Source organism: Periplaneta americana, unplaced genomic scaffold (genome assembly GCF_040183065.1).
Source record: "Periplaneta americana isolate PAMFEO1 unplaced genomic scaffold, P.americana_PAMFEO1_priV1 scaffold_22, whole genome shotgun sequence".
Classification (NCBI taxonomy): domain Eukaryota; kingdom Metazoa; phylum Arthropoda; class Insecta; order Blattodea; family Blattidae; genus Periplaneta; species Periplaneta americana.
Genome location: NW_027185503.1, coordinates 160444 through 304622, shown reverse-complemented (window position 1 = coordinate 304622; position 144179 = coordinate 160444).

The following is a 144179-nucleotide window of genomic DNA, read 5'->3' as shown; positions in this document are numbered from 1 at the left end:
TACTATTATTATTACTATACTAGACTATACTATACTATACTATACTATACTATACTATATTATATTATACTATACCATACTGCATGCTATACTATACCACACAGTCACTAGGCCTATAGTATATACTATACACTATTCACTATAGGCTACTACACTATACGATACTATTACTATACTAATTACTGTAACTGCAACTGTAACTATAACCATAACTATGACTATGACTATGACTACAACTATTACTATTAGTATTATTAATACTATACTATACTAGACTATACTATACTATTACTATACAAATTACTGTACCTGTAACTATAACCATGACTATGACTATTACTATTACTATTATTATTACTATACTATACTATACTGTATGCTATACTATACCACACAGTACACTAGGCCTATACCATATACTATACACTATAGACAATAGGTTACTATACTATACTATTACTATACTAATTACTGTAGCTGTAACTATAACCATAACTATGACTATGACTATTATTATTATTACTATAGTGTAGTACACTATACTATAGTATACTATACTATACCACACTGTACACTAGCCCTATACTATATACTATAAACTATACTCTATATGCTACTGTACTATACTATACTATATTATACAATACTGTATGCTATACTATACCACAGAGAACACTAGGCCTATACTATATACTATACGCTATACACTATAGGCAACTATATTATACTATACTGTTACTATACTAATTACTGTAACTATAACTATGACTATAATTATAACTATAACTATAACTATTACTATTAGTATTATTATTACTAGACTATACTATACTATACTGTACTGTATACTATACTATACGTCACAGTACACTAGGCCTATACTATATAGTAGACACTATATACTATAGGCTACTACACTATACTATACTATTACTATACTAATTACTGTAACTATAAATGTAACTATAACCATGAATATGACTATGACTATGACTATAACTATTTCTATTATTATTCCTATACTATACTATACTATACTATACTATAGTGTATGCTATACTATACCACACAGTACACTAGGCCTATAATATAAACTATACACTATACACTATAGGCTACTATACTATTACTATACTAATTACTGTAACTGTAACTATAACCATAACAAAGATTATGACTATGACTATGAATATTATTATTACTATACTATACTATACTATACCATACTGTATGCTATACTACTCCACACAGTACACAAGGCCAATACTATATACTATACACTATACACTATACACTATAGGCTTCTATACTATACTATACTATACCATTACTATACTAATTACTGTTATTGTAACTGTGACTATAACCATGACTATGCCTATGACTATGACTATTACTATTATTATTACTGTACTGTACTAGACTATACTGTACTATACTATACTGTATGCTATATTATAGCACACAGAACACTAGGCCTATACTATATACTATACACTATACACTATAGGCCACTATACTATACTATGCTATTACTATACTAATTACTGTAACTGTAACTATAACCATAACTATGACTATGACTATGACTATGACTATAACTATTATTATTACTGTACTATACTAGACGTCTCAGGAATTTAAGAATGGTTCAGAAAAATGTTTCCTAATTATTTATCCCTGTATTCATTAGATTTAATTTGAAATCTTTCATTTAGTATACATAAAGCACACTACCTACATTAAAAGTAGTAACTCACAGCATATCCTCCGAGTTACGTAACACATTGAAGTACATAATCTGTGATTCATTAAATTGATTCGTAATATATACTAACACAATCAGTATACTTGAATAATTTTTCATCTGCATAAAGTAGAGACATTGTAGTTTAATAAGTCTTAATGTGACTAGTATACGCATTTGATTGAAAGTTATCCATGTATATATTTTGTTTTTTGAGTAGTAGGATATGATTACTTAATTCAATTTAATTTGTACTTAAACATGTATTAAAGATAAATCATAGGATTGAACAGCAGTCTCTTTGAATTTAATAATTCACTTATAGAAATTAAAAAAAAAATGAAGTAAAAATTCAAATAAACAAATAGACTTCAACCACACAGGCGTATACAAACTCAAATGTAACACCTCCAATAACTTCTACATAGGACAGACAGGCAGATCATTTCAAACACGTTACACGTCACAGCCATAACAAAATTACAAAACACCTTCACATATGCAGAACACACCGCAAATACCAACCGCACCTAAAAAGACATCAACAGAGACATGGAAATACTGCACATCCAACCAAAAAGCCAGAAACTAAACACACTAGAACAATATGAAATATACAGACACACTAAAACACACCCCAACGATATTCTCAACACACAGTTCAATTTCAAAACACATACACTCTTTGACTCTACACTACGAACGCACCCTCGCAGGAAACAAGAAGCGCCAAGACCAACAACGACCATTTCTGAAGATGACCCAAAATAGGTCGAAACATGTTAACAAGGTACGTTAAAATTCAACATAAGAAAATTCTTATGATACATATTCCGAAGTAAAAATTTAAGTTAAAAGATCTAAATGGGGAATTTTACTATATCTTAAAAAAAATAACCGATTCCGTTTGTTTACTATGTTAATGAAAATAAGATTGAAACTGCAAATACAACAATTTGGAAACACAAGGTTCTATTTGGAAACAACAATTTTATTTCAACTCAGTACAACATAAAATAATATTATTCCGAACATTTTAGATTCACGAAATGATAAACAACTCATTTACGAAGCTACAAACCGGAGTAGTCATTACAAATATTTTCCATTTTGATTTTATTTCTAGACAAACTTAAAAATGCTCTTCTGTAAAATTTACAAAACAGTAGATAGAACCTTTTTATTCTCAGCCCTCGATTGTTCGGCTTGATTAAGCGGTCATGATTTTACCATCAAACATTGAGTTTAGAAAAAACATTTCAAATTGTTTGATCATGTTTCCCTATTAAAAGGCAAGCTGGGCGGAGTGCAGACAAAGTGCCACACAGATTTCTTGGGACGGAAGTGTACAAAAATAAGAACCAAGAAGAAAGTACACCCCTTTTCTGTAAATAAAACAAACAAATAAATAAATCAATGAATCAAACAAAACAAACAAATATGCAAACAAAGAAACAAACAGACAGACAGACAAACAAAAAAAATAAACTGAAAGAGATTCGTACCTTGTAATTATTGTGATTATGATAATAATTATTATTAATATTAATATTTTTACCATTATTGCTATTCATTAACACCACTTTCAAGAACTGCTGGTAAAGCCTACGAGCTGCAGCTTCATTTAGCCGTAGAGCAGGACAATATCTCTGCACAATATGTAATGAGATTTCGTAAGCGCATCAGAAACACCGCTGTTATTATAATTAGTAAGAAAACAGGAACGAAGTAAATGAAGCGGGTTCAGAACCCTCTTACTACTCCTACTTGACGTTGTAATCACTAGTTCACTCGAGTCAAACGTTTGCATTTGTTCTGGCGTCCGTTCCCTTTAGCGCTTTATCCACGAAGGAGAGTCTAGTTCAACAAATGATATGCCACACTAGCAATGCAGTGAACAATGCTGTACATAATAGAATGCCTGAAATTGAAGTGAAATGGTCAATAATTACACTGCAAGAAACTCCACTTAAAATCGTAAAAAGTGGTAGATTCATAAGAATAACATGAAATGTCACTGATGATTTTACATGACGAAATCTTCTCAAGTGTCTTACAGTGGATAGCCATTTTGTTTTTTAATTTCAAGTAAGGATATATTAATTCTTGATCAAATTATTATGATTCATGTGTATCTGGGGTAAATTCACTAGACAACAGCGCATTCAGGCGGCGCTTCGATACGCAGATGATTGCTTGTAATAATTATCTTTCAAGAAGCTGTTACTACTAAACTGTCACAGAAAGTAAACGACACATTTTGCTGAGGATTTGAAACATTATTTACTTCACTTCAACGTAATTGGTGACAGCGAGATGATATTTGGCGAGGTGAGGCCTGAGGTTCGTCATTTTATTACTTGATATTCGTCTTATAGTAAACAGATAATCAACCTAAGCGGTAATCGAACCCACGCATGAGCGCACGTCCGATTTTCAAATGTAGCTTGATAAAAGATTCAATTAACATAATGGAATTTCCGGTACTTACATATTCTTACTTCATGAGCTGCGTAACATTAATATGAATTGGCGATATCTGATTGCACGTCTGTCTGCACTTCTGTCCACTCAGTAGCCGCTGTAGAACAGATGCAGCCAGTGCCTTTGCTGCCACAACTTGAAATGTTTACAATTTTAATGCAGGAATAAATATATGTATTAAAGATCCAGTTGTTGGTAAGACCACAATTCATTTTGAAATCGATACACTGACTGCGTAATGAAACATTACTGGGTTGCAGCAACTTAATAGTTATTTATGCAGCGATCATAATGATGGCCACCGAGACCGAGTGCCGGAGTCAGTTCAGACGTAAGAGAGTGTCTTAACAGCCATTATATGAGAGTTACATATAACTGTTTTCTACTACTTACAGTAAGGTTAAACAAGAATTCACTAACTCATTAAAATTTGAAATTAATGTTTAGATACATAGGCTCCTTCTTTACATTGAAAATATGGAAGTATGAATATGCTTTGAGACGGAGGGAAACAAAAGAATGCAAGTGATTCTCATTTGCAGGGTGAGCATTATGGGGGATTAATAATAATAATAATAATAATAATAATAATAATAATAATAATAAATCTTAATTCGCAAACGCCTACGGTACTTCGTAGTACAGTAGTGAATCTGGGCCAATGTTATATTTCGGGAAAATATAAACAAAAACAAATGAGAGAAATAATGCTGGTGCAGTTAATTCATTGTTAGAGTATCTTTTTTCGAGAAGAAATAATACTGAAATAAAGGAAGTTTTAAATAAAGAGAAAGACTACCGAGATACCTACGACATTGCTGACAATTTTTCTGACAGATAATCTTAAAACGCGAGTTTCTATTGCATCCTGGTATAGGCCACATAAATGGTTAAGTGGTAATGTGATGAAAAATAAACTTCTCTTGGCCTTGTTTGTTGCTGTCAAAGGAAAAAAATAAAAAGAAAAGAAAGAAAGGGGAATTTCAACACGTATGGGTTGCTTCATCACACTGAAACAATCACTGAAACTCAGAGCATAACAGCTTATTTGGTGAGTGAAATTATTATTTTTCATTAATAGTAATAATAATAGACTAATAATAATAATAATAATAATAATAATAATAATAATAATACAGTAATAATGATTTTAATAATATAATAACAATAATAATTAATATAATAAACAAACATTTCCTATCGGAGGCACTCTAGTCTACTGCTCTAGACATACAATATTTATACTACCTACGCCTAAAAAGATGAAAAATCCTACGAAATACTTGCGTGAAACAGGAGCAGCAGCGATTCTTGTCCTCATCTTCGTCTTCTGCTGACTGGTCCTCCGCTGGTTTGACAGCGTCTACACTGCTCTCCTTTGACTGAGTAACAGCGTCTACGCTGCTCTCGCCAGTCTGTGTGGGAGCGTCTGCCATCATCGTCGTTGCCAGGTCATCTGCAGTTGTTTCACGTCGAGGTCAAAGACTGTGTAGTTCTGAATTGAAATCTTCATGATACACTGATTGCTAACTATGAAGAGTTCATATAAGTAGGTATTGTCCGGCGGAATGGTTATGTCGCATCCCGGTTTGCCACACTCGTTTCCCCTGTCCTCTCTGTAAGGGCTACTAGCTCAGTTGATAGGCTCTTCTCTGCAATTATTTGCTGTACGGAATTAGCACTTTACGTAGTATTATACAACTGTTTAAAATAATTTAAAGAAAAAGGCTCTCTTAGTCTAAGTAGGTAATTATCATGTGATTTCCCCTGTTTTGACGACCATGTGACATAACCACTCGGACGGGCAGTAGCATGACAAAATGCACGTCACCAGACTGCTAACAATAAGTGAATTATAAAAGTTGTTGTTGTTTTCTAATGCCTGGCGTTTGACAATAAAGTCATTTGACCTCTTGCACTCCAATATTTTTCAAAGATATTATCATGACCAGCCACTGAAGCACAGATTTTGAGGTGTTCCGAATCCATTTCTTGGTTTGAGTTGCACAATGGGCAGTTAGGGGACTGGTATATTCCAATTCTATGCAGGTGCTTGGCCAAACAATCATGGCCTGTTGCCAATCTAAATGCAGCTACATACGATTTTCGTGGTAAATCGGGAATTAACTGTGGATTTTGATGCAGAGAGTTCCATTTTTTCCCTTGGGATTGAGTTATCAAATTTTGTTTGTTGAAGTCAAAATATGTGGATTTAATAAACCTCTTCACAGAGTAGTATGTAGATTTAGTAACAGGTCTGTAAGTAGCAGTGCTGCCCTTCTTTGCTAAAGCATCCGCATTCTCGTTTCCCAGAATTCCACAATGGGATGGTATCCATTATCCATTGGAATACAATTCCAATTATAAAAGTAAAGTCTGACAGGAATTAAAAAGACGAAGGACGTAGTAATGGTTAATCCTAATATAGGTATAATCTCAAAGAAAAATAAATTCAGGGATCTGAAATAAAGGAAGTTTAGACTTTAATTAAAAATGAAATTAATTTATCCATATTCTTTTATTTACAGATGGCTCCTAAATATTGTATGCCTGTGTGTACCAGCAATTACCAGAGTGCTATAAATGAGAGTGTTATGTTACAGTTATCAAATGTCCAACTGAAAAGGATAAGTTACGTGGCTAGAAGCTACTCGTATACCACGAAATGCCTTCACGTCAACAAAGCATTCACTTAAACACTTTGGAGTAAACGAATTACACTGTTCTACAAGGGTCATTTTTCTTATATGAAAATATGTGATTTTTATATGGCAAATTCAAATATGAAAACAGAAATTCGCTATCAGGCATAGTTTTTTAGTATACGACAATATACGTCTCATTTAACTGACATTTTAAGTTTGTGATAAAGATGGTGAACTTTGCTTAACAACAGTTGCCTACAGTTAATTTTGTTCTTCATTGGTTTTAATTTTCAAATTGTGGCATTCCTGTTGCTAGTAAAATTTTATGTTAATAAGCAAGTCGCTGTCACAGGATTTAAAATTGAGTTAATCTGGCATTATTTGGAGACATTCCTTATCATGTGAGTAAATATTCATTTTCAACCATAATATTCCGACATATGTGGTATATAAAATATGTAATACTTAACATATTTCTCTTTTACAGAAACCTCCTAAATCATAGAAATAAAATATACAGATTCTAACAGAGAGAGAGAGAAATCTTGAGTTTAACCTTGCACAAAATGGAAGAATTTTTACATATGTTGAAAGAAGAGGTAGCCAAGTTGGAAATGAAGGACGACAAATCATCCCAAATTTTAAAAGAACTCCAACTATTACAACTGAATAGTTCACTCAGTTTAGATTAATTCAGGAATTACAAACGTGTTCTCCTCGGTGCATTGTTCTCTAACCATTGCATGCTCGCTCATGAATAATATTAAACCAACACTGAACATTATTTAGTGTACATTTTACTTCAACTTATATTTAGTATTTAAATGTATGTAAATATGTTGTTATTAGTGAAATAAGGGGAATTTTGAGGTTACAGATTAACTTAATTTCAGTTATTCTCAGTTTGAAAAATAATGTAAGTTTATAACTTATTCATTCAACATCACAGTTTCTCGTAATGTAGCTATAATGATAAGCCAGGAATTACTGTATGATTTTTTATGTAATTTTAATTTTATAGTTAATAGCATAGAACGTTAATTCTGTTAACTATTGAAACTACATAGTATATATTGACTCTGAAGATGAATTAGAGTGAAAAGTCCAAGCCATGAAGTTAACTGAGGTTATTGACGATAAGTTTCGAAATAATTACACTCTCAGATTGCGTTGGTCATCTAGGATAGCAATGTAGTATGCTCTTGCAACACAGTTAAAAAAAAAAAAAAAAAGAATTCTGAACTTGTAGGAATTAAGTTTCACATATTGTGTTGCGTGGCGAAATTTTAAGATCACTTTTTGAAACTGTTTTAGTTTACATAATGTTTGAGATAATGTTGTAAGAAAGATAAGATATTATTGATATTATGTTTAGTGTAGAATTTCTGATCTTTCTAAGACGATTAGATATGTAAAATTGAGTTTGAAGAGAGAATATTGATTTACTGATATCTCGGAATTCACTTTGGAATGCTATGTTGAGAATTCTTTACAAAGTATTTAAGATCAATAATTTAATTTTCAGAATGCTTGTTACCATAATGCTTTTTGTAGAATTGTCTGGTTGAATGACATCTTTATTTGGGTTTAAGTTATCTCTGAAATAATTTTATGAAGTCTTTGTTCTGTATCTGTTTTAATAAAAAAAAGGACAAGGTTGAACAAAATGACCTTTAAATAAAAAAATACAAGAGCTATACTTATTAGTTGATTATTATTATTATTATTATTATTATTATTATTATTATTATTATTATTATTGTAAACAGAGGATATTTATAGGTTAAATATGTATTAGTTTTTGTTACATTTGTATAGAGAGTGATGGCAAAAAAATGCTATAATAATAATAATAATAATAATAATAATAATAATAATAATAATAATAATAATATTCTCTTGTTAACTAACTTAAAACGTTTCTTCCGAAAAAAAAAACTGATATTTAACGTCTCCTATTGTACCATGCCAGAAAAAAAATGTATACTAGAGCTGTGATACAGTGAGCACAAGAAGCGGCATAAGTAGCATCGATTTTCAAGTCATTATATTTCGTAAACTAGGAAAAAACGAAACGAATCACTATCACCACATTTTTTAACGAACGAAAATTAGCTTAAATATGCATTTCCATTAAATTCAAAGTACACGACGTGGCACAATTCCCTTGTAAAATTTTCGCTTAGCTATAATTGTCTGAAATCCAGATCAGATGATACAAGAGCACAACATTTAATGAATGAGTCATTCAGAGCAGAAGTGGTGTAAGTCAAGAACGGGTAATGAGGGTTGAAGTAAATATTCTGTAAAATACAGCGCAAAGTAGCAATTAATATTCACTTTATTTAAAGTATTAGTAGTGAGCGGATAGCAAGAACGACGTATTAATTGCTACTTCGCGCTGTATTGTACAGAATTTTTAATTTCAACCTCATGATCCGATTTTGACTTACACCGCTTTTGCTCTGAACGGCTCAAATAACTTGTTAAGTTTGAGCAAGGCATTGAACCTTGTGTTGTCTGTGAGGTAAAGTGAAACTAACGCGATGGGTGCGTATTCTGGTTACAACATGTTTATCTTGAAGCATAACACTAACAGAGATATTTGATAAAATAAAAGTGTTTAGAAACAAACAGCGGCACACCCACTCGGGCACAAGCTTCCTAAATGATGATGAAAATAATAATAATAATAATAATAATAATAATAATAATAATAATAATAATAAAACGGAAAAAGAAAGAAAAAAAGAAGGAAGAAGGCCAAAGGTTTTAATGCTTGACGAGTCTTATCTACAAGTAGGCCTATTACTGTGGGAAATGTGTGATGTTTGAAACAGTTTATTTTTAATAGGCTTCTATGTGGCTAGATTTTTAGATGTTGGAAAGCTCAAACTTACGATAGTGTTCGAAGTTATGTAAATTTTTTTTGGACAATATTTAGTAGCCGTAAACATTCCCAGTCAGCCAATCACAAACAGCGACGCTGTCTGCACTTCTGAGTCTATCCACGCTTTGCGTACAGCTTTAATGTTCGTCTAATATGAATAGCTTCCCATGGTTATATTTTTGGGTGTGCCACTGGAAACAAGTAAGAAATGGTAAATATTAACTCACCAAAATGTTACAGACGACGATGTCTCTTGTCCTCCTTTCTGTAAAGGAAAGAAATGCCAGTCTGTATTACAATTCAAGTCATTATATCATTTGTTTAAAGCGAGTCAAATAACACTAATTAGGTGGGATGTCTTTGTTGAGGAGTTAGGTGTCATATCCAGGTATAATCATCTCCTTTTGCGCATCTGTAAAGACATAAAGTGCCATTCTGTAACATAATTTATTTGTTTAAAGCCAGGTAAGTGACATTAATTACGTGAAATGTCTTTATTTAGTTGTTTAGATATCTTGTCCGGGTATGTTGTCTGCAAAGAAATTAAATTCAAGTCATTAAATCCTTTGTTTAAAGCAATGTAGTCACATTTATCGTTGATAAATTACATCGTTATTTGCAATATAGCGTGGCTTCTTCCTATTTCGCCCACAATTTTTCAGTGACACGAATTGCTGCCAAGTATAATCTCTCAACGCTTGCATTCCGTAACATTTACGATTAGCGGAACAGCAAGATATCCCGTCCTTCAACCAGAAACTGTTTTTGCTCAAACATCATTACCAGTATTCGAGTCTGTGTTATCTGCCGTAATTGCAAGGTGAAAGATTAGTGTTGCTACTGCCCAGAACTGAGGTTCGATTGACATCACAGTGATACCTCTAAATTTATTGTCAGATATATTTGGAGGGAAAGTATTGAAAAATAGTCAATTAGTCAGAATTTCTCCCACACAGGTGCTTGTTTTCACTGGATGGCAATTGTTCCCTCTTCATTGCATACATCGCCAACTAGCTACATACTACTCTAGTCAGACTTCAGATGTATGCAAACAATTCTTCTTCCTCTAAAGAACAAATTCATTTCTTCATAGTGTACTGCCCAGGAGCAAGACTTTCACTGCAAACCCAGCTTTCTCCAATCTTTTCTATTTTCTGCTTCCTCTTTGTCCCATCATATGATCCGTTATCTTACTGTCGTCAATCATCTGATATCTTCTTCTGCCCCGAACACTTCTCCCTTTCACCATTCTTTCCAGCGCACCCTTCAATAGGCAATTCTTCTCAGTCAGTGATCCAAATAATTATTTTTCTCTTCTGATCAGTTTCAGCATCATTATTTCTTCATCCACTCTATCCAACACAGCTTCATTTCTTAGTCTGTCTGTCCACTCCATTTTCTCCATATCCACATTTCAAATGTTTGTATTTCCTTCTCTTTACTTCCTATCCATGTTTCTGGCTCATACAATACTCCACTTCACACAAAGCACTTCACTAGTCTCTATCTTAATTCTTTTTTTCACAGGTCCGCAGAAGATGCTCTTTTTTTCTATTAAAAGCTTCCTTTGGCATTGCTATCCTCCTTTTGCCTTCCTGGTAACAGCTCATGTTACTGCTTATAGTACATCCCAAGTATATGAAGCTGTCCAACTGCTCTACTGCCTTATTTAGAACTCTGTAATGTACTTTCTTCATTTTTCTTCCTATGACCGTGGTCTTCGTCTTGTTTGCATCTATCTTCATCCCATACTTAACACAGCTGTCATATAACCCCAGTAGCATACACTTTAGTATCATCTCCTCTCCTGCTAACAACGCTATATCATTACCGAATCTTTTGCACTTTATTCTTTTTCCTCCTACTATCACACATCCCATGTTCTGAAAACAGTTCTTCACTAAATACTCCAGGTAGATGTTGAACATGGTAGGTGTTCGAGGGCACCCTTGAAGTATTCCTTTCCCTATTTCACTTCTTTCTGACATTTTTTCCTCCTATCCTACTTAGACTCGTTGTTGCAAATAAAGATTACTGAACAGCTTTCTCTCTTTCTAGTCCTCACTTATTTATTTAGGATCGCCATCAGTACATTCCAATCCACTCTGTCAAACCCCTTTTCTAGGTCCACAAATACTACACATATACTTCTTTATTCTTTTCTAGGTATGTTTCGCCGATTGTTGGTAGCAGTTCAATCACATAACTTTTCTTTTCTGAAGCGAAACTGCTCTTCGTCCAACTGTTCTTCTTAGAATTAAAACGTCGATTTAGTACTCGCAAGAGAATAAATTTAATGTTGAACTAAACTTGTCTACAGTTATATATATGTATATATATATAGATATATATATATATATATATATATATATATATATATATATATATATATATATAATTGCATTTTTCTCAGAAAACATTGACAACGCAAATTATGTTTATATGTTGATTTCAGGTCATAATTAAAGCTGAAACTAAAATTTAATTTCCATACATATTATTAAGGATGCTTACTTCACTACACCACGCAAACATTTAACGAGTAGAACAAGTTTGAGGGCCTAAATTATACTAAACATTTTAGAGAGTCCGTCAAAATAAAATATGAACCTTTAAGGATAAATGCACCCAATAGGCTGGAAGCCGCTGATCTAAGTAATCAGAGTACAGAAGCTGCAACAAGATAGAGGCAGGAGTACATTATTATCTAAGTTCGATACGTAATCTCTTACCTTTGTCTCCGGGACAGGAGTTCTTTTCTGGTTTTTTGGCGATCTTCTCACGCTGTTTCTTCCTCTTGCCTTTGGGGCTACTCTTCCTCCTCTGAACTGCTTGGTAATCCGAGTTCTTTTCTCCTGAAGTACTCCTCCCCCATAACTCGGACATAGAACTCGCGGAGAGACTCTTTGTCTGGGGGTTTGCAATCTTCGTCCTCTGATCGTCGAGGTGAATAGTGCCGGTACTTCGGGGAGAGGTCAAATTGGACCTTCTTCTTCGGACGATCGGGATCCCGTTCTTCTTGTTTATCCTTTTTCAGGATAGAACGGGGAGGAGGCGGAGACGGAGGCGGAGGCGGAGACTGAGGTGGCGGTGGCGGTGGCGGTGGAGATGGAGGTGAAGGTGATGGGGATTGTGGTGATGACTGTTCTGTGACCGCCATTGAACCTACTGGTGTGGGGGGTATGTAAAAGTAACGAAATCTTGTGGGATACCGGAGGTCTGACGTCGTGGATGAAGAGGGAGGTGGATCAGGCGTCGCGGAGTCTTCATCCCTGTCCGCCAGACCACCGTTCTTCCACAGATAGTACCCCCCTATTCCCGCCATCCCAGTCATTGTAATAAGTCTCACCAGTCCTGGCCTCCCTAAGGACATCCGTGCTGCGCCTCCTGCAAATCCACGGCGTCCCGCGAGCGCAGATCCTGCTTTGAAAACTCCAATCGCAGTTCGCAGGATTCCTGAAACATTCGTTCAAAATAGCAAACCATAGTGTTTCCAAGGCAAATTATCCTTCTTGTCGTGCCTGTCGGCCATTTTTTATGACGTCGCACGACAATATCCAAACGCGCGAGTACGTTGAAATACTGATACAATAAAAGATGCGAACGTTTTCACATCTTCTACATTTAAGATATTATTATTATTATTATTATTATTATTATTATTATTATTATTATTATTCACTTCATTAATATTTACGAGTAAAAAATTGATTACTATTTTATAGCTAGACAAGTGTTAAATGCTGACACACAAATACGTAGAAATTCTAATATTTTATTAGAATGCAATCTGCCTACTTATACATAGGTAGTATTCAGGGTGGGTTACTGCTCGTTTTGACTTCATACAGTGATAAATATTAGAGAATTTCTCTCTTATTTAATTCTGCTGTTCTATAAGATATTTTATACCGACAAGGCAGTGTTGGCATACTACAGGTTTTATTATCGAAATATTACATGTGTAGGGACGACGATGAATGAACGTTATTGGAGGGAGACGGGCTTGAATAAGTAAGATTTTAATGGAAATGAAACAGGAACAATTTCGAAACATTTACAATAAATTTAGAATACTCAGTTTACTGCATTGTACTCTTCCCAGTAAGAATAGCTTACTAAATTTATTTTTGAATACTGTTTAATTCCGACAGTCTCTGATGATGATAATAATAATATTAATAATAATAATAATAATAATAGTAATAATAATAATAATAACAACAATTTATTTTAGCTGGCATAGTTAAGGCCGTAAGGCCTTCTCTTCCACTCAACCAGCAAAAAGTATACATACATATGTATGAACTTCCAGAGAATTAAAAAATTTGATTTATATAAGAGTTACATGTATACAAAAGTTATTTACGAATTAAACAACAAAATACTATGAACTATTATTTAAGCACTGAAATACAAACTGTGTAGCAGAAGTAAGCTAAAATACGTAGAATGTTAATATTTTTCTAATAATGTTAGATAATAGAAAGAGATTATGAGACAATTTTGAAAAGCGCTAGCAGGATGCATGTCTAAAGGAAAAAGTAACAATGTAGTCCGTGATAGTTTAAATCAGTATGATTGGAGTGAAATGCTAAGAAGGTTATCTTTTAAGCTGTTTTAAAAGTGTTTATTTTCTTGCAGCCCCTAATACTTTGTGACAAGGAATTCCATTGTCGCGAGGTGGATACTGTAAAAGATGATGAATAACAAGATGTTCTATGAAGAGGTATACTTAGCGTGCCACAATTAAGTGATCTGATATTTACGTCGTGGTTAGAGTATAGATAAGAGAAACGAGACGAAAGGTAACTTGGTGTTGAGGTGTGCAGAATTCGAAAGAGTAAAGACAAAGAGTGTAAAGTTCTACGTTCTTTAAGTCGGAGCCACGAAAGACTCGCGAAGGACGGTGATATGTGATCATATCGTCGGATGTTGCACACGTATCTGACGCACATATTCTGAACTCGCTGTAACTTGATTGACAGTTCAGAACTTAGGTCACTTAACAAAACGTCACAATAATAGAAGTGCGGCATTACTAGGGCTTGTACTAGGGTAAGGTTTAGTTGCTAGGGCAAGAAGTTTCTCAAGCGACTCAAACAGTGAATGGAGGAACAGATTTCTGATGTCACAGGGTGAGTATTCCACAAGCACGATAGCGAGATTGTGTACGATGAATACGATGATGTCTTATGTGTTGGTATGGTTAGTATGCAGCTATTTTGCATGCGTGTGAAGAGATTGTGATACGATGATAATCAGCCAGCAAGCCTTGAGAAAGTGCTATAGAAGCAGCACCTTCTTTGTCAATAGTGTCTTCACTTGTAAGATACATATGCTGACTGCGAGGACTGTGGCTGCAGTATTTGTTCTTTGTGTTGAATGGGGACAATCACGTTACACACGTGATCAGGAGTTAAGGCTGTTGCAACCATAAGGCAAATTTCTGCATGGCGCAACCTACAGTAGGTTCTGGAATGTAGACTATGTTTACACCATAAAAAAAAACTCCGTTCAAAAGAAGAAAAGGACAATAATGCAACAAAAAGTAGAACATTTCCTAAAAAAAACCGTAAACCAAAAAAGATTTAAAAAATGCAAATAAACTCAAAATAAAAGCAGGCTGTATTGGTTCGTGTGAAGTGACACGAGTTTATATTCTATCCTGCATTGTCTGTGTTGTCTAAGAAAAAATATGATACTTCATCAACTTCCGAGACTCATTACTTCCTTCAATTTTTCCAACTTACCTGGTAGATTTGAAGTCTGCACATTCCACGATCCGGTAGACATCGGTCTTCTTTTCTTCTCTTCGTTGGCTTGCATCATGAAGCGTCCTTCCCCAGTATCCCCCACCCGGACATCCGATCGGGGGGATAGTTTACGTCCGGAGTTTTTTACCAGGGACGAACTCATCATGACATACTTGCAAATTATTCTTGTGATATATGAATGCGGTAGCTTCCCACTGCTTTCCGCACACCACTCTCTCTTTCGCATCTTAAAAGATCCCAGGGGGCCCCAGCGTGGAGGTGAGGAGAGTGGATTTGACTAATTAGGCCCTCCGGACTTCACCGAAATTCACCGCAAGGGTTAAATATCAGTTCCATCAGGGTTTTTGACCCGATCAGAGACCAGGAAATCCCAATTAGCCTTTGCCCCCCTTATTGAGTCCAAAGCCTTATAAAGGTCATCAGTGTAAAAAGACAACTAAGATACGTATCGAACATGACTCCAAGAAAGTTAGTCTTCCAGAATAATTTAAGATTAAAGTTATGCCACTGAAATACTACAAATGTAAAATTAACATTATTACTAAGAAATACACCAATATATTGTGGGTCCCCATCACCACGGCATGACGCGATCTCAGGCTGCGGATAGAGGAGACGGCCTCCAGATATGGAGGGTAGAGTGAATATATTGAATAAGCAGTCGTGGACAGTCGATAAGGGGTGGTCCTCCAGCTTGGGGATTGGACGAAGGGCTAACAACCCATCTCCGTAAAAAAAAAAAACAGCTTCTTACGAAACCATGCAATAAGCCTCGGAATGGGACTGATTCTCTGGCACGAACACAGCTAAGGTTTGTATTCGACAGGTATTGGAGAAAAAATGGAAGTATAAGGGTACAGTATATCGGTTATTCATAGATTTCAAAAAGGAATGTAACTCGGTTAAGAGAGACGTTTTATATAACATTCTTATTGAATTTGGTATTCACAAGGAACTAGTTCGATTAATTAAAATGTGTCTCAATGAAACTTACAGCAGAGTCCGTACAGGCCAGGTTCTGTTAGATGCTTTTCCAATTCACTGCGGGCTAAAGCAGGGAGATGCACTATCACCCCGAAAAGACAAAGTATATGATTATGTCTCGTGACCAGAATACTGTACGAAATGGAAATATAAAAATGGAAGATTTATGCTACGAAGAGGTGGAAAAATTCAAATATCTTGGAGCAACAGTAACAAATATAAATTACACTTGGGAAGAAATTGAACACAGAATATATGGGAAATGGCTGTTATTATTCGGTTGAGAAGCTTTTCTCGTCTAGTCTGCTGTCAAAAAATCTTAAAGTTAGAATTTATAAAATTACCAGTTGTTTTTAAGTTTGTGAAACATGACTCTCACTTTCAGAGAAGGGCAGAGATTAAGGGTATTTGAGAATAAGGTTCTTAGGTAAATATTTGGGATTAAGAGGGATGAAGTTACAGGAGAATGGAGAAAGTTACACCTAGTGTTGCGTAAACCCCAAAAAACACAAAATTACATACGGAAAAACGAGCTGTTTTATCATCATTAAAAGCTACATATTTTCACACATTCGAACATCCAAGCTATCAAAAATCTCTATAAACTAATTTCAAGAATTAAGGAGAATTGGCCGTTCAAAACGTTATGAAAATGCAATAATTTAACATGAATATTTCTCAAAGCAAAAGCCTTACATTTCTAGAGATAAATAATATTCAAACCTCAGTTCCCTGCTACTGCAATGCGGACCAGGAATATTGCTGGAATAATAATTCATGATAATTCAATTATTTGACGTAATGAAAAGATGAAAGCCGCAAGGTCTCACCTTGTTGGCGAAACGATTAGTCCACCCTCATTACTTCCGTTGGGTATCCCATTCCATTGTCTGGTATTCCGATGTAGCCAGATATTCAACTGGGCTAGTTAAAGGTTCCCACTCCTTGGACTGCATATCATTCTCGGCGCCGATGTCTCCCACTGCATGGGCTCCAGTTGTTCCTGGAAAATTTCAGAAATGAATAATAAATGGTAAGATTTCAACCCACGATAGTTAAGTTTTAAGGGCTATGAATGCCATAATATGGCTCATTTTAGAACAAAAATAAAGTGGGGTGTCATTGATATAGATTGACAGAATTAAATTAGTCTTATTCCTGAATGAGTGGATTCTGTCAAACATTTGAAAGTTCACCTTCTTTGAAAATTTATTCGTCGCAGGTAGATTTCTCTGTGACTTTGTATACATTTTACAGCATTCTCTAAATTTAAAATACTATTTAAATACAATTTACAATTAACAGAATTCCAAACTTTCAGAAGCGCTGTATTACACGATTTACTTTGTTTGTATTTATGGATAAAGAAGGATTGTCGTAACACAATATAATGTATTAAAATCATAAACCTCTTTGCCTCCAGTAATTTTTTAATTGCGTTGCGCGTTTTAAATGGGCCTATCCAGTCGATGCTTAATTGTCACCCCCCAATATACACAGGTATTCCTAGAATCGTCATTGACGCTATAAATCGTAAATGTTTTTATTCCCTACTTATTATTCCAGTTTTCAAGTAGAAATCATAATATAACTTTGAAAGTTTACCTTAGTGGGAAGACGTTCATCCTGGTTGGCCCATGGGAATCGATCTGAGCTCCTCAATACACATACTCTCCATAAAGCGCTATCTTTGCTTGCTTTAACTGAAATCAAAAAGCGTAATGGTGGTCCAATATGTCATTTGCATTGTTGAAGACGACATTGTTACGTGTTGAGCGATGAACACGAATTCCATAGAGAATGAAAAAATGGTTCTTGAGCGCCTGTCTAAAATATCTTCGTGCCAAACTGGTGTTTCAAGCACTCGCCGTATTGTGCACCTTCCCTTCGGGTCAGAGGACAATCTTCAGCGCTTAAAAAGCTATCATTTCGCAAATTGTTGCATAAATAGCTATTATGTGATTATTTTTATCCCATTTTTTAAGCACATTTGCAAACATATATTTTGTAAACATGTCTACTTTAAACTTTTCAGTTTCAACAAATAATTTTGCATAATGTTTTTGGTACATTTTCGGTTTAAGTGATAATAATTTAATACCCTAATTAATATTAAATTAGTTTAAGTAATGGATATTTACCCACATCGAGTGCACACAATCTCTGGGTGACTTGGAATTGTGGTTTTCTGTTAACGTACACAGTGACATATATATTATGCAAATCTAGTCTTTCAGGTAAAGCTCCCTGTAGAGCAGATTTGAATAATGTCAAGGGAAAAATTGTACGATGTGGGTCTCTGGCGTTTCGTCATCCCAGGCGAGTTGTGTGGATATAAAGGGAAAAATTGAGACAGTGTCGGGTGGAGTTCCCGGATAGCTCAGTTGGCAGAGCGCTGGTACGTTCAACCAGAGGTCCTGGGATCGATACCCGGCCCCGGAACAATTTTTCCCTTGAAATTATTCAAATACAAGATTATTAAATTTGTATAACATATAATGAGATTTCTTCAAGTCATCCCTCAAAATTTAGAGAAACAAATGTTTTGTATTATAAAACTGCAGTAACAGATGTCCTAATATTCGGCGAAATAATTTAGAGAGCGGAATTGTAGAGCATTATCTGAAGTTAACTGTGCAGTTTACTATTGCTTGTTCATGTGAAAATGAAATCATTAGACTCTTTCCTTTATGGATCATACAGTCGTATCTAAAGAAACTGCGGATTGTACTGGAATCGACGAGTTTTATTTTAATTTACTAGCCGTTTACTATAATGTTGTAAGCTTAAATAGTACAAGAAATGTCTGAAGGAAGTGAAATGGGGAGAGGAGTACGACAAGTTTGCCCTTTATCATCTACCATGTTCAACATCTACTTGGAGGATTTAGTGAAGAACTGTTTTCAGAACAAGGGAGGGGTAAAAGTAGGAGGCAGAAGAATAAATTGCATAAGATTACCTGATGTTATGGCGCTGTTAACAGAAGAGAAGATAATACAAAGAGATATGCTACTGGAGCTGTGAGCAGTGTGGAGTGAAAGTAAATGTAAAGAAGGCGAAGACCATGGCTGTCGGAAAAATCAAGGAGGTAAACGTGCGAATACTGAATGAGGCAGTAGAGCAAGTCAACAGCTTCAAATACTTGGAGTGTGCTAAGTGCAGTAACATGAGCTGCTGCCAGGAAATTGAAAGGAGAATAGCTATGTCAAAGGAAGCTTTTAATAGAAAAAGTAGCATCTTCTGCGGACGTCTGGAAAAGGAACTAAGGACGAGATTATTGAAGTGTTTTTGTGTGGAGATTGGCAGTGTATAGAGCAGAAACGAGGACATTACGACGAAGTGAAGAGAAGCGAATAAAAGCATTTGAAATGTGGCTATGGAGAAGGATGGAATGGCGAAAACGTTGACAATGTAAAATACAATGTAAGTTTATAATTTGCTTTACAGATAAGTCACATGATTGAATAGCATTTCCTTTGTATGTATTACTTGATTTATTGGAACTTTAAAAAATGAACTCAGAAAATCTAATTAGATCATGCAAAGGCCTGAATATCTTTATTTCCTCTGATAGCCAGGCTGCACAGGGTGTGCTAAGTGCGCACAGGGTCGACTCCAGGCTGGTTGAAGAATGCAGAACTAGCCTGGAAAGTCTATCCAATGTCCCAGGACATAGTGAAATGTCTGACAATAACAAGCCGGCCTATTGGCCAAGCAAGGAACTTCCATTCAATGCTGTGCCCGGAGCTCTGTGCTCGAATCTCTAAGTATATAATGAAACTGGCCCTAAAGGAGAACCTGTTGAAAAGTTTGCTAGAACCTGGAGATCTACACCAGCCATATAACAGGCTAAACTCCTTATTGAGAGTTTTAACCTGACTCAACTGAACAACACCTGGTACTGGAAAGGAGAATTTTTAAGATGGTTAACTGGAATGTTGACCGGACACTGTCATCTAAATAAGCCCCTACATGTTGACTCAACTTGTAGGAAATGTGGGTTGGGGGCGGAGTTATCACTTCACATTTTGCTGGATTGTCCAGGTCTAAGCCAAATCAGGCTCGTTATCAAATGTTGTCACTTCTGAGGAAATTAATCCCAGCAGCATAGCAAAGCTGGTAACACATTGCGGTCTTCTGGGCTGATCTCCAGTATATGGAGTGCACAAGGGGCCATTTGTGCCCAAGTGTTACAGCAGTAATCTACACCCTTTATTTAGAAGGAGAAGGAGAAGAAGAAGAAGATTACATTCCGCATCAGTGATTACGCATAGCATTTTCAATTCCACATTTTCTACAACGTTTTCACCCAATTCTTTCCTCTATATAAGTGTCTACACTATGTGAATTGTGAAGATTTCTCAAAATGTATTCTTTCCATAATATGCTGGCAGTTATTAGATTTATAAAACACATAATTTTAAGATTTGTTCGTCTGCCTAGAGGTGTACATTTTTACTATTCATGTTTTAGTTTCCGTCAAATTAAGCTTCACTTCATGTAATGTTCTCTGGCACTGTCTTAATACTTTCTATTGCACCTTTCGCACCGCTGTTGTTCTTGCTACTGATCCAGGTCTTCGTACCATACAAGATGGTCCTCATCATAATAATATGTCAGGAGTTATTTTCAGAGTCTGTTATATTCAGGCGATAAAGATGTCTTTCCACGCAGTTCACACTATTTGCCAATATGAATAAGGCGATTGCGTCTCTTTTTGATTTACGACTGTCTTCCATCCAGAGTTCACTGGCACTCTACGCTAAGTCACATTTTCGTTGCACATCGTTGCAGTTTAGTCCTACTTCGGTTTTATTACACGTTTAATAAAGTTTTCTGTTACAGTAGAAGAATCGTAATTTTCGATTGCAAACATAAAAATTCGAACGATTTTTCAGTGTTAGATGTTCTAACTTTCTCAAATAATTAGAATGATGCAACGTTTAAGAGATTATTATTATTCTGAAGTTCGTTTGTGTTATGCATTATCTAAAATGTCTACATTGTTGTAACATAAAATGTCATTGAACATTGCACACATTAGTGCAATGTATTCTAATTTTAGAAATTAACATTTTACCCTTCATCATAGTGATTCAATATCAAAGTTTAAAGTTTCCTTTGCGATGGTGCAAGTCAAGAAATTATCAATTGTTTAATATTTCTACGTTGTATATTATGTTGTGAAGTGTACACCTCTGTTGGGTACAATTTCAATTTTATGTCCTATTTTAATTTCCGTTATTATGTCAATATATTTCTTGAGAAAAATAATTGCTCTCGAATATAAGATCATTAAATTTGTGTGATATGTAATGAGATTTCTTCAAGTCATTCCTCAAAATTTAGAGAATCAAATGTTTTATGTTATAAAATTGCAGTGAGAGATGTTCGGTGAAATAATTTAGAGAGCGGAATTGTAGACCATTATCTGTGCATTTTACTATGGCTTGCCTATTAGACGTTTTGCTTTATCGATCACGCAGTCACATCCAAAGAAACTACAGATTATACCGAAGTCGACGATTTTCATTTTAATTTACTAACAGCTTATCATCAAGTACATATTGTAAAGTTAAATAGTACATATTACAACTGAAGCATTATAGCTATTTTAGATATAAATGTAACGCATGCGCAGTAGGTACCAACCACTTCCTATCTAACAGTCGCTACCGGTCAAGATATACCGAAAGTATTATACCAGGTGGTCGATCTGCTCAGTTTTAAGAACGATTATAGAAAACCCATCAAACAGAAGAGGACAACGGGTTGTCTACATTACTGGGGCAATGCCTTCATGAAAGCAATGTGACGACAACTCACTGGCTATATATATTGAAAGAGATTTGTACCTTGTAATTATTATCATTATAATAATAATATTATTATCAATATTAATATTTTTACCATTATTGCCATTCACTAACATCACTTTCAAGCTACTGCCGGTAAAGCCTACGAGCTGCAGCTTCATTTAGCCGTAGAGCAGGACAATATAGGCGACAATATGAAGACCTCCCACAAAGAAGGTTGTATATCATATACTATTTCATACGATATACAACCTTCTTTGAGGGAGGCCTTCATATGTAATGAGATTTCATAAACGCATCAGAAACACCGCTGTTATTATAATTAGTAAGAAAACAGGAACGCAGTAAATGAAGCGGATTCAGAACCCTCTTACTACTTGTACTTGACGTTGCAATCGATTCAAACGTTTGCACTTGTTCTGGGATTCGTTCCCTAACCCTCTTTAGCGTTTTATGCACGAAGGGAAGTCCAGCTCAACAAATGACGGGCCACCAGGCAGCTGGATTTGAAGCTTCTGACGAATAATTTGGCTTTCATACAAACTGTGTTTGAAACTATAACACGGTTAGAAAATTCAGAGCAAGAGATGCCGGAAGCCCTCAAATTAATTTAGAAAATGATGCGGAGAATTAATGAGACATCAAGTACACCGGTACTGAATGTGTAAAACAGAAGTGGAAATCAATTTTATGTAAAAATAACGGATATGGAACACTGTGAAACATAAACAGCAAATTAGTGGACATAGAGTCAACCAAGAATAAAGGACTGTCTCTTAGAGACTGCAATGATGTTAGGGTTTTTCGTTTTGCTCCTATCACGTTATGCGACGTAGAGCGCAGCTTTCTACAGTACAAACTTTGGCAGGCAACAGAAAAAGATTTACGTTTGCGACACTGAGAATGTATCTTGTAGTACATTGCAATTCGGTACTGTAATTGCACTTCCTGAGGACGACCAATAGGATAAATGAAGAAATTAAAATTGCTACATGCTTATTTCCACCATTATCACTGTGTATAATTAAACATTGTAGCCTTTATTGTATTTAAAATTTGTTCTAAGGTATTTCTATAGTCCACCGCTGTTCAGTAACGGTTACCACGTCACACCGTGAAACGAAGAGGCTCGGGTTCAAATCCTAGTTGAGACAAATTACCTGGTTGAGGGTTTCCTGGTTTTCTCCGGGATTTTCCCTCAACCACTTGCAGCAGAATAGCACCTCGGACTCATTTCTCTATCATGAATTCACATATCATCACCATCCATACAGTCGGTATAGATTGCGGGTTCGATCCCAGCCCAAGTCGATGGTATTTAAGTTTGCTTAACCCATATCTGCCTAGTGTTGCGTTTTCACAACACTCTGCATTAATTATTGTTCTGCAAAAATGCAAGGGAATGAATTATAGTATTAACTTTTATTTCATTGTTGTGTATACTAGAAGAATCAAAGGAGCCTGCAGCCCTTCCATTTCAGTTTCATGTGGCGGTGCGAAAATTATGAAAATATTCAATAAGAAAAATTTATGGGCATAAATGGGTTAAATGCGACAGGCTCATGTCATTATATTTACTGGCATGTAAAAGAACTCCTGAGGGACAAAATACAGGCACACCGGCGACGCTGATGTAACCTCGGCTGTTGTGAGCGTCGATAAATAAACCATATTTCAAAAAATGTATCATTCATACAGTAGCTCGGGTTAAGTTCACAGTGCGGCGTGCTGTACTTGTACAAAAGCGCGGCCGTTCCGCTACCCAATAATTCACAGAATAGGAGTGGTAAGCACAATAAGCCTCAGGCTGGAATGTAAGCGTTCGAGTTCCCTCCTAAATAAAAGAGAAAAAAAAGTATGTTTGTAGAAATGGAATAGAACATGGATGTCCAAACGCCTATAGAAGCAGGACATTTTGCACGTCAAGCTTGCTCTGCTAAGGTCAATAACTTTCCATATGAAACAGGAAAAACGACATTAAGGAATATGCGCAGCGGGTTGCTTATCCAGGGGTTGCCTCGTACAAGTTACAATTGGACATCTATGGAACAGAACTTACGGGAAGGGGTCACTATGGCCCAGCACTACGACCTATTACGATTTATTGCGCTAAGCTCAAGATGGGCGCATTCTCAAACCCAAAACGGCTGACTACACTAAGGTTTCGAGCAGGTAATCTCCGTCGTTCCAGGCCAGCCCCCTACGTGCGTCGCCATCCGGCAATCGGGGAATGCTAAGGACTGATGACGAAATGAAGTAGTGTGCCTAATATAGAGAAGTGGGAGAACCCAGGAAAAAAACCCAACTGCGACCTTGTCTGCCAGAACTGTCACTATGGATTTTTCAATGAAAAATCACAGAACTGACCGGGACTCGAACTCAGGCCGTCTGCGAGACAGACCGGAAGTCTGACTACTCAGCCGGCGCAGGGATATCTTTGTGGAAAGTTCGTTGCGTTGCAAGTTGGTGTAATGGGGACGTTTTGTTTGTGAATTTTAGGTAGTGCTGTCGTGTGGAGTTTTTGGTCTCCCACCGGAGGCGGATAGGGGAAAACCTGTCAGATATGGAGGGTACTGGGGAAATAAAATACCCAGGGGGGACCAAAACTGGCACTACTTCCTTGTAGTTTGATAATAGTTTATCAAAGGCTAAAGGAAGATAACCTTGAACAAAAATTACCTGGTCCTCCAGGTTGGACGTTGGTGCAACGGGCTAGATTCTCGTTCATTGTAAAACAAAAAAATGCTAAAAAAACGAAACACCAAGTAACACAGAGGAGTGGCGTTTGGTTTCCGGAATACGGCGACAGCCGTTATGACACCGGAATGATTGGTTGATTGATTGATTGATTGATTGATTGATTTATTTATTTTATTTATTTAATTTATTTAATTAATTAATTTATTTAATTTATTTAATTAATTAATTTATTTATTTACTTATTTATTTATTTATTTATTTATTTAATTATTATTTATTTATTTATTTATTTATTTATTTGGTAGTGCTTTTATTTTTGGTGGTTGAGGTTTCATCTGTATTAATGAACGTTTTTCTGTTTCGGTTAAAATTAAGTCTATAGTTTTTATGATACTTTTTAAAGTTATATTTAAATTTGGTAGTAGAATCTGATTTGATTAGTTCAAAGTTATTATCCGAAATGAATTTTTGTATTTTTTTCTATATAAGTTGCTTTTTCCGTAACTACTGTTGCATTCCATTTGTCTGCTTTTGTGATGATGATATTATATTGTCTTATATTTTCTTTTTATAATTTTATCGTTTGTATTTCCTGTTTAATAATCGGATTATTTTACATTTCTTTTAGATTGGAATTTGTTGATATTATTAGCTATTTGACGCCTAGCCATCTTCCCATATTACTGCTGTACATATGCTAGTTCAATATAGTAACTTCTTAGGTGTCAGGTTGAATTTTCTTTCGCTAACTTAGTTTCGAACTTCGGTACTGCCAAATACCGACTACAACTGGCAGTTACTTTTTACATGTAACGTTGAGAGCATTGTTTCCCTTTGAAGAATGCCAGCATTCATAAAACGAAAGTTACAAGCCAGTTTTTTTAATTTGAACGTAATTAGTAATTATATTAATATTGTTAATAAATAATGCCGTAATAATAAATGAACATCATATACAGGACGGGTTGAAGGTCGCTTCCTCCAAACACTTCCTTACATTTCACTTTCCTTCTAAACTGAGACAGATCTTGATACAGACCCTGGTGATGCCTTACTTTGACTACTGCGACGTTTTGTATAGTGACCTTAGTGTTGAATTGTCATTTAGACTTCAGCGTGTTCATAATGCTTGTGTCCGTTTCATTTTTAACAGCCGTCGCTATGATCATGTCTCCGAGTATTTCTTACAATTATCTTGGCTTCGTTTACGAGAGAGGTTCAGTTCATTCACTCTGCTGTATCAGATTTTAAATAATTCCACACCTATTTACCTAGTTCCTCGCTTCAAACTTTTAGCATCCCACCACAACCGTGATACGCGTTCACAACATAACCTTGTTCTATCAATTCCATATCATCAAACATCTCTCTACTCCGCTTCCTTCACAATACACACAGCCCTAACCAACAATCTCCAACTAACGTAAAAGATTCAGAGGTACCACTTGCAAACCAAGCAATGGCTTTTATGATTCGAGGAATGTGTAAAAATTTTAAGCAAACCATTGGTTATTTTCTATCGAAAGATGCCATGCCTGCAGAGATTTTAAAATCACATCTGCTTGATGTAATAAATAAAATAAAAGATACGGGATTTATCCCTAAAGTGATTGTTTCAGACAAGGATCAAACAACACTAAATTGAGAAGACTGCTTGGATGTAATGAAGTACAGCCTTATTTTGAACACGACGGTGAAAAAATTTATTTGTTTCATGATACACCACATTTGATTAAGAGCATAAGGAATAATTTAAAACATTATAATTTTAAGCTATTTGATTAATTAATTAAGTGGGAATACCTAGAAAAACTTTATTTTATAGATAAAGATATGAATCCCCGACTTTGTCCTAAAGTAAAACTTAATCACTTGAATCTACCAGCATTCACACCGATGCGAGTGTGCCTTGCTACACAGTTATTAAGTCATTCTGTAGGAAAAGCTATGGCAACACTCATAAAATTCAAACAGTTACCAGAGGAGGCTCAACCTACTGCAGACTTCATCCTGTTTATAGATAAAGATTTTGATTGTTTTAACTCTTCTAGTTTCCAAACTAGTAAAGCCTTAAATAGGCCACTAAGTGAAAATTCCACACATTGGAATTTTTTTAATGAAATAGAAAAAAACATTTAGAAATATTCAGGTAATAAACAATAGGAAAATGAACCCAAAATGTATAAATGGCTGGCTAGAAAATTTACAATCTTTAAAACTGCTATGGAGAGAATTGCATTATAATTATGGATTTAAATTTTTAATAACAAGAAGATTAACACAAGACTGGATAGAAAATCTCTTTTCTATTATTCGATCTAAAGGTGGAAACAAAGTAACTCCAGACTGCTCTAAGTTTAGAGCTACAATTCGGGCAACCATGACGAATCAATTCCTAAGTCCTCCTGAAACAAGCAACTGTGAAGCTGACGTTTGTTCTTTCTTATTCAAGAAAGGAGATATCGAGGCAGCTAAATTGAATTTTTGCAGTCCAGGCATTACAGATGTCTCCGATTTGGATGTAACTGTTGATGACAAAAATGTACAGCATACAAATGAACAAACTGTGTTGCAAGAAAATGCAAGCACTTATGTTGCAGGTTGGGTGTGTAGCAGAATAAATCACGAAATTTTTCGAAGAAATTTATCTTGTAAAGAAAACCCCAACAATGACGTAACAACGCACATCGCAAATAAAAAATACTGTAAAGATTCAAAAATTGTTTTTCCTAATGATGTTTTTCTAATGCTCAGCCAATTGTGTTCTGATGTTTTCAAAGAAATTGATCATGTTATTTATAAAACCAGAATTGGTGTAAAAAAAGAACTAGTTAAAATGGTAGTGCTCCCTGTTAACATGTCCATTTGCAGTGACTGTGCCAATGTCTTCATTGATAAATATTTCAGTGTGTTAATAAATTGTTACATCAAAAATAAAATGGACAACCATGCAGCTAAAAAAACAAAACAAGCGATGTATGAAAGCTGCTAAAGTCATGCACAACTAAATTTCATCAAATTTGAAAATATGAGAATTTATCAATTCATTTCTATTCTCATAACTTTGTAATTTGTTATTAATTAAAAATGTTATGAACAAAGTGACTCTAAAGTATACTATTTATTGCTTTGCAGCTTCTTATTGAAATCAAATGCACACCTCTCCTCTTTTCCTCACGTAATCCAGCACGATGCACGGAGTGTGCAAACGTTTCAAGCCACTAGATGGCAGCACTGTTACTTTTCGCCGCCGCTTGCAATGCTAAACAGGAAAGCTTTCCAATATTAATGTTAGAGAGTATTTGTTGGTATTCAAAGTCCATATAATGATATCAAGCTTCTTACTCTCCATAAGAAATATCCCAACCAAACTGTAGATAAGAAAGCACAATTATAGGCTATTATGGCATTTTGCCAACATCTTTGGTTTCTCTCTGAGCATCTAGTTGCTTTTTTGATGACCAAGTGACCACAGAGAAAAAGAAAAATCATCACAATCATCATCATCATCATCATCATTTACTTAACAGGCTTTAGATAATGTGGTCTGTTGCGGACTCAATTCGTTTAACCAGCAAAAAAGGAAAATATAGTAACAAACTTGCAGCCTCAACAGAAACCTGATACTCCTCAATGACTACAGACCATGGCTAAATTGGAAAACCTGAAATTGGAGAATCCTGTAACATTAAGAACCAGTTATTTATTTGAAGATTGAAATAGGAAGAGACAAATCTCAATCTTTCCTGCACAGACTTCCTACAGAGTGGTTTTCAAGGAACTTCGTGATTGCTCCTCTTAGACGAAAGTAGTAAATAACACGACAGAATGCACTATCAACCTGTTCCAAAAGTACAATGAGACATTGACGAAGATGAATAGAAACAGTTTCTTCTATAACTTTTATCCAAACACTGATAAGAGTTTTCTACTCCTTCAAAAGCTGCTCTGACTTTTTTCTTTCACTATGTTACACATTATAAACTTCTCAGCTCTGGAGCGACTTGTAAATGGTAATATTTTAATGAAATTTTTTGTGCTTATTTTACACATTAATGCATAATATTAGCCTTGTCGGAATTTGAATTTTTGAAAGTTCGGTTTTTTGGACCACACTACCATGTCAAGACACTGGAGGAATTTCTGTTAGCTACTAGCAAACACATGTAATTTTTAAGTGAAGAGCTCTCTTTTAGATCTCTTATGTCAGATTCGAGCCCCTACAGCCGAGGCTGCGCAGAAGTTTAGAGTAGGGACAAATTGAAGCTTGCGTCCGCCACCATGCTTTGGGAGAAGCACCGGCTAGCAGACAGCTGTACTATACAATGCTGAATGTTTAATACATATGTCTAGTGTCTCTTATAAATCAATCTGAATGGATAAATGAAAAAAAAATCTTATTCACATTTAAAGCGACCACGTGAAAGAAATAATCAAGCTTAGTTACCGTTAGTTTGACATGAAACGAAAGAAAACTGTAACAATTTGATACCGTAACTAAAGATGTTGTATAGTTATTTGACAACATACAGAGCGAACAGAAATACAAATGCATATTGTAGTAATAGTTCAGATGAAAAGAAAATTATTAGTATTAACTATTATTAACAAAACATTGCCTGTGTAAAATGTTACATTAGGCCTACATTGTAAAAACGTTTGCTTTGATGTGGACGAGAAATGAACAATTATTATTTATTCGCTTCTATATCACATAATATAGGCCTACACCTGTAAAATAGAAACACGTACCTAATGTTTTAGTTAGAAATATAAGTAGGCCTATCGTGCAATAGCTTATTATCACAGCTGTAGTATGAAATAAACGTCACATGCATGAATTAGTCAATTAGTCATATAATAGAACTCAGGCCTAGTGTACAGAACATCTTGCCTATTGATTCATTATTATTATTATTATTATTATTATTATTATTATTATTATTATTATTATTATTATTGACTCCGTTAAATATTGTCTTACAAATTTTTATGTAAAGTCGTGTTGTACTGGTAACCTTAAGCTGTGTGCTAACATCTGCTCTTTATGTAGTACTTTCTTTTGTTTGGTTATTTAATGACGCTGTATCAACTACTAGATTATTTAGCATCGATGGTATTGATGATAGCGAGATGATATTTGGCGAGACGAGGCCAAGGATCCGCCATAGATTACCTGACATTCACCTTACGGTTGGGGATATAAGAAAAAACCCAACCAGGAAATCAGCGGGAATCGAACCCGCGACCGAGCACGACTCCAGACCGACAGTCCTTAGCCCACTGAGCTACGTCAGTATCTTTATGTACTTTTATGGTCAGTTTAACAAGTTTAAAATATGATTTTCGGGAGGAATCTGGAATCCATTTTCTAAAATATGTTCCTATAAGTGTAGAAAGATTGTACAAGTGTTATACTTCTAGAGCACATTGTTTTCACACGATGTAAGGGTGGGTGGTAATATGCCATTGAACTATCAACATCTGTATAATCGCTCTTTCACTTAGGCGGCATATTTCTATAATCTCAGACGATTGTATGACAAGACTCCTATTATTCTTTCGTTAAAAAAATAAAAGAGATTTTGTTTACTGCTGGTAGACTACGTACCATAAATTGAGTCTTTAGATTTATTACACCATATTTTTCTTAACGATTTAACAACTAAGCCAGCAATGAATACAATCACATTTTGACAATATTGTGTCATTGAAAATGATGCCTAGAAATTACCATTGAGTATATAGATATTTTTAGCGGACATCCCTCTCTTTGTAATATAATTTAAATAAATTATTTACGTATTTTCTAACATATATAAAATAACATAAGTAAAATATTCCATGTATTCGGTCATAGGAAATAGAAATAAACTAATAAGTCTATTTATGAGCAATATAAGGCGTTTATATTTAAAACAATGCTTAGTTAGAATATGATGATGATGATGATGATGATGATGATGATGATGATGATGATGATGATAAGGCGTTTATATTTAAAACAATGCTTAGTTACAATATTAAGATTTACTTCTATTATTTTATATTAGACGTTAGAAAATACTTAAATAAGTTTACTTATATTACAGTGAAGGAGGAAATCCACTAAGAAAACGCCTATATACTCAATGGTATTTTCTAAACTCCGAATGCTTTATAGAAACAATCATTCGTGCTCCCCAAACATGGCGCCGCGCGAACCTGCACGAGAGGTTTCAAATTTGTACACGACACCAGCGCCAATTGTGTGTCTAGATATATAACTACAACGTCTTTGGTCAGATTCAAGAATATTGACGTAACTAAGTACTTGACTGAGAGTATCGAATGTATTTTGCATGTTTAATCTTACTGTTTCTATTTGGACTGTAAAAGATTCGGTATCATGTATCTCTGGCAGACTTAGTGTTCTCTCAGAAGATAACATTTTCTTGGTAGGCGATCTATTGCAGACTCCATCCTGTTGTTCTCTCACCAGTGATAGCTTGGTTGAAACATGATGTGAACTGACATGAACTTTTGTACTGTCACCCCTTGACAATCTTTCTGATGATAAACATTTCTTGCATGGAAAGATGAAGGACCCACCTCATGTAAAAGCCTCATACTCAGGATTGCCGAATTTGAGACAATCAAGGTGGAATGCACTTCTGACCGCGCACCTCTTAGCTTTACAAACCACTCACTATTGCTCGTATAGTGTGGTCTCTCACCTCGCATGCATCGGATCTTAAAAAACAAGCCTTTGAAGACTTGATTGCTGTGTGGATTTAGATTCAAACATGACCACAGCTTAAATGATATTGACTACTAACGACCCAGCAACCATAAAGCATTCTGAATCGTTAGAGACTGGAATTTTTTGTTGAGTTCAAAGTGCAAAATGTGGGATTTTCAAATGGGAAAATCGGTGCTTTCAATTGAATTTTTCAGTATTTTCACATTGTTCGTTTTCGAGCTTGGAAATTGGTATGTTCGTTTTTATAAAGTCTTTACAATACTTTTTCCCAGATATTCGCAAGTTTTCTTTTTGTTTTGCACACTGCAAAAACAAGCGGCAATAGAAGTCAGCACAAGAGATTGTTCGTCTTCCTTGCGAAAATTAATTGCCGATGCATGTTTTACCGACTTCAAATCTTTCTCAACAGTATCTCTTCTTTCCCACGAGACCTCACGATTACAAAATTTACACATGACTGTACTTTTGTCTGTGCAATAAAACCCATGCCTTATATACTGGAAAGCTCTATTGGAGCTGTTTTATTATTAAGCATTCTTGTAGCCTCACTTGCACGGGAACACAATAATGTTATTTCGCCTATGTGTGACACTATAAACAAATAAAACAAACACACTCAACACACTCCAAAATAATATGAACTAAGGATGCATTCAGCAGGCTCACAACGCTTACCATGCTTACAATACGATTCTCGCACATCGCTACATATATCAGATATGATGTCAGGAGTGTGTTTAGACCAGGTATTTGAATTAAAACCTTCTAGCTCGTTGACCGTTGACTAAAACAGATTCAGTATCGAATGTGCAATACTAGCGACCATAAATATCAACCTTATCTGTGCGACAGCTATCGATTATCGATTGTAGTAAAAAAATTAAAAATTGAAAATTCGCGCACATAATTCGCTAATTGCTTAAAAAATCGCATTCCCGACTTGATACGGATTTCGCGATGTTTCACGAATTCAAATCAGGCATAAATGAATTGAAGAATGTATATTTACTGTAATTAGATGTTGAGAAATATTTTTTTCCAAAATTCGAGAAATATTCCATTCCCTATGAATTGTCAATACTTCAAAAGAAGAAATAATATATTTCATTCAAATGGAATAACAAATTGTAGGAGAGAGGAAAACGAAGTAGGGTAAATCTTATTAATATTGTGATAAGAGTAATATCGTGATACTGTGTTTGATAGCTTATCATGCTTTTACAGAGAGAGAGAAGGACCAATTTTATGCAGCAACTTGTCCTTAATACATTGTCACAAAAAACGGATTTTTGTCTCGATAAGTAAAATTGTAATAAATTCTCATACCAACTATCACGATATTACTCATATCACGATATTACCAACCTTTACCCTATCTTATTAATGTGCTTAATAATGTATTTTGTAGTTGAAAATATATTTATTTATTTAAATTATGTTTTTGAATAATGAATTATGGTTCATAATTGTGTATGCGATATTAGCACTCAAAGAGAAAGGGATATTAGTAGAAGACTGCCAAAGTAATTGCAGATTAGTCTCAAGCCTGCAAACATAGTAATATCGACAGGCCAGTTCTAAAGAGAAACAACTCAAAATTTAAAGTTTTGAGAAAAATGAAGTTTAAAGTTTCAACCATACATAAAACATGATTAATTGAATTTGGATTAAGTTAAACGATCTTTTGATTCTTCACAGCAACATAAAGCTTCAAAATGCAGCTTTCTTTAAACTTTAAATTTTGAGTTGTTTCCCTTTCAAGCTGGGCCGTCGATTTTGTATTTCTGTTTTGACTGCCTGCACACTTGGATAAGGAACAATAATTTAATAATATGATATGATTATATTTAATATCAAATTAAAAAACTAGATAATTTCGTGTTAAAATGTTAAATTAATATTCTTCCTTTTATATCAAGAACCTAATTTGTTTTAACTACAAACATTTAAGAACAGGTTCTACGAACTAAGGCAAATTGAACAAGTGAATCCACTGGATAAATGCCCTATTCCCTACCAGTAAGAATCCAAGTCTCCTGAACTTGTTCACAGAGTATGTGGATATCCAGAGTACTGCAATCCTTTGCGCTGGAAATGCCGACAAATCAGACATTTTTATTACAGCGCTTGCTATTTGACGTACACATTTGTAAAGGGAATGAATGTAGCCTAAATCAGAATCAAATATTTTTAATTTTAAGAGCCATGGCCTAAATTAACTTTTACTTTAAATGTTCCTATCCCAAGCATGTTGAAATGGAATAACAATAGTGGCTGATTAGTTGATTGCACTACTCTAGGATTCTGCTTGTGCATAGCTGAAAGAGCATCTACTTCAGGATGTAAACAGTTTACTGTACCTGAGTACATAGAGAAGTCGAAAAGACGAATCGCCACTCTCCGCAGATGCCGCAGCTCCTCCAGCCTGACTTCCTCCTCCCACTCGGCGTACTGTCTGCTGGATTCCTCGAAGTGGTCACTGCTCGAGGTCTGGGTGGCAGCGTCTAGCATCATCAGCTCGCCAGTTGTATCATGTCGAGCTAAAAGGCAGTGTAATTCTGAACTGAAATCTTCGTAATACACTGATTGCTAACTATGAAGAGAATAAATAGGTACTGTCCAGCTGAATGGTTATGTCTCATCCCAGTTTGTCCCACTCATTTCTCCTGTCCTCTCTGTAAGGGCTAGTGGCTGAGCTGTTAAGTTCTTCTCTGCAAATATTTGCTGTACGGAATTGGAAGTTTACGTAATATTATACAACGGTTTAAAATAATTTAAAGAAAAAGGGCCCCGTTAAGTAAGTAACTGTCATATGATTTCCCCTGTTTTGACGACTGTGTGACATAACTACTTGGATGGAGAGTAGCATGACAACATGTACGTCACCAAATTAAACTATTAACAATAAGTGAATCATAAAAGTAAAATCTGAAAAGGAATCAAAAGATGAAGCACGTAGTAATGGCTACTTCTAATATAGGCATAACCTCTAAGAAAAATAAATTCAGAGAACTGAAATGAAGAAGTTTAGACTTTTATTAAAAAATGAAATTAAATCATTCATATTCTTTTATTTACAGATGGTTCCTAAATGTTATGTTTCTGTGTGTACCAAAAATTACTAGAGTGCTTTAAGTGAGTGTGTTACATTACAGTTCTCAAATTTCCAACTGAAAAGATAAGTTATGTGGCTGGAAGCTACTCGTATACTATGAAATATTTTCACGCCAACAAAGCATTCAGTTGTGTGTATTAAACACTTTGAAGTAAACGATTTGTATCTAGTATATGTTTCTAGAGACAGAGAAGGAAATGTGCAAGAATAGTCCTAAAGCAGATCTCTTATAACTATTTCCAGGTTTACGGGAACAAATAGATAATCTTATTCCTCAACAAGAATGGACCCTGCTAACAAGTGCATTCAGAGATTTGAGCAGCAACAAATTAAGTGCTTGCAAATGGACAAAATTAATTCGTTTGATGAACTATGTAACATAGATACTTTAAAAAAGATAGCAGGTGGATCATTAATCTCAATCCAGTGTTTCTGTACTTTTTGTTGGTTAATTTTGAGGGTGTGTCACAAATATATTGATGTATTAAAATATATGAAAATTTATCAGTGCAATTGTGTGTAAATATTCAAAATGATATTCATTGCATCACAGAGTTGGTAAGTGCACACATGAAATTAGAAATGTGGTCTCAATTGGAGAGCATTCTTCTGAAGTACGTAAATTATAATAATTATTACGGTTTAATGATGTTTAGTGTTAACACTGACAGCATGTTGGCCACGTTTGTATGTTTACTTAAGTATAATGCTTTATTGTAGGAAGTATTCGAAAGATGCTTGTTATGTTTATTGGAACAAATTTCAAACACGTTAAATATAATGCCAAAATACTTATGTGATGTATTATAAGTGCATCTTTGTTGTACAAACAGTCATCTTCCTCCTGCAATGTTATTAGAAACTGTCCATTTTATACGCTAATAGAATACTGAAATCTTTTAACAAATGCAGTAAATCAATAATAATGAAGTAATTTTTCACTTTTTTGAACCCGTGTGCTAGTAATCTTTTCTCATGCATTAATTTAAGACTCTTTATCAAACGCTATTATTATCTAGCATCTGAATAAAATAAATAAGTGCAAGAACAAGCGCAATAAAGACACAACATTTGTTCTATATGGGTTGAGGGAAAACTGCAGAGAAAACCTAAACATTGACATCCCTTAATTTGAGGATCAGCCAGCAAGCCTTGAGAAACTGCTATAGAAGCAGCACTTTCTCTATCAATACTGTCTTTACTTGTGCAATACAATATGCTAACTGCGAGCACTGCGGCTGCAGTATTTGTTCTGTTGCATTGAATGGGGGACAATCACATCACACACGTGATCAGAAATTAAGGTTGTTGCAACCATAAGGCAAATTCCTGCATGACGCAATCTGCAGTATGTTCTGAAATGTAGACTATGATTACCGTAAAAAAGGTCCTTTCTAAACAATAGGGCAATAATGCAACAAAAAGTAGAAGATTTCCTAAAAACAATAAAAGACCAAATAGTGCAAATAAATGCAAAATAAAAGTAGGCTATATTGGTCTCTATTGAAGTGTAAAGAGTTTATATTGTATCCTGCATTGTCTCTGAAGTATAAGAAAAATATGATATTTCATCAACTTCCGAGCCCTATTCATCACTCATCAACTCATCACTTTTTCCCACCTCACTTCTGACATTCCCATCACATCCACTCTGTTTCTTCTCATTGCTTCCTTCATGTTTTCCAACTCACCTGGTAGAACTGGTGTCTTCTCAATCCTCGTTGCAGTCGTCGATCTTTTCTTCTCTTCATTGTATTGTCTCATGATGTGTCCTTCCCCAGTATCCCCCACCCGGACATCCGATTGGGGGGATAGTTTACGTCCGGAATTTTTTACCAGGGACGAACTCATCATGCAATTAGGGTTTATAAATGCGGTAGGTTCCCATACCTATCCGCATACCACTCTCTCTTTCGCATCTTAAAAGATCCCAGGGGGCCCCAGCGTGGAGGTGAGGAGAGTGGATTTGACTAATTAGGCCCTCCGGACTTCACCGAAATTTACCACAAGGGTTAAATATCAGTTCCATCAGGGTTTTTGACCCAATCAGAGACTGGGAAATCTCAATTAGTCTTTGCCCCCCTTATGGAGTCTAAAGCATTACAAAGGCTATCAATGTGAAGAGATAACTAAGATACAGTGAAACCTGCCTTTGCGGTCACTTCATTTAAACGGCCACCTGGCCAAAAGGCCAATTTTCTCTGGAACCAATTGGATTTTCCATAAGATCGATACAAATTCTCTCTTTATTTAGCGGCCAACTCATGTGCCGGTCAGTGGCCGGTGTCTATTTGGATTGGAACCTGACTATAACGGTCACTGTCCAAGAAAAAATCTTTTCACGGATACTGTCTGACCTATTTTTTCGATGGTTAGAGGACAGGAAGAAATAGGTAAGTGTACAACAGTACACCCTCCATATCTTGGGGTTAGTTGGTTACTTTTTTATGACTCTTTTGTCATTTTCCACTCTGACCCTGCACAGCTATAAATTCTTATTCGTTTTTTAAGGATTGAAACACGGACTTTTTCTATCGAAAGTGTCACAGTATGTTTCAGGTAGTTAACCATTCGAATTTTTATTTTATTTTTTTCCCCTATTTATATCTTTCTCTATATGGACCAGCTTTTACGAATTTTTCTTCTTTTCATTCACTTCATTCAGAGAAACTGTGAAGTTAGTTTCAGAGAGAAATCATGTCTAACAATAAATTTACAGTGGTGTTAAGTTTAGAGGTGAGATGAAAAATGATTGAAGAAAGTGAGAAAAATTGCAGAAATATTCAAATGTGGAAGGACACAAATAAACGGTATAGTTAAGAATAAAGATGAAATATTAAAAGAATGGGAGGAACAGAGAATCTGTGTTTAATAATGTGAATGATTTCGTTTACGAATGGTTCAAGTGTGCGAGGGCGAAGAAATTGCCAATAAGTGGGCCTATGATTCGAGAGAAAGCTCTTGAAATTGCTAGGGAACTCAATGTAAGAAATTTTGTTGCTAGTAATGAGTGGTTAAGAGTGCTTTAGAAAACGGCATAACATTGAATTTCGTTCTGTGTCTGGTGAAGGAGGTGACATTGCAACCAATGTTATTGAACAATGGAAAAAATAGACTGCCTTCAATTCTTGCGGAATATGAACTCAGAGACATTTACAATGCTGACGAAGCGGGTTTTTTTTCAGGGCCCTCCCTAACAAAACTTAAGTTTTAAGAAAAAAAGAATGTAAAGGGGGGAAGTTGGCAAAATACAGAATGACTCTGCTCTTTTGTTTTAATGCTGCAGGAGAAAAAGAACCACTCTTAATGATAGGGAGATCATTGAAACCGAAATGTTTGAAAAATGTTGACAGGGGCATATTGGAGGTGAAGTGGACTACCAACAATAAAGCTTGGATGACATCATCATTGTTTGAGAATTAGCTATGCGATTTCTATTCCTAGATTAAACGACAAAATCGAATGTAATCCGTTAAATTGGTGTTTCTTCCCCCCAATACATCACATCTCCAGCCCCTTGAGCAGGGTATTATCCAGTCATTTAAACTGAGGTACCGCAAGAGAGTTTTGAAATGACTAGTTGCTATAATGGAAGAGGCTGACATTAATATGCATGATTGTTGTATGCGCAAAGTTCTAAAATGTCAGTGAAATTCAATATTTTCATGCTCATTCATAAAAAAACCGCAACCTTAATCAAGCGGCCACCTGATAAAACGGCCATTTTACAAGGTAACTTCAGATGGCCGCTTTAGACAGGTTTCACTGTACTTATCAAACATGACACCGAGAAAGTTGGTCTTCCAGGATGATTTAAAATTAAAGTTATGTCACTGAAATATAGATATGTAAAATTAACATTATTACTAAGAAATAAACATGAAGTTCTGTCTAGATTAAAAATAAGATTATTAGAACGACACCATTTTTAAATTCACAAATACTAATCATTAATTTTTAGTTTGTGCAATCCCTAGATGCAAAACAGGAACAAGATGAAGTTAAACTTCTATGAAGATTAAACAAACAAACACTTCAATATTATTAATTTATGGAGTGATAAGAGAAGTTGTAAAACAAATACAAAGGAAAAATCGTGAACTGAATAAAATTTATAAAAGTAATAATTATATGATTGATAAAATTCTGGGGAGAAAAAAAAAAAAAAAAACAGTCTTAACTTCAATCTTTATATTTTTGTGGAGTGAAGGGCACACAGGTATGCATGAGGTAATTTTGATTGTGCTACTAAAGCCCCTTGAGTCTTGGTGTCTCTGAGTGAAAATATGTCTACCAGAGTTCACATTTGACTTGAACGAAAAATTGCGTGTGAAGATTTTATGCACTATGCACTTATCTTTGGACTGATACTAAAGACAGGTAGGCCTACATATTGCAAGTCTGCATGATGGTCAGCACAGCACACAACTACTGCTCACACAACATTTTCCACAGACTATGGTTTGCAGAATTGCCCAGTGTTAGTATTCATTATTATTAATATTGTAAATTTGTGTATCTTACACTATTTAACAGAATGTTGGAAAAATCTTACTCTCGCCTTTTTGTATTTGTTGTACACACAAGAAAAAGCGTAGTTAAAGTTACAGCAGTTTTCATTTCCAGGACTGATCCATTAAAGTTACACGAAAATGCACTACAAAGAGCAAACAGCTCATATCAACAAAATCGTAATAAAAAAATAAATATTATGCATTCTCATATGCACTGAGTACTTACTCTTATCGAAATTCTTTCATGGAGCGAGTTTTGATGGGAATCTACCTGTATGTAGGCAACAATTTCGCACGACTGTCTACAAGTAGCATATATACAGGGGCTCTTGTTTACTGCACATGCGCAATGTGTTGTAAGCGAAACAAACAATAAAGGAGCTCCAAATTTTTTTCCGTATCTGTACATACTCGTAGATCTGTAGTTGATACTTTTGTACGTGGTTTGTAACACCTGGTGTTGCCTAAACCCCAAAAGACACAAAACTCTATATGGAAGAACATACTATTTTGTCGTCGTTAAAAGCTACATATTTCCACACATTCAAACATGCAAGCTATCAAAAAATCTCTACAAACTAATTTCAAAAATTAAGGAGAATTGCCCATTCAAGATATTATGAAAATGCAATAATAATTTGACCATGAATATTTCTCAACGCAAAAGCCTTATATTTCTAGAGATAAATAATCTTAATCCCTTAGTTTCCTGTTACTGCAATGCAGAGCTGGAATATTGCTGGAGTATTAGTCCATTCAATAATTATTTGACCTAATAAAGAAGATGAAAGCTGCAATGTCTTACCTTGTTGGCGAAACGTTTAGTCCACCATCATTAATTCCATTGGGTATCCACTTCATAATCTGGTATCCTGATGTAGCCAGATGTTTGACTGGGTTAGTTAAAGGGTCCCACTCCATGGGCTGCATGTCATTCTCGGCATTGATGCCTTCCCACTGCATGGGCTTCTTTATTTTTAGAAAAAATTCAGAAATGTGGTGTTAAAATTTTAATCAACAATGGTGAAGTTTTAAGGTCTACAATGCCGTAAATTGGCTGACTTTAGAACAAAAATAAAGTGGGCGTCCCATGATGTAGATCGACGCAATTAAATTAGTGTTATTCCTGAATGAGTGGATTCTATTAAACATTTAGAATTCACTTTTTTTGAAAATTTTCTCTGTCACAGGTAGATTTCTCTATAAACCTACCATACTGCAAGAAACTTCGATAATCGAATCAGTGAATTACATGTAGATTCCTGGAATTGTTTTGAAAGTTCTGAAAGACTTGTAAAAACCGCCTAAAATTTCTTAACACAGCTAGTGATAAGTAGGGAGCACATTTTTATCTGCTAAACATTTTTAATATATTTATTTCTTATGTGCAAAAAAATACGAAAATATTTGCTAAAAAAATATATTTCTTTTAATATGACAAAAATATCTTACTTAGCTTGAAAAAATTGTTACTAGGTACTCACCAATCACACTTGAGTATCAGTTGCTAATAGCTGGCCGAGAATTGCAGTGGACAACAAAGGTCATCTCCAAATTCTCCATCACAAATGCATGCCGATTATCTCTGAACAACGACTTATACTGTGAAAACGATCTTTCCACAACACAGGATGTCAGACATGAATATTTAAAGGGAGGAATGTCACAAAGACATACAGTACACCATCAATTTCACCTACAGGCACACCCTCCAATACTTGAGTAACTTCACACATTTTTTTATATCCACTGTTTTTTCCCAAACACATTCTGGAATTTGTCACTTAGTAGGCTTTCTTGTACTTCTGAACCTGGTAGCGAGTCTAGTTTAATTCATGGATGTTTCAAGTTGGATGCTCTTGGAGGCAATGTCGACAATGCAGTACACACAATGTAAATTTCCACATTCGAACGTGGAAAGATAAAATGTATGCACTTTTTTTTTCTTTCTGGCAACTATTAAGTCTGTTATTTAACGAGATCACTCAGTGTCAAATGAAATGATGAAATGGAGATGATATTAAGGCAAATTTAATCGATGATGAGCTACGGGACCCAAACAAGTAATCAGATCAAGTCAGATACAAGCAATTATGGGATTCAATATATTTAAATTTCTGTCAACACTGAGACCGCTTCGATAATAGGAGCAGCAAAAAAGAAAGATGAGTTCATGTCAATTTGGCCGTTATTCGAGGAACCTGTCATCAGTTCGTGGCTACCTGTAAGACCTCTGATATTGTGAATTCGTAAAGTGATTGAAAAATTACAAACATTTCGAAGCAATTTTTCATTCGTACAATATATTCCTGTTAAATTACAGATATATTAAGATTTTCGTAACAGTTACTTGAATTTGAATTAGATTTAAGGCACTCTGGCACGCCCTATTTACCTACCAATGTTAAATTACTGATTTGAAGTGTATGTTTTCTCATGATTTGCTTGGAGTAGAACTATGAAATTTTGTGGACTTGTTCTTGGGACACTTGTGAGCAATTTAACATGGGCTTTTCAAATTATGTCATATACAGTCTGATCCATTTGGATATGAATAATATTAATTTATCATTATAAAGCTATTATGATGGTAGGAAAAATTTCTTGCTGGTTATATTATGATTAAAAGATGGGAGTTTCCATATATGACAATCAACAATGCATAATCTGAAAGGACAAATGAAAATCGTAGATGATTAAAATGGCTACTAAGAATCAACAGGAGGCACAGTGTGTTCTTTGGTATGCTAAATTTGAGCGTGTTAAAAGAGGTCAAAGGGAATTTCGACGTGAGTATGGTGTGCATGATGTACCTAAATTTGATTCCATAATGTTGTTGTATAGAATATTTGTAAAAAAGAGGTTCTGTGTTAAAAAAAAACATGCAAGAGATCGCAGGCGAAACCCAATAAGAGAACCAGCTATCTCTTGGCTGGGTCTCCAAACTCCCCAGATCCAACCCCTCTTGACTTCTTCATGTGGGGTTTTGTTAAAGACATTGTCTATTCACAGAAACCCAGGAACATTGATGATCTGAGAGTAAAAATTACTCAAGCTTTTCAACAAATCACCCCTCTTATGTTACAACAGACATGGGCTGAATAACATCACCATTATGAGTTGTGCACGGTGGACAATGGGGGGTCATGTTGAGCTCTGCGGAATCTCCCATCTTTCAGTGTTGTGTGCACAAAGTTTCAACAAATAAAGTTCAGTACTAAATGTTTTACGGTTGTTTTATTTTAACCACATCCAAACGAATCACCCTGTAGTATACTGATTAATTATTTTCTCTTTTCAGGCATCTTGTCAACAACATTTTTCATCATATTTTTTAGCTTTAACTCATATAAAAAATTGAAAATCACAAAAAGCTCGTGTTAAATTACTGACGTGTTCATGACTAATAAGCCCTCAAAATCTGAACTAATTTTTACCAGTACAACCTGAAAAAAAGTACAATTTATAGAAAAAAACACAACTTACGAGAAATGGCTGCTGAAGTTTCTCAATACATTCCTGGTCCATATGATGGATTGTCAGCTTACTCTTCCAGATCATCCACTAGTTTTCTTTATGCAGATCTTCTGTGCTGTCTAGTCTTCATTTCAATGTCCCTTGCATACTAATCACCAGCTCCAAGTCTTTCTTTGTCCATCTTGTATGTGGCTTTCACTGTACAGAGTCCGATGGTTTTCAACAAGCTCTGTAATACTTTACATCTACACATGTTGCCATCATTGAATGTAATCACAGTATCATACACTCGAAAGTGAAGTGCACTGATTGAAAGAAACACTGTCTCTTTGGTAGTTGTGCCCATATGCTAGTGTTGACGCACTCATTTGGATTCTGTATCTGATCGTAGAGGCACTTTTTCAAAAGCTCAGTATTTGTAAGATCTTTGAATATTGACTTGTATATGTTGTTTTCTAATGCCAGGCGTTTGACAATAAAGTCATTTGACCTCTTGCACTCCAATATTTTTCAAAGATATTATCATGGCCAGCCAATGAAGCACAGATTTTGAGGTGTTCCGAATCCATTTCTTGGTTTGAGTTGCACAATGGGCAGTTAGGGGACTGGTATATTCCAATTCTATGCAGGTGTTTGGCCAAACAATCATGGCTTGTTGCCAATCTAAATGCAGCTACAGACGATTTGCATGGTAAATCGGGAATTAACTGTGGACTTTGATGCAGAGAGTTCCATTTTTTCCCTTGGGATTGTGTTATCAAATTTTGTTTGTTAAAGTCTAAGTATGTAGATTTAATAAATCTTTTCACAGAGTAAAACGTAGATTTAGTAATAGGTCAGTAAGTAGCAGTGCTGCCCTTCTTTGCTAAAGCATCCGCATTCTCGTTTCCCAGGATTCCACAATGGGATGGTATCCATTGGAATACAATTCGTTTATTGAGTGATATTAATTGAGAAAGCATTTTAGTTATTTCTGCTGTTTGAGATGAAGGTGTGTGTTTAGAGACTATTGATAGAATAGCTGCTTTGGAGTCTGACAATATAACTGCATTCTTAAATTTATTGATGAGGCATAGAAGATTCCTGAGACTTTCACTTATTGCAATGATTTCACCATCAAAACTTGTTGTTCCATACCCAAGAGATCTATAAAGTGAGAAGAGACAGCACGTAACACCTGCACCGGCACCTTGTTCTCTGAAGATCAAGGATCTGTCGGTGTATAAATGAAGCCAGTTTTGTGGAGGGTACGTAATATTAATTGTCTCTAAAGACAATTGTTTCAGTATTTCAGTGTTTACTTCTGATTTCAGTATTTCTTCTGTTAAATTTAGATTATATTCTATATTTAATAGAGTTAAAGAGTTTGGTTTAATCTGTAAGTTTTCTTTTAAATTCGGGATATTGATTTTCTGTTTTAATTCTTGAACAATGGATATGAAACTTTTTTGAGTTTTCAATCTACAGAGAGGACTGTATGAATGCCAATTGTTTCCTGGTAATCTAATAAGTTTTTCATATTGAATCAGTGCTTTTTCTTCTATTGTCATTTTGATGCTGTTAATATTAGTGAGGAATCTCATAGAATCTACTGGAGTTGTTTTGATTCCACCAGTAATGAGTCTGAGTGCTTGGTTTTGAACATATTCTATTTCGTTTATGAAAGGTGAAGTAATTAAAATTTCTTCGCAGCATGTCAGCACTAGCTGTATAAACATTTTAGTCTTTTTAGAAGGGAGAATCTTTTACAAGCTTTTTCAGAAATGTATTTCAAATGGTTGCTCCATGTTAACTTACTGTCGAAAATAACTCCAAGATATTTGGATTCATAAGTCTTAGGAAGGTGTTGGCCATTGTATTGGATAGTGAATTCTCTTTCTTTTTTACCAAGTGAAAATATTTGGTAGTTACTTGTATATGTATGTATATGTATGCATATATATTTGTCTTTAAGCAATATACCTTTCGGTGGGGCGGCACTTCACAGGATATTGACTTGATTTCTTCTACTATTGCACAAGGTAAACTGTTTTTGTGACTAAAAGGTTGGCCAGATTCTTTGGCTTTTTGGTATTTACACCAAGAGTCACCACCTTTAGGGCATAGTTCATGATTTGGACTTTTGTCACTCGAAGACATGTGAAATAAAATACACCACACTGCAGTTTTCATTGCCTCAACACTATGGGTGTTCTGCCTTATAGCCAAAACCATAGTAATTTTGTATTTGAGACAAGAGGCACCAGTAAAGCATTCAAAGTAGGCGTACCCCTCGAAGAGAGACACACTATATTCGATCCTTCTGCATGGTGAAACCATTTCGATTTCGGTAGAGCAGTGCGATTTCCAGAGCAGTGGATGGATAGGGAGGATGGCGTTTGGTTTCTGGAAGACGGCACCAGCAGTCATGAAACCTGAAGAAGAAGAAGAAGAAGAAGAAGAAGAAGAAGAAGAAGAAGAAGAAAGAAAACGATCAGACAGACCCTCACAGAAACAACAGGAAAGGACTTCTGGACTATGCTCTTATGAAATGTGGAAGGGTTAAAAAGCATAGGTAGGTACTGAACTCAGCACTGGATAACCTGCTGGAGACACACGACATAAACCAGAGGTCTGCATCGAATGTTTTTGCTCGAGCACCAAGTAGTTCATACTTGATAGCATAATCCGCTAGGTAGTGCACATGCATGATGGGTAAAATTGTCGCGAGCAATAAATCCTCGAACGGTATAAGCCGAGCATTAGACATTTGTTCTTGTTACAGTGATGAACTGTGTAGTAACATCATAGATGTTATGATGTTATCATTTCAAAACTTTGCAGTGTTTAACTAGCCTCTCCATAGTACAACTATAAAACTTCCTTTAAAATGTAATATAAATGTTGTAGGTAAACTGTTTTTTTTTCTACACAGGAGTGATTTTACTTTTGCCACATCTGATAGATGTTATTGCATGTAAATTTAATTATTATAAACGGAGAACACAATCACGATAATGCAAGAACCGTATCAAGTTTTCTAGTAATAATAATAATCTCTAATAATTAGTATATCAATCAGGGGCGAAGCTGAAGGGTAATCTGTGAGCCTTAGAATACCCATGGGATTTTCAAGAAATAAGCGCATTTTCATTTTCCTGTTTCCATTGGTATAAGTAAATGAAATCTCTAGTTTTCGGTATTACGCTCTCTAGTTACGGAAGGATTGACGCCAGCTCCTCGGCGCGGGACCAGCGCACAACTACATTATGGCTACTCGCCAATGAGTTATACACTCACTGAATGAGGAGACTGCTTCAAATCAGGCTCGCTGCAGCTGATAGAGAAAGCATATGCGCATGCGCCAAGCGGAGTGCTTGCATACGTCACTAATGCTAAACCGTGTGCTGTGAAGTCTGGAAAGAGCCTAGACTCTGGACATGCTCCGGACGTGTCATTCAGCGTTACCAACCTTAATACTAATGAGTCTGCTACAAAGGTCCGAAATTCAGCTACAAATACCAAAATGAAGCAACACACATTCACAGAGTAATAACCAGAATCTATGACCTATGCTATAGTTACAATGTTCGAAGGCGGATGTGTTGGAAATGTCATTAATTAATTTAGGGCCAGTTCATTTTTGTTGCATAGTCGACTCCCAATAAAGACACTGTCAGGTGTCGGCGAATTCACGAATCCAGGAATTTACCATTAAACAATGGGCGCAATTCACATAACAGGAAAAGGAAACTGAAAATAATAAAGTTTTCCTTGCCATGTTGCCATAAATAATGGTCGCAGTGTCCGGAATTCAGTCCTAACTTAAATTTTCTATTATGTTTTCGTAATTTTTTTGAGGAAGCGAGAAACTTCTTATGGTTATTAGAATGTGAGAAAATAAAATTTGATAGAAGAACGTGTTTACAAATAAAATCGAGTATTCACAAATGGTCATTCGATCGAATCTCATTCGGCTACACTTTGCCATTCGACTACGACCATTCTGCTAAAAGCTACGTTTAGCCGAATTCAACCATGATTGGCAAAGCTGCAGTCTGTCAGTGTGTGAGAAATTATGGTATAAAAAAAGTATCGCAGATCTTTTTGGCCCCTGAAATTTTAAACGTTAAACAAAGAAGCGAGTCACTGTCCAATTTGTATGTCTCCCAACCAGCTGCAACCCCCTACAGACACCATCCTGCCAAACGCCGTGACAGTAGAAGTACACTCAGAACTCGTGTAAATAGTCATATAATGCCAATAAGTTAAGAAAACCAAATCTAATAAAACGTTACAGACTGTGAGTTTATTGTTATTGTTAGAAATTTTTTCCACAACACTATCACTACTGCTTTCATTGTATTTTGTTATTATTATGATCTCCATTTGTCAAAGTTGTCAATATCAATAGCGGTCTTCTGCATTGACGTTTCTTCCCTGATTCACTCATTGATAATCCTTCAGCTTCATGTTATTTTTGTTCAGGCAAAATCCTCTTCACCTTTGTTTTTCTTATTTTTTAAGTAAATTATTTTACAATGCTTTATCAACATCTTAGGTTATTTAGCGTCTGAATGAGATGGTGATAATGCCAGTGAAATGAGTCCAGAGTCGAGCACCGAAAGTTACCCAGCATTTGCTCATATTGGGTTGAGGGAAAACCCCGGAAAAAACCTCAACCAAGTAATTTGCCCCGACCGGGAATCGAACCCGGGCCACCAGGTTTCGCGGCCAGACGCGCTACCGTTACTCCACAGGTGTGGCCTTCACATTTGTTAGACATCTTGTTTGCATCTGCTACTTATTTTTTACTATTCTGGTTATTTCCTCATAAAATTTTATACATTAAGAACGATCTCTCTTGTTCATCCTCTTTTAGTAGACCTACTGTATTTTAGTTTAAAAGTAATGGAGGCGTCTCGCCTACAGGTCGATTTCTTCTAAGCAACTGAGTATACTTTCCTTGGTGTCAATGCTTCTCCCTTGTCTACCCGAGTCCCTTTGCTTGACCCAATCCTGCACAGGACCATCACCATAAAGGCTCGCTTGCTAACTTCCTCTTTCCTCACAAGTGACAAAAAGATCTGCGATACTTATACTAGAGGACAGTATTCATTTTTCGTCGGTCTGTTTCCGTAAAGTGCAGTTGTGTTCATTATTATCGTGTATCATCCATTATTCACTTTTCGTTTTTATTCAGTCAACTGTGGGTGCGGTATTTCGGTACTACGAATACACTTATAGTATAGAATTCGAATTAGATTAGCTACTGAAACGAACGTGAAAATTGAAAATACATTTAACGGTGGTAAAGAATATTTCGTGAAAACGAACTTTTTCTAATGACACTTTTCGACGCAGGAGCATGACTGTATTGGTTAGCAGCAGCGTCTTTAAATAACCACGCGATGAAGTGAAATGAGAGCGGCATTTCAGTTCATGTTTGTTTGTGAGTTTAAAAACATGGATTAGTATAGTGATCTAATAGTGTATCTGAAATCAAGACCATTTTCTTCGTTGTCCTATGAAGAGAAATGTGCAGTGAAAGAGAGAAGACCAAAACCTCATCTAAACATTGTATAGCGTGATAAACATCAGTCACGTAAGTTTCAGTCTCGGTGGTATGAGCAATATGAATGGTTAACAGCAAGTGTAACGACCGGCATGATGCATTGTTACGTTTGTCTTCTGTTTGGTGGTGAAGGCGATAATAAAGAATGGAGTGAAACTGGGATTGCATGTATGAAAAACTTCCATCGTAGAGCACGAAAACATAAAATTACTAAGAAACATATTCTTAATTGGGAACGATATCATCTTCTGGGACAACCAGAATAGAGCATGCTCTATCAGAAGCGGCTCGGCTCTCGAGTCTCAAGCACAACGAAATGGTGAGTCGCAATAAACGATATCTTGGCAGACTGATTCAAGTCATCTGCTTCTTAGGAAAGCAAGAGCTCTCATTTCGTGGACACGATGAGAGCGATCAGTAAGAAAATAAAGGCAATTACCTAGAAATATTGGACATGCTTGCGCAAGAAGAGCAGTTTGTTAGAGAAAAGTTGGAATCTATATCGGGCTTTAAAGGGACTTCAAGTGAAATCAAAAATGAATTAATTGAATGTGCAACATTAGTAGTCAAGGAAACAATTCAGAAGGAATTAGACTTGGCGGAATTCGTGTCAGTTCAAGCAGATGAAACACTAGATGTGTCTTGTAAATCACAGATGAGTGTTATATTTCGTTATTGTGTGAACGATTCAGTACAAGAACGGTTTTTAGGATTCTTTGATGTATCAAAAGACAAAACCGCCTAAGGTTTATCAACTGTTATCTTGAATGTGATGAAAGACAGCAAAGTTTAAAATAAGCTCATCTGTCAAACTTATGATGGTGCTTCAGTGATGTCAGGCTCTCGTGGTGGGGTTAATGCGATAATTAAGCAGCAGTGCCCTAATGCAATGTTCATTCATTGTTACGCTCACAGACTTAATCTGGTACTTTTGTATGGTGCCAAAACGATTAAGAAAGTTCGTCTCTTTGTTTATGATTTGACAGCCTTTCACACATTTTTCAGTAAATCTTCAAAAAGATCTATGCTTTTAAGAGAGGCAGGTTTCAAACTCCCTCAAGTAAGAACTACGCGCTGGAATTATCACTCTAGAGCTACAGCAACTATAACTGCTCACTTTCAGGAACTAAGAAGAGCGATGTCTCATATTATTGACAATGATGAAGACTGGGATGAAGATTCCTATAATGGCGCTGTTGGTTTGTTAAGAAGATTAGAAGATCCAACCTTCATTTTCTTGTTGTGTTTTTATCATAAAATATTTGTTTACATTGGCCACTTATACAGTGTGTTGCAAATAAAGTGTACATCAAATATCAGCATTTGCAATCATGAAGTAAAACTTGCTATAACGAATGTAAAATCTCTTAGAAATCAGGAAACTGTTGAGGAGTGCATCAAAGATGCTAAGGTGCTGAACAATGAGGCAGGATCAGGATCATTTATGACACTACAAGTCCTAGCTTTTGAAATAATTGATACCATAGTGACACAGATGGAATCGAGATTTGAAGATCTTAAAAACTTTAATTTTGTTGAATTATTCGATGAAAAACAGTTTCCTGCTTATAGATCAGTGTTTCCGTCACTTAAGTTGAGTGCATTGGTAAAAAAGTATCCATACTTTGACAGTGAACAGCTTCAAAATGAACTCACAAACGTTTATTCTGACCAAACAAAGCATTTGCCTGCAGGTTTGTTGCTGAAATATTTTTTGAACAATGTCTTAGAAAAAATCTATCAAGAAACAATGCGGCTCATAAGACTGATTCTCACCTTCCCTGTATATACTGCGTCGAGTGAACGAAGTATGAGTGCATTGAAGAGAGTTTAGACATTTTTAAGGAACTCCATGTCAGATTCTAGACTGAGCAATTTGAGTACTCTGGCTATTGAGAAGGGTTTGTTAAACAGTCTTTCCAGGGACGACATCTTCAAAGAACACATCATCGACATCTTTGCAGAGCGAAAAACACGCCGACTGGAGTTTATCTACAAAAAAATATATAAGGTATGAATTTTAGAATACCCAGTTGCATGAATGTAGCTTCGCCACTGATATCAATCTTTGCGTCTGTAACAGATGTGCAGCATGATTATTCGTTTTATTATATTTTCTGTGACGTTATCTCTGTAGTAATATTATTAATCTACTGCTATATCAATAATATTTTGTAAAATGTTTCTACATTGTCGTAGTATATAGGCGGAACACTATGTACGGACCTATCATATTATATATGTGGTAAATCATATAGTGAATAATTCTTAATTAGCAATAATAACTGTATATCAAAGTTTTTCATACTATTTTATTTATAACTTTGTGCTACTGTTTTGGTACGTTCCATTAGACCATTCCATTAAACGCTTGTCATAAACGCAGAAAATAAAGCCTTATTTTTACCATGTGAGCAAAACATATGCATATCTTATGTCGCCTTCCATACAAGATAAGACATGTCGGTGAGATGACCTTGTACTGCGCTTCTATTTATTACGAGCTTATCACGACCGATCTTATCTCACTCGAGGGTGCGACATTCGACCGAGTGCAAGTGAGCGATTTAACTCCAATGCAGCACTCTGACGTAAACATACTCACAGAAACCTTCACCACAGAACCTGCCGAAATACCAGGTTACTATAGTATACATGCCTTGGCTAAACAAGGAACAGGAAGATCCTCAGGTGGTGTATCATGTTATTATCAACCAATCATTGGTAGAATAGTAAATACACACATAAGTTACATACACAAAAAAAACCTGATCTTCCTAGAGACAACGAGTTTATACATAGCAGGAATGTACTGCAGGCCCCAAGAAGACATCACAGCAAAATTACTAACCTCAATATAACCATGACAAGCCTGCGCTGATAGTGGGCGATTTAAAGAAGTCTTGAAATGCCTAGAAGAAGAAGGTTTGATACTTATAAACGAGGCAAAAACGAAAATCTACTTTGCACCAAGTGGATGTAGCACAATCGACCTCGTTTTCTACCAAGGAAACATCAGTCATGGAAAGCAGACAGGGAAGTGGAACTCTGGAACAACCCCACTCAGAAAACACCTACCCATTACCACAGAATTCCCCTTCAATGAAGACAGGGGATACAACAGGAAAGACGAGCAAAAGACCACCAACTCGAGAAAAATAGACCTGCAAAAGCTTACTACCGAAAGGATGGAAACAGCCGAAACTCTAATACAAGATGGTAACATAAACGAGGCAGTAGAAATATTAATAAACGTCATCAAAGAAGTAATTGTGCCAGGACACATCAAACAGGGGAAGATGTGTTTCGACCACGACTGCTACCAGAAGCGCAAGAAAGTACTAGTACTTCTCCACGCCATGAAGACAAGTCAAACATCTGAACACATGAAGGAATATTCCAAGGTTCGAAAGGAATACAAGAATATGATCAAGCCGAGAAAAAATGAATACTTAGAAAGAGAAGGAAGAAAAGAAGCCAAGGAGGCAAAGGTGGACCCCATTGAAACAAAAGAAAAGATACTGAATACAATACCAATGGAGAAATGGGAAGAGCACTTTGAAAGCATCCTCAACAAAACTGGACGAATTCCACCCTTAACAAGAGCCTTAAACAAGTCGAGCAAAGAGTATAATAGAATCTAAGAAGAGGAAGTAACAAAAACGGTAACAGCCTTAAAAAAATGCAAGGCTGCCAGCCTTGACAAATTATTCAATGAGCACATACAGGACACCACCATGTTAATGACGAATCTATGGTCAAAAATCTTCAACCTAGAAATGGGAGACATCCCCGACCAGTGGAAGATCTCGCAAATAAAGTTGTTGTACAAGGAAAAAGGATCCACCGATAGCATCGACTCATATCGAGGTATCGCCCTAGAGAACACCATCTTCAAGGTCTTCACAAAGATTCTAACGGAAAGACTGACTGAACAAATCGACCATCAAATTCCAGACCAGCAACTCGGCTTCCACAAAGGCAGGTCGACTTTACACGCAATCGGGAACCTTATAGACGACAAACAAGTGCCATAAGGAGACCAAAACGAAAACTATACGCTGTGCTCGTAGCTTACAAGAAGGCATTCGATTTTGTCGACAGGAAAATCCTCAGGAAATGACGAACCCAGTATGATCCTAATCAGAAATATTCTGACAGAAAACAAAGTTCATATAAGTGATTCTATAACAACATCAAGAGAAATAACTCAGATGAACGGTGTTCTACAAGGGAACCCCCTCAGCCCTCTCCTGTTCAACATGCTACATCTGATATCGCCAAAGCACTGCAAGACACGCCAGCCTCACTGTACATGTACCTACACCGACAACATGATAAAAATGAACTACAAGCGGCACTGGATGGGGACACATCAACAGCCTGGAAGTCACCGTGCAGAAAATGGGGGCAAATAGCAGGAAGTGAATCTATTATACTCAATGGGAAAAAATTGCAGTTCGTGAACACCTTCAAATACCTTGGGGTAACTTTCCAGACAAGCGGAACATGCTTCAACATACATGCAAAGGAAATGGCAACAACAGCAACGAAAGCTTTTTACGAGGTAAGACAGCTACAGAAACTGTCGCTGGATACTGCAATGACTCTTTTCAGAGCAAAAATATCCCCGATTCTCAATACAGCATAAATCTAATTTGGCCATATTCATCCAAAAAAGCCCTGCAAAACTTGGAAGCAATTAAAGCCAGATGTATAAAGACAGCTCTGGAAATATCAATATATACACCATCACGACTAGCTTACGACCTTGCCGGGAAACCGTCTTCATCGAGGATGTTCGAACACAACTGCTGCTGCCATCTTCAGAACAAGCGGAAGAGCTCTTACTCGAACGAAGAAAGAAAAGAGAAGAGATCTCGCAGGAGTTCTTCGCAAGGATCCCATGATAGATAGAAATTGGACAGGACCAAACTGCGAGCTGCGCAGTGCCCTGATAAGACTAGCAGTCCACGGATTCCCCACAAGCTACGCACAAAGCAAGATTCCAAGAGCCGACAGAACAGTGTGTGTGCAATCTGTGCGAGAAACATTGTAGCCGCTACCATTTCACTGTATGTCCCAACAGCACAAGGTCTCTAAAAGACTACAGCAAAGAATAACTGCACAATAACTATACAATCTGCACATTTGTGCGCATTCCTCGTTATTACTATAAATATTCTAAAGAAATCCCTGCATAAGCGGGCTATTCAAATATGTAACAGTTCAAATTTGTGAAATGTCAAAACCCAGACAGGCACGTCCATGTAACGTTTTGTTTAAACGATTATTAAAACTATTTAGAATGGGAAAACACACATACAGCATATATCATTCAAAAGAGGAGTTTAAAGAACATGAATCCATAAAATAAAATAAAAAATAAAAAATTTCACCATTTTCAGCTGTCTGGAGCAATGACGTTATATAGTGGACCGGAGTGCCTTAATAATAACTATAAACCTAATGTTACATTATGCTAGTGTTTCTCAAAATTTTCCATTGCAGTTCTACAAACTTGGAATTCTGAAGACTTAGTTCATTTTTATTTTGCTTTTTATTACTATCATTATTATTACTATTATTACTATTATTATTATTATTAAATTATGGTTTATTTAACGACGCTCACAAATGCCGAGGTTATATCAGTGTCGCTGGTGTGCCGGATTTCTTTTACATGCCAGTAAATCTGACATGAGCGTGTCGCATTTAAGAACACTTAAATGCCATCGACCTGGACCGGGATCGAATCCGCAACCTCGAGCACAGAAGGCCAGTGCTATACGGACTGTGCTACCCAGGTCTACTTTTTTATTATTATTATTATTATTATTATTATGCATAATTGGTTCAATACAAAAAATTATCTTAATAGGTTACACAATCCACGCTATTGAAATTGATTTGGAGTGATTTATTAAGGATAGTATCCAAGTTTGATTTAGAAACATGTTAAAGGAATATGCTCCATTGACTAAAATTATCGTATTTTATTATTTAGATACAAGTCCAATTCAGAAACATGTTGAAAGATTATTCTTGTGCAAAAACGGATGCTGCCTGGACCAAATGATCATATTTTTATTATGTAATTACTTTATAAAGTTTGTTCTAGTATGGTCCAAATATTGATTTGTAAAGAAAGGAACTTAGAACCTTTCTCTGTATCTCTAACATTAAGTTGATATTTAGGCCTATAGTACGGGACTGGTACACTCGTATTTAGCCTATTCATGAAAATAAGTTTCTTTGCTCTCCTGAAAACTAGCAAATTTTGACTTAGTTCCTTTCTAAAGTGTGCTATTCATTTGTAATATTAATACATTTCTCAATTTCATTCGATCATGAATTAACACAATGCAAATCTGATAACAGTCTCATGTGTGGTATGAGAGGATTTTCAAGTTTCATTATTGTTAGAATTATTATTTTCCGTATTTTATGTAAATATTAAGATATACACGTACACTAAATTGAAAATGCAAGTTTTTGACAATATATGTGCATTATTAACATAGTTTCAATCCTACAGTTAAACCCATTTCAATAAATGTGTAGCAGCAGCAGTAGTAGTAATAATGTAATTTGTTTTTATAGATAAATACGCACAGAATCCAGATATGAAACTGATAAATGTTATATTTCTTTTTAGATCTTTAATAGTATTAATAATAATGAAATATAATAATTAATATTTATTTTGTAATATTAAGATTATATCATAATAATTATTATTGGCGATGTTTCATATTTTTATTGATTCATAGTTTCGTGACTTTGTACACATTTTTCAGTATTCTCCAAATTTAAAATACCATTTAAATACAATTTATGATTCACAGAATTCCAAACTTTCAGAAGTGCTGCATTATACTATATCTGTTGTATTTATTGGTAAGGAAGGATGGTCATAAAAAATGTAATGTATCAAAACCACAAAACTTCATTGTCCACAGTAAATTTTTAATTGCTTTGCACGTTCGGTAGTGTTTTTAAATGTGCCTGTCCAATTGAGGTGTAATTATCAGCCCTCAATATACACATTTATCCCTAGAATCGCCATTGATGCTACAAAACGTAAATTTTTCTTATTCCCTACTTATTGTTGCAGTTTTCAAGCAAGAATCATAAAATAACTTAAAAAGCTCACTTCAGTGGGAAGAGGTTCATCCTGATTTTCCCATGGGTATTGAACCGAGCTCCTCAATACACATCTTGTCTTTATTGGCTTTAAGGAACCTGGAGGTTCATTGCCGCCCTCACATAAGCCCACCATTGGTCCCTATCCTGAGCAAGATTAATCCAGTCTCTACCATCATATCCTACCTCCGTCAAATCCATTTTAATATTATCTTCCCATCTATGTCTCGGCCTCCCCAAAGGTCTTTTTCCCGCCGGCCTCCCAACTAACACTCTATAAGCATTTCTGGATTCGCCCATACGTGCTACATGCCCTGCCCATCTCAAGCGTCTGGATTTAATGTTCCTAATTATGTCAGGTGAAGAATACAATGCGTGCAGCTCTGCGTTGTGTAACTTTCTCCATTCTCCTGTAACTTCATCCCTCTTAGCCCCAAATATTTTCCTAAGAACCTTATTCTCAAACACCCTTAATCTCTGTTCCTCTCTTAAAGTGAGAGTCCAAGCTTCACAACCATACAGAACAGCCAGTAATATAACTGTTTTATAAATTCTAACTTTCAGATTTTTTGACAGTAGACTAGACGACAAAAGCTTCTCAACTGAATAATAACAGGCATACACATACACATACTCTCCATAAAACGCTATCTTTGCTTGCTTTAATTGAAATCAAAAATCATGATGGCGGTTCAATATGTCATCTGCATTGTTGAAGACTGCATTGTTACGTGTTGAGGAATGAACGCAAATTCCATAGAGAATGAAAAAAATGGATCAAGCGTTAGTGAGTAGAAGCTGTAGCCACAGTCTAGTATATACAGTCACGAAGCTATACCAGACTGTGCTGTAGTACAGTCACTGTAGATAAGAAAATTGATAGTACTTTGATTGAGAACTTTCGATCTTATTTTAAAATGTAGTCAACCGACCGCAAGGAAATTTAAATATTGTCGTTTTCATATTTTATATTTAAAACGTATTTTTAATTTTTCTGAAGAAATTGATATAACGTACATTTTATGAAGCAGTTATGTATTACATTACTGTTAGGCTACTTGATTTTTATCAACAGTAATCTCACTAGATAATGTCCAACTTTGTGTCAAGAAGAGATTAAAGAAATTCAATATTACCACTCAAGTTGGGCTCATAGAATAATAATATGGTACCTATTTGTCACTGAGATACTTAAATTCAGAAGTCTTGCAGAAATATTATACACACTATTCGAAAGAGACTTGAAATTCTCACAAAGGCAACAGAAATCCATACAAAATATTAATATTTTTTTATCACAGATCATTAATTATGTATTCCATTTTAAAAATAAATAGACCAAAGTGTGCAAATAATTATATTTAGTCTAATAATTTGTCCACATCTGTAGTTATGTATAATTGTGAGGGCAGGGTAGAGCGAACAACTCCACTTTGAATTTTGTTTTTAGAAATACACAGAGGTACAAATTGAACAGTATTTAAAAATCTGAATCTGCTGTCAGTGGTACCATCAAATGTTTAACATTCACACCATATGTATATATAATGCAACTTTAAATTTTCATAATAAATAGACGATAAAAATCAATTATGGTTATTACACAACTTCTAATCTAGTTTAAACCTATGAAGGTAAGCTTGTTTTCCCATGCTCTGTAACAAGTGCTGTGAACTCTGGTGATATGGAGATTTTGAGTTAATCGTTGTTCTATTGTTGGAAAGAATAATTTGCATGTGGCACCTTTTTGTGTGTTTTTCCATTGACTCTGCCACTTTTCAAGACATTTTCCCCAGGTCAGTGACAACTAATGTTACAGGTTTCCTGTTATAGATTATAGCTAGTTCACTATTTTTGGCTGCTTCTTTGGCAAGTCTGTCTGCCAATTCATTGCCTTCTATATCAATATGTGCCTTTACCCATCCAAAGTGAATTGTCCAGTTGAGATCCTTAAGTTGGCGAATCTTCTTTCGAATTATTTCTATTATTGGGCTATGTATAACAATGTTTTTCAGTGAGGCAAGCATCACTTTGCTATCAGTGTGAATGGCTGCTCTTTCGTTGTCGTTAGTACAGTTAAGGAGAGATTGTAGTTGTTCCAGGGACTTCAAAATGGCTATAGCCTTGGCTTGATTGTTTGAGCAATTTTGATATAGTCTGTACTTAAATTTCTTTGTCAGAGTTCTATTTACACATATTGTTACTCCTGCACAACTTTGTCTTCGATTTTGCTGCTGTCCCTGAAGATATCTACCTGGTATGATGTTGAGCCATTTATTTCATATATTGTGCTGGGTGTGGCCAGTCAACAGGTAGTGGGAGATCATAATCAGATCTTCTCTCTATGTGGTGTTTACCCATAAATACATTTATTCGAATTATCGTAACAGCAGCAGATGTTTTACATTCGAGCTGCACTTTTTCTTCTATTACCATTCACTCCTATCGGTGGCACACTGACCATCACACAGAAGGCTTCAAAGAAATAGTTCTATACGCCTCAGCCATCTTTATATTACTTATAAGACTTTGTACCCTCTGCAACTTCCAGAGGTTTGCTTGTTTATATATAGAATCTCGGTATGTGTGAGTATGTGTGCACCCGCACGCGCGTGTACACGTGTGTGTCAGAGATCTATTATGAATGATAAGAGTGAAGAAAATGAAATTTTTCTTTTTCGTCGCTTTTATCATCCTATCTTTGCTTTTACTCCAGTACACACACCTCAATGACAATGCATAGTTCAATTCTCTCTGATATAGCATCTTTTATAATTTATCATCGCTCCAACATGTACGTTAAGATCTATCATTTGTCTGAGCTTAGATCAAATGCACGATATAGTATACTAGCATGAATAAATTGAACCGAAATATCGAGAAACTCCACATGTCTAGGAAACTAAACTTTTCGTTGAGAGACATCCAACTCTTCCTATTCCTTATTAAATTAAAAATATTTTCATTACCTTACTTTAAATGTATAGAATCTTTATAACTCATGTGCTTGTGAGGACCTCGGAAAAATCATGTATTTATCTCCAAGAAAAAAGCAGGTTATATCCCACTTCTGAAAACCAAATTTGTCGTGCTCTCCTTGTCTATTATTCCACAAAGATGGCAGATGAGAATTATTTATGTTCATCACCTCCTTATTATTCTACTATGTTTCACTATCAGGATTCTGACACCACTATTGTAGAACAGTAGGACTACAAGGAACTTCATACAGAATTCCTACTTGGAAATAACGTGTGGATATTCGTAAATTATTAGAAATTTGCATTTCTAGTAACTGAAGTCTAGTTCACAACACAACAAGGTTTATTAAGACTGTAAGTTGGAAGAACCTTAAAGGATACATATTGTTGGCTTGTTGCCTCTACGTATTGGTGATGAGTCTTCCTCTTCTGATGCCATGGTGCCATCAGATGCAAAGTCTAAACTTCTTCCTCACAGAAGGATAAAGCCTTCTTGTCGACTTGATGATGTCTTGCTAGCAATGGTTCAACTACTGACTGTCTAACTCGAGGTGACACAACACTTAGCTGTGAATGAACACACGCAAATTGATGACAGTGTTACGAAACCAGCAAAGATGACGTTAAGCCAGTCTTGCTTTAATAAAAGGTCTCAGAAATCTTTCTGACAATAGTGTGCAAATGGACACTTTGAAAGGACAACTGTCTTAAGAGTTACAAACAAGACTTGATCATGCGATGACGTATGTTAATGTGTCTTTACTTTAGCCAAATAGATTCGTACAATGTACATCAACACTCAGTGGAAATGTGTGTGCATACATGCAGCTTCTCACGGCGAAGCAGCACTAGAGTGCTTAGACAGCTTATCTTATGGTGTCTCAGGTTGGGATTTCCTATTATCTTCTCTGATAATTGGCTTTGAAAGAACTTGTCATTCTAGCTGCAAAAAACAGCTAATGGTTCTGAATACAATTGAATTAAATAAATTTTTTGCCTGTGCTCTTTGTCCAAGAGTCATGATTTCGAAGGGTGCTGCTGCGTCCAAAGACTCTCTATACATCATAATCCCATTTTCTTGAATAAATCGAAACCATTTCACATTTTTCCACATAAACTTTTCGCCGTTACCATTCTTCTTCTTCTTCTTCATTTGCAAGGCATCTTTGAAGAAATCAGAACACTGGTAAAAATTTCCTTCATTTTTATCACTTTAATTGGTTTCTTTCTCCCTGTTCCTCTGACAAGTTGCATCCAATCATGTGGATGATCGATGGACATTCCACTTATTTTCTTTCTTTTTTCTGCCCGAGCTTGATCTGATTTTAAAATCTATATTTTCTCATTTATTTCAGTTCAATATTGCTTACAATAGGTATACTATCACTTACCTCTTGATGAAGAATTGGCAAGACGCATAGAACAGAGTGCTGTGATATTACAAGTCCTTTGCGAAATCTTAATTCATAACTCACAAAAATTTTACTACTATTTAGGACATACAACATACTTATGAGCTCTAATTTAGAAATTATACAAACTTTCAAATTGCAGAATGAGAAGAGGGAAATAAGTTCTGTATTTAATGCCACCAAACTGTGCTTAAGGAAATAAGTTTACATATTTCCTTTTACCCAAACCAAATTATTACATTAAAGTTCTGTGTCCTTTTACATACGTGGATTTAACAATTTCTAATAGAGATATCTCTTGTTTCCCTTTACCCAACTAAAGAACGCGCTTTCAGGATTATAACAGTATATATAATTCATTTTGCCCAAATTTTGACATATTCCTCTTTACCTGAAACCACAGGTTTTATCCATTACTAGTGTCTAAGTTTAATTTTAAATTGTAGGCCTTTTCTTTGTAATGTGTTGTTTGTGAAGAAGTTAACTTCACCCCAGTTTATTTATCGACATCCTGCGAGTCTGCACACAACGGATATTAACGTCCTTGCGCTTCTTTATCACTTGTAGTGCATTTATTTGTTGTAGGGAGAATCTGTAAACGTACCAACTTGAAAATTTGTTAAAGCTCCATTTTAAAATTACAGAGATGTCTATAAATGAATGAATGTATGGATTTTATTGCTGTGCTAATGTTGTCAAGGAGAGAGTGATTTAAAAACTTTTAATTCACTGCTGAGAATGAAGTAATTGTTTAAGTTGCTAAGGACGGTGAAATAAAGACCAGGTTAGATACGAGTAATGGATAAAATCAATTAAAATTTGTCCAAGTTATTACTTCCATGTGAATAGATAGTGTACCAGGATATTCAAATAAACAATTCATTTCTTTATATAAAAGATAATAGCTTAGAGCTAAAGCTCCATGCCTTCATGACCTCGGCACTATAACGAAGTTGTGTGGTTGGCACCATGCTCCAACCGCCTTTTATCCCCAGGAAGGATCTGTTACTCAGTTTGATAGGAGGTTGAGTACATCTTGGGGCCATTCTGAAAGTTTTGGCAACGAGAAAAATCCCATCACCACTCACGACCCAATTGAGTCTGTAACCATTTCCAACTGAACTACTAGACATTATATTCGTTTTTCCGTACTGAAATGATTTTTTATTCCACACAAAACCAACCCTCTGCTACAATAAAATATATTGTGTACTAATCACTACATTGAGCACCAATATGCCTGGGTTAAATCCCAAATCTCTCTGCCATGCATATGCCACTGTTGATAGTGATTCATCCATCGGATTGGGACGTTAAGCCTGGCGGGCCCCTTGGTGCTATTCGATAGAAGTGGGCTACAAGCCAGCACCAGGTTTCCCCTTCTCCCTTCCTCACTCATTCTCTACAATACACTTACACGCACACTCACCTAAAAACACGACATAACTCTTCACAGATACACATCATGCATAACGTGGTCTGCCGAAGTGGTGTGCAACTTGAAAAAAAATGGGTCACAGTCCTGCCATCTATCTGCAGTATGTGGAACCCGAATCACGTTAAGTGAAGAGGGTAGGCATTAGACACAATGTATACAACATTTTCAGAAAATGTATGTGTATCTAATGCCTACCCACTTCACTTGCGTGATTCGCGTTTCGCATATTGCGGATAGATGGCAGGACTGTGACCCATTTTCAAGTTGCACACCACTTTGGCAGGCCACGTTGTGCATGATGTGTATCTGTGAAGAGTTATGTTGTGTACTATCGTGAGTGTATGTGTAAGTGTAGTGTAGGGTATGGATGATGATGATGGTGGTGGTGGGGAAAGGAGAAGGGGAAACCCGGTGCCAGCACATAGCCCACTCCTATCGGATAGCACCAAGGGGACCGCCAGTCTTAACATCCCCATCCGACGGACGAATTACAATCAACAGTGACATAAGCACTGCGGAGAGATTTGGGATTTAACCCAGTCATATTGGTGCACAATCTAGTGATTAGAAATTGCGCACCGCCATCTCTCCTAGACCCGAGGGTGAAATTTTACATGAAAACTTAGAAGAAAATGTAAACTACTTTTTATTGAGGTTTCTTTATTCGTTTGTTCACGTTCTTATTTCATTTTTACACTGCATGTAAAATTACTTAAACTGGAATGTTCACCTAATTACACTAGCATTCCACCAGTCATTCTTTATTAATATTATGCATCTGTGCACTGAGGGATACTTCCAGCTCACTTTTACGATTAAAAAAAAATATTTACATTTTTTTTCTTCAAAATTCAAAATGGTGGCAGTTCACTGTGCAAGGATGAAGCGTTTCCCCCATAACTCAAAAACTATCCAACATTCTGTGATGAAATGTTTTGTATGTATTTATGCATGTCATATCTACAATATGATGCAGAATCACTTCTCTACCTTTGATAGATTGTCTGATAAAAAATAAATTCATTTAAAATATGGTCAAATATCAGTATTTTCTTCTAACACAAAATAAAAAAAAAATATTATTTATTAAGGACTGTAGTTGAAAGAGCATGATATTGTAAACATGAGTTTCAGCAATAAAATAAAAGGGAGAGAACATGAAAAAGTTAACAAGTTTATGAGTTATGAGGGAAATGCTTCATCACTGTACAGTGAATTGTCACCATTTTGAATTTTGAAGAAAAAATAATTTTTTTAAATCGTAAAAATATTTTTTTTTCATATAGCAGAAGGACAGTGTTTTATATATCCCAATTTTCATTATTGTACAAGATACAGTAATGGAGGAAAAAAATTAATATTTCCAAACATTTTTAATCCTGTAAGCTGTACCTAACTCCCTAAGTACTGCATATTAGCTTTGTTGAAACAGCAACAGCTCTGTTAAAATTTTGAAATGCATGCACACTCGCACACACAAATACACACACACAGATAATAGTTGAGCATTGTCCCAAATCAAGGGACAAATTGTTACTAAATATATTTTACTGATCTTAAAAATAACAATTTTCGACAGAAGGCGTGAAAGTGAAGGCCAACATGGGTTAATAAGCTAAGGATGCAATAACTTCAACAAAAATAAAAAGAACTGGGAAGAATCGTCAAGATTTACAGAGCAGTTCAGACTGTACTGTCAGAGAACAGCAAACTAAAGAGATATGTCCACAATAATTGTACAAGTGCCGCTCATTATCAGGGAGGGTTGCAACACCCTCAGATAGGAGAATTTCGACCATGTTATAGGAAACTACATGGACTCCGTAACTGAAGTGGACACCACCATCACTGAACCATGATTGTAACCTCTGAGAAGTGCATAATTTTGAAAATACTTGTGATTTGTCGACTACTGGAAATGGGGTATAGATCCCTTTCCTTTGATAATGCAAGTCATCTCCTACTGCTGTCAGTGAGAATGCCCACGAGTGCTGATGTGTGTAAAACTAGTCTATTCAAAGCCAAAAAATGTCTAGGGACAAACATGGCAGCTATTTTATTTATTTCATCTCATACAAGAAGAAAAATAAAAAATGCAGTCAATTTCGTGTTGACTGCCTTTTTATTCCATTATTTATTTCAAATAAATATCTATTAATTTCTTTGCTAAAATGATTGTAATTCACGTGCACAGAAATAAATATAACAACTACAGAGGAATCAGCATTTTGTATATAATAATGTTGTGTTATGCGACAATAATAAAATAAACTAGTTCGAAATAATAATAGATATTAATATACTACTTCAGAAGTTCAAGACGGATTCTGAAAATGCAGAGTTTATGCAGAATCAAATCAAATAATTAAAATCAGAGTTTAACATAACATGTACGGTGTTTATGGATTTTAAAGAAACTTTTGATAATTTTAATAAAATCACATTATGGACTATAATGAAACAAAAAGGTATAACGCAACATTTAATAGTAGTGATGATGATGATGATGATGATGATGATAATAATAATAATAATAATAATAATAATAATAATAATAATAATATATTTGCAAAAATTTAATTCATGGCAGATTGAAAAAGATTGAGAAAGAAGAAAAGATGTACAGACCGATTATTTAGTCCTGACAGCTTGATGAGGCAAAAGAGGGGCAGTAATAGGAGTAGAGATAAGAGTGAGCGGTCAGTAAAGGAATGCAGTTAAGCTTAACTGTACTAGAAACATACCGCTACACCGCACACATGACAGCCGATCGCTCTGAAGACAAGCGACTGACTAACCCAAACATCCCTTGGCATAACTAAATGGACTCACCTGACCCAGGCACACACTGCTGGCGACTGCCAGGACTAAATAACCGTACTGTAAGATAAAGGTGTCCTTTTCACAACCATAAGAGCCATACAAGGAAGACATTATAAATACATTTATCATATTTTCTCGAATACTTCAAGTCCTCGCATAAGCTGCACACCCCACTTTTGAAAGGCAAAAAAATAAAAATAAAACAAACACAAATTAAAAAAAAATGGAACTTCGAAAAAAATGTATTCACGATAAATTAAAACACAAATACAGTTCAGTTAATAAATTAACATATTTTGTACTGGAATAGGACGCATTTCAAACCGATCTTATGCATACACACACTGCACACATGTCAGCTGTCGTCTTAATCTTAACATGATATCCTGAAACATTATTAGCATGCATTACGATTTCCATGTTCCTCCGGATCTTTGATCATTTTAAGATTTTTGCTGTAAGTAAAGGATCACAATCTCATACTTTAGTGGTACTGATTTTCTTCTTAATTCAGCTATTCACTTTTCAGTGGTTGCTTCTAATTCCTGTCCACCATAAGGATCTATCATTCCACTGTCCATCTTCTAAGTCGAATTTAATCATAACTTTTTTCACACTACCACACCAACTTAAACGAGTCCTTCCTCTTTTCCTTCTGTCCTTGTGGGGGACCAATATATTATCCGTCTGGGCCATCTCTCCTCCTCCATTCTTTGTACATGTCCATACCACCGCAGTATCCGTTTTTCAGTCCTGCTTACTACAATTTCTCTTCCTTCCATCTCTGCTCTAATAAAATCATTTCTTACATGCTGCAACCGAGACACTCTCATACTTCGACGTAACCCATCCATCTCAGCGGTCTCCAACTTTTTCCTCCATCTGTCATTCAAAGTCCAAAACTCTGACCCATATATAAGGACACTCTCTACCACTGCTTTCAAGATACATTTTTTAGTTGCTTTTGTCATTTCTCTGTTCCAAAGGATACCATTCAAGGATCTAGTTATTTTTCTCTTTTCTAGTTATTGTCCTTTTCACAAGTACCAGAACTATCTATTACTGATCCTGAATATTTAAACTGGCTGACATTCTTAATTGTTACACCATTTACAACCAAGTCCTCTCCTTTCCCTCCAACAACCATATATTCTGTCTTCATAAAACTCACTTTCAATCCGTGTAGTCTATACTCACTTACAAGCTTGCTGGACATATACTCAATATCTTACTGATCTTGTCCTACTATTACCTGGTCGTCGGCAAATAGCAAGGTATGCAAAATATGGCTATTAATATTGATTCCCATACCTCTGCATGAGTCATTCCATTTCTTCGAGGAATTCTCTAGGAAGATTTTAAATAAAGTTGGTAACATTCCACACCCTTGCCTCAAACCTTTTGTAGTACAAAATTCTGATAGATTTTCCCCCATTTTGACCCATGCTATACACTTATACATTCTCCTTATGAGGTCTATGAGAGGATTTGGGACTCCAGTTTTTTTGTAGGGCAGTTCAAAGTCGATTAACTGGTAATGTGTCATATGCCTTTTCTAGATCAATGAAGATAAAATGTATCTCTTTTCCTTTGGTTAACATTCTTTCCATCATCTGTCTAATTGTAAATATATGGTCTACACAGGATTTGTCTGTTGTAAATCCAGCTTGCTGTTTGGATATCTTATTTTGTATTAAAGACTCCAATCGTATCTTGATTATTTTATTGAGTATCCTACTCACTGATGCCAAGACATTGATACCTCGATAATTCATTGGGTTCCTCTTTGTATATTGCATTTATATATGATAAGGCCCATTCTGGTGGAATAGTATCACCCTCTATGATCTGGTTGAAGAGTTTGGTTAAAATGGTACTGATTTTGAGAATTGAAAATATAAGACACACAAACTATACATTTATCACACTTGAACTTGATTCTGACACCTGTACTGCTAATTCAAATGCCAATTAACAATATTAACAATATTGACATACTCACGTGGAAAGTTAGTGGTATGTACTATCACCTTAGGAGTTGAGCAGGAGGAAAATTGGGCAATGTTGCCAACTTTACTTAGAATAAGCCACGTACCCGTATTTTTTACTTGTATATTTTGGAAAGAAAAGTGCGTGGGGTATTCGAGAAATTACATTTAATTATGTGTGCGGCACAATAAAAAGATAGCTTAAGAATACTGGAAAGGAAACTAAACTAAAACTGTATGAATTAATGGCAGTTAAAGTGAAGTTCAGAATTATGGAATTAAGCAAGAATAAGGAAAGAAAAATTGAGGCCGAAGAAATTAGATTTTTAAGAAATGTTGCTGGATATACTCTACTAGACAAGAACAGGAAAAAGAATATCAGGAGAGAACTCAATATCTGCAAATCAACAAAAATAATATACACCAATACAGAAATGCCGGAAGGAATATGGAGGTCAGATACAGGAACACCACATTATGAAATTAACATTAAATTTTAAGGATAAGATATGTTGGCAGACTGAAGAAGAGGTGGGTACAACAATTCTAATTCATGAAATTTGGAACTGGCCATGCAAGGCTTAATCCCTGAAAATGATGATGACGAGTATGATGATAATTAAATTAGTTTCCACACATTCAGCAATATCGCAGAAATTACCTTACCCTTTTTTATTCTTTATCTTATTAGGAACAAAAAAGTTTATTAGGACAATTGTTGTAGAGCTGACCTAAGACAAGTTACAGAGAAGAAAAGAGATAAGTGTCTGTTTCTTCATATATCTTGAAATGGCGACTTCGACAGGCTTTCTGCCACAGATTCAGACAAAACACCTCTCACTCATAAGCTGTACATGCTCAGTAGTCATGCTATTCTTTAATTTAAAAATCTTACGGACTAGGATATATGAACATATACCCCTCCACTATACTGGGTGTAAAAAAATACATGCTACAAGCCTCGGTGGTAGGTAGGTGCATACTAAGTGATCATATTTTGTTAATAAACTCATGTCTGGAAACACTTTGTTTACATGCTAGTGTCTCTGAAATGTGGAGGAAAATATAGGCAGTACGGATCACAAAAACTAGGAAAGAAGTACATTAAAAAAGACAATTAAAATTAAAATTGCACCCATGTCCAGAGACCCATGCCCAATAGTCTGGTCCCCTCGCTCACCTGACCTGACACCATTGGATTTCTTTGTACATGGAAACCCTGGTGTACGAGACTCCCATGGAGACACAACAAGATCTTGCGGCACGAATTCAAGTAGCAGCTGGAGATATGCCAAGAATATTTCCAAGAGTTCGACATGACATAACCAGGCAATGCACAAAATGTATCGAAGTTGGTGACAGCCATTTGGAGCATCTTCTGTAGTTGATTAAAATAATGTTTACTTATAGTATTTCAATTGCCTTTTCAACTTCTTTCCTAGTTTTTGTGATCTGTACTGCCTATGTCTTCCTCCATATTTCAGAGATGCTAGCATGTAAACAAAGTGTTTCTGGACATGGGTTTATTTAACAAAACATGATCACATGGTACTCATCTACCTACCACCGAGGCTTGTAACTTTCTTTTTACATCCTGTATATGTTGTTAAAAACTTGCTACACTACATTAATTTAATACAGTTGGTATTAGCATTGTGCATTATAGGCGCTATGTTTGATTCAAGTTTGTCAAGTACAACGAAGTTCGATATTTGCCAATGTAGGAGGAGGCTGTCGTGTTTGTTCCATCTAGTCAAAAAATATTCTCTGTTCTCCCCTCCCACCCATTCATGTTTTAACCGCTTAAGCATTTTAGCACAGATCTTGCGATTAGTTTTTCATATGAACTAAGGCGAAATTTTTAATGTCTTGTTGTCTCTCTCATGTTCAAACATTGCAGACACTAACTGGTACAACTTCCACAAACTGAAGCACTACAAAAGCAGTATGATTGTCGCACGTGATTTGAGAACAATGCTAAACTATGATATGATTCAAATTTTAAATCTTGTTCACATTTTTGTAAATAATTCATAAATAACACCTGAACCACATTACTGCGAATGGGTATCTAGCATTCAAACACTAAAACAAAAATTATATCAACACATTAATTGTTCATATATGATTAATTAAACAGTGACTATATATACACAATTCAGATCTAACAAATATTTAAATATATTAATTTAAAAAAGTCAAATATTCCTAACTTAAATATATTAAGCTCTTCATGAAACTATTCCCTCATTTACCTATCACAGCAGCCATAATATATCTTCAGAAATTTGTCTTGTATTTCTTTAGCTCCACCTTCATGTGATGAATATTCGTCAGCTGCGCACGAGCATTTGGTGTTAATAATTTTGGAAACGGTGATAGTACTGAGTGAGAGCCAACTGCAGAAGTGAGGAACCAGTCACCAAATTGGGAAATGACGACAGGATCTCTCGATTCAACTCCTCCAAAGATCGTTTCCATCCCGCAGAGAAAGACTGAACAAGTGCCAATGCTTTTTCTGGAAAGAAGATATAAACTTTTAATCTTTCAGAACATTTTGCAAAATATACAGTCATTAGGACTGGCTATGCTTACTAAATTTTGAGCTCTCAAGTTCCAGTCATCACTCATCACGAAAAATGAGAGAATTCAGAAATAGGTGGCATACCTCTTGTTGTATAGGTCTATGCTTTGTGTCACCAAATCCTATCATCGGAATTTCAATTCTCTCATTTTCTGTTAACATTTGAAGGGTACACAGCAATAACGATCAAGGTCCATTTTATAAAGTTTCGAAAAAAACGAATTTTAAAGTTTTAGTACTTAGTTATATGTGTATTTAATAGAAATTGACGTGGTGGAATGTAAAGAACGATTATTTCTTATTAATTATACAATGCCATTTTGTTCTAAATTTGGATGGCAACAATGGAAAATGCAATATAAACAAACAATGTGTATGTAAACTTCCAAAATAAGAACGATCAAGTTCCAAATACGTATCTTCGAGATATATGGGATACAGCATGCATTATAGTGAAACACCACTTCTACCTCAGACATTTAATTTGCTTTTGATCGTTTTATATATAATTTCAAAATATAATTCTCGTTTTCCTTTCATTGGTCTTGTACTGCAGGACTGCAGAACTGCTTCTTTATTTGAAAGTCATTGAATGTTGCCGTTTTCAAATCTAATAATCCTTGGTGCTACAGCTCATCAAGGGCCCAGACCGACCAGCCAGTTGCTGGCCTCACGTCCACATGCCGAAACACAGGTGGACGATCATCCAATCAGAATAGAGGTACCGTGTGGTTAGCACGATGATCCCCCAGCCATTATAGCTGGCTTTTGTAACCGGATTTCGCTGCCTATCATAGCTCCCCAAGTGCATCATGATACTGGGTGGGCACCGGTCCTAAACACTGGCCAAAATTTCATGAGAAAATTTCTTTCCCCATGAGGACTCAAACCAGCACGCATTCCGTAATGCGAGTCTCAGGCAGAATGTCTGAGACCACGACGTCACAGTGCAGGACTTGAAATATGTCATCATATGAAGCAGTTCTTTCGCATTGTTCTTCTTCTGATTTCTTTTTAGTGGCTTGAAATATAATTAAAATAATGTTAGAAAATAACTATTATAGACTAATCTGGATGTTTAATAGCATTTGAAATTAAAATGCGATAAATAAAATTAAAGATAAAATAATTTTGACAAATAAAATAGAAACTCACTATATAGCTTTCATATCGTCCGCTTGATGATAATCAGGAACACATTTTTAGTACGGTATGTTATTTTACATTGTAGATTGCAATGGACCTCTAGGCGAAAGGGCTTTCTTTTTGCAGTAGCTATTCAGAAATTCTCCCCATCCATAAAGTATTTCTTCTATCTTGTAATCAACTATGAAGAATGGTTCAGGTTTCTTCCTAGGATTAGCAATCTCATGTCACTAGTCAGGAAACTCACATCTTATCTTCTGGTTTATAAATTCTACATTATTATTGCACTCGAGGTACGAATGACCTCTTTTTGGAAATGTTGCCAACAAACAAAATTTCTTCACTATATGCACTAAGAAATGGAAAAATCGAATCACAATAAAATTTGTTATTCTGTCATCAGCAGGATTCACAGAACATATTGAATTCACGCATAGTCACGCAAAATTTAAAAACAGGAATACCGCAACATTAAGCATACTTCATCATGCACTTTGTTCGAAACCGTTTCATCATGTGTACAAAATACAGATTTCCAGTAGAAAGTGTATGGACTTAGCACGAAAAGACTATAGTTGCCTGGAGTAATATGCTTCACTTGTTGAAAGTTTAAGAATTGAAAGATTCTTCCGGTAATCCATAGAAATTGCTTCCTTAATCATAGACTTTCTGGACTTGAAAGGTATCCAAACATTCAGAATATTTTACTTCATACAAAGTATCTCTTTTCCTCTTATGTAGTTCATTTTGAGTCACTGTCGTTTTTGCCTATTCAAATTGTGTACCTGAGTTGCATCTTCATCATTGTTTATTTCTAATTCAAGTTGAGATATATTGGTTCTAAATGTATCGCAAATACATGCGTCACTTCTGAAATACCCAAAACTTATGCTGTACTAATTAAAAAAAATCAATTAATATTTCTTGTAGGACCTCATAGTATTTACAATGATGTCCTGTCAGGTGAGCATTCTATGTAGCACAGGAAGCCATTAGATTTCATTCGCTCATTAATCTACTCCTTTCTATAAGTAAAATATTCTGAGAACATCTCAATCCTCAACACTTAAACAAGCGTCTTCTGTAATTTATTTGACTCATGATCTGTATTCCTTTCGATGAGTTAGAAGTACATCAAAAAATTTTTATTTTCTTTGTACTAGCATTCTGCATAGCTATATTCTCTGTTATTTCTGATACCTCCATGTCACTTATGACTTAATTTTAAGACAACATCTGGAACAACTAACACAAGCCTGAAAGAATGCCCATGAAACAAGCTGTAAATAAGACCTTGTTTACTTTAGTGCAAAAAATAATCATTGCATTCTTACTCAACAGTGCAAAAAGTAATGAAATTGTCGTCAGTGGCGCAGCCAACGGGTGGGCTAGGTGGGCCTGGGCCCAAAAAAAATTTGTGAATTTTTAGTTTTTTTTTTTTACGGAAAACACTCAACATCAAAAATAAACCATGGATCCAGAGCAATAAATAAGATAAGAAGTCAAAAATGCATTCATTGACACCTTATTTTATTTGGTTTATTTAGACCATGTTCTTGCTCTTGCAAATTCATTATCGGAAGAACCTCAGTCTTCAAAAATGGATATTAGTAAATGTTCGTCCCTCATTAAGGCAATGATAGAAAACTTTTCAAAGCTCCGAAACGAAGAAAAATTGTAAAAGAACAGGACAAAATTCCAGCACACCAGCGATGCTGATATAACCTTTGCAGTTGTGAGCATCGTTAAATAAACCATAATTAAATTAAATCAATCACCTCAGTCTCTGGTAAGAGACTATTTCGTTACTGATGATGGTGACGCTACGCTGAAGAGTTCCGATTCAGAACAACAAGATAAGATTTTGCTGACAGCAAGTTTATATAATATACTGTCATATAATGTCATATCAGAAATGAAAAGCTGGTTTGAAGAAAATTCTGTTTTCTGCGAAGCAGTATCAGTTGGTGATCCAAAGTCTTCTGATTTCATGAACTTCAAGATGCTGCCAGAACTGACTGACTTGTATGGATTTTCAAATTTTGTGTCAAACATAAACAAGGAACTTCTAGAGAACTTCTGTGAATATTAAATCAAAACATGTGTGTGACCTATATTCTAAACTACAGAACATAAACATGGGTTTGGCATTCCAGGAACTACTCCAAGTTTTACAAATTATAAGCCTACTGATCTGTCCCATCACGACTGCATCCGCAGAAAGGAATTTTTCTGCATCACAACGAATAAAAACTTACACCAGGACAACCATGTCAAGCACAAGGCTTTGTAACCTAGCAATTTTATCCATCGAGAGGAAGAAAAGTTGGAATTTGTTGAAGGACCCATCTTCAGTGGTCAACAGATTCGTGCTAGGAAATCTCGACAGCTCCAGATCAACTTATGAAGCGTTTGTATGACTCGCATGATTGTTTATCATAATTTTGCATGTTATTAAATAAGACTTCTGATAATAAGTTTCAAAAGAGTTGACGACAGTGCCACTGTCAGGTACTTTATAAGATCCTGTCTTGTAAACGCAGTACCAATCTAAGATAATAGCTCGACCATTACCTTTCTGATTACACAAGTAGAGCCACAATAATTTTGGTGTCAGAACTGATCATAACAAAACTGATGACCGGTAGAACCAGCCATAACAACATGTTGGAAGTATCTAATATCTATAGTGGCAGTAACAAAATTAAATGATATGCAACAAAGATACTCACTTTCATGATTTTTCAGTTCATCTGCTTGTCCCTTGTCAACCAGCACTTCACCTTCCTTCACAAACTGCAATATTCCACCAAAGTGAGGTGACAAGATTTCTTCCACATATTCTGCACTGCGAGTATTGAACTGTTCATGGAAGCCTTCTGCCTCTTTAGAATTGTCCTGAGTGCGTTCCTTAATGCAAACATCAATATTTTACTTTACATTTGTTTGTTTATCAACTGTCCAAAGACAGGTCTGAACCTCATTAGTGACATCAATAAAGGTGCGTACACACATAGGGAACATAGTGAAGCGAACTTTCACTGTTTGGACGTAGGAATTTATAACAAACTTGTATATATAATTTATTTTTCACATTAATATCACTTGTTTACTTAATGTGGATGAGACTGGCCACTTCAGTAATACACTTTACCTTATCTAGCACATTATTTGGCATGCAATTTACATCATTATCATTTATTTTAGCACCACACCATTCATGTCACAGAACCTCTCATACTTCTCAGAACTGTGAAGAGAAGGAAGAATGAGTTGTGAAGCTAACTGCAGTTTACATTATACTCTATCTGCAGATGCGTTTACTAACTTCAGTGATAATTTGTTTCTTTCTTGTATCCACTGACCATTCATCAAAGAAAATGATCTTTGAATGTTGGTACTATAACCACATAGAGAGAAATAACAATTCTATCATTTGCAGCAGTTCTAAGTACTGCACCATGGAAATACAACTGCGACAAAAATTTACCGAGATTTCGTGTGAAACCATATTTTTAGAATTTTCTCTTTGTTGTGCAGTAGGAAAAAATTAAATTTTATCACCTAGTCAGTCGAAAGAAACCTAAATCAGGCCACCGAGGTTGATATTGAGAAGAAGTCCATATATGATCCTTGTCTGCCGTATCTTTCTCAAAAGTACAACGTCCCTCTTAAACAATGGTCTGTCATTGGTTTGCTGTTTGGCAGTAGAGGTTCAATCACAAAATTCACATGGAATTATCTTAAGGAACTTCACATTCCTTTTGATTATATAATGTCTATTCTTATAAATATTATCAAGGATTCTCTTCAAATATTACATCATCATCTCTATTTCAATTAATCAACTTATATTTGCCTTCAACAATTAACTTTCTTTTCTCTTTAATGTATTTATTTTATTTTATTGGGTTATTTTACGACGCTGTATCAACATCTAGGTTATTTAGCATCTGAATGATATGAAGGTGATAATGCCAGTGAAATGAGTCCGGGATCCAGCACCGAAAGTTACCCAGTATTTGCTCGTATTGGGTTGAGGGAAAACTCCGGAAAAAACCTCAACCAGGTAACTTGCACTGACCGGGATTCGAACCTGGGCCACCTGGTTTCGCAGCCAGACGCGCTGACCGTTACTCCACAGGTGTGGACTCTTTAATGTATCACATCACATTATTGTACATGTTTATTGTATTCAGGACCCTTGTGGTCACTCAAAATTCTTTGAGCTGATGTCTATAATTTAGAAATTTATTATTATCTTGCACCCATTTGAGTATCATTTGAACACTATCTTACAAATTACTGCATTTTTCCAGATTTCTGTCCGACTTCATTCAAAATCATGGACATCGGTCTTTCCTCCCTACACTATAAAGCCATGGACTGTCCGCGGCCCTTTGTTACAACCCAATGCATTTTCTCAATTCTCTTCATCAGATCATTTTGAAGGGATATGTGTTTACATTCACAAAAATATACAAGTAAGCTCTTGAAGGATGTTTAATTTACATTCAAACAATATAATTTATTGTAAACAATAAATGCATAATATTCTAAATTGTAAAACTTTAATTAATAATATAATTTGTTTATATCTACATTTTATACAGTTATATTACTGAATCATCAATCAATGCAGAGAACTTAAATTGTACAACGAGAGAGTGAACTGGGCATCAGCAGAAATATTTAAATGTTCCTTATTAATGTTGGAATATGTCTTGAAATGTTTGTGAGAGGCCACAGAAACTAGTGAAATGTCATAAGTATGCCTCAAAATTGATGTTTCTATTTCGATAAATAAGATAAATTGATGAAATCAACAAACTGCTGTAATGGAATTGAAAACTGGCAAAGCTATAGGAAGTTTTACAGGTTTTCCCAATTGCAGGATGCTCTATACGCAAGGTCATGGAGATTGTGTCAGTCTTCAGTCTGGGCATTGCACACACATATCTTTGTGGCTACTCCGTGCCAAAGGTGAGTGTAAGCTCACGTCTATCACGTGTGTTGTGGGGGAAAGGCATCATATGACACAGCTTCTCTCTGATGCAGAACTCCATGGTGCTGACCAGTCTGTACAGCTACCACAATGCCCCTGATGTATAGGACGAACCCCAGCCAGAGTGAGGATTTTGATTACTTAAAAATTATCTATAAAAGACCCAAAAAGTTATATTATAATGACTAGAACCCGGAATTTTAGGTGCTAAAAGTTAATATTGTTCCCTATAGTTTAATATAAAAGCCATGCCTCCACTTTATTGAAATGCAATTCTTTCATTCAGTATTTTCCCTTCGGTACTGCTAAAGGTCTCTAATCCTCTTAACCACCACTTACAAACTAGCGCACGATTTACAAGATCATTGCCATGCCTCCACGTCATTGAAATGCCATTCTTGTCATTCAGTATTTTCCCTTTGGTATCGTTAAAGGTCTTTAATCCTCTCAACCCCACTTACAAATTAGCACACGGTTTACAAGATCCATTGCTCAGTCCTTCTGACTCTGTTGTCTATTATTACATATCGGACTCTTGTGAACTAAGCTTAAAACTCTCCTCACGGGCACTAGACCTACTTCTATTCATCTACACTCAGTGACATTCTTAACTTTTAGCACATAAAATTCTGGGCTCTAATAATGACCTAAAATGCTGAAAAAACAGACCTAAAAACAAACAATCCTATACATAAGTAGTCAAAATACTACCTTAAATTAACTGCTCTTCAGACTGTCTACTATGGTATTCCCATATAAAAGTATAAAAATTTCCCACACGAACACAAATTTTCCCACAACCTACAGTGTGAGCTACAATAAAATAATTAATTAGATCATAATTAAACGTTCAGCTACAATAAAAGAGAAGGGTGGATGTACCAACCACCAAATCTCCTCCACATCTAGCATAGTGTATCCCAATAGCGGAAACTAAAATGGATGCTGGTGACTTCAAAGGTGCTCTAGTTCAATTCTTTTATTTGGAAGCAAAGCGTACAACTTAGCTGAGAACTTCATGTGCTATTTTATTCTCTTCTTCCTTTTGACATGACTATCGAAAAAATCCTTCCAAGTTCTGCATTTGAATGAGGTAGTGTCAGCAGTACTAATTTTGCGAGTTTTCCTATATTGGGAAATTTTACTTCGTCATTGAAGACTAGCCTAAATTACTAAAAAAAAAAAAATTACACGACTACTATGAAGTAACCAATGTGTGTTATCACCATTTAATTCGAGAAAAATTCGTTCCGGCACCGGGAATCGAACCCGGGACCTCTCAGCTCTACGCGCTGAGTGCTCTTTCCAACTGAGCTATGCCGGGACATGATCCACGCTGCCAGCCGAACTCATCTCGTAATGTTTTACGGCCTTACTACCTGTACTTTAGACAATGTAAGTCATACATGCAGGAGTGCATATTTAAATGACTTTATGGCCATATTCAACATCAGTTTGTGAAAATTGCTAACAGTTAATACATCACATATTCATTATATATGAGGTCTCGCCTACCTCATCCTGACATTGTATACACATGCCCAGGAAAGATTCAACTGTTACATGGGAAAATGCCAAAAAGGGTGACACTACAAAAACATTACATTATAATGTTTTTGAAAGAGGCTTATGCTATCTTTCGAGAGGAACAATTCAGGCTTTTCAAAGTTTTGCAGTTTGAAATTCAAAAATGTCCTCTTATTGAAGGATATACCATGTGATCAATGCAGATGTCATTTACATGAACACTTCATTTTTAAATTGAAAGCACTAAAAATAATTTATTCTGAAGAATTCTGGAAATTTACGCTAAGTAATGTTTCATTAAATTCTGCATGTTGGTAGAACCCTTGCTGGAAGGTCTGGGAAAAAGATTCAGAGGCAGACTGACTTTGTTCTTGAAGGAAGGCTTTGTTGATGAACTTCGAGATATTGTAATTAACTATTTTCCAGAAATGATGTGACATGTCAATCTGAAGAGAATTCAAACCATGGTATTTGAAAATGACAAATTGGATTATAATATTTGTATATTACAGGTGGACTTCTCAGTGTCATTCAGTTGTGAATACCAGGATGAAATACAAAGTGCTTTATGCATAGGTGGAGTTATGGGGGAGGGGGAAATGGGGGGCGGGGCACTGCACCCCCAAACTTGTCTGAACTCTTTTTTTTCTGGTTAACGTTAGAAAGTATTGAATTCAAAAGATCTAAATTTAGATCTTATTTGCTTTTGTTTATGATTAAGTTTCTGTGCTTAAATTGACGAATTAATGTCTTCAGATCGTGTGTCTGCACTATAATTTTATTTTAAATTTCTGAATGTAGGCTATAAGAATTTCTATACGCCTACCTCATTTGAGGAATGTTTCTTTTGTAACTGCCTGTGTTAGAAGTCTGCAGGTGTTCAGACCGCTACTTGGAGATGATGAATAATATATTGCACAACAATGCAGAAAAAAGAAAAGTGATCCCGGTATAATGTTTAAACTTAAATACGAGATTAAATAAAATAATTAGAGTTTACATTTCATATGATATCTTCAGGAAGGTAAGCTTCATATAAGGAAGTTTCTGTTAGCACTGTTACGTAGTTTTATTGATGCATGCTTGTGTTTCTGTATGATAGAGAAAAAGAGGGAGATTGTTTTAAGTTATGCCCTGTTAAACCTATAATATGTAGTAGACCTACAGTTCAAGCTCTATACAACTCGGTCCGAACTATCGCAGATATGGATGTAATACTGTAAGAAACATGTCCTCCCAAAAATACTTTTATTAAATTTTATCATATACCGGTACTGATATATGATCAGAAAGAGAAAAAGGAATTGGCTGGGTCACTGGTTGAGAAGAAACTGCCTACTGAAGCTACGTAAAGATTTTTTTGTCCTACAGAATAACCATTAATAACCAATAATATCCATTAATAACCATTGCCTACTGAAGAATGCACTGGAAGGAATGGTGAACGGGAGAAGAGTTAGGGACAGAACAAGATATGAGATGATAGACGATATTAAGATATGTGGATCATAGGCGGAAGTTAAGAGGAAGGCAGGAAATAGGAAAGATTGGAGAATGCTGGGTTCGCAGTGAAAGACCTGACTATCAGCAGAACACTTATGTATGTATGTATTACGATACTGTACCACCATCAAGCTATAACAGGGGGAGAAAGTAAATGATGTCCCCCATAACCCCATTATATGGGAATTCTGTGGTTTTGCTTTGTCCAGCCAAGGAAATGGTTCTCTCTCCGCCTATGGCTTTATGGTCTAGGAGAAGCATCCTTTTGTTTACAGCTGCTACATTTTTCATGGATAAATGCAAGATGTTTCAAGTATGTTCTAATACTGCACACAAGGATAAAGATATTATATTTGTCATGATCAACTTTGTAACAGAATATTTATGTTGGAAAGGGATTCACAACAGCCTGCTGAAGAAGCAATTTGGAGTGATGAACCAGCTTCTGAATTTAAGAATAAGTACATTGTTAGGTTGATGCAGTTCCTCTCTGATAACACAAGAAACAATTCAGTTGAAAATACTTCGTTACGTCTGACAGGAAAGATGTGATAGATGATGTGGGTAGTAATGTGAAACACTTAGTGAGGCAAAAAATTATAAATAAAAGAAATTCCAACTTTGTGCAGTGTGCAAAATATTTTCCTGATTTGGCAACACAGCTATACCATAAACTTGTATTTTCCACATTAATAAAGACGATATCAGAACTGAAATAGAAAAGGCAATCCATGGACCACAGTAGTCATGGTACCAGGCATTTCTACTTTTCATGTCATGACATAAATGTAAGTTGCAAAGTTAACGCCCTGTCAGAAGAAACTCGAGCAAGAAGTAGGAGAATGGGTAACTGTTACATTTGAAGAGCAAGTGTACCAAACCAGGTCAAAAAGAATAATTCAGGTGACTTAATGTCAGTTATACACGAGTTTTGCATTGGGAGTACAAATGTCCAAAGGATCCAGACTACATCATCTATGATCTGGGGGACATTGAAAAAATGATCACCCAAACAGGTGAACAAGAAGGAAGTTTCAAATTTGAGAATCTGTAATATTTCATGCTAATGTTGTCGTACTGTTGTTTGTTATAGCCTATGTTAAATGTGTTACTGTCTAACTAAATGCTTTGAGAATGCCAAGAAACCATTTCATCTTTCATAGTTCAGTGCACAAGTCCCATACGTGACAACACAGTTAAAGGTAAATTCTACTCTGTTGAAGAGCAAGAAGCTAATCTGAATGGTCTAGTCCATAAGCAAACTTCACAATGAAAACGTAAAAAATTTGTCAAATTTTTAACATTGATAGTTTATCTTAATTAAGTAACCCGAGTAATAGGGCTTGCACTATGAATCTAAATGCATTCTGAATCTCCTGAAGTGTCCTGCTAAGTCTCATAACAAGCCAATTTTTTTTAAAAACTATTTTACTAGCTGTTAGAGTAATTATTTCAAAATAAAATGTGCTTTTTTACCTTAAGAGATATCCCACCTTTGCCACAGCCTTTACAGAGCCTACATTATTTTGCAGTACACTAGATAATATGCGAACATCTATAACCTCATTGGTATCACTAACACTGTGTTCTTGTTTCAGAGTTTCATTTTAGAATCTTCAAGTTTCTTTCCTGATGCACAGCCACTTTTACAGATTCACTATGGCCACATGCTAGAGGGTTGTAAGTTAGAATTCACATTACTAACAGTGTTCTTACGTTTACCAACATTTCTTCTCTTCTTAAATACGAAATGGCATGCCCAAGCTTCACAATTAATTTAAATACTTTCAAACTACTTCTATAACCCATATTGTAAGAAAATATCACAAAATGCACATCTATAATTCAACTCGACTGTATCGTACAGCACGTGTATAACGTCACAACCATTGTAAACAAACCGTTGCTACGAAACAAAGCACGTGACGCTAAACCAGGTGTGCCAATACATATAAATTCCCTACAATGAAAAAATTTCGCATATAAGGCGCAAAATTTGAACATAGTAGAATGCCATACGAACAGGAGACACGCCCACTTTAAATGTCGCTGTCCATTTAAACCGAAAAAAAAAACATACTTAGGAATCAGATACACACTTAAATCAAGGCTCATGTGAAAGATTAAGCTTCATAGATCAATAAAACAAGAAAAAATGAAAAATTCAAGATTTTTTGGCTTACTGGGTCCCTTAAGTTTTTGATCTGGTTTCAAGACCCTGTACAGATTACACTTAACGGCACCATAATTAAAGAAGTTAAAACACAAAATTTCTAGGTATCTGGGTTGATACAGACCTGACATGGGAAAGCCACATTCAGTTCTTAACAGAAAAAATATCTCGACTATGCTATGTATTCCGAGTCCTTTAAAAAATATCACCCATTGAGCTACTATTGTCAGTTTATTTTGGCTATGTACATTCAGTCATATCACATGGTATCATATTCTGGGGATCATCATCAAAATCTTCTCTTATACTTAAACTACAAAAATGAATAGTTAAAATTATGAAGCAAGTATCCATTCGCACAGAAAGTAAAGGACTTTTCAAGGAACTTAAAATTTTACCGGTACCCTGCGTTTATATCCTAGAAATGGTATGCTTTATTCATAAAAATTTAAATTCTTTTAAAACAAATTCAGAATATCACGAGCACAATACTAGGACATCCAATAATATACATTTGAATTATCACAGACTTGCCAAAACTCTCAATACCCCTACACATACTGGCAGGAATTTATATAATAAACTTCCCCCACATGTCAAGGCACATAACAATAGTATGTTTAAGAAATCTGTTAAAAATATATTACTGACACACATGCAAATGTGCACAAAGGAATATTTAAATATAAAGTTTTAAATCTTAACCATTTATTCTTGTGAGTACTGCCCTTCTGTTTTCTCTTGTTTCATGTGCCTGGAGACCCTACTGGAAGAGAGGCAGCATCAAGACTCAGAAGAAAGAAAATCTAGTGAGCTAGAGTGTGATTACAAAATAATTAATTATGTATCTCTTAAAATAAATTCAACATCTTATTTACAAGTAACTATTCTAGTGTGTTATGCATTACTGACTGAATTAGTAGTATGTTATTTGCTTAGTAATTAAATACATTATATTCTAAGTAACTAGTATTCTATTAAATAAGCCCCAAGTCTATTATTTGATCAATTCCTTTCATAATAATTTTTTATCCAAAAATTTGTCATAGGTGCTCTAGTGGAATGATACGTCTTCTATTCTGTTGGCTTTAGTTGTAATTATTTTTGTATGTTTCCATTTTTTGACAATATTCCAACCTGAGTACTGTGTTAAACAGCTTAGTGATGTGGTATAGGTACTGTCTTACGGGACATTATTTTCAAAGCAAGATTATTTATTTTGTCAAATCCCAGAGCTTTGAACGATTTTAGAGTTTTAATTACCAGTATCTTCTTTTTTCTGAAGGAGTAGTGTAAGGTAGGCCTATACTAATATTTTCTATGAACTAATTTATTCATTAATGTTCAATTCATGAACAGAGGGTTCTCTAAATAGTCCCTTAAGTACTTTCCAAGAGCTTCAGTTTTGTTCATAAGTTGACAGTAGATATTCCAATGAATTCTGAAGATATATTATTTTATAGTTGGTTTAATAAGATGTTTTGTGATACACCAAATATTACTAGAGGGTCCGGCATATCGAATATGAGCCTCAAATTTGTTTATTTTTATCTCATTTGTTTTCCCATAGTCTGTTTTTGAGATTACCATATAGCCTACATTTCTGTCAGCCTCAGATCTAGTTCTTTGCCACTATTTCTGGCTTTTGATTCCTGGATTTGTTTAGAATGAATAGTCGTATCATTTTGTTGCTATTTTGACTGCAAATTTAATAGTTGATATATAAGTACATATCCATTGCAATATCCAAATCTTCATTTCACGTAGGATTTATAATTCCAGGAATGGAAATGACTTTGTAAATTTTACAATCATTGTCAGCACCACTGTTAACTTTTATTGCTGTTGAGGCTGAAGAATAGTGCAAGATAAGAATAACAGGGTTATGATCAGAAGTGAGAGCTACTATTGATTCTACATAAACTAATATCATACCGTAACTGTATGAATTACTGCAATATCCAATAAATCAGGTCGATGACTGATGTATGGAAAACGTGTAGGTTGAGATATAATATTGCAATGATGTTGAGTTGAATGATCAACAACTATTTCTTCACTGAAAGTTGTGATTGACGAATTCTAACTTATATTCTTGTCCCACGCCGTGGCGTCGCGGTCTAAGGCATCCCGCCTAGGACTCGGGTTACGGAATGTGCACTGGTTCGAGTCCTCATGGGGGAAGAAATTTTCTCATGAAATTTCGGCCATTGTATGGGACCGGTGCTCACCCAGCATCATGGTGCACTTGGGGAGCTACGGTAGGTAGCAAAATCCGGTTGCGAAACCAGCTATAACGGCTGGGGGGATCATCGTGCTAACCGCACGATACCTCCAATCTGGTTGGATGATCGTCCACCTCTGCTTCGGCATGTGGGCGTGAGGCCAGCAGCCAGCTGGTCGGTCTAGGCCCTTCATGGGCTGTAGCGCCACGGATTTTTTTTTTTAACTTATATTCTTAGTATTAAAATCCCCAGCGTGCATATAGGCCTAAATATTTGAAAGAAAGCAAAGTAAATAGAGATATTTTAATAATGTCAAATTCGGGGAACAGTAAATGTATCTAATTTGCAGATTTGTGTTCTTTATAGGAATTTCTATAAAGGAAGCTTCTAGATTGATGAATTAAGATGTTGGGATGGCCTTTAATGAAATAAAGATTTCACTGCTACAGCAGTGGCACTCTGTGGTGTTCATTTCGATATATAACCTGATTTCTTATTGTCAACCATCTAATTGCAGTAAGATGCATTTCATTTATGAGAGATATGTTAATACAGTTTCCTTCACGAAAATCTGTTAATATAAGCTTTTTCAAAAGTAAGAGGCAATTTTAATTGTTCATATTTCACTGAAGAACTGTTAGGTTATTCAAATAGAATACTTCACTGTATTACTATTAACCTACGTATTTCTGCCTTTCTTGACTAGTTTCGATGTGAATAATTTCACAAGGAGCATTACCTGAAAAACTAGACTGGCATAATACGAGGCATGTTCTTAAAGTAAGTTCCGTTTTCAATTATAGCCGTTGCATCGCTGCAATCGTTATTTTGTGCATGCGTGTTTTCTTCTTCAGTCCTCAGGCAAGCTGTGCATGCAGTTTCAGAGCTTCAGTCCGTGTGTGTGGTTAGTTGTGAACAATTGAAATGTTTAAAGTGATCAAGTACCCTGCCGACTGTGAGATGCAGTCTGTTATCCATTTCTTGAATGCGAGAAACATCAAACTAGCTGACATTCATCGTCAACTTTGTGAGGTGTATGGTGATGATTTAGTGATGGAATGGTCAGGAGATGGGTTAGGAAGTTCGAGGGCTGCGTCTCTGAGCATGACGAGCAGCGTACCGGTCAGTCATCTTTGATCAATGATGATTTGGTGTGTGCTGTCGATGAAAAAATTAACAAGGACAGGAGGTTCACAATTTCTTTGCTTTCCATGAATTTTCCACAAATGTCGCGGAGTGTTCTCTACAAAATTGTGACAGATCGATTATGATATCGAAAATTGTGCTCACGATGAGTACCCAAGGTGCACACCGAGGAACACAAAACCAAACGAGCTTCCAGTGCATTGAGCTTTCTCACACGTTACAGTGAGCAAGGCGATGAGTTTCTTGACCATATCGTGACAGATGACGAGACTTGGGTGTCTCTCATGACACCTGAATCGAAGCAGCAGTCCATGGAATGAAGGCACACTGCATCGCCAAGGAAAAAGAAATTCAAACAAACCATGTCAACACGCAAGATCATGTGCACTGTTTTCTGGGACAGAAAAGGAGTCCTACTCATCGAATTCTTGCCTCGGGGTGAAATCATTAATAGAGAAACCTATTGTCAGACCTTCAAGAAGCTCCATTGCGCAATTCAGAACAAGAGACATGGGATGCTGACTGACGGAGTTGTGTTGCTTCATGACAACGCTCAGCCACACACAGCTCGTGACACCCAAAATCTCATCTCGAAATTTGGCTGGGAACAAATTGACCATTCCCCCTACAGCCTGGATTTGGCTCCGAGTGACTTTCATCTCTTCCTGCACCTCAAGAAGTTCCTCGGTGGTCAACGTTTTGATGGCGACAATGAAGTGAAAACAGCAGTGTGGGAGTGATTCGCATCGCAGGCGGGCGAATTCTACAATGAGGGGATAGAAAGACTTGTGCCATGACTCGATAAATGCCTCAATAATGGTGGAGATTATGTTGAGAAGTAATTGAAGTGTGGGGAATACAATGCAACAAAAATGGTTTGTAAATATCTTCCCGTTTACTTATTACACCCTTTTGGAACTTACTTTAAGAACACGCCTCGTATATACGTTATTCTAGGTACGCTAACACAATTCCAAGTCACACAGAATTTGTGTGCACTCAATGTGGGTCTCTGGCATCTTGTCAGCCCTGTCGAGTTGTGTGCATATAAGGGGAAAAATTGAGATGGTTTCGGATGGAGTTCCTGGGTAGCTCAGTTGGTAGAGCACTGGTACATTCAACCAGAGGTTCCGGGATCGATATCCGGCCCTAGAACAATTTTTTCCTTGAAATTATTCAAGTCTGCGTCACAAGGAGCTTTACCTGAAAAACTAGACTTTCATAGTTTCGATGTGATGTGCACTATCTTCTGAATTCTAGTGAGGTCTCGCGCAATCTTCTGGCTTTCTGTTATTCTTGGTGGGGTATGTTCCTGATTAGTAGCGGGTGTGTGTTCAGTATGTGTAATGGGTATGGTTTGTGTGTCTATAAATTTCGTATTCTTGTAGAGCAGTGATGGACATAACAATATTTCTTGGCTTTTCTTCTGCTTAGGGATATACAAAATTAATGTGGCAAACAGTTACGCTGAACATGTAATATACTCATTATAAATAATCACTCACAAGTTAGATCGCCTATACTGTTTGGTCAGGATGAGTCTGTCTATATTACGATGAATAGGCTACTATTACTACATAAATGCAGAGCAGTTACGAGATGATAGGTTTTTAGATGTGTAGAAGCAATATTTTTCATCGGATTCACTTTAGAAAAAAGAAATGTTCTCAGACATAAGGGGATTCAGAGATTGCCAGCATCTCAGTTGCGAAATTACGTAAGTTAGGAGACCTGTTATTAGGTAATAATTCATACAATTCCTTGCTGGTTTTACCTGACATTTGAAAAAGGGGATTGTTCTCTATGACCGGCTTATGTGATTGAAATGCAATAAATTGATCGAACTTCATTTTCAATTAGTAATCTAGCGATTATGAGTTGGCTTTTCCATTAAAAAATTATTCTTATGGATTTTTTAAAACTTTCTTACTATTTCAACTTGCACAACAAATTACTTAAAATAATACACTACTTCATTGTATGTAACAACTATTTCATTAATGTAAACCATTTTTAACAATCCCATTTTAAACTTTTATGTATAAATAAATGATGACAAAAGAACCTTCATTTGACTGTCTATTTATTATGAATAAGTTTATGTTCGCCAAAATCCTTCTGATGTTCAAGATTGAAGTGGTATCTGATATTATAACATTTTACATAAATTTCAACTGAACAGTTGAGACATTGAATTTTACCTTTATTCATAATAACAAAACAGTCTTGTTCCCATGTTGCTTGGAAATTAAAACGAAACCTACAATTTATTCGTCATATTCAGACTTTACACACCCCTAATCAGAACAGTATGGTACCGACGTCAACCTGTGATTACTGTATCAGCATTTTTTCTCAAAAACAATATGATACTGGTTGTTCATATAACAATTTTGATAACCAAAACCTAAGTAAAGAATCCATTGGTGGTAGTAGATACCATTTCCCATAACAAACCGGAAGTAGAGGTATCTGTGGTCAACTTCACTGTTTCCACTTCCACTTTTTTCCATGATTTCAGCGCGAACTCATAAGTGACGCAGCACACATGTTCATAGTTTGGGGTTCGTCTTGAAGGACAGATATAAGCTACAGTAAAACCATAATACTGTGCTTGAAATTTATACCTCGTCTTATCTGTGGAAATATACGCCTTCTAAAAATTTAACACATGATAGAACAACATCTAAAGCTTTACATACAACAGGACAATATAATACAAGCATAAAAAGATTTGACACAAAATAAGACAATATTTAAGAATTTGGCACACAGTGAAACAATGTTCATGTACAGTTTTGGTATAGAAAGCAGATCCTTCTTTCTTTCTTCGAAGCAAACAAATCAATCACAGTTTCATTAAAATTAGCAATGTTGCTAATCATGCTTTTTTCAATAGAAAGCATTGCTAATGCACTTAACTTTCCTTCGGTCACGGTACTTCTTAGAAAGGTCTTTATCATTTTTAAGGTTGAGAAGCATCTCTCGGTCTCAGAAATTGTCATAGAAATTGTAATAACAATGAGCAATAGCTTGTAGGTCTCTGAAAATGTATATTGTAAGTTATTTTCTATGAGAAATTGCAAAAGACTGACAGCGCCACTCATATTCCTAAAATCCGATCTTCTGTAGATAATCTGCAATTCTGTTTTAAGGCGATCCTTTTCCAGAAGTTCATAAACATCTATTATTTCTTCAATTAGTTCATAAGGGAAGTGTTTCTCATATTGTTGACATTTTTTGGCATCAAAGAGACACAAGGCAGAAAAGTGAGCATTAAAAGAAAATCTTCTTTTTGCTTGATTTGCGATGTTGTCGCAGACTTCCTTAGCTGCCACAGTCTTATTAATGTAAGTAGACCTATTTTCTCCTTTTTTTTTTTTTTGTTGGCACCTCCACATTGTCAACTTCCATGCTTACTGCCTCCATTCCCTCTCTTTCCTTCTGCATTGCAACATCATATACTGGCACAGATACGTAGACGACATACTAAATCTATACAAAGGAAACAAAAGACAGATTGAAAACCTACACAAACACATAAACAAAATACACCCGAAACTACACTACACACTAGAAACAGAGAACAACAAATCCATAAATTTCTGAGACATCGCAATAACAAATACAGACAACAAACACAAGTTCAAAATATACAGGAAACCCACTACCGGTACCATGATAACACACATACACAACACCTCCAATCATCCCACACAACACAAACACGCAGCATTCCGATCCACGATACATCAACATTCCTATGAACTAGCAGGACTATAAGTAAGAAATACACACTATCAAATACGTGGCTTAGGAAAATGGATACAACCCCAACATAACAGACAACATCACAAGAAACACTAAATGCAAACAACACTAACATATGAAAACATGAACACATAGAAAACTGCATCATCATTCAAGGAACTAGAATACAACATAGAACACAGAACACACTACAAAAACATCTTAACACACAGACAAGACATCACAAATAAATACAACTTAACAAGAGTTTACAAACTATCATGCAACAGCAGCAACGACTTCTACATTGGACAGACTGGAAGATCATTTCAAACACGTTACAAAGAACATACCACAGCCTTACCAAAGTACACAACAATTCAATCTACGCAGAACACATCACAAACTCCAACCACAGCTACAGAAACATAGACAAACACATGAAAATACTACACATCCAGCCAGAAACTTGACGTCCACACCTGTGGAGTAACGGTCAGCGCGTCTGGCCGCGAAACCAGGTGGTCCGGGTTCGAATCCCGGTCGGGGCAAGTTACCTGGTTGAGGTTTTTTCTGGGGTTTTCCCTCAACCCAATACGAGTAAATGCTGGGTAACTTTCGGTGCTGGACCCCGGACTCATTTCACCGGCATTATCACCTTCATTTCATTCAGATGCTAAATAACCTAGATGTTGATACAGCATCATAAAATAACCCAATAAAAAAAAAAAAAAACTTGAAACCCTAGAACAATATGAAATTTATAAGCATACAAAACAGACCCACAGCACATCCTGAACACTCAACTCAATTTCAAACACACACAACCATGAACACAACAGAAACCAGAAGATAGACTTTGGACAATGAAGCACAAGACTTCGAAACTAGTCAAGCAAGGTAAATCCTAAAGATTAACACAGTAAGGAAGTTGGAAATTTAATCAATGACATATAAGACTTATGTGAAACCAGTTTTAATGTATGGAAATGAAGTTCTTATATCTACACAACCTAATGAAATAGAATCAAGCTATGAGGATAATTACATGTAGTGTTAAATCTGCCCCCACGCAAATAAGTACTGACAATATACGTACAATAAGGTTAAAAAGAATGGGCCGATGACACATGTCTGAGTTCCAGGAACAGAACAGTGCGCATGCCGGCTCCAGTCCATGTAAGTGTGCTGCATTTTGTTCTAAAACAACTGAAGAGTGAAATGGCAATAAAATTGATAAATACTAAATCTATCAAAATGGGGTACAAAATTTACCAAAGCGAAGATGAATGAGAAAGCTATGTAATACGCCAGATTAAAGTATGAGCCATTGTAGCAGAGGTGGTTTAAACATGGGTCTAAACGAGATAGCATTGGTTGTAGGAGGTTCGAATCTCGGTTAGTCTGTGTTTTACATTACAAAATTAGCATGTCGATTGAATGTTTAGTACACAGCACAACCCGTCCCCTGGGCAACACTACGTCTGCATTTCAGTAGCGGCTGGTGGTCAAAATAATGAGTGTGCTACAATCTCTATATCGGCCTACTGTATACACTTATTTGTATTTATCTTAATTTGAGACTCGCCTAGTGACGAAATATGGAGTTCCTTCCTACTGCAGAACTTGTCAATTATCCTGGTATTAAACGTTAAATCCCTCCAGCCTGGACATCATACTCTTTTCTATTGACAGTATTGCAAGAGCAGTGAGGCGATCCTGGGATATAGTGTTCCTTAAAAACGTTTTTATGCGTTTCAAGCAAGAAAAACATCTTTCTGGCTCAGCAGTGGTCATTGGTGTTGTAACCAAAATATTTAACAACTTCGTTACTTCACAGAATGGATCCCGTGAATTGTTGGAGACTATGTTTTGTAACAATTGAACAGCCATCTATATTTCGGAAGTCGGATCTTCCGTATAGAACTCCAAGTTGTGTCTTTAACATTCTTTTGTTCAGTACAGTATAGCTGTTGACAACAACTTCAAGTTCGTGTTCAGGAAAATTATGCAAAAAATTGTCAAAAAATTCGCTGTTTAACAATTTTGTTGCGTCTAGGTAGCTTAAAGATTGGAAACGATGAGTAGTTTCCTGAATTATACGGTTACATACCTCCTTGGCATCAATTTTCTGGGATTCAATTTTCCGTCACTTGCTGACTGATTCACGAGGAACCTCAAAAAACTGGTAGATGGCAGCAGCAGTCGAACATTTGAATTACCAAATACATTGCACATAGTTCCGAGTTCCTCCACAAACAAGCATTCTTTCCTTATGCTTTACTTTTGCAATCTCCAAGCTGTGTTGTGCTGAAGCTGACAACAGCACTTCCCCGTGTAAAAATAGCCAATCAGAGTAGTTATTTCAGTTTCGCACATGCGCATTAACTGTCTACATTCTCATGTAAGTTTTGAGTAGCACAACGAACCCCCTGAGTCACCAAAGAGCGAAGAGCGAAGAGCGAAGACTAAACACTCTATAACGCGTCACGAACATAACAACGGGAAATTGTCAAATGGCAGATCAAAATATTATGATATTTCAAACACTTTATTTGAGCAAAAATTATCATTGTGCTGTAGCACTGTAGCACATAAGGACGGGCCGCCCCTGCTGCATTTATATCTCATTTATAGCTTTTAAAAATATGTTTAACTACAACATTAAAACATGTTACCATTGTAAACATTAATTTTCTTCTATTTCTTTTAATAATGGCAATACTCAAGTGATACTGTTTACCATTCATCGGATTTGTTTACCTATATTCTTCACAGGGAGTGTTGACAACGTTTGAAAGCCAATTTTCATAAATAATGAAACAATATTTGAAATAATAATAAAAAGTAGAGTGATATATTATAATAATATATAACATATTGAATGATCGTCCACCTCTGCTTCAGCATGTGGACGTGAGGCCAGCAGCTGGCTGGTCAGTCTTGGCCCTTCATGGGCTGTAGTGCAATGGATTTACTTTACTTAATATACAACATATTATATTGATATTTCGTATTCTTCGTCAGTCATATGTCAGGCAATACTTCAAGCTGTTTAGGTTCTTAAAGCCCCTTTTTGGGCCAATCATGATATTGCAAACATTAATTAGGGCCTACATATCGAATTAAACCGTAAAATTTTGCATGGGGTCTAGAGAAGGATAGTTCGTCTTTTTATTTAGATACATATTAAAACTATTTTACTTTAATATGTGTTTTGAAAATTAACTCCAAAAATAAATTGTATTTTCGTCCAAAAACACCCGTGACACAAAATTTTAACAACTCTCATAATGTTGGATCATTCACGTCTTACAAATGTTATGACAAGGGAAGAGAATTCTATTACAATGAGACAGTCTTCACTCAGCGATTATGTGGCTTGGTCTGCGACATTTCTCAACAAACAAGTAGAAATAATATCATTATCAACATCGTCATATTTTACGACACGGATTAAGTCAAATTATTTCAGTTTCAAAGTGGTTTAAGAATTGTCTGATCAGCGTTTTCTTGGACGCCCTATGTTTCTCCTTTCAACTGGTTTGTAATAAAGCAGTTTACTGTATATGGTATTCCAGGATTCTATTCATTCTACGTGTTGTCTCCATTTATTATTGTAATCTTCTGTTTATTGAGATATAATTGTAATTTCTCTATGTAGCATGGCTGTACTTATATAATTAATATCACATAAAATTATTAATTTCTGCAAAGTATAAGAGTCTGGGAAATTATTATTATTATTACTATTATTATTATTATTATTATTATTATTGTTATTATTATTGCTATTATCACGGTTGTCATTGTCATCGTTATCATTATTACTATTATTATTATTAAGGTGATATGGTGAACACAAGAAACTGACTATAAATGTTGTTTACTCATATTTGATGTGCTTCTGACTTTCAAAAAAGCAAATAAACTATTAATTTTGTATACAGGCTAGGTCGTGCCTAATAATAGCCCACAATGATACTTGCATAACTAAGTTTATTAACAAATTCCACTAACATTTGTCATTAAAAATATAAGATAATACAATAAGAGAAAATGAACTCTATCAGGAAGCGAACTTACACCTCTGGTTTCGAAATCAGAGACATTACCCAATGCCACACCAACTCGCTGTCATTGCAGATGGGTCGCTGTCAACAACACAGCATTGCCTTCGAACACAGTGAGTTTGCTTGTGTGAGCCTGACTTGAAAACTTTACATTTAAACTGCCAACTGTACCTATTAAATATGAAATTGAGAAACGAAGTCTTATTTTGTTTGAGAAATTAAAACGAATTCCAAAGAATGCTTACTAGGAGGAACTACAAAAATTCTGAAGGAAACTCAAAACACAATCTGGCTTCTTCCAGGATATTTAAAAATTACGAAATAAATACAATGTACAAACAACTGAAAATATAGAAAAACTTCTATTCCCAGAAATTAAATGTGAAAATGATCTGATACAACACATCACTGCAAAACGTGACATTGACCAATCAGTATTAAAATCATTAGCTATTGAAACCACATGTACAAGATATCCAAAATCTGAATGGCTTCATATTTATACAGATGGATCTCTGCTTGATAAACACAATAACGCTGGAGCAGGAATCTAAGTGACTTTTTTAGCTTTTACGTATCTCTTGGAGCACTGTCCACTCATTATGATGGCGAATTAGAAGCAATCAACACAGCTTTCCATCACATACATAAATTTAACAAAGCAGTTATGCTCAGTGATTGTAAATCTGGACTCCAAGCAATAACAAAACAGACGAGTAAGAGAAATTCTTTCTGCTCTTAAAATGTTATAAGGGCTTCGTAAAGAGGTAGTTTTTCAATCAATACCCTCACACTGTGGAACAGTAGCTAATGAGAAGGCTGACTTCCTAGCCATCAGACAAACTCGAAATAATATCAGTACAATCTCCTTTCATACCTCAAAAGTCAGGATCAAAGACATAGTCCAGTCCTTTTGTAAACAGGAATCCCTGAATAAAAGCGAATGCAAACCTTGGAATATTCTGCTAGACAGTAATAACATCCCAGATTTCGCTTAATCACAGGACATGAATGTTTCGCCTCTGATTTGCATTGGATTAATATGTACCAGCATCCACAGTGCACACTGCACCCTCTGTAGAAATCAAAACTCCATCAAGGAATAAACAACATCTGTTACAATGCCCAGCAATAAAGAAAATAAATGCTGATTTATCACCACAGCCCACCATATATTATTGGGAGAATCAGAGAAATCCAAGATCCTTAGCATTGGTCAACAACAATAACAGTATTCAGTATTCATATCGTAAATTTGTGTACATTACACTGTTTAACACGAAAGCTGGAATAATCTCACTCTTGTGTATTCCAGAAAAAGCACAGTTAAAGTTACGACACTTTTCATTTCCAGGTATGATCCATTAAGTTACACGAAATGCTAAGCAGGCTGAACAGGCACTGCAAAGAGTGCACAGCCCATCTCAACAATATCGTAACAAAATACGCGCATTCTCATTCTTCTCCAAATTCTTTCTTGGAGCGAGTCTTGTTGGGAGTCCACCTGTATGTAGCCAACAATTTCACACGACTGTCCACAAGCAGCATATATACAGGGGCTCTTGTTTACTGCACATGCACAGTGTGCTGTAAGCAAAACTTATACAATAAGAGAGCTCCAAATTTGTTTTCCGTATCTGTACATACTCGTAGATCTGTGGTTGACACTTTTGTACAGCTGTAAAAAAAAAAAGTGGCCGCACTCGTGAACAGCGAATATTTTCAAAGTCCACTTCGGGTCGCGGCGATGTTACACGATGCATGTGCTTGTACAAGGAGTTCCGGAACTATGAAAGTGTTCCATATCTGCGCCTCGTAGACCAGCGGTAGAGTGCTTGTTTAATGATTCAAAGGTTCTGGGTTCGGGCCTTCTTCAAGTTTTCATTTTATTTTTTAATCGTTCTTTAGCGATGTAAATGATATTCAAATTATCATTTGTATCCAGTTATCGTTCTTTATGGATATCACATTATTTATATTTTGTTATCGTTATTTAGTGATATGAATAAAATTCAAGTCATCATTTGTATTCTGTTATCGTTTTATAACGACATGAATAATAATAATTATTATTGTATCTCCAATGGGGGTTAGCCCTATTTTACATATGTATGTTAGGGCTATAGTTTTATACACAAAAAAGATAAGCATAAAGAGAAATGGAAAATAAAATTAAATTAGCTTACGCGATGTAAACAAAACATAAACAATCCGTAAATTAGGTGTTGCGATTGCAAAACAAATATCAGTTATCAATTTGAAACCTACAAAAACATTAACAACACACATACGTAACACTTCTATAACACAAATATGCAGCTTTCCGTACCATACATCATAAATTAATACACAATAGTCACACAAACACAATCAAACCATAATTACGACATTGCGATGACATCAAGCATCCCATAACGGACTCACATACATAACAAATCAAGCATCTGTTGCAACACAGACACTTCAACATAGTAACCACACTTTTAAAAGTCAGTGGCGGCTCGTGCCGGATAAATTAGGTGAAGGTCAATAGAATTCTAGGTAATTTCCTGGAATCGTTATATAGCCGTGACGTCGCGAATGCTTTTGTAACCTATACGATGGTCATATTGAATTAATGTAATATATTCACCATTTTCTTAAGTTTTATGAAAAGCACAGCATATAAAATAAACAAATTTTCAACATTTTCGGAAGCTACGTCCCCTTAATCCCGAAGAATTCACTGTCCCAGCAAAACTTCCGCACAATACATACCACAACATAATAAAACAACCACAAGTCCCCATGACATAAAAAAGACAAAATCTAACACATTTTATACAACACATCAAATTAAAAGAGTACACAAGAAATAGGACCCATAACAAAATTCAAAATCACAATCATAATCGTAAACTGTATTCATATTTTAAATCAACTTCGGAACATGCAACTTCCGATATAAGCTTACCTATCCAGTAAAATCAGTAGCTACAATTAAATCAAAGCAGTATTCTGTTGAACAGAAAACTTACACTTGAACGGAAAAGAAAGGGGCACTAGTAATTTCATCTCTTAAAAGTTCATTGATGCATTCAGAAATACAATCAATTATTTCATTTTGAATCGTTTTAGATTTCCCAGAAAGAACAGGTCTATTTTTTTCATAGTGATTTCTAATTTTCATAGGGCCAATGAAATGAGAGCCAATAATTCTTTGAAATTCCCCCTGTTCTGTGACGAAATACTCTCATCATGACCGCGAAAAGCCAACTCCTGCTTGCTTAGAAACAATACCGTATCGATTGCGTTGTGCATTACCAGTCTATTTAAACATACGTTTTCATTAAATTGACTTACGTATAACCTATAACTTTCCTTTAGTGCATCCGCAATGGTGTTCATGTTCTTCTGCAGGGCCTTTAATTGCAAAATACATTTAACGTGTTCAGCTGAATCTGCATGGCTGTAAAGACCGCGATTGACATTTCTGAAATCGCAAAATCCAGTTGAATTCCAAGCGGGTTTCTTGTTCCCCAGAAGAAGACAAGGCCAACAATATAACTTCTCGTTTTAGTGACTCCCACATAACCAGTTGCAATCGGCATACCACGAATCTTGAAACTGAATATTGTATGACCGACCACCACTTTTCACTTTTTTCATAGTTATATTAATGTGACTTGTTCTGCGGTATTTTAAAATATCTTGCTTATCTTCTGCACACCAACGAGAGAACGGTGTCTCCAAAAGATTACACACTTAATCGTTTAACGAATTCATGTTTTCATCGCATTAATACACGTAGTAACACCTTCACACTTCGCTGCACTTATCACAACAAAGAATACGTAAAGCGAAATCGTTGGTCAGCGCGGGTCTAATGTACAACGTAGTTTCAAATGTTATGCCAACTTTCTTTATTACAGGGTACTCAAATTATTTCAAAATCCATACAAAACATAATATTCAAGAGATGCTAACGTTAAAAAATACCAAAATATATACGTTATATGCTAAATTTAAACAATATTTAACTTCTTTGTAGAATATTTTATGTTTTCTTATTTAGTTGCAAAATATTACAGTTTGCCACCCTGATCCAATGTTTGGACGAGAGAGAGATTCTGTCTTTCAAGAATAGAGAAAGGAGATGAATGCCTGCTCCACAGACCCTCATAATAGCCTCGCGAAAGGGACCGGTAATTCATAGTAAGCAACTCGTTGTCATGGCAACCGGGTGTGTTTACTGAAGGCCAAAAGGAAAGTCTCATTCGGACCTTCAGCTGGTCTGCTAGCCACGTGGCCTGGCTGGTGAGGGGTTCATGTGAAATGCTGCAGTGAACGTTAACTGAGCGGATTAAGCCGAACAAGATATTAAAAAAATAGAGCAAAATATGGTTTAGTGAAGGATTCATTTTATTTTAATTTATTGATAAAATATATTTTATTAAAGCACGAAAAAAGGGGTGAAGGTGGCCTTCATGTACTTCACTTGAATAACCGCCACTGTTAAAAGTTACAAATTTGGCTCCAAGAAGAATAAATAGGACACTGTTACTAATTACTATTCTTCTACAATTTCTTAAATATATCTGTAATAAATCTGTGAAATTCCGATATGAATAATATTCACGTTTTTTATATTGTTATCGTTCTTTAGCGATATAAATAATTTTCAAGTTATCATTTATATTCTGTTTTCCTTCATTAGCATTATAAAATAATATTCAAGTTATTTATATTGTTATTGTTCTTTCGCAATGTAAATAATCTGTATTTTATGTAAGTAATTATTATAACACAAATAACCATCTTTCTTTGTAAAATAGGTTATTTTATTTAGATAATTAAATACGTATTATATAATATATTATATTAATTAAACAAACCGATATTTATCATTTATATTCTGTTATCGTTCTTCAGTGATACTGTATAAATAATATTCAAGTTATTTATATTGTAATCGTTCTTTAGCGATATAAATAACATAAATTTAATATTAGGTTTGGAAAAATCTAGTTGCATAATACTGGTATCAGTTTTTCGTTTTGTATTATTACATTATACTATCTTGAACCACAATAAAATGAAAAGGAGTAACGAGGAATTGAACCTGAGACATTGACATCTAAATTCCGATGTTCGTCCACTGAGCTATGAGGGCAAAAGTGTGGAAATATTTTCGGAAAAATTGGCCCAATCACACTCTAAGATTTTCTAATGATTCGTAGAAGCTAGTCCAGGATGCGGGGGGCAAAGGCTAATTGAGATTTCCCGGTCTCTGATCGGGTCAAACATCCTGATAGAATTAATATTTAACCCTTGCCGTGACTGTCGGTGAAGTCCGGAGGGCCCAATTAGTCATATCCACTCTCCTCATCTCCACGCTTGGGCCCCCTGGAATTTAATAAGATGCGAAAGAGATAGTGGTGTGCGGAAAGCAACGGGATGTTACCGCATTTAGGCCTATCCTTCCCAAGAAAAACTGCAAACATGAACAAAGGAAGCTTTTAATACAAGAAGAAGGATCTTCTGCGGACCTCTGGAAAAAGAACTAAGGAAGAGACTAGTGAAGTGCTTTGTGTGGAGTGTGGCATTGTATGGGGAAGGAACACGGACATTACGACGAAATGAAGAGAAACGAATTGAAGCATTTGAAATGTGGATGTGGAGAAGAACGGTGCGTGTGAAGTGGACAGACAGAATAAGAAATAAAATTGTGTTTGAAAAAGTGAGTGAAGAATGATGCTGAAACTGATTAGAAAGAGAAAAAGGAATTGTTTGGGTCTCTGGTTGAAAAGAATAATAGACGACATTAGGATATGTGGATCATATGCGGAGACTAAGAGGAAGGCACAAAATAGGAAAGATTGGAGATTGCTGGGTTTGCAATGAAAGACCTGCCCATGGACAGAACACTTATGTATGTATGTTCAGAATGCCTGGAATATCGTGTCTAAGAACAGTCGCTATTTGCAAAGACTAGTCAATTCCATGCCCACTCGACTGCAAGATGATCGAGATATGAGGAAGATAGACTAAATATTGAATTGTGGCTTTTTGTTTTATTTTTTGAACGCTTAATTGTTTGAATGTTTTAAGGCCGACGCCAGTAAATTTGTTTTGTTTATGCCATGAAAGATATTTTTATTGAGAATAAAATCTTTTTTCTTTCCATTTGCAGCACAATATCATAATGATAAAGTCATGGCATAATATATTAATGAATCTGATGTTAATTACTAAAATAATCGTAAAAGAGAAAGGAGCCATTATGTATAGTTTGTCTTTCTCAAAAACAGAACAAAAAAGAACATAAAAAGCACGAGGTTGTAGTCGAACGCGGGACCTCATGAATAAGAGGCCTGAACGCTACCATTGCGCTATTGAATAATACACAGAATACTTCAATTATAACTGTAGATATCAGGCAACGTGGTCCAACAACATGTAACATTGCCTGTCTCCGAATTGTAGAGAAGATACCCGAAGGGAACTTTGTTTCAGGATAGCGGCCACTTTTTCTTTTGACAGCTGTACGTGGTTTGTAACACCTGGGGCTGTTCCACAAAGATATGGTGTTGTACATTACAAATTACTGATGAAAGATGTTGTAAAGTATGGAGTTGTATCTTTCTGTTCCACGAAAGAATTAAAGTGTATTGTACATTACCAATGAACCGCTACTAATGACGTCATATCAATAAACATACTATGTCATAACATGAAGCAACTGGTTATCTTCGTATTTCATTAATCGAATTCAGTTATGTTTGCCTCTTTAATTGTAATGTATTTTAAGGTTGGTTATAGAGCAAAGATTCGTTGATTCTATGAAGTTCGTAACACTGCAATGTTATTTATTTTAGTTTACTTCTTTAATAATGAAAAATTTACTTCCTTATTATCATCATGTTCTTCTGTGATCCCCACATAATGCTCCTTGATAGTTTCCCATATTAGCACTATACTAGGGACAGAAGAAATAGTCGGGAATGGTGAACCCTCACAACCTGCTTGGTGTACGGTCCTGTGCCAAATAACTTACTCCTCCATTCACACTTTTTGCACTATAGGAAAACTTAAAAGAACAAACAAAATGAAGGGCTCGGTGCAATAAGGTGCTAACCCTCACTTTTGTGAAAAATTGAGATTTATACACAAACATACGTGGAATAATATTGTTCACTTTCTGTCAAAAGATGGCTCTGGTATGAGTATAAATTTCGCAGCAGTAAATGCATATCCTTTTTCTAACCAATGTTAAGAGTCATTTGTTTTGAGCAATAAGGCGCCAAAGTAGCCAAATGAACAGATTCTAAAAAAATAAGTTAATTGAAACGATGACGCAAGTAACTACACTGATGATAGCATCAACGACCCAGATTATATTATATCAGACTGGAAATGAAGGCGCATCGGAAGAGGTAAGGATTAATTTAATTTTCTCATTATTAAAATAGTATTGAGGGATGGCACCTTTTTGCATCAAAGTTAAACGTTATAAAAGTTACATATATGAATATATATATATATATATATATATACACATACTCAAAATGGATCCTATAGTTAATTTTGTTCAACAATATCGACTTCAGTGGAAAAAACATGTCGAAAGGATGGATCGCACTAGATGGCCTAAACAGATTCTTACTTATGTACCAAGAGGAAAGAGGAAATTGGGAAGACCACGCAAGCGCTGGTATGAGACCGTAACAGATCCTGTAGGGTCTAATACGTGAGGGATATGATGATGATATATACATAATTTTACTCCACTGTTTCAGTGTGAATTAAACATATCAAGGGAACCTGAGATCAGTCACATCAAATTCCCTCCAAACAGGAAAAGAAAGCGTCACCATCAAGACTGGGAACGTTTTAAACACAAGAGAAGGAAAAATAAAGGACAACAATATACTTCACTATTCAACAAAGAAGTTATTCAAACTAGAGCGATCGTGATTTTGGTCGCATACAGTAGAGTTCTATTCTTGGAGATATTGTTCCACTGTTTATACTACAGAAGACTGGTCATATATACTGGTGTATCAAAAGGTCAGGTCAAGCCTTAGAGAGGTGATTCAGGATCTTATTTGCAACAAAAAATCCTAATACACTTTTTCAATATTCATCCCCGTTTCTGAGTTACACGAATATCACATACCATATCTATCCCCATTTGATTCCACACCTAATGGACATGTTTGCTTGAGAGAAGGTAGGCTAATTGTCAGTTTTCTAGAGCAGATGCTCAAAATGGCCCCCCCTTGCATGAACACATGCTTCAGCACATCGTCTGACCTCTTGCTGCTCATTATCCAATCCGTGCTGATGTATCTCCATTGCAGCCATGTTAATCTTTGCAACGAGCTCTTCCCTGCTTGCTATCTCTGTTTGGTACACTTTCTCCTTTTGCAGCCCCAGAGAAAGAAGTTCAATGGTGTTAAGTCTGGGGACCAGGCTGGCCGGGCAACTATGATATCAACTATACGGTACTCCACCACATTTCAGACTTCCAGTACGCCAATGGTTAGATCACCATTTTCGAGGTAGATGGATTGAAAGGGGTGGTCCCATTGCCTGGCCATGGGCTGCATGCCATTCTCAGTGTCACTGCATGGGCTCCTGCTGTTCCCAGAACATTTCAGAAAGTGGAATAATAAATGGTAACATTGTAATCGACAATGGTGAAGTCTTAAGGGCTATAAATGCCGTAATTTGGCTCACTTTCCAACAAAAATAAAGATTGATGCATTAAATTAATCTTATTCCTGAATGAGTGGATTCTATGTTACATTCAGAGTTCACTTTCTCTGAAAATTTTCTCTGTCACGGATAGATCTCCCTATAGACCTAAAATACTGCAAGAAACTTTGATGATGGAATCAGCGAATTACATGTAGATTCCTGGAATTGTTTCGAAAGTTCTGAAAGACTTGTAAAAGCCGCCTATAAAATTTTCGGAAAGCTTGGAATTTAATTTAACACAGCTAGTGATAACAGGCATAGATAGAATAGGGAAAGGGACTCTTGTGCTGGGGAAGTGAGTTTGATCACACTCCGGCTCATTGATTATATTAGCATATATTTTTTTCTTTCAACACTCTTGGAAGCAGTGCCGAAAATGCAGTACACAGTGTAACTTTCCACATCTGAACGAGGAAAGATAAACTGTAGGCCTATGCACTTTTTTTTCTTTCCAGCAACTTATATGTCTGTTATTTAACGAGGTCACTCATCAACTGAATTAGTGGAATGGAGATGTTATTAAGGCAAGATGAAAGGATTGCGTGACCCAAACAAGTGATCAGACCAAGTGGGATATAAGCAGTTGTGGAATTCAATATATTTCAATTGCTGTCAATGTTGAGACCACTTCGATAATAGTAGCTCCAAAGAAGAAAGATGAGTTCATGTCAATTTAGTTGTTATTAAGAGACCTGTGGCCACCTTTAAGGCCTTTGATATTGTGAGTTCATAATGTGGATGAAAAATTACAAACATTTTGTAGCAGTTGTTCATTCGCACAATATATTCCTGTTAAATTAGAGATAGGTGAAGATTTTCATAACAGTTACTTGAATTTGAATTAAATTTAATAATAACTGTAAACTTATTGTAATGCATTATGCCTGTGTTTCTCATACTTTTTCCATTTCCGATCACTTTTAACATATTGTACAAACTTAGAATTCTTGTAGTCCATTATTATTATTATTATTATTATTATTATTATTATTATTATTATTATTATTATTATTCACACCCATAAGCAGTGCTGACTAGATCAGACGCTACGGACAGTACTCTATAACAGAGTCGCCAGTATGAAAGGATAATTCCAAGCCTTTGGCGTGAGACGAACTCGATAGCTCAGTGGTAGAGCGCCTGACTGGAGAACAGGAAATCGCAGGTTCGATTCCCGCTCGAAGTTGTGTAATTTTTCTTTCATACCATGGCATGATTGTGACTATAATAGTATTTAAATTCAATATTATTATTATTATTATTATTATTATTATTATTATTATTATTATTATTATTAATCATTGGCACTTCTTCACCACAGTCGGGAGGAAAAACGTACATATATCATTGAAAATAACTTCAAAATTGTAACATACCATTCTAGAGAAACGATGTCTTCACTGACAAGGTTATATTAGTAGGTAACAGTTGGGCTGGGGGGGTCCCTGGCAGATATTAATTATCCACAAACCCCTAAAAGCCCAACCTTGAGTGGGTACTGGACGTGCCAGCAGGTGGTGGATAGCCGAGGACCTGCACTGGGAATAGTGCGAAATCACTAGGCCTGGTCAGGCCTGTCTCTGAATATCAAATAACAGACTGTGAACCAACTCCCCAACCCTGAAGTGTTATGCCGATGGGGTGCATGGCACATGGGACTGTTACTAAGGAGTCTCCGAGAAACTGGCGAACACAAGTACAGAAATCAAACTAAATGAAACTGACCAAGGAGCCACTTCGGCAGACTTGGCAGTACTTCCTCAGAAAAGGCTGTCGAGTCCTTGGCTACAGGCGTTGAGAAAACGAGACTGCAGTCTGGGAAGCTCTCAGGAACCCAAAGGAAAAAACTCCTGAAAGAGAAAAAAATGAAAGCGGGTACTTAGACAGTTGAAAAACCGCACAAGAATACCTCTCCAAAAGGAAAAGAAATAGCGGGACTCAGTGGGAGACTTAAAAGGCCCCACTCAGGATTCTAGCACCTCTACTTCCGTCAAACAACATCCCAAAAACCACAGGAGCTTCACTGCGGAGCAGACTGTGTCTTATTGCGGGTATCAAGATGGCAGTTGTCTGTCAACGTCATCCTGATACCAAGCTGACCTGGTTCAGACTAAACTAACTGCAGCAGTGGAAGCCACTACTGGAGAAGGAACACCACTGCAACCTATGGATAACCTGTGCAAATGAGGGTACGGTAGTAAAGACTGGCTTATCCGGGAGAGAACCTTTGAAAGTTGTCAGTTCCAAACAACCCAAGGTGTCGTCTGGATACCAGAAACTGTTGAACTATCAACAGTTAAAAACAGACTCAGGATACAAAATCCTGAAGACTGGCTCCTTATGAGTTGGAAGGTGGGAGAGAAGGAGCAAATGCTGGCCTTATCAGTTGACTTCCACTCGTACAAGGAACTGGAAAAAAGAGATTTCAACGCCTTTTGGGGCCTTGGGAGGATCATCTTTAAAAATTGGACTGGGAAGCTGGTGATGAGGGTATTGCAGGTATTAAATCTACATCACAATAGGGCAGCATTGTCTGCCCTATGTATAAAGATAAGTCCTGCGATGTAGCACTCATCCAGGAACCCCAGTGCTACAATGGTATAATCAAGAGGTCTCAAGGAGGCTGGTGAGGAATTGATATTCAATAGAACCACCAAGACTCCAAGAACCTGCATTATAATAAAAAATAATAACAAAATACTACCGTTAATAAACCTTTGTTCTAGGGACCTTACGGCAGTAAAAATAAAATCAAGTAAGGAGATAGTTCTTGGATCGACTTACCTCGTCCACCAGAGATGTGAAGAAGCTGTCAGAAAGAGGGCTTACATCTGGTCATCGGTTGTGATGCAAACTCCCATCACACTGCGTGGGGGAGTTCAAACACCAACAACAGAGGTGAGTCTCTGTACAATTTTATTGTATCTAATAACTTCGATACAGCCAGTATTGGTAACAAACCTACCTTTGTTACCTCTAGAAGGCAGGAAGTTATCGATATAACTCTGGCCACCAATTATCTGGTACATTTATTAAAAACTGGTATGTATCTGAGGATGTAAGTTATTCGGACCACAGATACATCCAATTTGAAATATTATGTAATTTTAAACAGGAAGAATCTTATCGGGATCCAAAAAAGACAGACTGGGGCTCCTACAAGGAAGACCTAACCAGGCATCTAAAGAAGATGGACGATAAGATTAATGATTTCTCTGACTTAGAAATTGCTGCAGGGCAATTGCAAGATGCAATTATCTCTGCATACAATGACAACTGTCCTCTTAAAACAAGGAACCTGGACCTTGCTAATAAGAGGAAGGAGACGAGAAGGCTATTTAATGTAGCAAAGATAACAGGACAATGGACTGAATATAATAAAGCCCTGAGAGAAGCTAAAAGAGCCTCCTGGAGAAGACACTGTTAGGAGATAGTACAGGCACCAGAATGTGCCAGAGTAAAGACTCTCGGTGTGCTATTGGCAATCTCCAATTAGAAAACGGAGAATTTACTAAAACAGAGAAGGAAACATTGGAGGAACTCCTTGTCCACTTCCCTGGTTCACAAATCATACAAGAGCCTCTTGGTGGCTGGGAAAGTTTTGGACTTGAATTTCCAAATTACCGGGGTTTAAGAGAAAACTGGGCACTGCCAAAAGTATTATTATTTATGACAAGTTGAAATGGGCCGTGTTCTCATTCCAACCATACAAATCCCCAGGATATGACGAAATTATGCCCATCATGCTCCAGCAAGAACTTCAAATAGAACCCATTATGCAGTTCATCAGCAAATATCAACTTCAGTGGAAGGGTCATCTCGAACGAATGAATCGATGCAGAATTCCAAAAGCACTGCTTCATTACCATCCATATGGCAAAAGATCTCTTGGCCGTCCAAAGAAGAGATGGGCTGAAAATTCTAGTTTGAGACCGTAACAGTCCACTTGGCCTAATACTTGTTAGGAAGATGATGATGATGATGCTCCAGCAAGGATTAGAACCAATGTCCAAACAACTGATACTTATTTTAAGGGCTGGTTTGGTATCAGGACGCATACCAATAAGCTGGAGGCATAGGTATAAGGGTAGTATTTATACCAAAACCAGGGAAATCTTTGATCCTGGCGAAGTCCCTAAGACATATCAGTTTAATGTCATTTATACTCAAACTCTTGAGAAATTGGTAAAGGACGGTGAGTTGAATACCTTTTCTTTGCACAAGAACCAACATGCCCATCAAGAAGGCAGATCAATAGACACTGCACTTTTTCAGGTTTCACGAAAACTGGAAAAGACAATTAAAGCAAAGGAGGTGGCACTAGGTGCCTTCATTGATACTGCAGGCGCCTTTGACATTACCTCCTTTAAAGCTTTTACTACAGCTGCAAAGAAACATGGTATAGATGAAACCTGTATCAGATGGATTGAGTCCATCTTGAAAGGCAGAGTGGTACATACAACCCTCATGGGCAGCAATTTAGCTGCAAAGGTCATGAGTGGATGTCCACAGGGAAGTGTATTATCACCCATCCTGTGAAATGGATTACTGGATGAAGTCAGTAATCTAGGATTTGATATTATGGACTATGCTGATGATATAGCCATCATAGTTCGGGGAAAATTCACGAATACAATTAGGGACCATATGCAAGTGGCCCTAAATAAGGTAACAACATGGGCTGAGAGACAAGGTCTTAAGATCAGTCCTCATAAAACAGCCTTAGTACCTTTCACCAGATAAACAAATTTGAAGGGATTAGGACCATTATTTCTTAAAGGTGAAGAACTCAAAATGGTTGAGAAAGTCAAGTACTTAGGGGTGATTTTTGACTCTAAGGTAGACTGGAATCAACATTTAAAAAGAATAACACAACGAGCAAATACAGTTTTTGAAACTGTTAGACGCACGTACGGAAAAAAATTGGGACTAAGGCCTAGTATGATTCACTGGATCTACACTAGAATAATCAGACCATCTATAACCTATGAGCTCTCGTTTGGTGGAAAAAAGAACTCCAAAATCAAGCTATGCAGAATTCAAAGAACAGCCTGTATGGCTATAATGGGAGCTATGAAAACGACTCCCACTGCAGCTATGGAAGCACTCTTAAACTTGACTCCATTAGACACAGTAGGAATGGAGGAAGCGAGACTGCAACATTCTAAGCAACTGATATTCTCAGATGTAGAGTTGGGTTTGCTGAAATTCAAGAGATTTATGGCAAATGACATACTGTGCATGGAATCAGACCATATTAATCCTGTTCGACATTATACAAAGAATTTCAGTCATCATTGACTCTGAAGTATGGAAAAACAAAACTCCAAAATTTCCTGAGAAGTCTCTGATGAGGTACACAGACTCAGGAACTGGATCAGGAGTCTATGGCATCAGACCAATGGTTAGCTTAAGTTTCCCCTTGGGTAAATATGCCACTGTTTTTCAAACACAGATATACGCCATTATGCAATGCGTTCTTGAAAATATAAGAAGAGCTTATATAGGAAAGCAGATTCTTATATTCTCGGATAGACAGGCTGCCCTTATGGCTTTAAATACCATATTGTTACTTCAGGACTGGTTCTTAACTGCCTCAATATAATTTGGATCCTTGCAGAACAGAATGAGGTTAAACTCATCTGGGCACCAGGGAAACGAAAAAGCTGACGAACATGCAAGATAAGGAGTGGCTTCAAAATGTATTGTAACAGAATACCTAGTTGTTCTGTCAGAGAAGCAATTAAAAAATGGTTTAAGGTTCAACACTATAAAACCTGGATTAAGACACCAGGTATCAATCATGGGAAACAATTTATTATTAGACCAAGCAACAAAAGAGCTGAAATATTACTACAATGTAACAGATTTCAGCTGAGAACAGTCACAGCTTTTCTCACAGGTCATGCACCTGTGAAAAAGCATCTTAATTTAATGGGCCTACTTCAAGGTAACCTACACTGGCTGAAACAGCCCAGAACATTACTTGCTTCTGCGATGCATTGGCTCGCAGAAGATACCATACCTTATCCTTGGGAAAGATTCTCTAGAACCAAAAGATTTTGAACCGAGTTCTATATCTGAACTGTATACCTTAATCAAGTTAACAGGGCTGATGAATCGGTATTATATTATAAAACATAGGTAGCACAATAAGCCTAAGGCTGCAGTGCGTCCGGAGCAATGACGGGCCTAAATCTTGGAAAAAAAAAATACAACACAAATCAGATAACAGTCTCATGTGTGGAATGGGAGGATTTCGAAGTTTCATTATTATTAGAATAATAAGAATAATAATACTAATAATAATAATAATGATTATTATTATTATTATTATTATTATTATTATTATTATTATTATTATTATTACACATTTATTGACGTGGGTGTAACTATGGAATTGAAACTAATTATGTTAATAATGCACATTATATTGTCTAAAAACTTGCATTTTCAGTTTACTCAAACAAAATAATCATTACGATGCAAATGTACCACGATTTGCGTGGTAAATCGGGAATCAACTGTGGATTATGATGCAGAGAGTTCCATTTTTTCCCTTGGGATTGTGTTATCAAATTTTGTTTGTTGAAGTCTAAGTATGTAGATTTAATCAATCTTTTCACAGAGGAATACGTAGATTTAGTAACAGGTCTGTAAGTAGCAGTGCTGCCCTTCTTTGCTAAAGCATCCGCATTCTCATTTCCCAGGATTCCACAATGGGATGGTATCCATTGGAATACAATTCTTTTATTGAGTGTTATTAGTTGAGACAGCATTTTATTTATTTCTGCTATTTGAGATGAAGGTGTGTGTTTAGAGACTATTGATAGAATAGCTGCTTTGGAGTCTGACAATATAACTGCATTTTTAAATTTATTGATGTGGCAGAGAAGATTCCTGAGACTTTCACTTATTGCAGTGATTTCTCCATCAAAACTTGTTGTTCCATATCCAAGAGATCTATAAAGTGAGAAGAGACAGCACGTAACAGCTGTGCCTGCACCTTGTTCCCTGGAGATCAAGGATCCATCGGTGTACAAATGAAGCCAATTTTGTGGAGGGTACCTAATATTAATTGTCTCTAAAGACAATTGTTTCAGTATTTCAGTGTTTACTTCTGATTTCAGTATTTCTTGTGTTAAATTTAGATTATACTCTATATTTAATAGTGTTAAAGGGTTTGGTTTAATTTGTAAGTTTACATTTAAATTCGGGACGTTGATTTTCTGTTTTAATTCTTGAACCATTGATATGAAACTTTTTTGAGTTTTTAATCTACGGAGAGGACTGTATGAATGTCAATTGTTTCCTGGTAATCTGGTGAAAAAAAGAAAATGTAAATTAATGTTAAAAAAAATATTCTGCGACAAGATGTGGTAGCTATTAAAACGATAAAAATAAATAATATAAATTGAATATTATAAAGATGAATAGAGATGGTAATTGATGATGTTCAATAAAGATTTTAAAATGGTTGATGCAATTGTCTGAAGAGTCTTTTCAGGAACCTTTAATTTTCTGAGGATCTCCAATGTAAATTTGGGAATTGTTCCTCGCCCACCAAACATAAGTCCAATGACATTCCAATCTTGAATATTATATTTGTGACTGAGATCATCACAGCATGAAAGGTAAATAGCGCATTTCTCTTCATGTACCTGCTTTGGTTGATCTTCATTAATTTCGAACCTTACAGTGGGGTCAAGAATGAGACCAGTTTTTTATCACGGTCAATTATTATAAGAAGTGACACGAAGTTGTTTATGATGTTACGTGGATTAATGGTTCCAATATTGTTGACATTAATTGGTAAGTGGCGAAGACTGGCAGTAATTTCGCTTGAAGGTTCCTAGTTTGATTAATATAAGGGTTGTCTTCTATAACTAATAATCTGCAAACATTAAGATGTTGGAGAAAAGCTTCCCACTGTGCTTTAAAAATTCCAAGTCCTCTCAAATTTCGAGGTGCATACAGCATTGCATCCGGTACATCTGTCGGTAAGCCAACGATTTCCTTGACAGAACTACGGATAAGTTTATCAATATCATTAAGAAATTTTAATTTAAGATCCTTTAACGGTGCACATTGAAATGGATAGATAAGCTGAGGCGAAATATATTGGTTTAAAATGTCCAGTTTTTGATCAGGAATGAGCAAAGGTGATGACACTAGGTGGTTGAGACTATTTGTCAATTTATTAATAATTTCTGTAGGATTAAATTTAATTTGATCATGAAAAGTGATTCCCAAATATTTGATGTTTTCATTAGAAGTCAGACAGGATATTACAGAGCCATCTATTAACTTAAAGGCTGAGAAGAGAGTTGACCTGGTGAAGAGAAATGACTTCACTTTTATCAGTATTAATCGGCAGTCCAATTTTTGCAAGTGAGTTCTTGACTAACATTGTCAGATGTTTTGCAGCACTATCATTTTGACTTATAAGAACTAAATCATCAGCAAAAGCTAGCACTGATATGTTTTCAAAGTTAGGAATGATATTTTAACCATATTCTTCTACAACTTGCTTTTCACTCAATTCTTTTAAAAGAAAATCTAGTGCCATATTGAAGAGAATAGGAGAAAGACGAGCACCTTGTGCAACTAATTTTTGCATTGAGATTTGTCCTGTTTTAGATATTCTTTTTATGGAAACACTAGTTGTATTGCCCTTAAGCAAAGCAATGATGAGATTTTTCAATTTAGAAGGAACAGGGACAGTATGAAGAGTCTGTTCTATGTGAGCATGAGAAATATTATCAAAAGCTCGTGTTATATCAAGAATACTACTGTACAATCTTTATGTTTCAATTTGGAATCAGTTAAACAACCATTCAAAATCGATGAATCAATGTAAGCTCTGGAGTGGCCATACATCCTCGTTGGTTGGCATTAAGGCAGAGAAACATTCTAAATTTGGTGTCATTTATTCTTTCAACAATTCGGCAGATTAAGGAGAATACTGTGATTGGGCGCCAGTTTTTAACTTCGGCTGGGTCACCATTCTTAAAAATTAAAATTGTTCGACCATGCTTGAGAGGGAGTGGGACATAACCCCAACGAAGCATGTATGTCGCGAGGTAAGAAATTGCTTTATATATTTTAAGTTCTCTTATAACTTTCATCCTTACTCCATCCAGCATATACTCCTACAAGCTTTGATGACATCAGTATCTGTTATTAATATACTTTCTATCAAGATCAATATATAGGTTATATCTTTCCATTAGAATATCATTTGTAGATCCAAACTGGTTATTAAAATAATTGGAAACAGTTGAGGTATTGAGTTTACATTCAATTGAATTAGAAGAAGATATTACATGACGAACAATTTTCCTCCTTTGATAATAGTAATAAAATTGAGCTAGTTCAAAGTCAAATTTATTTTTTCTTCTTTCAGATTGTTTTCGACTGTTTTTTTTTTTTTACATTAGCTAAAGTATTCACTCCAGGGCAAATAAAAATGCTTATAGCGGGAAAAGGAAGCAAAGAAGGGAAGAACAAGACATAATCCCTGCATTAGCTCAGAGAGCAATTAGTGATAAACTGTACAATCATTTGAGATCACAGGTGGGAATTCCTCTACCAAGCATTGCTACCCTGCAGCGTTGGACAAAAAAATTGCCCTTTTCTCCTGGTATTCTTACACCGGTACTGAAAATTTTAAAAGAGCAGGGACTGTCTTTGAGCGAAATGGATAAGTTATCAGTGTTACTATTTGATGAGTTGAGTGTCAATGTTACGACCACGAGGATGATTCGATATTGGGCCCTCACAGAAGTGCTCAAATCGTAATGATCCGAGGATTGACAGGTGAGTAGAAGCAGCCCATCTATTATGATTTCGATAAAACAATGGACAGAGAGCTACTGTTCGAAATTATAACAGAAATTGAAGTGGCAGGTTTCAGAGTAGTTGCAATAGTTTCTGATCTGGGTAGCGGCAACAGAAGACTGTGGAATGAGTTACAAATAAATGTAAATCAGACCTGCTTTTCAAATCCTGCTTCAGAAGAAAATATTTTCCCCACCTGATTAAGTTATTAAGGAACCATTTTATTGATAGTGGGTTTCAATTGAAAGACACAATTATAGAAAAAAATGTAATTGAACGGATTATTAAATCCGATTCTTAGGAGTTGCAGCTATTCCCGAAATAACATTGGGGTCACTTTACTGTGCAAGAGAATGATAGGCAAAGAGTTGCACCAGCCATGGAACTTTTTTCGCGTCACACTGCTGCGCTGATTAAATATTTGGTACCCGAAAGTAAGTTCATGAATTTTTTTATTCACAAATGACTTCACAGATGTAATGAATTCCGAAAGATCCCACAAGGAACAAGTAGAAGGAATGTAGGAAACAGTAGAACTGAGAGTCAAAGGCAGAAATACTCTTCTACCTTTTCAGAATGGCTGCCTTACCTCTATTAACTCTATTAAGAGCTTGAAAGGGTTGTATAGCGATTTAAAAGAAAAGGAATTGATTCTATAATGACCAGGAAACTCAGTCAGGAAGCTCTGGAGAACCTATTTTCCCAAATTCGTGGGATGGGACATTTTTATAATAATCATCTGACTGTGGAAGTGAAAAATCTTTTGCGCCTATTAATATTAGGATGTCGCCTGCCCCACCCTACAAGTGCCCCAGTAGAAGATTCAGGTGGAATAATAATAACAAAGCAAGTTTTTCAGGATCTCGTGGACATTTCTCATGAAAGCGTGAATGACATCCTTGAGGAAATAAACTCATTAGAAGTGGATACTGATGATAGAATTGACACAACAGAGCTAATGAAAAGGGAAGAAGTAGAATTGCTCAGATATGTTGCTGGTTATATTGCTAGAAAATGTAACAACAGAAATGCTGTTTCGAATGCTAATTCCAGTCAACAATCTCCAGGATGGATAGAGGTCGCTACATGTGTTGGACTGGTTCATCCCTCTCCTCAGTGGATGGCAACAATTGAAGAGTGTGAAGTTATATTTAGAAAATTTCATAAAAAGTCAGTCAAAAGAAAAAAGAATGTAATAAGCTGCTTCTTTAGATTTTGAGGACAAAGTTTCCAAATGAAGACCTGGAATTACTAAAGTTATTTAGTAGAGCACGAACATTTTTTAGAATTCGTTACCTAAATAGAAGAAAACAGGAAGAAACCGCATGAAGCAGAAGCAATGGCCATCGCGCCCTTCACAAGACTATTTGAGTCAGTTCAAATTTTGTGAAACATTCTTTTGTTGTATTTGTACAATCAGTGTTAAAATTGGGATACTTTTACTCTCCGCTGCTATTGCAATCCATCCTCAACCATTCCACTAAAATAGGTTAATTTACAAAATTTCATTTTACAATCCTGTATAAGATTAATTATCAATTAGTTTTAGTACACACTCTACTCCACTGTTATTAAGAGACATTTAATACATTTTGCATGCGTAATTTAAATTATGTCGTTCACCAGTAATATAATTAATATTTTGAGGCTCGGAAACAGAAATTGCCGTGTAAAATAAATTCAATATAGGCTACCTATTGTGCAATGTGCAGGCCTATTCGTTAATAACGTTCTTTAAAATTGGACTGAAATATTCTCCAAAGATTAGAGATACAAAAGCAAGTAGGTACAATGAAGCATTCATAGTAGTTTTTATATTGCTATGAGAATTTGGAAAGTAAACGATCATTGAATTAAAAAAAAAAAAAAGATGGGATATTGAAGTGAGAGTTGTACCTCTAAGCCTTTACTCCTCCAGTGTGTATGTAACCCAAACAAATATATAAATATAGGTCTTTAAATCACTTGGTTATCGCTAGAAAGTGCAAGCTGAGGGTTGACAATGTTGCCGTGGTGACGTCACAGATTTACAACCCTCTTGACTGTCTCTTTAAATGCTGTTATGAAGGGACCTGTGAGAGTGATAGCGACCGACAGTTCACCGACCTTGGTTTTTTGTATTAACACCACTGCCACCTGGTGAGTGAAATTATAACTACTTACTCAAGTGGAAGCTTTTGATGGGTTAGGCGCAAGACACAAGTCTAGAAAATGGGTCACAGTCCTGCCATCTATCCACAATATGCGGAATCCGAATCACTTAAAGTGAAGTGAGTAGACATTAGATACATAGGCTACATGCTAAGAAATAAACATGAAGTTCTGTCTACATTAATAATAAGATTATTAGAACGATATAATTTTTAAGTTCACAAATACTATTAATTAATTTTTAGTTTGCGCAATAACTAGATGCGAAACAGGAACAAGATAAAGTTAAACTTCTATCAAGATTAATCCCTTCAGACCTGAATTTATGTTTTAAAAAATTGAAAAAAAAAAAAAAAACTGGTCACATAATCATTCTGGGGATCCAAAATTCCCGAATCAAGTCTTCACAGAAAATCAAAATTTAGGAACAATTTTGACCCCTGGGGCCCCAAAATTTTAAATTTTATTTTTAATTCAGGTATAGAAATGTTTAAAAAATAATATTCTCCATTTGTATCACAATGAATTTTTCAAAATATTTAAAAGTATCGAAAACATTCCAAAATAGAAAAAAAGAAACAATGTACAGTATCATGTAGAAACATCAGGCCTGAAGGGGTTAAGCAAGCTAACACTTCAATGTTATTTATTTATGCAGTGATAAGAGAAGTTGTGAAACAAATACAAAGAAAACTCGTGAACTGAATACAATTTATTAGAGTAATAACTATAGGATTGATAGAATTCCGAAAAAAAAAAAAAAGTTTTAACTTCAAGCTTTATGTTCGTATGGAGTGGAAGGCACACAGGTATGCATGGGATAATTTTGATTGTGCTGCTAAAGCCCCTTGAGTCTTGGTGTTGCCTAAACCCTGAAAGACACAAACCACTATAAGGAAGAACATACTGTTTTATCGTCGTTAAAATCAACATATTTTCACACAATTTGAACGCAGAAACTATCAAGAAATCTCTACTAACTAATTTCAAGAATTAAGTAGAATTGCCCGTTCAAGATGGTATGAACATGCAATAATTTAACATTAATATTTCTCACAGCAAAAGCCTTACATTTCTAGAGGTAAACAATCTTAAACCCTCAGTTTCCTGCTACTGCAATGCAGACCAGGAATATTTCTGGAGTAATAGTTCATGCTAATTCAATTATTTGACGTAATAAAGAAGATGAAAGTCGCAAGGCCTTACCTTGTTGGCATCATTAATTCCACTGTCTGTTATCCTGATGTTAGTTAAAGGGTCCCACTCAATGGGCTGCATGTCACTGTCGGCATCGATGCCTTCCCACAGCATGGGCTCCTGTTGTTCCTAGAAAATTTCAGAAATGTGGAATAATAAATGGTAAAACTTTAATCGACGATGGTGAAGTTTTAAAAACTATAAACGGCGTAATTTGTCTCACTTTAGAACAAAAGTAAAGTGATGTGTCCCATGATTTAGATTGACGCAATTAGGCCTACATTAGACTAGTCTTACCTAAATGAGAGGATTCTATGGAAGATTTAGAGTTCACTTTGTCTGAAAATGTTCTCTGTCGCAAGCAGATCTCTCTGTAAACCTACAATACTGCAAGTAACTTCGATAATAATCGAATCAGTGAATTACTTGAAAATTCCTGGAATTGTTTCGAAAGTTCTGAAAGACTTGTAAAAGCTGCCTAAAATGTTTAATTTAATTTAATACAGCTAGTGACAATCGGCACAGATGGACTAGGGAAAGAGACTCGTGTGCTGGGATGCGAGTTAGATTACACTCCGGCTGATTGATTATAATTATGTGCATAACCTATATTTTATTTCCATGCTCTCGGAGGCAGTGCCGAAAATGCAGTACAGACAGTGCAACTTTCTACATTCGAACGTGGAAAGATAAAATGTATCCACTTTTTTTTTTCTTTCCGGCAGCTTGTAAGCCTGTTATTTAACGAGGTCACTCAGCGTCGACTGAATTGGTGGAATGGAGGTGATATTAAGGCAAAATGAATCTATGGTGAGCTACGTGATTATGTGACCCAAACAATTGATCAGACCAAGTAGGCTGGAAGTAGTTATGAGATTCAATATATTTAAATTTCTGTCAACATTGAGACCGCTTCGATAATAAAAGCACCAAAAAGGAAAGATGAGTTCGTGTCAATTTAGCCGTTATTAATTGAGGGGTCTATGATTAGTTCGTGGCCACCTGTAAGACCTCTGATATTGTGAGTTCGTAACGTTGGTTAAAAATTATAGATATTTCGAAGCAATTGTTCATTCGTACAATATATTTCTATTAAATTAGAGACAGATGAAGATTTTCGTAACAGTTACTTGAATTTGAATTAGATTTAATAACAACTACGAGTATGAACATACTGTAATACATTATGCCAGTCTTTCTCAAACTTTTTTCCATTTCGGATCACTTTTAACGTAGTGTACAAACTTGGAATTCTTGTAGTCCATTTTATTATTATTATTATTATTATTATTATTATTATTATTATTATTCATTTAATGAGGTGGGTGTAACTGTAGAATTGAAACTATGTTAATAATGCACATACACTCTTACCTTGTTGGCGAAATGTTTAGTCCACCATCATTAATTCCAATGTCTGGAATCCTGATGTTCGACTGGGTTAGTTAAAGGGTCTCACCCCATGGGCTGCAGGTCGTTGTCGGCGTCGATGCCTTCCCACCCTAGAAAATTTCAGAAATGTGGAACAATAAATGGTAAAACTTTAATCGACGATGGTGAAGTTTTAAGGGCTCTTTGTCTCACTTCAGAACAAAAATAAAGTGAGATATCCCATGATACAGATTGACGCAATTAAATTAGTCTTATTCCTGAATGAGTGGATTCTATGAAAGATTGAGAGTTCATTTTCTCTGAAAATGTTCCCTTTCACAAAAAGATGTCTCTGTAAACCTACAATACTGCAAGAAACTTCGATAATCGAATCAGTGAATTACTTGAAGATTCCTGGAATTCTTTCGAAAGTTCTGAAAGACTTGTAAAAGCCGCCTGAAATTTGGAATGCAATTTAATACAGCTGGTGATAACCGGCGTAAATGGAGTAGGAAAAGGGACTTGTGTGCTGGGATGTGAGTTTGATTACACTCCGGCTGATTGATTATAATTATTTTTCTTTTCACGCTATTGGAGGCAATGCCGAAAATGCAGAACACACAGTGCAACTTTCCACATACAAATGTGGAAAGATAAAATGTATACACTTTCTTTTTCCTTTCCGGCAGCTTGAAAGTCTGTTATTTAACGAGATCACTTAGCGTCGACTGAATTGGTGGAATGGAGATGATATTAAGGCAAAATGAATTCATGATGAGCTACGGGATTACGTGACCCAAGCAAGTGATTAGACCAAGTGGGATGCAAGTAGTTATGGAATTCAACACATTTCAATTTCTCAGTCCACAGCGAATAGAGGAGGGAGTTTGGCAGTGAAGAAATATTGTGTAGAGGCATTGACACCGACATCGCATAACAGTGTAATAATGGCGAATATTGAAGATAATAGCCAAGCAGTAGTAAACCTGGAAGCAAACATTGAAGAGATCAAGAAGTTGGAAACTCTACAGAAGGAAAACAACCTAATGAAAAGTAAGGTGAATATCTTAGAAGAAGATCAGAGAAGAAAGAAATTAATATTTTTTGGAATCGAGGAAAAGGAGGAGGAACAGGCATTGGAAACATACGAGATTGTGATGAAAGTGTGCTGGGATTGGTTCAGGATTGATGTGAGTGATGGACAAATAAAAGAAGCATACAGAATCGGGAAAAATGGAAATAGTCCTACTCTAGTTAAATTCCCAAGTGTAATGGCAAAAGAAAAAATTTTGAACAAACGAAAGGACTTAATAAACTCAAATATTAGACTGGAACATGATTTTGAATATGAAGTAAGATGCAGGAGAAGAATATTGATTTCTTTTATGAAGGCTGCAAGGAAAAATGGTCATTTCGCTAGATTATATGGAGTCAAATTTATATAAATGGGGAGATGTCTGATGTGGAATTCTGTTTGGAAAATTTGAACCATACAGAGATAGGGACAATGAAAGAGGAGATAAGGAACATTATAATGAAACATACGAAGGGAGAACTACTTTAAAAATTAGAAGGTGGAGAGGTCATCACACAGGAAATAATAGCAAACGATGGAATGAATCAGTCAGCGAGTCAAATGAGCCAGGAAGAGAGGCCAGCGACCAGTTTGCACAGCGCAGCAACAGCAGCAGACGAGAATGTCAACAAGTGATTAAAGAAGAAACAAGAGACTTGCACTAAAATTATGATGACGCCATCAGGTAGACAGGGGAGAACAGAAGGACGGCATACAGGAGCTGAGAACAGCAAAAAGAGTGCAGTGAATCCAGCTGGAAGAACGAATATGGGTCAGCAATTACAAAAGGGATCGACAGATGAAGAAGATACCTACTAAGATAAGAAGTCAAACTTCTGCAAGAACTGGAAGGGATGAAGTAATATTAGCAACACCGAACAGAGTTATGTCAGTGGGAAGAAAATAAGGGACAGAAAAGTTATAACTTAAGAGGTTGGTGCATGAGTAACAAAACATAGGAAAGTGATGAAGTGAAAATGGTGATGGTGACAGAAAAGACGGTAAGGCAAGGGGATGATAGTGAAAAAGGATAAGATACAAGTAATAACCAGAGAGTGATAATAAATATTTATTTAGTATTTTTTTAGTATTTATTTATTTATTTAACCTGGTAGAGATAAGGCTGTCAGTAGTGACACAAATATAATAAAAAAAGTAGGAATGGAAATGTAATGAAGCTTCTTCGTCTGAAAATATACAGAGTAGGTTAATGGGAATAAGTGGTCAGTGAATAAATAAGTTAACAACTATGAAAGAGTTCAACTAATGTAAACAATGTTGGGAACAAGTAATAAGAGGTTGAGAGAAGTGACTGTATTGTTAAATGAGATTAGTTAGAATAAGATAACACTGCGTAACAAATTTTAACTATGGAATTCACAACACATTTCTAGCTTCCATCGTTCATAGCATTCTAATACTATCTTGTATACCTACATCTCAAATGGCTCAACTAACCTTATGATATCAGTTTTAAAGTCCATACTGATAATTCAAGACAAGATGGCCTAGAAAAAATATTTTAATAGTACAAGTAATTTCCACTCTGCGTGTATGATTTCTTAGTTTATTTCTATGTAATATTGTAACTTTATGAATACCACATCATTAGGCCACAAGCTTGTTCTATAGCCTACTGTAAGAAATACCTCGCATCTGGAATTCGTTATCTAATGACGTCAGAGACTGCCGGACTTTATCACAATTCAAAATTAAATTGGAAAATAATCCTGCGTATGATGCAGCCATCACCAAGTAACCTAACTTGAGCTTAGTACTGGCGCATAACTTAAAAAAGGCTGCTTTTATACCCCAACCCACTCTAATAATTCATTAATTCATTTAGTGTCCTGCCGAAGGGCAGGTATTTTACTGCAAACTCAGCTTTCTCCAATCTTTCTTATTTTCTGCCTAGGACTCGAGTTACGGAATGCGCGCTGGTTCGAGTCCTCATGGGGAAAGAACTTCTCATGAAATTACTGCCAGCGTATGATGTCCAACATCGTGATGCACTTGGGGAGCTACGATAGGCAGCAAAATCCCCTTACTAAACGTAATGCTGCAATATGAGAACGTTATAATCATGGGGGACTTCAATTTAAATTTAGTTGACTCACATTCTAGTACGACTAAGAGACTTCAACAGAGTTGCCAGATTTCCCGATTTTAATATAAAAATCCTGAGTACCACTTCTATTCGAGGCGGGACGCAAAAAGTCCCTCTAGAAAATTAACATCACTTGTATGATCTTATGGTTACCTAGTAACTATTACATTTAATTAAATTCCATTTAAAATTTTTGTTTCTTAACATTGGAAAGAACGAATATTTTGGCAAGTGTAAGGTTTGTAGCAGTGAATTCAGTGGTGAATATGATATTTCTAAACATTTAAAAAGAGACGTTCATCAGAAATGCGTGGCACAGGGAATGGAAAAAAGCTTGTTGAAAATGCTAAACTCCAGTGATAAATATGTAGGGTCTATATAAACTCTGTAAATGTATACTGTGTGTTAAATTATGGGTTTTGAGCAGTAGTATGCCAGGGCACAGTATAAAATGTCAGTTTAGATGTATGTCTTTAAAAACACAGGTAGAAATATTTCAAATAAATTATTTAAAATTTAAGCCCTTTTAAACTTTGTCCCATACATAACACAAAATTACACCACTGAAAACATTTTCAAGCTCCCTTTCAAAATTCTGTACATTTTTACAAAATTATCCATGGATCTAAGTAATAGAGATTTCAAGCTTTAAAATGATGTATCACACAATTGTCTTTCACTCATTTTATGTCTGGTCTCTTCTGAACAGAAACACTGTGGCTTCACCCTTAGGAAGGAAAGCTGTAGCTTATTGCTTCTGCATTTAGCCTATTTCGGTAATTTGTTTTCGTGGATATTCAGAGAATCCAGATATGGAACTGATATTACATTCCTTTTTAGACCTTTAATAGTATTAATGATATTAATAATAATGAAATGTAATTATTAATATTTCTTTTGTAATATTACGATTAGCCTATATTATAATATTAATTGGTGAGTTTTCATGTTTTTATTGATTCGTATTTTCGTGACTTTGTATATATTTTGCAGTATTCTCCAAATTTAAAATACTATTTAAATACAATTTACGATTCACAGAATTCCAAACTTTCAGAAGCGCTGCATTGTGCAATTTATTTTGCTTGTATTTATTGATAAGGCAGGTTGGTCAAAAAAAATATCATGTATTAAAACTATAAAATCTCATTGTTCTCAGTGATTTTTAAACTGCGCCACGCGTTTGGTAGTGTCTCTAAATGTGCCTGTCCAATAGAGGCTTAATTTATTATCAGCCCCCAATAATATAGACATTTATTCCTAGAATCGCCATTGCCGCTACAAAATGTAAATGTTTTTATTCCCTACTTATTATTGCAGTTTTCAAGTAGGAATCGTAATATAACTTAGGAAGCTTACCTTTATTTGGAAGAGGTTCATCCTGGTTGTCCCATGGGAATCGAACCGAGCTCTTCAATACATGTACTCTCCATAAAACGTTATCTCTGCGTGCTTTAAATGAAATAGAAAATCATAATGGCAACCCAATATGTCATTTACATTGTTGAAGACAGCATTGTTACACGTTGAGAGATGAATGTGAATTCCATAGAGAATGAAAAGATGGATCCAGTGTCAGTGAATAGAAGCTGTACATAAGACAATAAATTGATAGTACTTGGATCGAGTATTTTCGACCTGATTTTAAAATATAGTCAACTGGCCTCAAGGAAATTTAAATATTGTTTTCATATTTTATATTTAAAACATATTTTTAAATTTTTTGAAGAAATTGATGTAACTTACATTTTATGAGCAGTTACAGAGCCACGCACTGCATTCGTGTTACTTGATGTTTATCAGTATATAAATCACAAATCTTTACTTTTCTTGAGAATATTAATTTCAAAATTCTTTGGCTTGAAGATTTTCTTCCTCTTTTATTAATTTTGTAACTGAAAGGTGAAACTCATTCTATACTATGTTGGCTGTGTTCTCATTATAGTCAGGACTGAGTTCTTCTTATACTGTGGTTAGGAGATGAACCTTAATGTTGTGACTGCAGTTAAATTATCCATGTAATATGTACAATTCAAAATTTGTTTTGTAAATGGTGTACTTTGTATTCTAGGCAATCCCTGTTTAGGGAAAGTGTTTCATAATAATAATAATTGAATATAAACATAATTCTTCTCACATGCTCATCCGTGTATTATCATTACAAATAATTTATCAGCATATCAATAACAACCTCATAAAATTACTTACAAAACCACTCCCAAAAATAATATACACTTATGAAAAATAAATAAATAAATAAATAAAAAATTATTGGATTAACAATATTTTCACCGTTACAATTACACATATATAAACACTAAATATAAACATTTACATAGAGATAAAAAATGTTACAGTAGAAAAAGTTCGTCCAAAGGGCTGGACTCTGGAAGAGTACCCAAAACGCTCATTGCATTTCCGCGTTGAATAGCAATACTTAAGCGCTGACGCAAATAAGTAGTGCAACGGCGATCACCAGTAATGGAGATCAAAATTTGGCCGATTTGAGATACCAAAACTTTAGCGTCATGGCTCCAAGGACCGAAGGTCTCCACAGCAAATGGGACAAAGATATAATTGCCTAAAAGATGAGCATATTTATTGACTTTCTTCTTCACGGCTAATTCAGCAGCAGATGCTGCGCGTCAGGAGGTATTCGGCAAGTGAGATGGAGCTAGAGTGTCAATGCTAGTGGAGTCCCAAATTAAAGATTTTCCTCTAGACCATGGAATTAAGGTCAGACCATCGGGTCGTTTACCATCCGCGCGACTAATACCTGGTGGTTCCAAAAGAGACGGGATGCCACAAGAAGTCAGAGATCTTTTAATGATATCATTGAGTGATGTATGTCTGGGAATGCGGCCCTTGCTCCTCGCACAGCTGAGTGCATGATAACCGTAAATATCAGCAATTCCCCCGCAAATACATTGGTGTGGCTGGCAGAGTTTACAACCAAGGCGTATTTGGTTTTTAAAAAATTATATTTCTTTGCATGTGTCTTCATTTTCTCTGGAACAAGTGAAAGAAGACAGTTGAAATTTCACAGTTTTCTCTATCATACTACATTATGTCAGTCATGTAGTAAGACCGTACTGATTGAAAATAAAGTTTAGAAACCTCTGTAAGGGTCAAAACGTTTTCAAATAATAATACAATAGAAATATATTACCTAATTTGACACTGGATAATTGGAATAAATGTCTGTTTCTCTAGTAACTGCTTTAAAACGAATGTTGATAATTAACAGAGTCAAGGGGATGATAGAGGTAGTATCTTTGTTTGGGGTTGACCCAACACTGGTCCTCATCTACCCAGGGCTAAGCGGAGGCAATTGCAAGATCTTTTTGCCGAGGATGCTATAGTCAAGACCGTCCATGCATGGCGAAGCGCCACATCCTGCAAGAGGTGATCCTGCTTATACTGAACATGGCAGATGTGGAGTAACGATCAGCGCGTCTGGCCGCGAAACCAGGCGGCCTGGGTTCGAATCCCGGTCGGGGCAAGTTACCTGGTTGAGTTTTTTTTCCGGGGTTTTCCCTCAACCCAATACGAGGAAATGCTGGGTAACTTTCGGTGGTGGACCATAAAATAACCCAATAAAAAAAGCATGGCGGATCTAGACTTGGCTAGTCGATAAAAAAGCCCCGACATGTAGAACAACAACACATGGTAATCCTGTGAGTTTTTTGGCTGGTTGATAAACCTGTGAGATATCCTTATGCATTGGAAAGATATCTACAAAAACCCAGGTAAACATCTGAAGAACCAGCGATCTCCCCAGGGAAGTCCAAAGGCGAAAATCCGGTGCCTAATCGGGAAACCAATGCTGAGGAATGGTAACCCCTACAGCAGAGTCCCTGGCCCTCCAGGTGGGGGGTTGGTCGTTAGGCCAGCTACCTATCACTGTAAAAAAGAATTTGCTAAAAAGTCTCAACAAACGAAAGTCAGAAGGAAAAATGGAATCAGACTAAGGTGAAGACAAAGGAACACGAGTAAATTAAATATTGGAACATGGAATGTAACTGCTCTTCTAAAACCGGGAAAAATGCAAGAACTAGTAGAACAAATAACTCAGACCAAATTAGATATAATAGCATTGCAAGAAATTAGATGGAGTGGAAATGGCATAATAAATAAAAAGGATTTTACTCTATATTATAGTGGTTCAGATAAAAGAAAAGGCCAGCCTGGTACTGGCTTTTTAGTTTTAAAAAAGTTACAAAATAACATAATGGATTTTAAACATTTCAAGGAAAGAATGTGTAAACTAAGAATCACGAGCAAATATAACAAGATTACCTTAATAAGTGCATATGCACCAACAGAAGACAAGAACATTGAGAGTAAGGAACAGTTTTATGATGATTTAGAAAAGTTAGTTAAGGGAGTGCCTGGAAGTGACACACTTGTGATCTTGGGAGATTTCAACGCGCAACTAGGAAGAGAATTAATAATATATAGATACGTCACTGGTCAACATACACTGCATGAAAAAATTAATGAAAATGGTGAACTCCTATGTCAATTTGCGACGGCAAATGATTTAATAATAATGAGTACACAATTTTAGCACAAAAGGATAGACAAAGGTACTTGGATCTCACAACACTGTAAACCAAATAGACCACGTTATAATTAATAATAATAAGAAAGATCTTATAGAGGACGTAAGAAGTTTGAGAGTCCACATATTGATTCTGATCACTTTTTAGTTAAAGTCATCATGAATCAAAAACTGCCAAATATATACAAGAAACAGGAAACTGATCAGATGATTAAATGGAATAAAGTTAATTTACAAAATACCAAGAAAATTAAGCAATATAGAACAAAGGTGTTTGAAAATCTTAAAGGCCTACCAGAAGAACAGGTTGTTAATAACAAATGGGAAGGAATTAAAAAAGGCAATAGATGAAGCGGCAAATGAAACAATTGGTAAGGAAGAGAAGAAACAAAGAAATGAGTGGTGAGATGAAGATTGTAGGAATATTATAGCTGAAAAAAATGAAGCAAGAATGAGAGCATTGCATAATAAGACAAGAGCTAGTAATGATATTTATAACCAAAAAAGGAAAGAAGCTAATACAATATGTAGAAACAAGAAAAAAAATGGTTAAATGAGAAGATCATCAAAATTTAAGAAAATTCCAGCAAGAAAGAAACAAGAAAATGTTTTGAAGAGGTTAAGAATTTCAAATGTCAGCAAAGTGTGAGTCCCATGATATGTAAAAGTGCCAATGGCAACATACAAATGCAACCAAGTGAGGTAATGGATAGATGGAAGGAACACTTCCAGACACTCCTTAATATAAATACTAATGAAACAGAAATAACACAAATTTTAGGAATGGAAATAGATACTGATCAACAAGTATCCTCACCAAGTTTTAATGAGGTATGTCATATAATTAACAATCTGAAAACAAATAAAGCTCCTGGATCAGACAACATCCCACCGAATTTGATAAAATACGGGGGAAGAATGCTCAAACAAGAATTGCATAAATTGATGACAAAGATATGGGAAGAAGAGAAGTTACCAACACAATGGAATGAAGGAATCATCTGCCCAATCTTTAAAAAAGGAGAAAGATTAATGTGTATTATGTTATTAAATATAACATATAAAATATATGCCATTATATTAAACCAAAGAGTTGTTAAAATAATAGAAAACAAACTGGATGACTATCACATGGGTTTCCGAGCTAACAGATCAGCTGTAGACAATATATTTATAGTTAGACAAATATTTGAGAAATGCCATGATTTTAATATTGACCTATATAACATCTTTATTGACTTCAGTAATGCTTTTGATGCAATATGTAGAAATAGAATTATTGAGTGTCTAAAATTTTATGAAGTACCTAATAAAATGATACGATTAATAGTCCTAACATTAAGAAACACTGAGGCAAAAATAAAGGTGACCAATAAGATAAGCGAAAAGTTCAGTATTCGAAACAAGGTGATCCGCACTCAGCTGCACTATTTAGTTTGGTTATAGACTTTATATTGAAGAAACTGGAAACATTACAACAAAATTAAGGCAATGTATAGCTTATGCTGATGACATAATAATAACTGCAAGAACAAACCAGCTTTGATAGAAACATTTAACAATCTAAAAGAACAGGCAATGAAATATGGATTGAAAATTCACTGTGTAACAATGATTTTGTTTAAGTTAATTTTTTTGCTGTTTCTAATTCAGTATGTTGCAAAACACAAGAAAACATCAATTTCCCATGTGTGAAATTGTTTTTAGAGATATGGCATCGATTTTCTTAATTTCAAGAAAATATCTTCCTTTTGTACTATATAAGTGAGTTTACAATAATAGTTTTTTCTATATTAAGGCAGAAAACATATACAGGGTCTGAGCAAATGTGCAGAAGTTATGTAAGTACATTAAAACATTTACACATCATAAAAACGCATACACAGTGTCTAAAGATGTATTTTTTCCTACTCTCTCTTTTGTAGGTTAAAACACTTACACATCATGGAAAGATATTCACAGTGTCTACAAATGTGTTTTTTTTTCTTACTTTTTCTCTCGCAGCTTACATCAGACTCTGATCAACCCCAGATGTAGTCACCACTATACTGTACTTGGTAGTCCATCTCTTTTCTAACAGTTGTAGGTCTTGATGGAATCTTTCGCCCTGTTCCTCTGAGTATACATCCATGTGTGACTTGAAAACATCTGACTGGAGGACATGTAACTTGAGTGACTTTCTTCAACCCATTGCTTTGTAATTCTTCAGAAGACCCTACACCACCTCCCTGTAATTGTCCACTCTACGATCATCCGGGAAACCTTTCACTATATCACGGAAGCTTTTCCAGGTTCCCCTTTGTATAGGTAGAAGTTTCACAATGAATTCATCATCGTGAAGTAATTTCTTCACCAGGGTGCCCACGCTATTTCTTTAACACATTGTGGCAATAACACAGTTTGTCAGCGAGAGTGAAGTATTGCGAGAACGTTTGGTGACACTTCCTCTTGTCCGGATACCTTGCAGCTCCAGTCCAAAATGTTCCACTGCTTTTAATCTTGATGTTAAAAGTTCTGCACAGGATTTTATTAATCCTAAGTCCGTGATTAAATTGTTTAACTCCTTTTGAGTGGGAAAGTGAGGTGTAGCCTCTGCATCCTCTGAGAAGTCCTCTTCCTTGCTGACACGATTCACTATTGGAAAAGTCAGACTACTGCCGTCCTGGAGGAGGAGAAACCAGAAGCTCCTCGTTGTGTGCAATAGGCCTGAGTGAAGATGGTGGGGCCTACACATTGTTTTCGTACCTCTTCTGTGATGGGATAAGTCAACAACACAGGAATAGCAGATATTCCGGTGATCTGCTGGTTCATACCGAACTTCATTCTTCTGCTCTCCCCTCTGTGCCAGGCCTCAGAATGAATCTACAGCTCCTACACACAACATGTGGTGCCCAACTTTGTCTTGGTCACCCATAGGTACGCCGCAATATGACTTGCAGGCTGAGCGGGAGTTGTTGGCATACTTGATTCTGTTCTTCAGCACTCTGGAGGTCAGGAAGACCCGCACACGTAGCAAACCAGTCTGGATCATGCTTACAATCACTGGGAGACACCATCATTAATCAACCTTGTCAGTGAAGCAGTAAATTGGATTAACTCTATAAATATAAGTTAAATATTACAAAAAATACAGAAGACGTGCTAAGCAAGTATTACGTAAACTATTAAATTACATAATTGACAACTAGGAACAGAGAAACGATTACAAGAAGGTAGGAGTACCCAATTTATCTTATTTGTGATCTAATTTATCCAATAAATGAATAAAATTTACTTAAACCGAAAGGTTTTTTTTGTTACACAGTGATAATTAATGAGAAGAAAACAAAATTCTTAAAATGTAGAACAAAAAGAGAAACTTTACGAGATTTTAAAATAAATGATAAAATGATTCAACAAGTACCAAGTTTCAAATATCTTGGATCAACTGTTAATAACAACAACGCCATTGAGGAAGAAATAAGAGAAAGAATTGTAATGGGAAACAAAGCATACCATGCCAACCTGCAGTTATTTAGAAGTAAATTGATATCTAAACAGTCCAAATTTAAGCTATACTGTACTACAATAAGCCCTGTAGTAACTAATGCCAGCGAGACATGGGTCCTTAAAAACTCCATAAAACACAGACTACTAACTTTTGAAAGAGCAATATTAAGGAAAATTTTTGGTCCAACTAAAATGAATGATGGTAAATGGAGAATTAAATATAACAGTGAACTGAATGAGCTGATAAAGAATAGGAACATAATAAATCTTTAAGATTAGGATGGTTTGGTCATATAAATAGAATGGAGAATAATAGACTGGTCAAACAAATGTACAAATGGAAACCAATAGTTAACAGAAAGCAGGGTAGACCAAGAAATAGATGGGAGGATGATGTCCTGAATGATTTGAAATTGATGAAGGTGGAAAACTGGACAAAGATAGTTGGAAGCTGTAATGAATGGAAGAAAGTTGTTGAGAAGGCCAAAACTTTCACCTGAGAGTTGAAGAAGAAGAAGAAGAAGAAGAAGAAGAAGAAGAAGAAGAAGCTGATAATTAACACTGCATTCTAATTTTTGAAGTTTACATTATTTGGAAAATTCATTAATTTCAACGAAAATAGTGCCCATTCTGGAATCCAAGAGGATGTTGATGAAATGCAATTATTTTTTCTTTCAGCTATAATACGTTGTTCTTTAGTACACTTATTCATTTTATACAACTTTTAACACTAGGCTTATATCACTTAGGAATACAATAATAATTACTTTCACGTGTTAATAGCACAAGGAAAGGTTGTCAGATCGATGTCACAGTTTTCTATGGGGATTTGTTTGGAGAAAATACACAAAAAATACAACAACCAGTGTCTCAGCTCTCTTTCCCATAGGCCCCAGTTTACACGTAAAAAATAAAGTATGAAATACTATCGGATGTTCTTGAGTTGCTGTTGCATATTCATACAGCAACACAGACTGATGTCTTCGATCTCTGTAACCGAGTTTACAATACATTATATTATTTTTTTGTTTAGATATTATTAAGCCTATTATTTTTTACTTATTATAATTATTATTTGTTGGTTTTATGGACACAAACACATCGTCTGACATTCCGATAAATGTGGAACCTGTCACTAAAGCTGTTCTCACTGGAGCGGCGCGATATTTTCAAGGTAAAGACGTTATGTATCACTACTTTTTAAAATTACCATCATTATAATGGTTTTTCGTTTCATGAAAATTTGAAATCAATTTTCATTCATAGTAGAAATACACTCATTAAAATAACAACAAAATTAACTAAATAAAACATACTTTGAAAGAATACTAATTCGTTAGAAGAACAGAATTTTTTTATGTTATTTATTTTAACTACCAGATCGGCATCTAAAGGTGGGACTGATTGAAGACCTCTCCAGTGCAGAAGTAAATTTGCAGTCTTGACAGGTGACAAAGCCGTAAATTTATTCATGAACACTCTAGAAAGTTTCAAGTTCGAAGATACAGAAGAATTAATCTTCGATGAAGCTGATCCTGAAAATGATGCAGAAACACGTAGTGCTACCTCAACAGAAGAGAGTGATACCAAGTCTAGAAATCTCCCGAGATACGAGTGGATACCATTGGACACAAAAATAAAAGTGGCTCACGAGCATTCGAATTGGAGTCTGCATGCATTGCAGCAACAGGGTTCCCATCCGTCAAGATACAAGAGACTTCTTGCATTGTGGCGAAGAAACACTGAAATGGGAGGTACGTGGTACAATAAAATGGTGAGGATAGACGTGGGTGTATGACAGATTTGTGGAAGGAATGAACAAGTGACAATCAAGAGACTGCAGGAGTGGGCTTTAGCGGTGGCCTTTCAATATTGGGGTTCTTCTTTCGACTTCACACAAGTTACAGCTGAGTTGTTGCTTTTAAGAAACGACATAAAATAGGCAGAGAAAAATACGAATCTGGTCTCTGCTCGAGAAACTTATTCGGAAGAGGAAATGCTGCAGTCAGCAGATTGTTTCCAAAAGCAGGCATCCACCCTCATTCCACAATTTGATCCTGATTACATCATTAATACCGACCAGACTGGATGCACGTATCAGGTCAACGTTAAAACAACTTTAACTACCAAAGGAGAAAAACAAGTTGTTGTTACTGTTGGCGACCTGAACAAAGTCAAACATTCGTATACTCAAGATTGGAGGAAGAAGACTGCCATTCTTAAAAAAGCAATCATAACAGCAAAAAAGAACAGTTTCAATAAATTTATTGAAAATGTTAATTACAGAACCGATAGCGTTAAAACATATAAATTTCTGAAGAATATTTCCAATACACAGGAAAACACTAGCCAACCTATTATTCATAATAACAAAACACTAACAGATAGTAGAGATATAGCAAAAGCTTTTAATAAACACTACTCAAACTCTCACATATTACATCCCAATATAAAAAACACTGACAAATTTATCAATATTACTAGTACAAAACCTGAAATATTTCATCAAAATTTTACTTCCAAAGAATTAACTCTAGCTATACAAAATTTAAAAACCAAGAAATCTCCTGGCCCCTACAACATTCATTCCGAATTTTTTAAACATCTGGGGGAAAAAGCCAAGTATGTACTTTTATCCATTTTCAATTTATCATGGAACACCTCAATTCCTGCCGCTTGGAAAAAAGCAATCATTGTACCAATTCACAAAAAAGGGAAACCTGCTCATGATGTTAATAGTTATCGACCAATAGCACTATTAAGCATGATAGCAAAAACCATGGAGTCCATGATCTCCAACAGGTTAACTTGGTATTTAGAATCCCAAAATCATTTATCACCAAGACAAGCCGGTTTTCGACAACTACACTCTACCAATGAACAAGTCATACGTCTCAGCCAAGAAATAAAAGACAGTTTTAACAAGAAAGAAGATACCTTGGCAATATTTATTGACTTTCAGTTAGCATATGACTCTGTTTGGAGATATAAATTATTACTAAAACTCCAGAAATTAGGTATCTCCAGCAATATGTTCAGATGGATATCAGAATTCCTTAGTCAAAGATTCATTGCCACTAAATTCAATAACTCACTTTCTAGTTACAGACAAACATATCGAGGTCTACCTCAGGGCACCGTCCTCAGCACAACTTTATTCAATATTTATATAAATGACTTACCCTCCCTATTAGAGGAATCAAACATGAAAACAGCACTATTTGCAGATGATATAGTTTTGTGGACTTCCGGATCTTACAGACATAGAGACAAAATTCAAAATTCTGCTCTTAAAGCTCTAAATCAACTAACTTACATGAATGGAATACATCAAATTTGATGACACTCAATTTAAGCAAAAGTAACTACCAAATATTTTCACTCGGTAAAAAAGAAAGAGAAAATTCAATATCCAATACAATGGCCAACACCTTCCTAGGACTTATGCATCCAAATATCTTGGAGTTATTTTCGATAGTAAGTTAACATGGAGCAACCATTTGAAATACATTTCTGAAAAAGCTCGTAAAAAATTCTCCCTTCTAAAAAGACTAGGAGGAAAGAAATGGGGATGCTCTAGGAATACTTTGAACATTACATACAAAATGTTTATACAGCCAGTGCTGACATACTGCGGAGAAATTTTAATTACTTCACCTTTCATAAACGACATAGAATATGTTCAAAACCAAGCTCTCAGACTCATTACTGGTGGAATCAAAACAACGCCAATAGATTCTATGAGATTCCTCACTAATATTAACAGCATCAAAATGACAATAGAAGAAAAAGCACTGATTCAATATGAAAAACTTATCAGATTACCAGGAAACAATTGGCATTCATACAGTCCTCTTTGTAGATTGAAAACTCAAAAAAGTTTCATATCCATTGTTCAAGAATTAAATCAGAAAATCAATATCCCGAATTTAAAAGAAAACTTACAAATTAAACCAAACCCTTTAACTCTATTAAATATAGAATATAATCTAAATTTAACAGAAGAAATACTGAAATCAGAAGTAAACACTGAAATGCTGAAACAATTGTCTTTAGAGACAATTAATATTAGGTACCCTCCACATAACTGGCTTCATTTATACGCCGACGGATCCTTGATCTCCAGGGAACAAGGTGCCGGTGCAGGTGTTACGTGCTGTCTCTTCTCACTTTATAGATCTCTTGGATATGGAACAACAAGTTTTGATGGAGAAATCATTGCAATAAGTGAATGTCTCAGGAATCTTCTATGCCACATCAATAAATTTAGGAATGCAGTTATATTGTCAAACTCCAAAGCAGCTATTCTATCAATCGTCTCTAAACACACACCTTCATCTCAAACAGCAGAAATAACTAAAATGCTCTCTTAATTAATATCACTCAATAAAAGAATTGTATTCCAATGGATACCATCCCATTGTGGAATCCTGGGAAACGAGAATGCGGATGCTTTAGCAAAGAAGGGCAGCACTGCTACTTACAGACCTGTTACTAAATCTACATATTACTCTGTGAAGAGATTTATTAAATCTTCATACTTAGACTTCAACAAACAAAATTTGATAACACAATCTCAAGGGAAAAAATGGAACTCTCTGCATCATAATCCACAGTTGATTCCCGATTTACCACGAAAATCGTCTGTAGCTGCATTTAGATTGGCAACAGGCCATGATTGTTTGGCCAAACACTTGCATAGAATTGGAATATATATGAGTCCCCTAACTGCCCATTGTGCAACTCAAACCAAGAAATTGATTCGGAACACCTGAAAATCTGTGCTTCAGTGGCTGGTCATGATAATATCTTTGAAAAATATTGGAGTGCAAGAGGTCAAATGACTTTATTGTCAAACGCCTGGCATTAGAAAACAACAACAACATTCGTATACTGCACAATATGCAATAACATCTTTGGGAAAAGTTTCACCTGAAGTGTTATTGTGTATGGAGGAACTTGGAGGTAAATTTGGTCTAGAGTAAGTGCAAAGGTTAATGAATTACAGGAGGAACTAAAAAATGTGGTTGTTACATGTTCAATTTCAGGAAAACTGACTTCTCCACCTTTCGAGAAATTTTTGGATAGGTACAGTCCTCCAGTCATATGTGAAACAAAAACAGTTCCTTCTTATGTTAGATTCATGGGGTGGACAAACAGTACAACGAAAAGTTTGTTAATGAAGACAACCTGCCAAATGTACTACTCTAAATGTACACCATTATGCCAATCATGTCACATGTATTTTTACAGGGAGATTAAACAGTTTACATATCTATTAGAAAGGAGTCAAAATATCTCTTGCCGGGAGGATGAAATAGAAATTCATTCCCTTTTACATATCAGCTGTCGTCTCCAATTTTTAAAGACATGCTACTGTATGTATGGTGTGCAAGTAAGTTAGTAGCGGAAAGAAAGCTTGTCTTGTGCTTCTGAATGACGTTATGAGAAGCAAGTGTGATTGTGGAATGATGAGCTTCACGAGGTGTGCCAGGTGCAGGAAGTCTATCTATTTCCATCCACAGTCCTGTAGTGAGTGCACCATTGGAAAGGACCAGGAGTAGGTGAGTCCTTTCATTAATTGAAGACTTGAAATAAAAAGGCTCTAAGTGCCATAATCATGAATTTGAGGAAAATGAGTTTTAAGTGTACTAGGTAATTAATGGTCATAGTTTCAGTATTAATGTGTTTTAAGCATAGTATGGAGCTAGTGTCCAAAGGAACTTACAAACGTAATATTGTAATAGTATGAAAAATGTACTGGAAGTGGAAATTTAATGAAAGGCTCTAAGCTCCATGGTTCAGAATCAGCAAAATGATAGTGAAAAGGACAAACGAATGAAACAAAAATGCTTAATTGTTCATAAAGTAAAAGTTCATTCTGTAATGCTTCTGTAAAATTGTTTGTGGTCATAATTTGTCAGGTACTGTATCTTTTCAGTCAAATACTTCTTCTTCTCGATTAATACCTGGATTTTCTTCAGAGTTAACGAAAATATTTCAGAAAATGTTCCTCTGCAAACTTGCACTAAGTCACCTTGCCCATCTGGAACAGTGTAATGAATAGTTGCTTGTCTCCTGCTCTGTGAAGGGTCATGGTAGGTACCATGACGTCTTCTTTTAACATGTGATACTTGCATCAGCCCAATCAAGTAACTCCCTCGCTTTTCAATATCTTCCAGGCCATAAAAATCTTCAAACAGCCCGACCTTGTGTTCTTGCATTTATACTTGCATGCACACCGACTCTGAAAGCAAGATGGAGAATCCTGTGCACTGTACCTCACTAGGTCTATCAGTTTTTTCTGATGTCACAACCAACCTAATTTAGTTAGACCTTATTGTTGCTTTCATGCAAAAAGAACAAGAATAAACAGTCTGTCCAGGTATGGTGTAGGTTAGCGATCAGTAATGAGACTAGCCTCCTGTGCTGGACAAGCTTTTGCAGGAACACGTTTATTATTTGAACTTATGTATTCATTTCCTTCATTTTTCAGCTTTTTTTTCATTGCAGCCGCAGTACCTTCTCCTTTAATTCGTCGTTTCTTTCCTGTTACTCAGACTGTTACAAACATCTGCTGCCTCCACCATTTAATCTAACTATGAGGAGGAAGCGCGCGCAACATAGAGCCTTTCATAACAGCAGTGGCAGTTAAATTGTATGCTATCTCTCAATTGCATTTAGTACTACATTTTCAATCGTGGCAATTCAAGTCTTTTAATACATTATTGGGCTTGGCATATAGATCCCATTTTGCACACAATTTCAAAATTCCTTATTACGGCACTTAGAGCCTTTTTTATTTCAAGTCTTCAATTAGTATAGCATGCTTCTCTGTGTCTTAAAATGTTTTCTACATCTTCATTACACAGCTTTTAACACTAAATCACTTTGGGAAATGTATTATGTGTCTTTCACGTGTTAAATTTAACACGTGAAAGACAACATAATACATTTTCCAAAAATGTTTTGATTAGAATCCTTGAAAGAACAATGTAAAGCATTAGGTCTACTTCTGACTCATCATGGTATTGTGGCAGCTATGCCTTGGAACAGATGGGGCATAGCCTTCATGAATTGGTCTGCAGTATGACAGTAGCTACGTGGGAGTATAACCATAGTCTAATACAGTAGCGTGCAAATTAATCCGCACAACGTAATTACTTATGCAAAAACACTCAAACGGGATAAAAAAAAAAAGGATCTAAGACATACCTCAGTAATCTATGTGGCCTCCCTTGTTCCTAATAACAGCTCTGAGACGATTTGGCATGGATTCCACTGATTTCCCACAAATATTCTTCATTTCTTCATCGCGAAACCATACACCAATGAGGGTAGAAATCATCTTCTCCTTTGTAGAACAATCCATTTTTTGCATTCTTCTTTTGCAAACTGACCACAAGTTCTCAATGGGGTTGATGTCGGGTGAGTTGCCTGGCCAGGGGAGTACCTGAATATTCTTCTTGTTGAAGAATTCTGTAGTTTTTCGAGACGTATGGCATGGTGCCAGGTCTTGTTGGAACACACCTCTGCCATCCGGAAATGATTTTTGCAGCTGGGGTACGATTCTGGTTTCCAATAAGTGAATGTATTTGTCAGAATTCATCAATCCCTTGATAGATATTAATGCTCCAGGCCCTTCATGTGTAAAACAACCCCAAAACATTACTTTAGGGGGGTATTTGGGTGCTTGTTGGAGTTGAGCTGCTGTTACTTTTTCGGATCCTTTCCGTACGTAAGAAACACGGTGGCCGTGGACCTCGAAATGAGACTCATCAGAAAAAGTACATTCTTCCAGTCATTCACTGTCCAGTGTTGATGTAATTTTGCCCACATTAACCGTTTTTTGCACATAATAGGGGTTAGCAGTTGCTTCGTAATAGGCTTACGAGCCCTTCGTCCAGCTTCCAAAAGCCTACGCCGCACTGTTGTGACGTGAATATTCGCCCCAGTGGTAGCCATTAACTCGCAGGTTAAGTCGGCAGCAGTTAGTCTAGGATTTAATTTACTTTTCCTGACAATTAAACGATCATCTGCAGGCTAAGTCTTCCTTTCCCGGCCACAGTTTCCTTTTTTCTGGGGTGTGATGGATCCAGTCTCCCTGTATCGTTTTATGATCGAATTAACAGTAGCCAAACTGATGTGACGTTCTGCAGCAATTTGCCTCTGTGTCATAGAAGAATGCTCTGCTAATGTTATAATTTTAGACTGTTTTCGTGGAGTTGTATCCATTTGTGAAGACGACAGAATGTACACAGGATTGCAGTATTAAGTCTTCAACACAACTGAAATGCTTATAAGTACAAAACGACAGGCAAAATGTCACATATTATAAAAAAAATAATAACGACAGACCTTCAACAACGGAATTACAAGTACTACAGATGTCAATTAAAGCGGTATGAGCAGCTGTGAGGCCAACAATGACAGAAAATGTAAAAATATATCGTGTTCAGATTAATTTGCATGCTACTGTACATACAGTCACGAAGCTTGAGATGATTTTTGCATTTCTCGCGATACAATGCTCCAAGCAGTTAGCAATTGAGAATACTAGGAACAATAATCTGTGTGATAGTAGTGATCCTAGTGGCTAGCAACTAAAGTTCTACTGTCATTGCATGCATATTCCCTATGTATTGAGCTTCGTGACTGTATGTACTAGATTGTGGTATAACTATAACTGACAATGAGTCTATGCGCGCAAGAAGGGACTATTATTTTGGGCTTATCTGGATCACAAGAAAGAAAATGCCGAAACATGTATCCCTTGATTTTTTTATTCTCTATCAACTAAAAAGAATCCAAGTTTCTGCAGGATGTTAAATTATTGCACTTCCAATACATATGAATATTAAAAATTTGCTCTAATACAGTACATTTTTTTTTCCAGGAGATCTAAGACCTATGGGAGAGAACACTGAGACACGAGTCTTTATATTTTTAGTGTATTTTCACCAAAAAAATCCCCATGCAAAATTGTGACATTGTTCTGATAACTTCTCCTTGTAAGTTTAAGAATTACCTTAGTTGACTAGTTTTGGCTTGGAAGCCATCTTCAGAACTGCATTGGTCCTCGTGGTTTCAGGTATCTTCGCCCCCCAGTGGGCGTGCGTTTGTGTTGTGCAATATGAAGTCAAATAGTGTGTATTCTGAAATTCAGTTGTGTGTTGAGGATTTGTTGCTGGTGTGTTTTTGTGTACCTGTATATTTAGTATTGTTCTAGTGTGTTTAGTTTCTGGTTTTTCGGTTGGACATGTAGAATTTCAATGTCTGTGTATATATTGCTGTAGAAGTGGTTGGCATTCATGAGGTGTTGTGCATATGTGGAAGTGTCATGTGATTTGGTTATGGCTGTATGTGTTCTTTGTAACTGGAACGTGTTTCAAATGTATTCAACTACGGTATTCTTAAACTTAGTTCTATTAACACGTGAAAGTAATCATTATTGTATTCCTAATTCATTTTATTTTTTTAACAAAACAAAATAATGAAATTTTTATGTTGTGCTAGCTGAAAGGACCTGGCGTTGCCTGAAAATATCAGGGTTGACCGGGTTTTTCTTTTTGTTCTATTTTTAATTAAACTGGTTGTTGAGACTTTCCAGAAATCTCGGAAACTCTTTTTAATTTTAAAATTAATATTTAAACACATCAGTGACAAGATAATAAAGTCTCTACTGTGGAGGCAGCTGTGAGGAGTCTCTCCGAGTGCTACTGACAGAATAACACGATGTTACTGGGGAATAACATTTCTAATTACAGTTGAAAGCAGAAGTGTTTGCGAGCCCCATCCAGAGTTAATGCTTACAAGGAAAAATTTACAGACCTCCCATTACCCCCAGAGCCAATACTCACCCGCTGGGGCACGTGGATTGAAGCTGCTCTCTCTATTCAGATAATTTCAATGCAGTTAAAGAATTCGTTACTTACTTACTTACAAATGGCTTTTAAGAAACCCGAAGGTTCATTGCCGCCCTCACATAAGCCCGCCAGTGGTCCCTATCCTGTGCAAGATTAATCCAGTCTCTATCATCATATCCCACCTCCCTCAAATCCATTTTAATATTATCCTCCCATCTACGTCTCGGCCTCCCTAAAGGTCTTTTTCCCTCCGGTCTCCCAACTAACACTCTATATGCATTTCTGGATTCGCTCATACGTGCTACATGCCCTGCCCATCTCAAACGTCTGGATTTAATGTTCCTAATTATGTCAGGTGAAGAATACAATGCGTGCAGTTCTGTGTTGTGTAACTTTCTCCAGTCTCCTGTAACTTCATCCCGCTTAGCCCCAAATATTTTCCTAAGCACCTTATTCTCAAACACCCTTAACCTATGTTCCTCTCTCAGAGTGAGAGTCCAAGTTTCACAACCATACAGAACAACCGGTAATATAACTGTTTTATAAATTCTAACTTTCAGATTTTTGGACAGCAGACTGGATGATAAGAGCTTCTCAACCGAATAATAACACGCATTTCCCATATTTATTCTGCGTTTAATTTCCTCCCGAGTGTCATTTATATTTGTTACTGTTGCTCCAAGATATTTGAATTTTTCCACCTCTTCGAAGGATAAATCTCCAATTTTTATAGTTCCATTTCGTACAGTATTCTGGTCACGAGACATAATCATATACTTTGTCTTTTCGGTATTTACTTCCAAACCGATCACTTTACTTGCTTCAAGTAAAATTTCCGTGTTTTCCCTAATCGTTTGTGTATTTTCTCCTAACATATTCACGTCATCTGCATAGACAAGAAGCTGATGTAACCCGTTCAATTCCAAACCCTGCCTGTTATCCTGAACTTTCCTAATGGCATATTCTGGAGCGAAGTTAAAAAGTAAAGGTGATAGTGCATCTCCCTGCTTTAGCCAGCAGTGAATTGGAAAAGCATCAGATAGAAACTGACCTATACGGACTGTGCTGTATGTTTCACTGAGATACATTTTAATTAATCAAACTAGTTTCTTGGGAATACCAAATTCAATAAGAATATCAGTTAAAGAATTCGTTGGTGCGCTAAATCCAATTGAAGCCTTGTCAATTCAACGTTCACAGAATATTTTAATAGTGAATATTTGCAAAGGGAGTTGGCAGTAATCAAGGCACATTCAAAGTTATACCTAGCTGAAGTCACATAAAACTTGAAAAATATGGTTTGTCTTTATATGAATCTTTATCAATCCTCAAGGATGTTTAGAGCAAACGTCAGAGTGCTCCTTTAAAGTATGTGATAATTAAGTGATAAATTGTGCACGGTTTTAGGGAGAAATCCTGACAAAGTTTTAAGTTCTGTCGATAAATATTTTCAATGTGAAAATGTTGTGCTTCCAGAAGAAATTTCGCCAGAGCTAGTAAGTGCTTTCAAATTTTGCTCAATAACATTTGTAGACATGAATGGTCCTTCTCAGTTCTGTGATAAAGGTCATAAACTTACCCGAGCATTTGGAGAAAATAATCATTGTGTACTGCAAATCAAGTTACAGTAACCAGAATGGTGTCTAAGGAAGAATGTACATCATAAGTAACAAAACGCATAAGCCTAAAATTAAAATTTTTAGTGCATGTTTAACACATATTTTCGAAATGGAGTATATTTTACAGATTTTGACAGCATAAATGCATGCATATTTTAGATATTTTTAGTGCATATAAATCCGATGTCTATTTATTACACTAAGAACAAAAGGTCAACTAACATGTATATATGACATGAAAGCAAACGTGCAAAAGTTTTCATTTAGTAGATTTCAATATGCACTCCGTTCGTAGCTCTGCATATGTGTAAACAATATTCAATCACTTCCCATGTGCCTGCCATCATGTTGGGAGTTATGTTTGCTAGGCCTGCAAGTATCCTTTCACGTAGATCATAGATGATGAAGGTCAGAGTACACAACATTCTTAACATACCCCCACATAATGTATAATGTCTGGACTTTGTGGTGACCAGGGATCAGCCCTCCTCTTCCAAGCCATCTGTTAGGAAACCATAAGTTTAACGCTATGCATTTTAACCATTGATGAATAGTCTTACCAGTTAGAGCAGTGCTGAGATGTGCAAAGGGTAAGCCCCGTCGTGCAGCAGAAAGAAGTAGAGAGCATACCCGCTAGCAGATCATGGTGCACTGTGTTCTCCGTGGGTAAGAGATGCTAGCCCCAGGGTGCTCTGTGCTGACGACCGCTGAGTTGGAGCATCACCACAATCTTCTCGACGAAAATTTCGTTGAAATGTTACAATTGACCGTGTTTCAATCATCCAAATTACAGTCTGTGCTTTCTGCTGTGGCGTTGCCATTCTGACATTTCTGTGCATTTCGAACTGGATGCTCAAGGTCAAGCAATGGACTGTATTTGTGATGTGTGCTTACCCCAATCCTGGATAGTCTCCTCAACTAAAGTCAGCTGGAACAGCTGGGATTACCAGTGCTTCAGTTCAGTGACTCGTGCGTGGTTTGTACTCTTGTATGTGACCTTGAACAGCCAGCTCGAAATGCACAGATATTGATAGCAATGAAATGTAAAAACAAACAAATGCCTGTAAATTTGTGCTCCAGGTGAGCCAACTAACGACCCATTTACACTACATCAAACATTTTGAGTTACTGAACATGCGTGAAGAATAGGATGTTTTCATCTCACTTATTTCTCCTATTATGATTCTTTTTATATCCTGGAGTTCTTTTGTGGAAACCCTGTACAGGACTAGTTGAAAGCACCCGGCATTGTCCGGGTTTCCTTTTTCCTTCTATTTTTAATTAAACTGGCTGTCAGACTTCTTGGAAACTCAACTACTGACAACCAAAACGAATTGTCTTCACTAAGCTTTCCCTGTCCATAAAGATCAAAAGGGCTATAATATGAGAGAGGGATTCATCACTAACCAGCACTATGAGTGCTACCACCATTTCTTACCAACCACTGAATTCAAATTCAAAGAAATGGAAAATGAACATGCATGCTTTTGGCTTAAGTTGTCAGTCCTGAGTCCTAACAAGGAAGGTGAAGAAAGACATCTTGCCAGCATTGCCAACTGTGGCCGAATTCGACTAAACATAGCTTAATTTTTAGTAATGAGCTTGTAACAGAATGGTCGTAGTCGAATGTCAAAATGTAGTCGAATTGAGATTCGATCCGGCGATCATCTGTGAATACTCTACTTTTATGTGTAAACGTTTTCTTTTAAGGGAGAACACTAGCGAGTTTTCTAACTTTTACAATTTTCAACCGATCTGAATGATTTTTATATAAGTTAGCACATGCAATGTTATAAAATTAAGTACCATGCAAAATTTGAAGCTGATTGGTTGTTTGGTTCTGAAGTTATTAAGTATTTTGTATTTTTTAAATGTGCATATTTGACGAGCCCCAAAATTTGAAAAATTTGATTTTGGATGTTTAACTTTTTCAAATAATAAAGTGAACCTTAGTTTTGATTTCTGAGTGCAGGTTTGCCATTCTTACATGTGTGGTGAAATGTGTAAATGCAAGGTAACAGCACAGGAACGTATTTGTAAAGTCTAACCATGTCAATTGATGTACCTACTGAGCTAGTATAATGTATCATGTAAAATTAGGAAGTAAGATGGACTCTTCTTGCATGCAGCTAAAGCAACCCTCAGAATATCCATTTTGCTTCACGGTACATATGTGGTGAGAGGGGGGGCATAGCTTTTCACACGACCCTAATTCCCCTAGAGACTGTCGCCCCTTGAGAAAACATTTTATTTCTCAAAGAAGTAATTAGCCTAAAGGGCCGAAAGGTTGCATCACATCCTGACACAATATTATAAAAGAGGCGGGACATTGTATCCCTGTGTGATTTCTCTCTGGATCTTGCTTCAGGCAAATCCACTTAAAATTGTAACATTTATACCAGAATAAAACATTATCTACTGACTACTGATTCTTGTCACTGCTGTTTGTCTTTGCCAAGACCTGAGGGTCCAACCCACGTGACTAAAAAGTAAAGACTGTTCTACACTACACCACATATGTAGACGTGGGTTATTACACTGTTAAAATTAATAATGATATTTAATTTTCTTTTTTTTTTAAGCTTTGCAGGGTTATAAATGCTCCTTAACCAGTTCATATTGTGAATATCCAAAAAATGCCACTACAGTTTGTTAACCACCTATTAGTGATATGCAAGCAAAATTTCACAGCAATCAGATGAAAAATAACCATTTTGGAGTGTTTTGAAGATGTGAAAATGTCATCCTGAGAAAAATGGCAATTTGTAAAATACCCTGCAGCAAGTGAATTCATACAACTGCCCAGGATCATATGTTTCATCCTCTGCATGTTTTATGGCTCTCTGTATTCTCGTTCTCTTTTCAGAGCTTCTCCATTCGCTTATGCATTTTCTCTTTTCGACATGTCTCTTGTATACAATTTGGGCTACCTCTGTCAGCTCACTATTTGTCACTGCAAAATCAATCCGTTTCTTTGAAACAAATATTTGTTCTGGACATTTGGCCCAGATTACTGAATGAACACATTCATCTGTATTTTGTGTACACCTGGCTAGAATTTCATTACATGCCAAATGTTGATATAGTGAGAAACTTTGTCACTACTTCAGAGCTCAACTGGTGTTTCATTTTGTGTGACTCTGAGACTCCTCTCCCTTAGCCTGGCTTCTGTTAGGAATCGGACAGTGATCATGACTTGGTTTCTAGTCAGTTGACATGCATTGAGATAGAGTTGCATAAATACCCCTTTTCATTCCTGTACATCAAGGATGCCACTTACAATTTGCAGCTCTATAGTAATTAGTGAGAACTGAAATTGTTTTTCCATTCAGCTTTCTTCTTCCAAGTGTTATGCATTTACCTCCCACTCTCTGGTCTAATTTCTCAGTCCTGTGCCCATGCACTTGGCGACATGGTTTATGCACTCCCCTTTCATAATTTGGTATCGTCATAAATGTTGAGTTGAGCCAAATGTTGCGATTTTTAGCATCTCCATCTGACAATATGGCGGTCACTCTGCTGCCACCATCTCCATTGCATAATGCATTAAGCAAAGCAAGAGAGACAGCCTACCTAGCTCAAATGGGATGGAAGACGTAAGAAAATTTATGAAAACAACAGGATTTTTTTTTTGTAATGTATGGCTTTTTCGGTTATGTTGTGGTATATAACGTTTGGAAGTTTTGTTGGTAATTATATTTTACATCATGTGAATTTCATAAAATTTATTACAAAAATGGAGACTGTATTTAATTCAATATGGCTACTATATTGGTTACAAATATGTTTGTAACATCATCAAGGCCTTCATATCATATCTTTAAAATAGCCTATTTTCTAAACTACAGAAATATGGTATTGGCCTCACTTTGTGAGTATACATTCTTTCCCTGATGGTGTTTTATGTTACAAACTAAGATATTTTTAGTATTTAGTAATCAATACATTTATAATTTTAATGGAAGAAATAAATCCTATCTCCATCTGTCCTCTGTTAGTCTGTTACATAAACAAAGAGTTCACTGTTCATTCATCACGGTCTTCAATGCACTGTCTAATTATCTTAAAGCTTTGAAAAAAGGTTCAGAATATAACTGATAAAATTTCTTCATATTCATACCTTCTACTCAACTCATGACTTGTTTATTCTTATAAACTGTATTAACCTACACAGGCGGCTATGTAGGCCTACTTATAATTTTGTACATCTTTTGATTTCTTCTTTATCACAAAGGTACAATGCTTACCAATAAATGAAATGTAATACATTTACATCTAACATTAACTATCCACTAGCACTGCATTTTTGTCTATTTTTCTGTACCTTTTCTTGAAACTGCACGCACACACCGATTTCTCTTGACTTCCTTGTATTTTTTCCGGAGCCAAGCAACTTCTAATGATTTATATTCATACTTTTCTCGTAACATAGCTAGCATAATGTCATTTTCATTCAAAGAAAGCTCTGTTTGTGTGGAAGCATCACACATTTTATTTGGGAGATCACTGGTAAAGTCATCAAGTTCAGCTGACGCACAATCTTGCAGTAAAGAGTCACCATTAAAGGATTGACGTAACTTTTTCCGCAATACTTCATACTTTCTGGTGCTCAATTTTCTTTTTACTGGAGGAGGCGGATTAGGAATATCGAATAGTGTGAACAGCATTCCACACTAACTTGTTCCTATTAGTGTTCCTAACTGCCCATCTTCGAAATGATTAGAGCACAGTTTTATATTATTATATAAGTAGTCAATACTCTTATCCATTAAATCTTTCCTTCCAAGGTTTATCAACCACAATCTGTTCCTGAAAAAAAAAAAAAAAAAAAAAGCATTAGATTAGATTAGTCTGCATTTCTATAGCACGGGACACTGAAATTTCCAACTTGCATTTTTCTAAGTTCTGTAGTGTGGAAATCTGTGACAGGTTAGTTTAGGCTTTTGGTATGCCTTGCATATACTAAGTGAAGTGAAATGTACGTTTTGCGTTCATTTTTAAGTGTTCTACCTCTTTATTTTGCGTGTTAAACAGTCACTTTTAGGTTACCTACACTGATCAGTTCTTTCCAATTTTTAGTTACACTGACCAGCAAAAAAGTGGATCACCTAAGATTTTAAAGAACTATAATCATTTTATAGCTTATGCTTTAGGTTATTTTTTCTTCATTCTGACTAAGGCATATTGTAAAATGAAAAAAACATGTAACCCGTCATCAAAATGCTTTTTGTTTGCAGTTTATTTTAAGTTCTAAAGTGTTGTAATTTACACAAAATTTCAAGTAATCCATTTTGTGGCTTACATTAACAAATGATTAAGCCACTGTAACTGTTACTGTGCGCGTATTGTGTCCTCCATGCTAACCACCAGATCCTGAGATTCCACTTCTCCTACATATGCACAGATGTTCAATAGGATTTAAGTCCGGCTGCATCCCGATGTCACGAAGGCAGTGAGCAGCATGGAGGGGGATGGTTATGCAAAGGGAATTACACGGTCCGCTAACACCTCCACTATATATTGGTGCGCCTCCATCGACGAAAACAAGTTTTGCTTGAGTTCAAAAACTGATATCGCTCAAACCATGACAGAACCATCCAAACAGCGTTCTTTCGGGAAAGTTGCAAGGCAAATATTGCTCCCCACTCTCTCATTCTCTAACATCAGATAACCGAAAGCAAAATCGCGATTCACCCGTGAACGGCACCACTGACCACTAGTCCACAGTCCAATTCTGGTGTTGGCGCATGCACTGTAATCACACTGCCCTGTGCTGATGGTGAAATTACAGGTCTTTTTGAGGCCAAATTGGCTTCCTGGAGTCTTCGTGTACCATTTCTCTCCTCACAGTGATGTTCCTCACTGTTTCGAGATGCTTTCTGGCCTGGACCGCAGTCGTGTGGAGATATCGCAAGATACAGAGAATCAGAAACCTGTCCTCCTTGGTTGATGTAGATCTACCACGGCCTGATTCTGGTTGTCTGAGGTTGGTTCCCAGTTCACAGAATCACTGTAGGACACATAGAATGCTTCTACGATAGCATTAACCGCATAAAGAATGATTCATCCATCTTCAACGAACATGACAGCTCTCGCAATGTCGTCTCAAATAAGAGGCATTTTAACTTATCAAATTGAAAACAGAAACTGAAGAAACATTTTGATTTACGACAGACAATGTGCGATGCATTGATAATTCATTAATAGGGCCACCACACAATTGTAAAACATGAAAGTTTTATTACTGGTCTGTGTCGTAAAATCATAAATCATACAGTCTAAAGGTTAGGGATACAAAGTGGCTCACGAGGTGGTCTGGCATTTTATAACATTATGTTCATCTCCAAAAATTTTGAATACATCCATAGGCGGAGAGAGAACAGTTTCCTTGGGGGACAAAGCAAAACCATAGAATTCCCATAACGCAGTTATGGTGTCATCATTTACGTCCTCCCGTCAACACCTGTGGAGTAACGGTTAGCGCATCTGGCCGCAAAATCAGATGGCTCGGGATCGATTTCCGGTTGGGACAAGTTACCTAGTTCAGGTTTTTTCCGGGGTTTTCCCTCAACCCAATATGAGCAAATGCTGGGTAACTACCAGTGCTAGACCCCGGATTAATTTCACCGGAATTATCACCTTCACCTCATTCAGACGTTATATAACCTAAGATAGTGATAAAGCTTCGTAAAATAACCTACTAAAAAAAAATTACGTCCTCTCCTCATTGTAGCTTGCCTTCACCTCATTCAGACGCTAAATAACCTAAGATGGTGATAAAGCTTCGTAAAAT